The following is a 144179-nucleotide window of genomic DNA, read 5'->3' as shown; positions in this document are numbered from 1 at the left end:
CTTGCTCTGAAATGGTCTTTGAAAAGAATTTCTTGGTGTTGAGGTATCCTAAAAGCTGTAAAGTAAAGCTGTGGGTGAAAAAGATAAGTACTTCAACATGGGCTTAGGAGGGACATTAAGAAAGGAACTTGCTCTGAAATGGTCTTTGAAAATTATTTCTTGGTGCTGAGGTAACCAAAAAGCTGTAAAGTATAGTTGTGTATGAAAAAGATAAGTACTTCAACATGGGTTTAGGAGGGACATTAAGAAAGGAACTTGCTCTGAAATGGTCTTTGAAAAGTATTTCTTGGTGTTGAGTCATCCAAAAAGCTGTAAAGTATAATTTGTGATAGTTGTAAATGAAAAAGATAATTAATTTAAGTTGAAAAATGGGTTTAGGAGGGAGATTAAGAAAGGAACTTGATCTGAAATTGTTTTTGAAAAGTATTTCTTGGTGTTGAGGTATCCTAAAAGCAGTACAGTATAGTTTTAGGTTAAAAATATAAGTACTTCAACATGGGTGTAGGAGGGACATTAATAAAGTAAAGTACTCTGACATGGCCTTTGAAAAGTATTTCTTGGTGTTGAGGCATCCTAAAAGCAGTAAATTATAGTTTCGTTTGAAAAAGATAATTAATTAAACTTGGGAGTAGGAAGGAAATTGATAAAGTAACTAGCTCTGAAAGTTTCTTAGAAAAGTATTTCTTGGTGTTGAGGTATCCTAAAAGCTGTAAAGTATAGTTTTGGTTGAAAAAGATAAGTACTTCAACATGGGTTTAGGAGGGACATTGAGAAAGTAACTTGCTCTGAAATGGTCTTTGAAAAGTATTTCTTGGTGTTGAGGTATCCTAAAAGCTGTAAAGTATAGTTTTGGGTGAAAAAGATAAGTACTTCAAAATGGGTTTAGGAGGGACATTAAGAAAGTAACTTGATCTGAAATGGTCTTTGGAAAGTATTTCTTGGTGTTGAGGTATCCTAAAAGCTGTAAAGTATAGTTTAGGGTGAAAAACATAAGAACTTCTACTTGAAAAATGTGTATAGGATGAAAAATAAGAATGTAACTTGACCCGAATATGCCTTCGGAAGGTATTCCCTGATATTGAGTATCCTAAAAGCTGTAATGATTAGTTGCTGATGAACAATATAAGAACTTCAACATGTGTTTAGGAGGGACATAGATACCGTCAATTGTACTAACCTGTCCTATGGAAAGTATATTAGGTTCTTTTGTTATCATTAAAGCTGTAAAGTATAGTTTTGGTTTAAAAAGATAAGTACTTCAACATGGGTTTAGGAGGGACATTAAGAAAGTAACTTGCTCTGAAATGGTCTTTGAACAGTATTCTAGATGTTGAGGTATCCATTTTTCATTAATTGTGTTTGTCTTGTGAATATGTTTAGTACGTACATTGTGGATCAGGAGGGAAATGAGTATTGTCAATTGCCATGTTATTGCCATTGGAAAGTAGTTCTTGGAGTTGAGTTATACTAAAAGAAGTAAAATAACGTTGTGGGTGTAAAAGATAAGTACTTCAACATGGGTTACTTATTGACAATGTTACAGGAAACTGCTCTGTCATGTTCAGTGGAAAGTCGTGCCTTTTTCTGTTGTATACTAAAGTCATTAAAGTAGAGTTGTTAATGAAAAAGATAACTTCTTCAAAATGTGTTTAGGAGGGACATTAAGAAAGTAACTTGTTCAGACATTGTCTTTGATTGTTATTTCGGTGTTTTTTTTTATCTTACAATATTTTAAGTAGTGATGGGGGTGAAAAAGATACGAACCTAAATTTGTGTTTAGGATGGAAATTGATAAAGTAGATTAATCTGACATGGTATTTGAGAAGTAGTTCCTGGTGTTGAGGTATCCTAAAAGCTGTAAAGTATAGTTTTGGGTGAAAAAGATAAGTACTTCAATATGGGTTTAGGAGGAACATTAAGAAAGTAAATTGCTCTAAAATTGTCTTTGAAAAGTATTTCTTGGTGTTGAAGCATCCTAAAAGCTGTAAAGTATAGTTTTGGGTTAAAAAGATAAGTAGTTCAACATGGGTTTAGGAGGGACATTAAGAAAGTAACTTGCTCTGAAATGGTCTTTGAAAAGTATTTCTTGGTGTTGAGGTATCCTAAAAGCTGTAAAGGATAGTTTTGGATGAAAATTATAAGTACGTCAACATGGGTTTAGGAGGGACATTGAGAAAGTAACTTTCTCTCAAATAGTCTTTGAAAAGTATATCTTGGTGATGATGTATCCTAAAAGCAGTAAAGTCTAGTTTTGGTTGAAAAAGATAAGTACTTAAAATTGGTTTTATGATTTTCATTTATATTTGATATTGATCTTAACTGGTCTTTTAAAATTATATCTTAGTGTTAAGGCATAGTAAAAGCCGTTAAGTATAGTTTTGGGTGAAAAAGATAAGTACTTCAAGTATGAAAATGGGTTTATGTGGGGTAATAAGAAATTAACTTGCGCTGAAATGGTCTTTGAAAAGTGTTTCTTGGTGTTGAGGTATGCTAAAAGCTGTAAAGTATAGTTTTGGTTGAAAAAGATAAGTACTTCAACTTGTAAAATGAGTTTAGGAGGGACATTAAGAAAGTAACTTGCTCTGAAATGGTATTTTAAAATTATTTCTTTTTTATTATGTATAAATATATAATTAATTTTTATTTGTGTTTTAATAAGATAATTTATTAAACTTGGTAAATTTTTTTTTTATGGTCATTAAGAAAGGAACTTTCTCTGTAATGGTCTTTGGAAAGTGTTTCTTGGTGTTGAGGTATCAAAAATGCTGTAAAGTAGCGTGTTGGGTTAAAAAGATAAGAACTTCAACTTGTAAAAGGGGGTTAGGAGGGACAGTAAGAAAGTAACTTGCTCTGAAATGGTCTTTGAAAAGTATTTCTTTGTGGTGAGATATCATAAAAGCTGTAAAGTTTAGTTTTGGGTGAAAAAGATATGTACCTCAAGTTGGTAAATGGGTTTAGGAGGGACTTTCAGAACGGAAGTTTCTCTGTAACGATCTTTGTAAAGTTTATCCTGGTGTTAAGGTATACTCATAGCTGTAAAGTATAGTTTTTGTTGAAAAGTATAAATACTTCAACTCTTAAAATGTGTTTAGGAGGGACATTAAGAAAGTAAGTTGCTCTGAAATGGTCTTTGAAAAGTATTTCTTGGTGTTGAGGTATCCTAAAAGCTGTAAAGTATAGTTTTGGGTGAAAAAGATAAGTACTTCAACTTGTAAAATGGGTTTAGGAGGGGACATTAAGAAAGTAACTTGCTCTGAAATGGTCTTTGAAAAGTATTTCTTGGTGTTGAGGTATCCTAAAAGCTGTAAAGTCTAGTTTTTCGTCTATAATAAAATTAATACAACTTGAAAAATGGGATTAGGAGCGACATTAAGAAAGTAACTTCCTCTGAAATGGTCTTTGAAAAGTATTTCTTGGTGTTGAGGTATACAAAAAGCTTTAAAGTATAGTTTTGGGTGAAAAAGATAAGTAATTCAAGTTGGAACATGGGTTTAGGAGGGCAATTAAGAAAATAACATGCTCTGAAATGGCTTTTGAAAAGTATGTCTTGTTTTTGAGATATCCTAAAAGCATTAAAGTATAGTTTTGTGTTAAAAAGATAAGTACTTCAACATGGGATTAGGAGTGACATTAAGAAATTAACAAGCTATGACATGTTATTAGAAAATTATTTCTTGGTGTTGAGGTATCCTAAAAGCTGTAAAGTATAGTTGTGAATGAAAAAGATAAGTACTTCAAAATGGGTCTAGGAGGGACATTTAAACATTTACGGGCTATTCAATGTTCTATGATGCTTAGGTCTTGTATTCTTGAGATACAAAGAGCTCTAAATGTATGTTGTGGTTGAGAAAGATAATTACTATGAAATGTACGGTTCATTTGAAAGTATTTCTTTTTGCGGAGGCGTCCTAAAAGAGGTACTGACTAGTTTTATGAGCTCTTAATATATATGTCAAGATGGGCTTAGGAGGGACATTAAGAAATGAACTTGCTCTGAAATAGTCTTTGAAAATTATTTATTGGTGTTAAGGTATCCTAAATTCTGTAAATTCTAGTATTGAATGAAAAAGAAAAGTACTTAAACAATGGGGTAGGAGGGACTCTAAGAAAGTAACTTGCTCTGAAATGGTCTTTGAAAAGTATTTCTTGGTGTTGAGTTATCCAAAAAGCTGTAAAGTATAGTTGTGAATGAAAAAGATAAGTACTTCAAGTTGAAAAATGGGTTTAGGAGGGACATTAAGAAAGTAACTTGCTCTGAAATGGTTTTTGAAAAGTATTTCTTGGTGTTGAGGTATCCTAAAAGCTGTAAAGTATAGATTTGGGTGAAAAATATAAGTACTTCAACTTGGGTTTAGGAGTGACATTAATAAAGTAACTTTCTCTAAAATTGCCTTTGAAAAGTATTTCTTGGTGATGAGGCATCCTAAAAGATGTAAAGTATAGTTTTTGTTGAAAAAGATAAGTAATTCAACTTGGGTTTAGGAGGGACATTAAGAAAGCAACTTGCTCTGAAATGGTCTTTGAAAAGTATTTCTTGGTGTTGAGTTATCCTAAAAGCTGTAAAGTATTTTTTTGGTTGAAAAAGATAAGTACTTCAACATGGGTTTAGGAGTGACATTGAGAAAGGAACTTTCTCTGAAATGGTCTTTGAAAAGTATTTCTTGGTGTTGAGGTATCCTATAAGCAGTAAAGTATAGTTTTGGGTGAAAAATATAAGTACTTCAATATGTGTTTAGGAGGGACATTGAGAAAGTAACTTGCTCTGAAATAGTCTTTGAAAAGTATTTCTCGGTGTTGAGGTATCCTAAAAGCTGTAATGTATAGTTTTGGGTGAAAAAGATAAGTACTTCAACATGGGTTTAGGAGGGACATTAAGAAAGTAACTTGCTCTGAAATGGTCTTTGAAAAGTATTTCTTGGTGTTGAGGTATCCTAAAAGCTGTAAAGTCTAGTTTTGTGTGAAAAATATAAGTACTTCAAGTTGTAACATGGGTTGAGGATGGACATTTATAAACTAACGTTCACTTAAATGTAGTTTGAAAAGTATTTCTTGGTGTTGATGTATCATAAAATCAGTAAAGTATAGTTTTGGGTGAAAAATATAAGTACTTCAACATGTGTTTAGGAGTAACATTAAGAAAGGAAATTTCTCTGAAATGGTCTTTGAAAAGTATTTCTTGGTGTTGAGTATCCTAAAAGCAGTAAAGTATAGTTTTGGTTGAAAAATATAAATACTTCAACTGGGGTGTAGGAGGGACATTAAGAAAGTAACTTACTCTAAAATGGCCTTTGAAAAGCAGTTCTTGGTGTTGAGGCATCCTAAAAGCTGTAATGTATAGTTTCGGTTAAAAAAGATAAGTAAATCAACTTGGGTTTAGGAAGGACATTAAGAAAGTAACTTGCTCTTAAATGGTCTTTGAAAAGTATTTCTTGGTTTTTAGGAATCATAAAAGCTTTAAATTATATTTTTGGTTTAAAAGTATAATTAATTCAACATGGGTTTAGGAGGGACATTAAGAAAGGAACTTTCTCTGAAATTGTATTTGAAAAGAATTTCTTGGTGTTGAGGTATCCTAAAAGCTGTAAAGTATAGTTTTGGGTGAAAAAGATAAGTACTTCAACATGGGTTTAGGAGGGACATTGAGAAAGTAACTTGCTCTGAAATGGTCTTTGAAAAGTATTTCTCGTTGTTGATTTATCCTAAAAGCTGTAAAGTATAGTTTTGGATTAAAAAGATAAGTACTTCAACATGGGTTTAGGAGGGAGATTGAGAAAGTAACCTGCTCTGAAATGGTCTTTGGAAAGTATTTCTTGGTGTTGAGGTATCCTAAAAGCTGTAAAGTCTAGTTTTGGTTGAAAAAGATAAGTACTTCAACTTGTAAAATGGGTTTAGGAGGGACATTGAGAAAGTAGCGTGCGCTGAAATGGTCTTTGAAAAGTATTTCTTGGTGTTGAGGTATCCTAAAAGCTTTAAAGTATAGTTTTGGATGAAAAAGATAAGTACTTCAACTTGGATTTAGGAGGGGCATGAAGACTGGAACTTTCTCCTAAATTGCCTTTGATAGGTATTTCTGTGATTTGAGGCATCCAAAAATAAGCGATGTATAGTTTTGGTATAATGAGACAATAACTTCAACTTTTGTGTAGGAGTGACATAGATACTGGAAATAGCTCTGTCATGGCCTTTGAAAAGTAGAGATTGGTGTTGTTTCATCCAAACATAAGTAATGTAAAGTTTCGAGTGAAAAGTATAAGTACTTCAACATAGGAATAGGAGGCACATAAATAAAGTAAATAGATCTGAAATGGTCTATGAAAAGTATTTCTAGTTGTTGAGGTATCCTAAAAGCTGTAAAGTATAGTTTTGGGTGAAAAAGATAAGTACTTCAATATGGGTTTAGGAGGGACATTGAGAAAGTAACTTACTCTAAAATGGCATTTGTAAAGAATTTATTGTTGTTGAGTTATCCTAAAAGCAGTAAAGTATAGTTATGTTTTAAAAAGATAAGTACTTCAAAATGGGTTTAGGAGGGACATTAAGAAAGTAACTTGCTCTGAAATGGTCTTAAAAAAGTATTAAAAAATGGAAAGGGGACTCTTTGGGGGCCCGGGGGGAATTAGGGGGTCTGGGGGCCCTTGGGGGGCCGGGTGGGCCTTTGGGAGCCTGGGGGACCTTTGGGGACCGGGGGAGGGCCTTTGGAGGTCTGGGGGGCTCTTGAGGGCCGGGTGGTCCTTTGGGAGCCCGGTGGTCCTTTGGGACCGGGGAGGGCCTTTGGGGGTCGGGGGGCCTTGAGGACAGAGTGGTCCTTTGGGAGCCCGGTGGACCTTTGGGGTATGAGGACCCTTCGGGGTTGGGGTGGGGTATGAGGACCCTTTGGGGTTGGGCTAGAGGACCTCACAACACTGTTCAAATGGAACTTGTGTAGTAAAACGACCACAGAGTTTCACCCTCAAATCCTCTTCTAAAATCATCTTTTAAAATGTCTCTAACTGTTCTTGTCAAAATAATTCCCTAAAATGTCTAAAACGGTTTCGCCCAAATAATTGGATTGATTGAATTGGACAAATATTAATGGCTTGGATCTATTCCTGGAGAATTGTTTCTTTGTTTTTTCATTCTCACTGACAAAAACCATAAAACAGATATAAATTGCTGTTGACATCCATAAATGTTAGTAAATTCCTATTTTTTATTCTCACTGACAAATACCATGAAAAATACATAAATTAACGTTGCAATACATTAAAGTGATAAAGTTCCTGTTTTTTCATTCTCATTTACAAAAACCATAAAACAGACATGAATTGGTGTTGACATCCATTAATGTGAGAAAATTCCTGTTTTTTCATTCATTCTCACCGGGGGAGGGCCTTTGGGGATCCGGGGGGCCCTTTGGGAGCCTGGGGGACCTTTGAGGACAGGGGTCTTCCTTCGGGGTTGGGGTGGGGTATGAGGACCCTTTGGGGTTGGGGTAGAGGACCTCACAACACTGTTCAAATGGAACTTGTGTAGTATAACAACCACAGAGTTTCACCCTCAAATCCTCTTCTAAAATCATCTTTTAAAATCATCTTTTAAAATGTCTCTAACTGTTCTCGTCGAAATAATTCCCTAAAATGTCTAAAACGGTTTCGCCCAAATAACCCCTAATCGTAATTTCAGCGTGTTCCTTTTGTTTTGGCATCTCTGCGCTGTCATATTTGAAATTACTGAGAAACCTAATTCCCGTGTTAATCTATTCATCGCTAAGATGTTTATTGGAGAGATGCTTCCATGGCAATATTTATTAATATCTTTTGGAGTTCGACCAGTAGAATTGTTTCCGAGGCAAAGACATTAATGACTCGGATGTATTACTGGACAATTGTTTCAAGGCGAAGTTTTAGAATTGTTTCCGGGGCAAAGTATTAATGACTTGGATCTATTCCTGGAGAATTGTTTCTTTGTTTTTTCATTCCCACTGACAAAAACCATAAAACAGACATAAATTGCTGTTGACATTCATTAATGTGAGAAAATTCCTGTTTTTTCATTCTCACTGACAAAAACCATAAAACAGACATAAATTGCTGTTGACATCCATTATAGTGAGAAAGTTCCTGTTTTTTCATTCTCACTGACAAAAACCATAAAACAGACATAAATTGTTGTTGACATTCATTAATGTGAGTAAATTCCTGTTTTTTCATTCTCACTGACAAAAACCATAAGACAGACATAAATTGCTGTTGACATCCATTAAAGTGAGAAAGTTCCTGTTTTTCCATTCCCACTGACAAAAGCCATAAAACAGACATAAATTACTGTTGACATCCATGAAAAACATCAAATAAATTGACCAACACACATAACCGCCCAAGAAACATCCATAAATGTGAGAAAATTCCTGTTTTTTCAAGTGAGAAAAATTCTGTTTTTTCATTCTCAGTGAGAAAACCATCTCCCTAGGGACTCTATGCCCATATATGGTGCCCCGTTCGGAGTCGGATCCCCCTCTCTACTTATATAACCCAGGGGCATAACTTACAACGCCTGCCCCCGCGCCCTGGTGGGTTTTGTCGATCCCGGATTTTTTATTATATGATGTTTGAACTATTTTTAACAAAATGGCTATTTCAAAATTTTTATCGGATGGGCTTAGGGAAAAAAGGGCGTGGAGGAGGGGGAAGGGAGCTACTGGTTGAAAATGGTATGAAATTACCTTACATAGCCAAATTAATCCTGATAACCCAAGAAAGCTCCATCAAAGATTTTTCTAAGGGGCTGACAACTAGACCCCGGCGCCGCGCCGGCGGATCGACCGAATGCCGCCGACGAGAGGCCCGGTCGAACGCCGCCGAAGTGTCGTAACGCCGCCGGCGCGCCGCAGGCACGCCGCCGCCGGCAGAGGCGGCGGCGTTCGGTCGACTTTAAATTATTTTTACGGCAATTCTTTATTGCCTCAACCGCAAAGTCGGAGCTTTTCTTTCTCGTGTGGTTTAGTATTTCGATTTTCCTGATTAGAAATCAAGCAGAGCTTGCACTATCCCCAAATTTTCGAGTATTTCCCTGAAAATCTATGCGTCATCCCGAAAAAAAATTTGGTTACCCGAATCCCCGAAAATCACGCAATCACGATGCCATCCCTAGCGATTTATCACCAGTGACTTTCCCTGCCAAATATTACTTTGTATACCATAATTCTTCACTACTCTCTTGTTCATTAATTTTCGTCTCTTTTGTTACTTTGCATAAAAACTAGACAGATGTAATATGCAATTGCGAATATTGCAATATACACAGTTCTTCATATGTTGACAAAAAAAGTATCGTCTTTATGAAATGAGTTTAAATCATTTGGAATGCAGTTTCCCAATCGCTATTTCTTACATCATTCGTAGTCAAGAATTTTATTTTCAAGTTGAATAGAATTATAGAACGCATTCACTACTATACAGCTTTAGCCTTTTGTTGGATTTTGAAATTGAGTGCCGACAGATTGTTTCTACAGCTGAATTGTAAGTTTGCAGATTTTTTTTTTTGCTGTTTTTAGATAAGATTTTCTTAATGTTTAATACTCAATTATTGAACGCCTGATATAAAATACAATCTTCTTTCTGGAACATTTTTACCCCCTCCCCCCCCAAAAAAAAACTACCAAAAAAAAACAACCTTCGGCTGAGACAAAATTTAGCTATAGACTAGGCTATGTACAAGGTTGGGGAATTAAAGATTTAACTGGACATTACCCAAGCAATATGATTCATAGATAAATTGTAAATTATTGCTTATAGGGGGGGGATAGGGGGCTATCATTTTTACATGATAATACCTCTTTTTTTTATTTAAAGAAGGAATGCCAAAAAGATAATTATTATTTTTTCATTTTAAGTGAAGACGGAAGAAAATGATATCAAATTCCCTGGGAAACCAGTAAAATATTTTGATAGACCCAGGGCCCCCCATTAGGATTTGTTCTTTGTCTTGGGTATTTTGCGATTTCTCATAGGCTACTGGCCTTATTTGGCTTTTGTGTGAGCCCTCTTTTAATTAGATTCTTTGGATCTTATGGAATGTCAGGGTGAATCTATCGCCCAGTTTTCCTATAATTTGAGGTATATCTAAATAATTTCGACATTGATAATTTCGATGTTGTCTTTGTACCCCTTTACTTATACCCTCAATTCTTTTCAAGGAACACTAAGCTGTTTAACGTCATTTTGCGTGTTTGTTTGAACCGTATAGTGACTTAGTTATTTATTAAGTAAATAATTTGTCTAATGAAAGCTGAGACTGTATCCTATCAAGGTGGTATCCAGAGGGGGGGGGGGAGGCAGGTATTACATTTAAATGATAATAGCTCGAAATTTTATATATTGAAAGCAGGGATCCCAAAAAGTTGATTTTTTTTTAATTTAAAGCAGAGACGGCATCCTATCAAGGTGGTAACCAGAGGGGGGGGGAGAAAGTATTGAGCTATCATATTTAAATGATAATATGTCATTTTTTTTAAAGCAGGGGTGCCAATAAGTTAATTATTTTTTTTATTTAAAGCAGAGACGGTATCCTATCAAGATGGTATCCAGAAGGGGGGCATAGGGAGTTATTATATTTAAGTGATAGTACCTTGATTTTTTTTTATTGAAAGCAGGGATGCCGAAAAGTTGAAAAGTTGACAAAATTAACAAGATTTTCGTGAGTTATACTTGATACAGCATTTGCATGGTTTTATCGTCCAAAGGGAAACGGACATATGCGTCAAATCCGTTTTTTTTTTCATGTTATTTTAACGGGTTTACTTTGAAAACATTAATTCATATTTACCAGGTAGATTCACACTCAAACGAATTGGTGTGACGAAAGCGATATCGACATCCCCACCTAACGTTGCGCTCGAGTAACAATGGCGCCCTTGGTCCAGTGTCCAAGTTACATTAAAAGGCCAGGTCATAATAAAAGCTTTCAATTTGGGAGGTTCGAGGAGGAGTCTTTGACAGTCTTATGACCTCAGGGTACTATATGTTGCAACGTTCTTACGTATCTACAGTGGTTTAGAAAATTCGATCACCCCACAAATGATTACCAAAAATATGCACAAATGTAACATTTGGAATATTATAACACTTTTTTCAAAGCTTTGAAGAAAAGCAAAAGAGCCTAAATATGCCTTACTACGCTTGAAAGCTATTTTAAACAGACACTCTGTGAGGATTTCGATCGAAATGACCATAACAAAAGCTTTCAGCCTGGGTGGGAATTAAATAGGAGTCTTTGAATATTTTGACCACAGATGACTTATTGTTGCGACTTTCTAAAATTTGGTAATTTTTGTGAGCATTTGGAAATCAAAGCTTAAACTCAATAACTGATACTAAGTCTCCTAACATTAAAAGGATTAAAAGTGACGAACTAGGATGAAAATTTCAACATCTTCCTGGAGCTACTTCAGTCTGCATATTATTTCAATTAATTACATTTCAAACGGATGAGCTTTTCATTTTTTACCTAAGGAAATAGCTGGCACTTTTCTTCATATCGAATAAACTATTAAGTGTTTTTTGTGTCATTGTAATTGAAGTGTTCTCATGTGAAGTTTTCATCATGTATTTTTCAATTTGATAAATTTACTCCTTTAAGATGCAGTTTATAATTGGGACGATGTCAGGTATTTATCTTTTTATAATTTGGAGTGAATCCCCAAAATAAAAAATGAATAATAACCAAAGGAGTATCCAAAAGCAATAAAAAAGCAGTAGTTCAGCCTTAACCTAAATGACATGTATTCTATAAAGAAGCCAAAAAAAAATGCATTTTTTTAATTGTTATTAAAAATCAGTTTTTAATAAAAGAAGGCTTCTTAGGAATCCAAAAGAGCAAAAAAAAAAAAACAATCAATATCAAAGTCGCCCAATTCAACTGTTTTAAAGGTGCCAAAATAGATATAGGCAAAGGGCATTATGAAAAAATTAAGCTTCTAAGTTCAAAGTTATATTCAAAGTTTTTACCCAGATAACTGACGAATTTTGTGATACGGTATTTGAAGTTTTATATGCAGTAATGCTCGATGAAAAAAACTACTAATTTTGGTAATTATTTATGTTAAGAATACATAACTAATAGATACTTCTACTACTCGTATTATGCAAAGGTTGTGAAACGCCACAGTCATTTCGTTTCTACCAGATTTCTACTTCTCTTGATGAATAACAAAAGAAGACCAGTTCCCACCAGCGACTTGTGAATTTTTGAACTCATGAATAGGCTCGAATCTGTTGTAAATTTAAGCTGTGATTTGATAAAAACTGATGAAAACATTGGTGTTTGCGGTCAACATTGATCGCGCCGGCAGCGCGCCGCCGACATCTTACCGGTGGCGCGCCACCAGCGTCCTACCGGTGGCGCGGCGTGGCGCGCTGTTTTTGGCCCCGCCGCTGCCGGTCTTCCCTCATCGGTGTGGCGCCGGGGTCTACTGACAACTGCAGTAAATACTCTGTTTTATACCCCATTTCCAATTCTGCCACTTCTAATTCTTTATAATCTAAATTCATTGTTTACGTCCATTGACGTTAGACAAGGGAAAGGAATAGTATCCTCAAGGAGGTTGTTCTACTGCTGTGCCCACTTGTTCCAGTGGCAGATCCATGGGGAGGGGGTGAGTGGAGCCCCCCTAACGTAGTCTAAAGTAGTGTAGTTTCCTTAATTAACGCACGTTTGCGTTAATGAAACTTGCTCCTAACGCAAGTTTATCGGATCCACTTATTTTGCGCCCCCTCCTAAAAAAAATCCTGGATCCGCCCCTGACTTGTTCCCTAAAAAACATATTATCATCAAGTCTTTCCTTAGATGAGGTGCAGTCTGATAACAAATCTTTCGAGCAAGCAAGAAAAGAAAGAAAAGAAATTTGACTATAAAAATCTTACGAGTAGAAAAAAATTCATCGAAATCAATACCAGCTGTTCCATCCTATTTCCAAATACTGGATGAGCCATTGATTCGAACAAAATAGGAAAACATGGCAACGCGTGCATGCGAGGCCTTCGCTCAATGGGCTATTTAAATTATTTTAGGCACTTGCCCCAGAGGCAGGACACATTATGCCAACAAAAAGAATCTTTTTAAAAAGACTTGACCATTTTTATTTAACTGTTTATCTTGAAACTTGGTCCGATGTAATATGGGGTTATATTCGTGCCCGGGGTAGGGCCCTAGTTCTTCAGTGGCACTTGTTAAAAGTTTATCATGAAGATTTCAAAAACTAATTGAATATAGTTTACCTACATGTACATACCATGTTTTCATAACAAATATATATTACCACGTACATACATATAGTATATATGTATACATACATACATACGTACATTTAGTATATAGTATATATGTATATATCCTATAAAAATATACTTATATACGATGAACCTTTCGAGGGAATATATAAACTCAGGCTAAGGAGCCTTTGGAGAATAGTATTGTGTTTTATTGTATGTGTATATAATCATGAATGTGTCTTATCTTATAACAAACTTAACTTTTCGACTGCAAAGGAATACAGTGCGTTAATATCTGTTTCCATAATGTTAGTGCTTGACTCGAGCAACTGGATAACATTCAAATGTTCTGGAGTTGCTACTGAAAGTGCCCGAGTATTGTCTCATGGAAAGTTTGCCCCACCACGGAAGTGCTTAGGCTGATTCTTATACTGCTGGTCATATTGAACCTGTCCCGTTTCGTGACGAACAGGTATCAAGTCTTGCATCTCACAGTTGTATATTGCTTTATCCTAGCAATGGATATTTATTTACATTCAAGCATATTCAAAAAGATTATTAAGCACTGAGTATATCTATTGAATTGAGCTTCCGTGTCCAGTCAGTGGTGCACATGCCACTAGTGTCACTTAAGAAAGTATATCATTTTGTTCTTCTTCATATTTTTTTTGGAGGGGGAAGGCAGGGGTTAGGCTAAAATATAAGAATTTTCCTTGAGGATAAGAATTAGTAGTGTATTAATTGCATTTCGCGACAAAAATTTGTGCTTTTGACTCTGTTTTTTGAGTCTGTTACATCGTAGGAGGAGGAAAACGCACCACTGCCTCGACCCCAATGAAATCACTGTATGGAAAGGTAGACAAAATAAATCTTCCTTGCTGTACATGAGCACTATGGTGGGAGGGGGGGTTCATTTGCTATTTTTTTACTAGAGTGTTCACTGCCTTGTGTAATGCTTATTATGATGACCGAAATAACCTTTCTAATTCGTAATTAGTTTCGGTTACAGTCTTGCCCATAGCAGATGTCTTTTGGCAAACTTCCAGTAATGTTATGAAAACCTGAATCCTGATTGCGTTTCTGCAGCTTTGCATTTACCATAGGTAGTGCAATAGCGCTGTCTAAATAAAGAGCGATGTGGGCACAATGTATTATTTAATTTATTTGATTTTTTTATTTAGACCAGGACACTTTGTATCAAAGGAGTTGTTGTAGAAACTTCTAAAAGGACTCATTTGGTATGAAATTGAAAGAGCTAGTGCTTCTTTTAATTTTTAAAAGTGATTGGAGGGCAACTAACCCTTCTTCCACGCCCACCATTTTCCCAAACATCTCCAATCAAAATTTTTAGATAGCCACTTTGTGCAACGTTGTTAAAAGGTCCGGAAATTGTATCTTTTAGGATGACATACACCCCCCCCGGCCCATAGCCCTCAGGTCAAAGGTTGTAATTTATGCCCTGGGGCATATGAGGTTGAGATGGTAATTTGTTGCCGTTGAATCTTCGAAATTGGCTCATTCGATTCGAAATTGAAAGGACCAGTGCCCTCTTTAATAGTCGAAAGTGATTTGAGGGCAACACTCCCCCTCCCATACCCATCAATTCTCAAAGAGCAAAGAGATGAGATTCATTGAAGAAACAAATAAAATGAGACTACGACCAGTAGAGAAAAGTTAAAAAACAAAATGACGTGGATATTTCGCCTGTATACAAACGAGGCGTCTTCAGCGCAAAGGAAACAAAGATTAAAATAAACTAAAATCAAATAAAAACCACCACCAATATTAGACTACAGTTGTCGCAACAGATCCACATAGGTCACTATCACTAATAGAGTTACTTCGATGAGAACACCAAAGCAACTGGATAAAAATATATAAAATGGAAATGAAGTTAATTATTCTATTGTGAAATAATCCTGTTTTTTGCTATCATTGATGCAATTCTCCTTGGTCTTGTATTTAGTCTCATCCCTAGGTGATTTTCTAAAATCTCAATACCCCCCTTAACAACTGGTTCATTTTTCAGAAGAATATTATAATTGGATCAATATTTAAATTTCCTGTATACCTATTTATTGAAACATTAGAAAGCACAAGTTGTTTTTTTATTTTAATAGCCTCCCTCGCCCATTAAGTAAAACCTCTATCATTAGAAATGGCCATGGCATCGTCGAATTGTAAATGATGATCAGGGTTGAAGAAAATGCGTTCTGCCAAAGCCGAAACTAAGGTTTGAGGAGTCTTGCCTAATTTTAGAGCTTTTTCTATTGAGTTGCGATGTTCAATAGATCTTTCAACAAATTGTTTGTGAGTTCTGCCAATGTAAGTTCCCACAAGAACAAGGAATACTATAAACCCCACTAACCAAACTACCCCGAGTGCAATCCTTTCCAGAATTAAGGAAACTTCTTAAAGGTCTTATTGGCTGGAAATATGTATCACTGTTATATTTCTGTAAAATCCGTTAAAGTTTTCCACCAAACCCGGCACATACGGTAAAGATATAAAAAAAAATAGGTAATTTCAATTCTGAAGACCATGACACTGCAGTTATTTTAATATTTTGTTTAATACGTTTATTTTCTATTAATTCATTTATGAATTTAATTGGGTAACCATTACAAAATAGAATGTCGGTTGAATACAATAATTCCGAATCCAGAAATTCACGAGAACAAATTCTAAAGGCCCTATCCACTAGAGAATTACAACCCCTCTTTTCACCGAAACCGGATGACACGAATGAAAATTTAAATATTTACTGTTGTGTGTAGGCTTTCCGTAAATTGAGAAAGCAAATGGAAATCTCTTTTGACTGATAAAATATCAAGAAAGGGTAACTTGTTATCTTCTACAGACTCAACCGTAAATTATGTATTTTTATCAAAACTATTTAAATATTCACGGAATACATCTAAGGATTCAAAACTATGTTTCCAAAGACAAACAACGTCATTCATGAATCTACTCCAGAAACAAGGGGAAAGCCTAAAACTACTTATAGCGGACGTATCAATAAAATCCATGTAAAGGTTTGCCAACAGATGACCCAGTACCGCTCCAATAGGCAAACCAAACACCTACCAGTAAAAATCTCCGGCACTGTGCTAAAATCCAGGACACACGAAAGAAAGACCGCATCAAAATCTCAAAGCCGCTATTGATAAACAAGTCACCGCTGCATAGTGAGATATTGCTCACTCCGCGACAGATTTAAACTTTAGTTTTTGGGGTTAGGTTATGTTAGATTAGGTTACGTATTTAATATACGCTGTGCTTTACAGGTGACGGAAAAGATGATAAAATGAGATGAGGGGAGACTCCAGATTTATGAATTTTGGGTATACCATTGACTTTGGGCGCGGAACAGCCTCTTGGGTACAACTTATTAAAAAGATTGGGGAATTATGTGTAAAATTCTTTTTCAGTGCCTCCAATTCCTTTCTTCTCGACTTAACAAATTTGTCCATAGTATGAAAATCGAGTTTCTTATAAATGCAAGCATCAGAAATAATAGTTTTCATTTGACGTTCGTAATCATAACTGTTTATAAATACAATAGTGTTGCCTTTATCCCCTCTAGTGAGAATAAGGTCTTTTATCCTTTTTTAATTGGGTAAATATTTTAATGTAATTTTTTTGTTGTCGTTTTTAATTTTACTCTTATTAAAAGTGTTGAGTTTCCTTACAATCTCGGCTCTAAGTTCTTGAGGAGCCTCAACCTTATCAACAAAAACCATTATGCCTACTTTTACCTTAGGAATGTATTTTTGAGTACGAAATCGATGTTGGAAAACAGAACTTAGAACCTTTGGATAAAATTACCTCCTGTTGACTACTAAGAGTTTTAGAAAAAAAAATTCTTTAGAAAATGACTTAGACAAAAACGAGGATAAAAACATCCAAATCCTGGAACTTTTCAAACTAAAGTCTATTAAATTTATCAGCCAAACGAACCTTTGACGAATGGAAATCATGATGAAAAGACCTAACAGCTATTTCCCTTACTCTTAAAAAAAATGTCGGATGTAAGGCTATTCCTTAAAAGATTTTCAAAATGATTTAACTCTTTGGACACAAAGTTTTTGTTTTTGTTCAGAAGCTACATGACAAGAGGCTTAGTTTGTTTCTTATATTTGATTCATTTTCAGTGCCAAATGAGTATACATTCTGAGATATTTCTGAATCACTGATTCCTTCTTGCAATTTTTAAGAAAATTTGTTGATCTAACAAATTAGCAATTTATTAATAAGAGATAAATAATCAATGACAGAAACGGCTAAATGTTGCCCGTAAATTTGACGAATGAAAGATCTTAAGCCGAACTGGCCAGCCATGACAAACAACAAAGAGAGAGAACACAATAAAGAAAAAAACAAAACGAGACTACAAACAGTCTGCTGAAAGATGAAAAACACAAAAGAAGCGGATATTTCGCCTGTATAAAAGTGAGGCGTCTTCCGCGCAAAAGAAACGGAGATAAAAAACAAACAAACTAAAAATACATAAAAACCACCACCAATATCAAAATACAATTGTCGCAACAGATCCACATAGTTCACTGTTACTAATAAAATTTCTTCGACGAGAACACCAAAGCAACTGGACAAAAATTTATAAAATGGATATTAAGTTAATTATTCTATTGCGAAATAATCCTGTTGTTTGCTATCATCGATGCAATTCCCCTTGAAAATTGTGGTTAATATTTGCGGTGGTTTTTATGTGTTTTTAGTTTATTTTAGTCTTTTAATCTTTGTTTCTTTTACGCTGAAGACAGCTCGTCTCGTTTTTATACAGGCGAAATATCCGCGTCATTTTATTTTTTTATCTTTTCTCTACTGACCATAGTTCCGTTTTGTTTGTTTCTTCATTGAGTTTTTTCTCCCTGTTCTTTGTCATGGCTGGCCAGTTCGGCTTAAGATCTTAGTAGGAACCCTTCTTAGGATACTAACTATACATGATCACACGACCATTTCTAGGCCAATCAGAGGCCTAGAATACTAACTATACAAGATCACACGACCATTTCTAAGCCAATCAGAGAGCTAGAAATACTACCGGGAGTGACGTCACTTGACTTTTAGGAATTTTTAGCTTGAATTTACGTAATATACATTGTCGAAATCAAACTACGCATTATCTGTTTTGATGCAATTTCCCCTTGGAACATTGTATATTTTGTTTGTTGTTTCCGCTTCAAGCCTAAGATAGCAGTTAATTTGAAGCGCAGTTGCCAAAACAATGGAACAGTCAGACATTAATTGAAATTTTAGGGGTTATTTTGACAGGAAAAAGATAAAATTTCTAGGTTGTGGTCGCTCTAATACACGAGTTCCAATTTTCAATATACAGGCTCCATTAAGAGTTATAAATGTGTGATAAAAAAGTTATCAGAACGTCTTTCAGACCTCATCGTTGAGAGTTAGACAAGCGAACGATTTAAACATTCAATTCTGACACTTTCTTGCTTAACATTGTCTTTTTAAAAGTTCCCCATGAACTAAATGAATCTTGATTTCAACTTATCAAACTTACTAAAAATAAATACTTCGACTTCAACTATTTATGCAAGCTTCAATCAATACTATCAATATTAAAATAGAATTGAGGGAAAAGTTAGAATTCCTAGGGTGTGGTTACTACATCGCACCAAGGACTAATTTTCAATATAGAGGCTCTTTTAAGTGATACAAGTGTAAGAAAAAAATGTTATCAGAATGTCATATCAGACCTCATCTTTCGGGAGTTAGACAAGCGAACGGATTGAACATTTATTTCTGACACTTTCTTGCTTAAAATTATATTTTTAAAAGTTCCCCATGACCTAAATGATTCCTGAATTACTAACCTTACACACTTCCACCTCAGACTTTTCTTGCAGACATCCAGCTATAAATATCAATATTAAAAAGAAAATTATCACCATTTTCAGAAATTATGCACGCGGAAAACAACTATTTTTAAACACTTTTACCGATATGCTAATTTAAATGTTCAGAAAAAACATTCTCAATCTTTGAAACATAAACGTCCCATCGGCTCAAAGGGACATGAGACTGTAAGGAATCTGACATGTTACTTGTGCGTGTACATTATGAAGCCAAGATGGTTATATGCCCTTCTTTTTCAAAATTACCTGTGGAAGTAGTGAACAATGATGGTAATTTAGGAAGACTTTAATATTTTTTTAGGGATGTGAAGGATAATGCACGAGGTAATTGGATATATTCTTATGCCCTTCTTTTTCAAAATTAGCTGGCGGATGATCCAACATTAAACAATGTAGGCAATTTATGAAAACTTTAATAATTTTTTTAGGGAGGTGGGGGATGATCGGAGGCCTCATTGGATACATTCATGTGCCCGTCTTTTTAAAAATTAGCTGGTGGAAATATTAAAAAATTTAGGTGACTTAAGAAAACTTTAATATTTTTTTGGGCAGTTTGGGGATGATCCAAGGGCTATTTGGATACATTGATGTGCTCTTCTTTTTCAAAATTAGCTGGTGGAAATATTAAACAATATAGACGACTTATGAAAACTTTAATATATTTTTTCTTTGGGGGGGATAATCCAACGGCTCATTGGATAAATTCTTATGCCCTTCTTTTTCAAAATTAGCTGATGGAAATATTAAACAATGTAGGCCATTTGTGAAAACTATAAAAAAAATCTATAAGGAGGTGGGGATGATCCAAGGGCTCATTGAGTACATTCTATGCCCTTCTTTTTCAAAATTAGGTATTGGAAATATTAAACAATGTAGGCGATTTATGAAAACTATAATATTTTTTTAGGAAGGTGGGGGATGATCCAAGGGCTCATTGAGTACATTCCTATACCCTTCTTTTTCAAAATTAGCTAGTGGAAATATTAAACCGTGTAGGAGACTCATGAAAACTTTAATATTTTTTTAGGGAGGCGAGGGATGATCCAAGGGCACATTGGTTATATTCCTATGCCCTTCATTTTTGAAATTATCTGGTGAAAATAATAAACAATGTAGTCGACTTATGAAAACTTTAATATTTTTTAGGGAGGTGGTGGATGATCCAAGGGCTCATTGGGTAAATTCTTATGCCTTTCTTTGTCAAAATTAGCTGGTGCAAATATTAAACAATGTAGACGACTTATGAAAACTAATATTTTTTTAGGGAGGTGGGGGATGATCTAAGGGCTCATTGAATACATTCCCATGCCATTCTTTTTCAAAATTAGCCGGTGGAAATATTAAACAGTGTAGGTGACTTATGAAAACTTTAACATTTTTTAGGTGGGTAGGGGATGATCCATGGGCTCATTGGGCACATTCTTGTACCCTTCTTTTTCAAATTAGCTGGTGGAAATATTAAACAATATTAGCGACATATGAAAACTTTAATATTTTTTAGGGAGAGGGTGTATGATCCGAGGATTCATTGGGTACACTCTCATGCCCTTCTTTTTAAAATTATCCTCCTTCCTCCATCTTTTTCTCAAAATGACATGAAATATGCTTGCGGCTTGCCAATATAAAATATGCTTTAGCATTGTAGTATACTAAAAAGTTGGAATTAATAAGGTTGTAGAGGCCACGAAAAAGGATTTTAATATATAAATTCAGTAAAATCCTTAGAAATCCTTAGAAAACAACTACTAAGATGATTATGGATTTGAACCATCATAGACCGCAACCACTTTTTTCAACCTTTTATTTTTACATGCTCTAGAATGACATAAAACATACTTAAAATATAAAAATTTAAATTTAATATTTTCCAAATCCATAAAAGTCCCACTTCAATTCTAAGTTTTCTCAACGAAGTGAACAAAGTTCAAGTTCTCTTCTGAATTTTCTCAATGATAAGAAATAATTTACATATCAATTCTAATTTTTTCCAAAGAAAATAAAAAGGTTCCACTTCAGATCTGATGTTTCTCAAAGAGATGAAAAATATTTAAAGTTCTGTTCTAATTTTATTGTTAAAGATAGAAAAAATTATACTATGATTGTGAATAATTGCCATGAAGAAAAAGAGTTCCAGTGTAATCCTGAGCTTTCTCAAAGAGGTGAATAAAAGTTCAAGTTCTCTTCTGAAAAATTCTCAATAAAAAGAAATAAGTTACAGATCATTTCTAATTTTTTCTAAAGAAAATAAAAACAAAATAAAAAAGGTTCTACTTCAGTTCCTAATTTTCTATAAGACATAAAAAATTTAAAGTTCTATTCTAAATTTTCTGTTGAAGACAGAAAAAAGGCATAATTTGATTGTAAATATTCTCCATCAAGATAAAAAGTTCCACCTTAATTCTGAGTTTTCTCAGTGAAGGAAAGAAAATTTCAAGTTCTCTTCTGAATTTTCTGAAAGAAAAAAACAGTTACAGATCAATTCTAATTTATTTAAAAAAAATAAAAAAGGTTCCACTTCATTTCTGAATTTTCTCAAAGAGGTGAAAAATTTAAGAGTTCTGTTATAGATTTTTCGAAGAAGATGGAAAAAGTTATTATTTGATTCTGAATATTCTCTATGAATAGAAAAAGGGCCCAATTTAACTCTGAGATTTCTCTAAGAAGTGAATGAAGTTCGAATTCTTTTCTGAATTTTTCCCCACGAAGAGAAAAAATTTCCACTTTAATTCTGAGTTTTCTTAACGAAGTGAAGAAAAGTTCATGTTCTCTTCTGAAATTTTCTCAAAGAAAAGAAAAAAGTTACAGTTCAATTCTAATTATTTCTAAATAAAATAAAAAAGCTTCCACTTCAGTTCTTAATTTTCTCAGTTCTTAAGTTCCACTTTAATTCTAAATTTTCTCAACGAAGTGAAGAAAAGTTCAAGTTCGCTTTAGAATTTTCTCAAACAAGAGAAAAAAATAACAGTTCAATTTTAATTTTTTCCAAAGAAAATAAAAAGGTTTCACTTCAGTTCTGATTTTTCTCAAAGAGATGAAAAAAATTAAAGTTCTATTTCAAATTTTTCATAGAAGGTAGAAAAAAGTTATACTTTGATTGTGAATATTCGCCATGAAGATAAAGGGTTCCACTTTAATTCTGATTTTTTTAAAAGAAGAGCAAAAATGTTCAAGTTCTCTTCTGAAGATAAAAAGTTCCACTTTAATTCTGGGTTTTCTCAATACAGTGAAGAAAAGTTTAAGTTCTCTTTTGAGTTTTCACAAAGAAAAAAACAAGTAACAGATCAATTCTAATTTTTTCCAGAGAAAATAAAAAGGTATGAAGATAAGAGAGGAAAGGAAATAATAAATGAAAAATAAAACCAAAAAATGGTGAGAAAACGAGGATTTTATCAGCCAGTGGCAAAAAAATGAAGACGAAAAACAAGCAAATATTTCGACATTTACCTCCGCCAAGTCGTCCTCAGTACCAAACAAAACAGAAAAAAAAATCTAACCTTTTTGAAGTTTACTGTGCCAGCTACGAACAGACGCTGAATGAAAGACCAAGCCGAAACCAATGAAAGACCATATTTACCAAAGAGATTGAGCAAGAATGTCTTGCCTCGCGATACTTTTTGCTTGTCTGCCAATTCTGTTTTCATTAGGTATGCAAATAGGTTCTCTTAAATTTGACTTAGTGCAAATATCAATGTAGTCTTTTAGTGTTAAATCGTTATAAATTGGCTTAATGAAATGTCTCCGGTGTCTCTATTTATAGCCATATTTCTGTTTATATATTTTAATCTCGATTACTTCTTTAAAAGATTACTTTAGGCCATTTACAGTTGATATTAAGGTTGCCTCCTCAAAAAGAACAAGATGTGTAGGATTTTCGAAAATATACTGGGACAAGGCGGCATCAAAGTTGTCATTTTTATTTTTGAATCTCAGGAACTTATCTATTGAAACTTTTTGTTCATGCAAACGTTCACCAAGTTGTTGATGATTCCTACAAATGTAAAATTTCCCACATGAACATGGGACTCTGTACACACCACTGCCTAGTATATGGTCAGTTTTATCTTTTCCTGAGTTGAAAAAATGTTCAAGTTTTTGTTCATTTTTGAAAGAAACAGAGAGATTGTGTCTATTTAAAAAATTTTCCAAGTTTACCACTAAGCTTTGAAATGTATGGTAGAGCGGTGAATTTTTTTCTCAATTGCCGGAATAACTGAATCAAGGGGAGGGGCTCCCTATCTTTTTGACAAGAAAATAGAGACTCTGAAGACACTCCATTAAGCCCAATTTATAACACTTTAATACTAAAAGACTCAATTGATATTTGCTCTAAGTCAAAGTTATGAAAACCCATTTGCATACCTAATGAAAACCAAATTTGCAGACAAGCAAAAAGTATAACGAGGCAAAACATTCTTGCTCAATCTCTTTGGTAAAAATGGTCTTTCATTGGCTTCGGCTTGGTCTTTCATTCAGTGTCTGTTCGTATCTGGTACAGTAAACTCCAAAAACGTTATTTTGTTTCTTTTTTTTGCCTCGTGATACTTTTTGCTTGTCTGCAATTTCGGTTTTCATTAGGTATGCAAATAGGTTTTTTTAAATTTGACTTAGTGCAACTATCAATTGAGTCTTTTAGTATTAAATTGTTATAAATTGGGCTTAATGAAATGTCTCCGATGTCTCTATTTTCTTGTCAAGAAAATAGGGAGTTTGAAATGTCTCCGGTGTCTCAATTTATAGCCACATTTTTGTTTATATATATATTTTTTTATCTCGATTACCTCTTTAAAACATTGCTTTAGGTCATTTACAGTGGATATTAAGGTTGCTTCCTCCAAAAGAACAAGATGTGTAGGATTTTCGAAAATATGCTGGGCCAAGGCGGAATCAAAGTTGTCATTTTTATATTTTTCAATCTCAGGGACTTATCTATTGAAATTTAGTATTCATACATATGTTTATCAAGTTGTTGATGTGTCCTACCAATTTAAAATTTCCCACATGAACACGGGACTCTGTAGACACCACTGCCGAGTACATGGTCATTTTTATCTTTTCCTGAGTTGAAAAACTGTTCAAATCTTTCTTCCCTTTTGAAAGAAACAGAGAGATTGTGTTTATTTAAAATTTTTCCATGTTTACCACTAATTTTTGAAATATATGGTAGAGTGGTGAAAGTTTTTTTCTCAATTGCCGGAATAACTGAATCAAGGGGGACGGGATCCCTATTTTCTTGACAAGAAAATAGAGACACCGGAGAAATTCACTAAGCCCAATTTATAACAATTTAATACTAAAAGACTCAATTGATATTTGCACTAAGTCAAATTTAAGAGAACTTATTTGCATACCTAATGAAAACCGAATTTGCAGACAAGCAAAAAAGTATCGCGAGGCAAAACATTCTCGCTCAATCTCTTTGGTAAATATGGTCTTTCATTGGTTTCGGCTTGGTCTTTCATTTAGTGTCTGTTCGTATCTGGTACAGTAAACTCCAAAAAGGTTAGATTTTTTCTTTTTTGGTTACCACTGAGGACGACGTCGCGGAGGTAAATTCCGAAATATTTACTTGTTTTTCGTCTTCATGTTTTTGTCACTGGCTAACAAAATCCTCGTTTTCTCACTCTTTTTTGGTTTTATTTTTTTTTTATTATTTCCTTTCCTCTCTTGGCTTCTTATGTCATGTATAGCCAGTGTGGTCTAAGAAAGTATTTAAATAAAAAAGGTTCCACTTCAGTTGTGATTTTTCTCAAAGAGGTGAAAAAATTTAAAGTTTTGTTCTACATTTCTCGTTAAAGATAAAAAAAGTTATACTACGATTGTGAATATTCGCCATGAAGATAAAGAGTTCCACTTAAATTCTGAGTTTTCTCAAAGAAGTGCAAAAATGTTTAAGTTCTCTTCTGAATTTTCTTAAAGAAGAGAAAAAAAGTTAGATCAATTCTGAATTTTACCAAAGAAGAGGAAAAAGTTCTACTTCAGTTCTTAATTTTTGACACATGAAAAAAAATTAAAAGTTCTGTTCTAAATTTCTCCGTAGAAGATGGAAAAGAAGCTACAGTTGAATTCTGAATATTCTCCACGAAGATATAAAAAGTTCCACTTTAATTCTGAGTTTTCTCAAAGAAGTGAAAAAAAAGTTCAAGTTATCTTCTGAAGATAAATAGTTTCACTTTTAATTCTTAGTTTTCTTGAAGAAGTAATGAAAAGTTCAAGTTCTCTTCTGAATTTTCTCAAATGAAAAAAAGTTACAGTTCAATCCTAAATTTTTCCATAGAAGTTAGAAAAAAGTTATACTTCGAATCTGAATTTTCCCCCAAGGAGAGAAAAAGTTTTGCTTTAATTTTGTATTTTCTCAAAGAAGTGAAGAAAAGTTCAAGTTCTCTTCTGAATGTTTTCCCAAAGAAGAGAAAAGGTTCTACTTTAATTCTGAGTTTTAAAACAAAGTGAAGCAAAGTTCAAGTTCTCTTCTGAATTTTCTCAAAGAAAATAAAAAAGTTATAGTCCAATTCTAATTTTTTCCAAAAAAAATAAAAAATATCAGACTTTTTAATAAACATTCTAAGAGTTTGACATGCTATTGTATCGTAAAAATAATGGAAATATAACAAAGTAATGCATAAAATATTTTTATTGAAATAACGATATGTAGAATATTAACATATAATACATTACATACATTATTACACATTATTAATATTATTGAGCAACTTTGGACGTTTTGAATCTGTTTCATAAAATAAATCATCATGTTTTCTCTTGATACAAGAATTACTCTCTTCTCTTAGTTCATAACCCGTAGAATAATCATTATTCTATTTTGAGACGCACGCAATTTTTACTGGGGTGTCACCTATAGGTTCAATCAAGGCCGTAATCAGGGGGGGTTACCCGGTTTGACCCCCCCCCAAAATTTTTGATCGAGTCGAAAATTAGTGAAACCTAGGTAAAAATCAGTATAATTATTCGAAAACTGAGCCAAAATTAGTAACCCCCCCGAAAAAGTAAAAAATTAGTACCCCCCCCCCGAAAAAAAATCCTGGATCCGCCCTTGGGTTCAATACATGTTTCATCTTTGATATTATTTCATTCATTGACTATATTATAGTTGGTTGTATTAATGTTCAATTGTTCTTTATTTTTCTTCAATTTTACACAATATTCATTATTGATATTGTCTGCCAGTGCTCTTTTCATTTTACCAACAATTTCATTGTCTATTATCACATTATCTTTACAGAGGTAACAGTTTTGGAACGTAAACAAGATATGATTTATGATATTAGTGCAGCAGTATGCATGTCTTCTATTTCCGTTTACTTTCATTCGATTCTTGCATCAGAAAGATGACGATAAGATCTATCAACAGGTAACATGTTACCAGAAACATTAGCTAGAAGTTGCGCTTCTTCATCAGCTATTATTTTTATGTTTGCATTCTCTTTGAGTACTAACTTCTCTGGAAATGATACTTTCACATATCTGCCATTTGCATGATGGAAATTCTTGGGTACTCCTAAGGAATTTAACTCCTCACTGTCATGACAACGTAAGCATACATTCCCAATAATATCTCCACTACTACTTGTTTCATAGTTCAAATATATCTCTGTGTCAGCATTCAAGGCAACTATGACTTTATCATGTGTACACACTTTCCTTGAATAATTCATTTTCACTTTCTTTTTGTAAAATATGATGGAGGTGTTTATCCCTCCAATGGGTGAAAATTACTGATTTAATACATGCAGTAAACTAGGTAGTCTCGATGACCTACCATGGGGTACCACTCGGAGAGCCACTTTGTGTGTAAGAGCAAGCATAGAGTACGATTGGCACAGCCGCAAGCATATTTCATGTCATTTTAAGATTCGTAAAAAAATTTGAGTATTTTTCCATAATAGTCCAAAAAAAACAAAAAAAATCCAAATTCCAAAAAATTCAGTCCAAAAAATAGGTTAGACTGGTTATAGTTGGCAGCACACCCGCTCAGACATACAGTCATAGTGAGAGAGACATGCAAAAAGTTAGGTTAATTTAGGTTCACTTAGAGTGGCGCACCACTCTAAGTGAACCCAAATTAACCTAACTTTTTGCATGTCTCTCTTAATTAATCTGGAACTTTTTTCTATTCGTGGAGAAAAATTCAGAAGAGAACTCAAACTTCATTCACTTATTCGAGAAAACTCAGAGTTAAATTGGGCCCTTTTTCTATTCATAGAGAATATTCAGAATCAAAGTATAACTTTTTCCATCTTCTTCGAAAAATCTAGAACAGAAGTCTTAAACTGTTTCACCTCTTTGAGAAAGTTCTGAAATGAAGTGGAACCTTTTTTAATGTTTTTTAAATAATCAGTAACTTTTTTTTTCTTTCAGAAAATTGAGAGTAAAACTTGAACTTTTCTTTCCTTCATTGAGAAAACTCAGAATTAAGGTAGAACTTTTTATCTTGATGGAGAATATTTACAATCAAAGTATGCCTTTTTTCTACCTTCAACAAAGAAATTTAGAATAGAACTTTAAATTTTTTATTTCTTTGAGAAAATTAGGAACTGAAGTGGAACCTTTTTTTATTTTTTTATTTTCTTTGGTGAAAATTAGAATTGAACTGTAACTTTTTTCTTTTCATTGTGAAATTTAGAAAAGAAAACTTGAACTTTTCTTCACCTCTTTGAGAAAACTCAGAATTAAAATGGAACTCTTTATCTTCATGGCTTTATCTTCAATCTTTATTTATCTTCACAATCAAAGAATAACTTTTTTGTTTTCCTACGAAAAATTTGGAACAGAACTTTAAATTTTTTTCACCTCTTTGAGAAAAATCAGAACTGAAGTGGAACCTTTTTATTTTCATTGGAAAAAATTAGAATTGGTCCGTAACTTCTTTTTTTATTTGAGAAAATTAAGAAGAGAACTTGAACTTTTCTTCACTTTATTGAGAAAACTCCGAATTAAAATGGAAGTTTTTATCTTCAGAAGAGAACCTGAAAATTTTTACACTTCTTTGAGAAAACTCAGAATTAAAGTGGAACTCTTTATCTTCATGGCGAATATTCACAATCAAAATATAACGTTTTTCTATCTTTAACGAGAAATTTAGAACAGAACCTTAAATTTGTTTCATCACTTTGAGAAAAGTTAGAACTGAAGTGGAACCTTTTTATTTTTATTGGAAGAAAATAGAATTGATCTGTAACTTATTTCTTATCTTTGAGAAAATTCAGAAGAGAACTTGAACTTTTCTTCACCTCGCTAAGAAAACTTAGAATTAAAGTGGAATTTTTTTTCAATTAACAAAATATTAAATATAAATTTTATATCTTTTAAGTATGTTTTATGTCATTCTAGGACATGTAAAAATAAAAAGTTGAAAAAATCGGTTGCGGTCCTTGATTGTTCAAATCCATAATCATCTCACTAGTTGATTTCTAAGGATTTCTAAGGATTGTCCTGAATTTCTATATTAAAATTATTTTTCTTGGCATCTACAACTTTATTGATTTCAACTTTTTTAGTATACTCCAATGCTAAAGCATATTTTATATTGGCAGACCCCAAGAATATTTTATGTTATTTAGACAAAAAGATGGAGGAAGGAGGGTAATTTGAAAAAGAGGGCATAAGAATGTACCCAATGAGTCCTTGGATCATCCACCACCTCCCTACAAAAATATGTAAGTTGCCTACATTGTTTAATATTTCCACCTGCTAATTTTAAAAAAGAAGGGCATAATAATGTGCCCAATGAGCCCTTGGATCATCCCCCACCCCCCTACAAAATATTAAAGTTTTCATGAGTCACCTAAATTGTTTAATATTTCCACAAGCTAACTTTGAAAAGGAATGGCATAGGGATTTATTCAATGAGCCCTTGTGTCATCCCCCACCTCCCTAAAAAAATATTAAAGTTTTCGTAAGTTGCCTACATTTTTTACTATTTCTACTAGCTAATTTTGAAAATGAAGGGCATAAGAATGTACCCGATGAGCCCTTGGATCATCCCTAACCTCCCTAAAATATTAAAGTTTTCGTAAGTCGACTACATTGTTTAATATTTTCACCGGCTAATTTTGAAAAAGATGGGTATAGGAATGTACCCAATGTTCCCTTGGCTCATCTTCCACTTCCTTAAAGAAAAAATATTAAAGTTTTCATAAGTCGCCTACATTGTTTAATATTTCCACCAGATTATTTTGAAAAAGAAGGGCATAAGAATGTACCCAATGAGCCCTTGGATCATCCCCCAGCTTCCTAAAAATATTGGTTTTCATAAGTCTCTTATATTGTTTAATATTTCCACCAGCTAATTTTGAAACAGAAGGACATAGAATGCACTCAATAAGCTCTTGGATCAACCCCTACATCCCTAAAAAAATTAAAGTTTTCATATGTCGCCTATATTGTTTAATATTTCAACCAGCTAATTTTGAAAAAGAAGGGTATATGAATGTACCCAATAAGCCCTTGGATCATCCCCACCTCCCTAAAAAATATTAGAATTTTCATAAATGGACTAAATTGTCCAATGTTGGATCATCCATAACCTAATTTTGAAAAATGAGGGCATAGGAGTGTATCCTATGAGCTCTTGGATCATCCCCCACGTCCCTAAAAAATATATTAAAGTTTTCATAAGTCGCCTAAGCTGTTTAATACTTCCACCAGCTAACTTTGAAAAAGAAGGGCATATAACCATCTTGGCTTCATAGTGTATACGCACGAGTAACATGTCAGATTCCTTACAGTCTTACATTGCTGGATGTTTGCATGAACAGATGAAGTGGAAGTGTATATATATACACATATATATATATATATATATATATATATATATATATATATATATATATATATATATATATATATATATATATATATATAAATATATATATATATATATATATATATAAATATATATATATATATATATATATATATATATATTACTACGAATACTTTACGAAAAAAAAGTTTTTTTTAAAGTAAAGGCCATATTAAACTTGAGATCAGCAGAAATATAAACCAATAATAACTCAAACTCAAAATGACAAGACATTAATATTAAAGAATAAAAAAGGAAAGGTGAATAATTGGTATGGCTGTAACACTACATGTAAGTTTATATAAATGTATATACAGTGGGCTGTAGTAATGCAAAAGGTAAATGCAGCATCGGTATAGGAATGAACAGAAAAACAAAGAATGAATTTACAACGGTAACCAAGTTAAAAATAAGTTTTATTTGAACAATGCCATAAAGCGATGACATCTGATTATGATATTTGGTGCTTCGCATTGATATCTCAGTTTTAAATGTTTTATAAATTTTTTCTCAAAGGGAAATTACGTGCTGGGAATGAATGTAGACTTGCAGCTAAATTAATATAGTCACTTCCACTTTTCACATATGTTTATTAATATTTGTTTGATTTTTATTGTCTGTAGTACTGTGGCAACTTTTACCACAGCAACCATTGATTAGAACCCAAGTCCTAAAATTGGTCTCAATCAGGAACCCTTATCGCTATCTAAATTCAAAAAGTGCAAAGTTTTTCAAACGGAGGTGTTTATTTTTTAAAGTTCAGGAAAGGTCTGCCCATTTCATACGAAAACATTGATTGAAAACGAAACTAGTCTTATCTAGAAAACAAATATCACGACGTGAAAAAAAAAGGATAAACCATCCAGTGAAGGATCCAGAGGGGGGGGGCGAGGAATACCCCCCTAAAGTAGTCTAAAGTAGTGTAATTTACATAATTAACGCAAGTTCGCATTAATTAAACTTACTCCTAACGTAAGTTTATCGGATCAACCTATTTTGGCCCCCCTAAAAAATCCTAGATCCACCCCTGAAACCATCACACCTATTCCACCAGTTATTAGAAGAAAAAAATGTCCTCATTTTCATAAATTTCATCAACCCCCCGCCCCCTTTTTTATAAAATCCTACAAAGGCCAATCACTTGAGTCCGCTGTATATAAATAATAAATTAAGTAATAATTTGTATATAAATTAATTCATACCTGCGAGATGGGACACTTTCAAACCACTTGGCCGGCTCACCAAGTTTTTTTCTGCTTTCGCAATTACGAATAATGCACTTTGTAAACATTTCTCATTGATTGACGCATACACACTAGCCCACAAATGCAGAAATAAGTGGGAGGAGCTTTTTGTTCGCGCCGAGAATGAAGAGCCAGAAATCATCTGCGGTAAACTTACTGCCTAATTATATAAACTGTGGTTTACATATAATATTGTTTATTGGGAAGTATACAGACGTTTTCAGGGGGAATTTTTTCCGGTAGTGGGGCGGGAGGGGGTTAGGTCGGGGTTATGCGGGGGGATCTTTTTATGGAGGAAGTTTTCATTGGGGAAGGAACATTGATAAGAAGGGGGCACCAAATTTCGCAGTATTATTTAAACAAACGATCAGAAGTTAAATAAAAAACAAGTTTTTCAACAGAAAGTAAGGAGCAACATCAAAACTTAAAATGAACAGAAATCATTACGTATATGATTGGGTTCACCCCCTAGTCAATTCCTCGCTCTTTACGCTGAAGTTTTTTTAGTCATTTCATAAGAGCTATTTATTCTAATTAAGGGCCTTTGTTATTAAGGGGTTATTCTTAAAGAATTAGAACAAAATTTGAACTTTAGCGTACAGAGCTAGGTATTGACTAGGGGGCGAACGCCCTAATATACGTAATAAAAACATACGAATATTAGAAGTTAGTTATGCAAGTTAATTAGTAAATTACGTAATTACGCATATTTATTAGTTATTACAAGTTAATTAGTAAATTAATTAGTAATTACGCATATTTATTACTTATAAAAAAGTTCGTAAATAAAATTAAACAACTTTCGAGAAAGCCATTTTACCCAAAAAAAGTAAAATTAATGTGCAAATTTCTTTTTAATTATTCAAGTCCGATTAGGGAAAATCGAAAACTGAATTAATTCAAATGCGGTCAGAAATTAAATAAAAAAAGCAAGTTTTTTTTACTGAAAGTAAGGAGTAACATTAAAACTTAAAACAAACAGAAATTATTTCGTGTTTGAAAGAAGCTGTCCCCTTCTCAACGCCTCTCTCTTTACGCTAAAGTTTTTTATTGCTAAAAAGATAAAGTTGTGAGACAGAGTCAAACTTTAGCGTAAAGAGCTAGGCATTGAGGAGGGGACAGCCCCTTTCAAATACAGAATAATTTTTTTTCGTTTTAAGTTTTATTGTCGCTCCTTACTTTCAGTCAAAAAAACTAGTTTTTTTTATTTAACCAATACCAGCTTTGAGATTTCAGTGCGGTCTTTCTTTCGTGTCTCCTGTATTTCAGAAGAGTACCAACACAAGTTCCATCAAACTATTTAAAGACAAAATTGTCGTACTGTTTGCTATCCGTGCTTTTAAGCGAAGCTTAGTACCAGCAGGGCAACATGAAGTGAGTAGATAGCAAATTATAATTCTTCTAATTAACAATGTTTTCTGAAGTAAAATAAATGATTGCCTTGTACTAGCGTAGTGGAGGCACCCGTGACTATAAAATTGAAGTATTGGGGTCAATTCCGTGTTGGGCAAGAAATATACCCTGAAGATGAACGAAGAGCATTCATTATTAATTTTTTTAATGTATAAAATGGTTGTGATTAATGGGTCAAAGACTGGTTTTTTGCTCTTTGTTTAAAAGGGTCTTAGTAAACAATTAATGTGTTTAGTAAACAATTAGTGTAAACAATTAATAATTAAGAAGCAATGCTTCTTGTGCTTGATCAATATATTGACTAATTTTGTAAACAATAAAGAAAGTGAATAAATGATAATGCAATAGTTTTTTCAGCTATTTTTGAATGTTTAGTATCTATATCTAATTAGGATTAAATTTTAGTCCAGCCTCTCAGTGGGGAAATAGCATTGTTAGAGCCTGATTTGTCAGAAAATAAGTGGATTTTGTAATTTAATAATGAAAAAATAGTTAAAGTTTGGATAGAAAAATATTGGAAAGGTTTTGAATACTTTTTTAGGAATGGACAAAGCGTGTTAAATGATGTGTTTTTCTAAACAGTACTGTTCAAATCATTTATTCGTTCTATAATTACGGCAATATAGCCCCAGTGTCAACCAAGGGCCCCCCCTCCCCCGGTACAAGAACTTGTTCATTATTTACCTTTTATTTTTTGCATAACTTGTCGACTTTTGGTGGTTTGGCAAATTTAACTCCCCCCTCCTCCCCCCCCCCAACAAAAAAATTATATGTGTAAATGCATAATGTGGCCAGAAAAATATATGTCAAAGGCACGACTATGGGCTTTAAGTTATTTCAGAGCATTTAGATAAGGCCTGACTGTCTAACATTTCAACTTAGCAAATTTTTTTTACGAAGCCTGTAAAAAGTAAATGATATTGTGTCCTCTCTGGCAAGGGCACCGGAAGAAAAATTTCCGGGGGGGTTAAGAAAATATGTAATGAATTTATCGATAAGAAAATCCTATTGTAGAGGTTGTGATGGCTTCAGTTATGTAGAAGATCAAAAGTCTCACAGAATTTCCATCCATACAATAAAAAACGGATTTTTGATGCGAATGGATATATCAAAACTATTGACCGATTATGCTGATTCCCAGTACATTATTTTCATCGAGTTTTGTCTTACTCACCAAGAACTAAAAGTCTGAGAAAGTTTGATTTATTTTCGGATAAAGGGGGACCCCCTTGAAGTCATATAATTTTAATTAGAATCACACCATCAGATTCAGGGTACCAAAGAACCCTACTCTAATTGTTACAAGTTCATATCTGCAAAAATGTGGAATTTTGCAATTTTTACCAGAAGAAAAATCACGGAAAGCGTGTTTATTTTTATTTTTTTAATTTTTTCCCCAGGGTGATCTTATTGATCCAGTGGGCCTAGAACGTCAGGATAGGGCTCATTCTAATGGAAATGAAAAGTTCTTGTGCCCTTTTTAAGTGACCAAAAAATGGAGGGCAACTAGGCCCCCTCCCACGCTGCTTTTTCCCAAAATCGTCCGAGCAAAAATTTGAAATAGCTTTTTTCTTCAGCATAGTTGAAAGGCCCAATAACTATTAGTCCAGTAAATCTACGAAACTCTGGCACAAAATTTCAATATAAAAGATTTTTACACCGTCTTGTAGAGAAAAAAATTCTGTACATCATATCAAAGTCCCCAAAAATCCCCTTGGCGAAACAGGGTGAAAAACAGGGGAAAGGAGGGAAAATGGAAAAATTCAGGGCCAGATTTTTTGTGCGCTCGAATTTCATGTCTGCTCTTTTTCTGCGCGGAGAACTCGAAGAAAGAAAGTTATATTGTTTTATCGCCGGAATTGGTATGATTTCCCCATTTAGTGGGGAAGGGGAGGGGGAAACAGTATCCTCTAGAGTTGTCCGATATGGTTGGTCAAAATGTTGCCCCAGAGGTTTTTTGACTCGACGATTTAAAAAAACATGGTATTAGCTTTGTATGTCACTTTTCAGCATTGTTTTCATAATAGAGGAGACAAAGCATCTGGCCTTTAAGATACGTGGACAGCTTTAATTGGATTACGTAAATGAGAAATAAGACAAAACTAAATGTAAAAAATTGTACGAATTTGGTAACTTCGGTAATCACAGCAAAAGATAATTACGGTTTTGATTGAACTAAAAAGGATTAGATCAAGGATTTGTACTAAACATCGTCCTCTTCATCGTTATCAACAAAAACATCATTATTATAACACGCAATCCCCTGGCAGTCTTTTCAAGCAAGTGTGCAAGGCAATCCATTTTTCTGGCCGCTACAGCGTGAACTGTCACAGTTGGAACGCGTGCAGCGGCAACGAATCACATTTAGCAGATGATGCGTAGTAGGTCCGATGTCTGTCATGATCGGAGTGAGGCGTCCGTCACGTAATCGCCAACCCCAGTCTTTCGGGTCGAGTTCTGACGCAGTATTACACCATTTCATTACCTGATAGAAGACTCTATAAGAATGAAATTTCACAGCCAATGGAGTTGTCGGAAGTCTCTCTGGGTTCACAAAAGTTGATGTCTTTGAGGTGTTCAGTTTTATAAGAAAAACCCTGTACCTAGCTTTGCTGAGACCCTCCCCTTTCTTAGCCTTGTAGAAACACAGCAAAATATTTTTCACCAGATTGCTGGACTTCTTCCTTCGTAGAGCGCAGATTATGGAACACTTCACAGTTATTCCTAAATTCTTCATGGCTTTTCAGGAATGACAGGACAGCCTGCTTTCCTATCCCAAACAAACGGGACGGACGCAACCAAGAAAAGCTTGGTCAACAAGAATAGTGTGACATACCTGTTCTAGCGATCTTTTGATAAAGCTGATGTGCCGGTATTTAGTTGACAGCTGTCTTGATTTGGTACTGGTTTCGAAGTAGAGATCCCTGGCTTCCGGAGGCAGACGATGGAGGAGAAGGATCAATAAATCAGTGTCGTTCCTTGGCCACATTAACACCTGTTAATGTAATCAGAAAGTCCACATCTCTCTCTGCATGAAGGACAGTGAGGCCAGCTTGGACAAGCTTCTTACCAATAGCTCCAATAATGTTCTGCTTATTGTTGGGATTCCGCAAGAAGTGCCCCTCCTTCCTTTGCAGCTTCATACTCGGTATAAAATCCGCGGTCGGACACTGGATATCTTTCGTTCGTCGAACCTAGGTGACATCTTTGGTAGACGGACCTGAAGTGTAACCATCAAAGACGACGGAAGCATTTGAATACTTCTGTGTCACGAATGAAAAGTAACTGTTGCAAATCCGTTCGAAAGTGTTTCCTGTTTTCTATGGAATATGCTGGAGCGGCCATCCCCCATCGATCACGACTTTTCCGGCTGTTTTGATAGGACGTTCACAGGTTGTGCCTTTGATAATTTCCAAATAGCTTTCGCTAGCTCCGCTTTATCTGGCTGTCACGGCAGGCTTGACGATTCGAAAAGGACAGTAGGATAGCTGGAGAGTTTGAATCTGAGAGTTTCTTCCATATCCCCTCCGGCTGTAGTTGCCGCTGCTGCAAGACGTTGGAAAGAAGACTTGCGTCAATTTATATGTCTTCACCGTCAGCTTTGGAAATGTTGCTTTGATAGGACATCATAACAGTTTGCTTTTGCACTTGAAGATGTATCGATCGGCATCGGCGTCCTCCATTTACTTCAGAATTTCTTCTCCTATCGCCTTTGCTGCATCCGCGTTGACATCCCTTGCTGCTGTCATACCATTCGAAATAATGCGTAATTAAGTGCAGTTGTTGCACGGGCAGGACTGCGCAAAAAAACTACTAAAGCCTTTACGTCCTTTCTATCCGAGCTGGTCTTGCGGAAACGTGCTGTAAGGATGATACGTACTCAACGCCGATGAGTGACTGCATATGCTAATTAATTTCAGCTATCACTGGCATTGACACTGTCCAGATCAACCTTTGCGTCTCACTGGAGATAAAAGGACCCCCTACAGCCCTTGGGGAAAGGTTTTAAAGTTATAAAAATCGTCTTTTGTTTTATTTGTTATTGGGAAGTATGCATACATTTTTCGGGTGGGGAGGTGAGGACGAATTTTCTGCTGGTAAAATTTTCCATGGAGAGGATGGTTTCCAGAGGGTGAAATTTTCAGAAGAAATTTTACACTGGGTGAATTTGCGAGAATTAATATTCCAAATTTCTTTATATATTTTGCTTTCTCTTTACCGATTCAATTTTACGCGTGGACATATTAAGGGTAATATTCCGGGGTAAATTTTCGCCAGGTTTGAATTGTCCGGAGGATATTTCTATGGGGAGGGAGATTTTTCCGTGGAGGTTGAGCCAGGTATCCTGGCGTTATTTAAAAACGATTCCTAAAACACAAGGGTCATTTAATTAGAACAATAAGTAACTTTTTTTTAAAGTGCCGAAAAACTGTAGCTTGAAGAGCAAGGTGTTGAGGAGGGGGAGGCCCCTCATATATGTAATAATTTCTGTTCGTTTTAAGTTTTGTTGTTGCTCCTTACTTTCAGTTGAAAAAACTTGTTTTATTTTCTTTATTTAATGAAGCTTAGAGACGAACAATTTTATAAAAGCAATGGAAAAAGTATGTCAATTAAAGTAAAAGTATTTAAAAATGAAAAAAAGTAATTAGCTACAAAAACACACAAAACAATAGCCTACTTACAAAAACTAAGATATAAACTCTCAGCATTAAGCTACAAATAAATAAATACAATCACTCCTAGAAAAAAAAAATTGAAAATAAAACACAAAAAACGTTCAGGGGAAAATACAGAAATTCTTAGCATTCCGTTCCGGGGAAACCTTTCTGATAATAGTGGCTTTAAATATCTGCTCATGGGTACTCTTGCAATGCAAGCAAAAGTTGACGGCATATTCTTACCGAAATTGCTTCTTGTTAAGTTGTTTTCCTTTGGTTTTCTATGATTATACGGGCTTTCTTGTGTTCTAATAACTGCGCTAATTACAAATAAACAAATATATATTCAAGATCATCATGAAAAGCTAATTCTTTGACTGATGAAATGTTATCAATAGCTAGGCTTTTATAATTTCGTTATTGAAAAGGATCGTTATTTACTTACCATTCATTACTATGAAGAATTTTTTTTTTTTTTTTTTTTTTTTGCCCCAACCAAATCAAATAGAAAAAATTTCTGTGGAAAACTGGACTCAGTCACAAATTAGAACTTATATTTTCCTTATTATGGGTCAAAATCTATTGGCAGGCAGCTAACAGTGGAACAATAAACATTTTCACATGGTTTTTCCCTATTCTGCTCTCTTTCCTTTGGTTTCCTTATAATTACTTTATAATCCCAAATTTCCAGGGGGGCCATGGCACCCCTGCCCCTCTCCCCCTTGCCAGTGCCCGTACTCTCTGGGAGGTTTTCATTTATATTAAGTTATTTATTGCAAGTATCTTTCTTTGCTTAGAGATGAACAATTTCAGTCAAATTGGTCTAAACATCGATGATACTAAAGCGCAACAGACGTGAAGTAAAATGTTGTTGTCTTTGAAAAAATACTCTTAGACCCTAGGGGAGGGGTCGATTTCCTTTGAATGAAAATACAAACAAAAAATATTAGTGATACTGATACAAAAGCTGTTTGTCGAAATCTAGATAAAGATCAAGAAATCTAGAGGGGGCAAATTTTTTTTGTAACACTGACATTTCAGAGAGGAAGGTTAACACCCCTGTGTACGGTCTTCTCTGATTGGACTTTATATAAATTATCATCCTCAATCCCTGTGCGATTTTGCTTCTAGCGGCTTGTAACTTTCCGTTCTATGTCCAAGAACCCTATATTAATGTTTTCCAAAAATATAACTCCACGGAATGTATTTGCGCTCCTGGAAATCTTCCACAAATTCAAGTAGTTTGACAATTATCATGAAGGAGAAATATTTAGTTTTTGTACTAACATTGTTCAACAGTTTATTTTGTAATGTCTTTGGACTACCAGATGTGATTCGTATTGGTATGCCCCTTATTTTTTCTACTTTCTGTATAAGATTTGATTTTATCTTTAACATATATTGTTTGTTATGTTTGTAAAATTCTTGCTTTTTAACATTTTGCACTGTATCTCTGACGTGAAGACACAGGTGTGGCTTTTTTTTCAGAAAAAACTGTAATTAATACAAAAGGGAATTTTAATGACTTATGGAGTTCAAAACAACCAAGGATGTTTAAACATATTCAAAAATAGAAGCCTACTTTGAGAAGCCTATTCTAGTATCACAACTCTAGTGTCACAAATATTCTAGTGTAAAATTATACAGTCACAAATATTCTTAAATTATTTTGTTCGCCGTAGTTGTCCAGAGCAGTCCTATCTAATTTGATAAGAAAAAAAATCTCTCTCAATGATAAAATTAAGATTAAAGCTTCAAACGAGTAGAACTTTGCCCCAGATTGGGGGGGGGGGGAGCCGTCTGAACATCCCTCTGTAAGCTCATAAGTATGGTCTAAGATTATATCAAATTACAAAAGATTCAAATGAAACACAGGTTTTGAAACCTAAATCCCAACACCTTACAAAATTTTGCGTGTTCTCTTCAATAAAAGATACATAAAAAAGGTTTTCTTTACTGAAAGTAAGGAGCAACATTAAAACTCAAAACGAATAGAAATTGTTCTGTATATGAAGGGTTGCTCCCTCCCACAGTATATAAATTATAGGCAGTATGATCTTTCCCTATCTCACCCATTATAAAAACCCGGACCAAGGTGCGAGTGCTCCAGAGAACGTAGAAACACAAGCGACATTAGATCTTTTAACGGGTAGACAAGTCAGATTTCTCTTGAACTCGAAACTTGGCTTCAGCGTTGGAACACTAAATTTTGAAGAAACTAATTTTAAATTAATTTATTCCAATACATATATGAAAATCGGTAACTAGTAGTGCAATGTTATTATTAGATGTTTTTAGGAATTAAAAGTAGGTTTCGAAGTCTCAAGTTGGTTTCAAAGGCATTTTGAGAAAGTTTCTGCCAAAATACGTGTTCAAGGGTAATTGGACCGCTGATGGCAGATCAAATGAGAGGAGCTGTTTGTACGTGCTAAATCAAGAATAAGTGGGAGCAGCTGTTTGTTCGCACCGAGAATGAAGAGCCAGAAATTATCTGCGGTAAACTTACTGCTATATCTTTATACTGTGCTCCCTCCTCAATACCTAGCTCATTACGCTAAATCTTTTAGCACTTTTAAAAAAGTTTCCTATTCTGATTTCACTAACCTTTCTTAAAAAATTGGGACAAAGAGTCAAACTTTAGCGTAAACACAAAAGTATTGGGGGGGGGGGACCCTTCATAGACGAAATAATTTATGTTTCCTTTGATTTTAAATGTTGCTTTTTACTTTCTGTCAAAAAAATTGTTTTTTAGTTTCATTTCTGAACTTTTTCAAATAATGCTGGTAAATCTGGCTCACCCATGAAATATACCCCCCCCCCCCTCACGGGAAACTCCTTCGTGGAAATTCCATTCAACGTAAAGCGTAACCTTCCCCCTTTACACTCCCTCCAAATAATTCCATCCTCGCTGAAAATCCCCCCCTTAAATTTCTTGCTGACGATTCAGCCTGAACGATTCTCCATAGCATACATTCATTTGAAAAAACTTTAGTTTTCAATCGGTTTATCGATCATTACGGAAATCCCCGCTTCCGTGGAAATTTTTCTCAGGAAGTAAAAACACGCGGAAAATAGCCCCAGATAATTTCCCTGGAATATCTCCACATGCAAAATGAGTTGTCAAAGAGAACTTGAGATAATTAAAAATAATTTCGTATGGAAATTCTGTCAAACCCACCCAGTGTAAAATTTGCTATGAGAAGTTCACCCCTGGAAATATCCCTCCCCAAGGAAGATTCTCTCTATGAAATTCCACCTCAAGCACAAAATCCCCCACCCTCCAAAAAATGTCCGTATACCCAGTAACAAATACTATACGTAAACAATGGCCAAATTTCAAAAGTTACTGGCCTCTCCTCACGGACTGTATGGGGTCATTATACCCCTAAAGAAATAATTATTTGATCTATCAATTCTACCAAACAAAATAGCTATTTCAAAATTTTTATCACATAACCTTGGAGAAAAAAGAGCGTGGGAGGGGGGCCAGTTCCCCTCCAATCTTTATGGTCGCTTAAAAAGAGTACTATAACTTTTAATTTCCGTTCTAACGCACCGTCTTTCGATTTTCCAGGACCCTTATTTTGATACGATCACCCATGGAAAAAATAAACAAAAAAACACATCTGTAATCTTTCTTCTGGCAAAATAGCAAAATTCCACATTTTTGTAAATAGGATCTTGAAACTTCTACAGTAGTGTTCTCTGGTACGCTGAATCCAATGGGGCAAATTTTGCAGGAATTGCATGCAAAGGTGCAGGAATCATTAAGATTCCTTAAATTTTAGGGGGGCGTTTCCCCCTGTTTCAAAACTCAGGCAAATTTTCTCAGGTTCGTAACTTTAGAGGGGTAACATTAAACTGGATGAATATTTATATATTTGAAATCAGCATAATAAGTTGATGTATCTAATTCCGTTTTTTAAAGTTTCGGTTACTATTGAGCTGATTAACATTCACATTCTTACAGGTGTAGTTCTAAAGTCGTACATTTGTTTACAGTTGTAAATAATAACATTCTTACAGTTCGTTACCACGAACTGTTTGATATATTATAATGTTTCATTTATATACTGCATTTATTAAGCACCGTGTTGTATCTAAATACAGTGGTGGAGCTAGCCTTAGCTTCTTTCCACGTTACTTCAAGAATGTACCCTTTTACCTGATTTTGAAATAGTAAATCTTTCCATAAAATTTCTGCGCCGTCCTTTTGTCTAAGGGTATTTGGAAGGGCACAAAATACCTCAGACCCTAGGCTCAAAGGAACCAGGACCGATTTTATTCTTGGAAATTTGGGTTGTGTTTTAATGTTCTTAGTTTATATTACAATCAATACAAGCTCTATTTCTGATTTTGTTATTGATAATGATTTATTTTTTCCGCTGAATGGATACTTGAAAATCAAAAGCAATATGTTGCCAAAGCGCGGGAAAATTTACCGCAAAAGTTGCCAAAGCGCAGCATAAAACCTAAAAGACTAATTGCGAGAGATGGTCAAGGGAATGCTATACGCAGTCCTTTACTTCCAATTCCCAATGAATCGGTATCATATTACCAAAAAAAAAAAAAAAAAAAAAAAATGGGTTGAAAACATAGATACCCAGGGTCTAGGTTTGGCTGTAGAAGGTCCAATCCCTCACAGATGGGAATCTGTTGGTGAGTTAGTCAATTCGTGGATGGACAAATTGTACATTACCAACCATTAGAAGATTGCAGATAAAGAAGGATGCAACAGATGAAATTCTAATCAATCATCAAAAGAATAGAGAAGCTCCAAAACCAAGTCTTTAGTATTAGTAACTTCATTGTTCATGCAGCTTATCGTAGTGGTAATGCAATTTATATGGAGACTATGCTCTTTGACGACGCTAATTCGTAACAACAAAGAAGAAAAAACACTTCAGACACAGTGGATGCTCTCCTCCACTGTTCAGGAAACGAGGGGAAAGCCTTTGATTGTAATTGTTTTTATATCAAGGGGTCATCTCGATTAAAAAACAACAACTAGGAATTATCATAAACTATAGATCCGACAAATGAATTATTCTAACAAGAACTACTTATGGTTAAGAATACTTTTTTGCTTTTCTCTGCAGCACCAAGAGCTAATATACTTACTATAAAATATCCACTTAAATTTTTAAAAAATGAGGTCCAAGCAAGACTTCCACGGTCCAAAAATTCCTACAGTCGCTTCAGAAGTTTCAGGGCCTTCCGGGTAATATATGGCTCCTCCTTGTTCTAAATATATAAATTAGCTAAGGTTATGAGATGCAAAACTCTTAGGAAGGAAGAATTGACATTTCAGGCAATTCATTGCCAGCAATAAATTGCCATTTCTAGTTACCTCTACGCAAAAGCTCTTTCGGCTTCTTAATGTGAAGTTGGGTGGTAAATGCTTTAACTCTGATTTTCTTCGATGTATCCTCTCTCCTTTTAAGGCCTGCTCAATTGTCTTTCCAAAGACAAAACTTCGGAGACAAAAGTTGAGAGATTCGAGACAGAGCTCTATTCAGTTATGTCCGCTATGCTGTTTGCAAAATTAGTGCATATACTAGTTTATTTTCTGTTTTACTCATGATTTACGCATCCTTTTGTTGTTTCTGCTTTTACAAACAACCCAAGCTTTAGCCCAAACGAAAGCTCGGTAACGCCAATTTTTTACAACCTGAAGAGAAGTACTTGCTAATGGCTTATTTGAGTATTTAGGGAAAACGTATTCCAAAAGAGAGTTTTTCAAAGAATTTTTGATTTTCAATGTTTTGACAATCAAATAGAAATATTTACAATGTAATTTGTTGTCAGTAAAGGGTAAATGATGCTCTGGCCTGTAAGGGTTGGTAGCCCTACTTCTGTGTTGAAAAAAAGGCAAGGGGTGAAGGACGGGGCACTAGACCCATGAAGTCCAAACTGGCGGTGCTGATCTCCTTTTCATGACCCTTCGGCCAGGAAATACAATAGGGGGCTGGGGGACAGCCATCCTATGCTTTCGCGCACCCTTCCTGCTTTTCTTCCTCAGATTTCTCCAGGTTCCCAATTAGAGCTGGGTTGACTTTGTTTGAGCTTACAGAGTCACGCCAATGATCCCCGTCCCAAACCAAATAGCTTGCTACGCCAGGAATCGAACCCTCGCCCTTCGGACAAAAGACTGTACTTGTACTTAATGCAAGTTCAAGCCGCACCCAGGCTTGTCGTGGCGCCCAGAAGACAAAGACAAGTTTCTTTCCAGAGATTTCGCTCGAGGGTGGCAGGCTCCATAACTTCAAGCCAGTGACGATCCCAGCGTCGTCCAAAACTACGGAAACCCCCAATAGGCTCTAGGTCAGCCTTGACTGTCGCAAGACATGTATTCATCAGGTATTCATCAGGATTCCAACTCATCAGGATGCCCCGCTTCTAAGACAGAGATAAAATGGAGCAAGTTCAAAGGCCACGTGAAGGAACCCGCAACAATCATCCTCGGAGTTGTAAAACGAAAAACCAAAAAATAAATCTCTGAGGAAACACTTAAACTCTCTGCAATGAAGAAGGAGATATCCAGCAAGAAGTCTGCTGAATAAAAATCTCTGCGCCATGAATGCCATAAGTTTGCTAGAGCCGACAGAAAGGCTTACTGGTCAGATTTGGCCGATGAGATGGAAAAAGCCGCTTCCCGAACTGATACAAGGAAACTTAGATACAAGGAACAGGGAACCAGATTCTTGGAGAATGTACCGGGAAGAAAAAGCAATCTACCACCCCTCTACTTAAAGCGAAAGACGGGCAACTGCTCACAAAAAGGGAAAAACGTATCGAAAGATGGCGGGCACAATTCCAAAAATTGTTAAGACTAGGAATTATTAGCAGCAAAAGCCAAAACCCCATATACTCACCCAACCCGTCAGAAAACCATTCTTATGAAAATGTGTCTATGGACCCACCTACTAGAGAGGAAGTAGGCCAGGCAATTAAACTCCTGAAAAACCACAAAAGTACTGGAATAGATGGCATCCCCGCTGAGTTGCTGAAAGTTCTGCCTGAGTTGGCCGCAGGTGAGCTCCATGAACTTGTTACGGATGTATGGGATAATGAATAAATTCCCGATGAGTGGAAGACATCGATAATAGTCGTTATCTTCAAAAAAGGAGACCGAATGGAATGTAAAAACCACTGAGGCATATCCCTCATCCCGATTGCGTCAAAGATATTCGCAATTATACATCTAAAGTAGGCTCCGAGAAACTAGAAATTCCCGAACGTGACCCAACCAAGCAGGATTTAGACCAGGCATGGGCTGCTGTGATCAGATCTTTAGCTTAAGACAGGTCCTAGAACATCGCTTCAAACACCAGCAGGGGACAATCCAAATCTTTATCGATTTCATAACGGCTTTTGGCTTGGTCCATCGGGACGCAATATGGGTCGCAATGAGTGAGGACGGAGTCCCCGAAAAGATCATCAGACTACTGAAGGCGTACTACGATGGAACCAAGGGCCAAGTTAGAGTTGATAGTAATCTTTCGGATCTGGTCATGATTGAGGAGTGTATACGTCAAGGATGCATTCTGTCACCGATCTTATTCAACTTCGTCATTGATTGGATTCTCATGGCCCTCGAAAAGTATAAAGGTGTGGAAGTAAGCCTGTCCTTCTCACGGATATAGATTACGCTGATGATGTAAAAATACTTGCTGAGTCTATTAAAGATGCCCAGGCCATGATTAATTAAGTAGAAAGCAGAGCACTTTTGACTGGCCTCCAAATAAGCATACCGAACACGAAAACGATGCGGGCAGCTGGGATGGATGACACCCCTGTGACCCTAAATGGTAGCCAAATCGAGGACGTTCTGTCGTTTAAATACCTTGGCTCAATGATGATTGTAACTGGGGAATCATCAGAGGAGATCCGGAATCGCATATCCTCAGCATGGAACGTCTTTCTTCAGCTAAGGAATTCGCTCTGGAAGCGTAGCGAAATCTCTCCACGCACAAAGCTCCGAGTTTACGAAGCCATGGTACTCTCTGTTCTTCTCTTTGGCTGTGAAACTTGGTCACTGAAAGCAGCGGAAGCGTCCAACTTGGACGTATTCTATCACAAATGTCTTGCAAAATACAAGATACATCCTACGAAACAGAGATTGTTCTCACAAAAAACAAAATACTTCTTACAAAATTAAAAAATAATTCTTACAAAACAAAAATATATCCTAAAAAATAAAAAATTCAAACGAAACAAAACAATCTTACAAAAACGCACCCTAAATAATTACAAATCATTCTTACAAAACAAAAAATACTTCTTACAAGGAAGAAAATAATTCTTACAAAACCAAAATACATCCTAAGCAATCACAAACTGTTCTTACAAAATACAACATACTCCTTACAAAACTTAAAAGACATCTTACAAAACAAAAAAATTATTCTTATAAAACAAAAATACATCCTAAAAGATCACAAATTATTCTTACAAAATACAAAATTCTTCTTACAAAACAAAACATAATCCTTACAAAACAGAAACACATCCTAAGAAATCACAAAATATTCTTACGAAGCAAAAAAAGATTCTTATAAAACAAAAATATGTCCTAGACAATCACAAACGGTTTAAAAAAAATAAATAGTCCTAAAAAATCGGAGTTATTCTTACAAAGTACTAAATACTTACTTAAAAGAAAAAATACTTCTTACAAAGCAAAAACTAATTCTTACAAAACAAAAATACATCCTAAGAAATCAGAAAATTTTCTTAAATCACGCAAAATACTTTTTACGAAACAAAAAAAAGTTTTTAGAAACAAAAACAAATCCCAAAAGATCACAAATTACTCTTAAAAAATACGAAATACTTCTTACAAAACAAAAAAATTTCTTATTAACCAAAAAAATACTTGTTACAAAGCGAAAAGTAATTCTTACAAAGCAAAAGTACATCCTAAGAAATCGCAAAATCTTCTTACATCATACAAAACACTTCTTAAGAAACAAAAGAAAATTGTTACAAAACAAAAAACACCCCAAAAGATCACAGATTTTTCTTAAAAATTCAAAATACTTCTTTAAAAACAAAAAATTCTAACAAAAAGACACATCGTAAGAAATAGTAAGTTCTTCTTATATATACAAATAGTTCCTACAAACCGAAAATACATCCTAAACAATTACAAACGGTTCATACAAAATACGAAATTCATCCTAAAAAAATCAGAAATTGTTCTTATAAGATACAAATACTTCTTACAAAACAAAAATACTTCTTACAAAGCAAAAAATATTTCTAACAGGATAAAAATTCATCCTAAGAAATCACAAATTCTTCTTACATCATACAAAATAATTCTTACAAAGCAAAAATAATTCTTAGCAAACAAAAATACATCGTAAAAAATCAGTGATTCTTCTTAGAAAATACAAAATACTTCATGCAAAACAATAAATATTTTTTACAAAGCAGAACATAATTCTTACAAAACAAACATACATTCTAAGAAATCACTAATTTTTATTAAAAAATAAAAATTACTTCTTACGAAACAAAAAATAATTCTTACAAAACAAAAATACATCCTAAGCAATCACAAACTGTTCTTACAAAATACTTGTTACAAAACAAAAATTCTTCTTACAAAACGGAAACAATTCTTACAAAACAAACATATATCCTAAGAGATCACAAATTCTACTTACGAAATACAATATACTTCTTACAAAACAAAATAGTTCTTACAAAACGAAAATACATCCTAAACAATCACAAATTCATATTAAAAAACAAAAAATACTTCTTACAAAACCAAAACGGATTTCTACAAAACAAAAATACATCCTAACAAATCAGAAATTCTTCTTACAAAATATAAAATATTTCTTACCAAACAAAAAATACCTCTTACAAAGCAAAAATAGTTCTTACAAAATAAAAATACACCCTAAGAAATCACAAATTCTTCTTGTAAAATACAAAATACTTCCTACGAAACAAAAAATAATTCAAAAATAATTGCTAACAATTACAAACTGTTCTTAAAAAACAATAAAATACTTTTCATAAAACTTAAACAATTCTTGCAAAACAAACATCACTTCTTACAAAACAAAAATACATCCTAAACAATCACAAATTCTTATTACAAAACAAAAATACTTCTTTCAAAACCAAAATGATTCCTATGAAACAAAAATACATGCAAATAAAATCAGAGATTATTCTTAAATAATGTCAATTTCTTACTGCTGTCATCCATTCATTTTCACTCATAGATGAAGACACGTTTTGACTATCTCAAGTATTTAGAGTTAGAGACTTATGAGGTGGAAATTGATCAAGATTCAAATAATTGCATTCTAGTTAGTTTCATTTAGGTTTACCTGGCGTCCCCCGCTATGCCAAGTGAACCTAAATGAACCTAATTAGAGTGCAAGAAGAATTTTTGAATTTTTTGAACATTTTTTTTAAAGAGTTTTTTGTTTTGTAGGAAGTATTTTGTATTTGCAAGACGAATTTTTGATCTTTTGGGGTGTTTGTTGTTTGGTAAGAATGTTTTTGTTTCGTAATAAGTATTTCTTATGATGTAAGCAGAACTTGTGATTTATTAGGATATATTTTTGTTTTTTAAGAATTGTTTTTTGCTTTATAAAAGGACTTTTTTTTTGTTTTGCAAGAATTTTTTGTTTTGTAAGAAGTATTTTGTATGATGTCATAAGAACTTGTGATTTCTTAGGATGCATTTTTCTTTTGGAAGAATTATTTTTTGCTTTGTAAGAAGTATTGTTTTTGTAGCAAGTATTTCGTATTTTATAAGAATAATCTCTGATTTCTTAGGATGTATTTGTATTTTGTAACAATCATCTGTGATTGTTTAGGATGTATTTTTGTTTTTTAAGAATTTTTTTTGCTTTGTAAGAAGATTTTGTGATTTCTTAGGATGTTTTTTTTTGTTTTTAAAGAATTATTTTTTTTTTGTAAGAAGAATTTTGCATTTTATAAGAATAATTTGTGGTCTTTTCGGATGTATTTTGCTTGTGAGAATTATTTTTGGTTTTGCAAGAAGTATTTTGTATGATGTAAGAATAATTTTGTATTCTGTAGGAATAGTTTTTGATTATTTAGAATGTATTTTTGTTTTGTAAAAATTATTTTTTGTTTTGTAAGAATGATTTGTGATTTTTTAGGGTGTATCTTTCCTTTTTAGGAGTATTTTGGTTTCGTAAGAAGAATTTTAATTTCTTATGATGAAATTCTGTTTTGTAAAAATTATTTTTAATTTTTTAAGAAGTATTTTGCATTTTGTAAGAACAATCTCTGATTGTTTTGGATGTATTTTGTATTTTGTAAAAATCGTTTGAGATTATTTATGATATATTTTTGTTTTGTAAGAATAAGTTTTGTTTTTAAGAAGTATTGCGTGTTTTGTAAGAAGAATTTGAGATGTTTTGGGATGTATTTTTGTTTCTTAAGAAGTATTTTGTATTTTGTAGTGTGACAAGGTGGTGTAAATTGCTTGAACTGACATGTTCTACAGTTTACAGTTAAGGTGAGAGGTGTTAAATGATCTATTTCGGTGGAAGAGGGGTGAGGGGCTGAAATCTAGCGTTAAGTCAAAGAAATGAGGCCTTTTCATTAAAAGCCCTCAAAAATATCTTAATGTGGCTTAAATTTATCTCTAACGAGATTATGTGAAATTTGAAGAGAAAACATCATTCAAATGTGCCCTTGTAAACTGGGGGTGCATAGTCTCGCCCCGAAGAAACACGGAATTTTTGTTAAAAGCTCCTAATATGGCTTAAATTTACCTCTAGCGAGATGATGTGAAATTTAAAGAGAAAAGATTATTCAAATGTACGCTTGTCAACTGGAGATGCATAGTCTTCACCCCCCCCCCAAAAAAATATTTTCATTAAACAACCCCAAAAATATCTTAATAGGGCTTGAATTTACCACTAACGAGATGTGTAATTTGAAGAGAAAATATTATTCAAATGCACGCTACTCAACTGTTGGTGCATGGTCTTGGCCGAAAGAAAAGTTGCACTTTTATTAATAGCTCTCAGAAATACCTCAATAGGGCTTAAATTATCTCTAATAACAACACCCCCCCTCCAGAATTGTCTGCTAGGAGCCCCATATTTCTTTAATTCATACACATTTTTGCTAATATTTTATCTTATGTCAGGTTTTTTCATGTTTTGTTTTTTATATTTGCTCAGTTTTGATTTTTTTTCTGTGATTACATAATTTTATAGCGTTTTTATCAATAAGTTTTTATTTAAAAAAGCATGTGTCTTTTTAGATTTTTGATCTTGGACAAATCTTCAATACGTAATCGTTTACGTAATTTAATTTAAGTCTCGTAATTAAAGTGTCGCCTAAAAAAATACGCTAGCAGCAAACAAGCAATTTTATCTGGTAACAGACTCTTAAAGCATTACTTAATGGGCAGGTGTAATTTAGTAATCGATTTTCCCCTCTGCGTTTGAATTATTGCAGCCATAAGAAACACGCAATTGTCATTCTAGCATGCGCGAAAGGGGTGCTTTCCTTGCATGCAATAAGTTATTTCGAAGAATGTCTTAGCTGAAGCAAAATATTAGAAATAGATCAGGGCACTTGGTGTCTAGGGCACTGTTCCATTGGATGGAAATGGCCTTTCGAGTTCTAATGGGGAAAAAATCATTAGAATATAAAGGTTCCCCGAGAAAAATAAACATATTGAATGAAAAATTAAATCTCAAAAAGTATTAAGTAATATCCCGCGTGTGTGTCCTCATCAGTTACAGCTGAGGATTACACTTGGGTTCTGAAGAGACATGTCACAGGTGAATGCGTCATATTTTAACATTCCCCATTACATAAGGACTAAAGAAATGTTGAAAAATGTCTTGAAAAAGATATATTGAAGAAAAATGTCTTAAAATGTCTTTAAACGCCTTGAAAAACGTCTTTAAAAAGGCCTTAATAAGATTCCCTGCTTGGCGCTGCTATTACGTAGCCCCCACGTATGTGCAATGCTCAGTTACAACCGGGGTCCCCCACGGGCTCTGAAGAAACAGGTCATTCCGTATAACATTCCGTATGGCGTAATACCTGCCGGTCGCTTGAAACAGGGGTGCGCCTGAAACAGTGATGCGTTTAAAACAGATCAGCGGTCGGAATCCATGACATGCACCTGCATACACAAACATTCTCTATAACGTAACACCTGCTAACCCTTTAAAACAGGGCTCCCATGAAATGAAAGGGGCGTGTCTTCCCAAATGTAAACATTTCCTTGTGACGTAACACCAGCTAATCCTTCAAAAACAGGGCTGCGGTCAGAATCCAGGGGTGTGTCCTCCCAAAGGTAAGAATTCCCGGTGACGTAGCACCTGCTAAACTTTTAAAACACGGCCTACTTGTATTGCTGGGGTGTGTCTTCCCAAATGTAAATATTCCCTGTGGTGTAACACCTGCTGTCGTAACCGGTCGTATTGCGGGTCCATTTAAAAGCAGGGTTCATTTAAAAGCAGGGCCCATTTAAAATATCGGGCTATGGGCCAATTTAAAGGTATTATGACCCCACTACTGACTTGTCTGTGAATAATGGGTAATTTATAAAATTTAGAACCACTAATCTGGGGCTGTTGGGACGACGTTGACCACAGAGGGACATTTATCAAACCTTTCAATATTTCTGAACAAATTGACTATCTCATAGTAATGGTTCATATCATGTAATTTTCGGAGGAGGGAGGTTCGTCTTTTTCCGGTCCTTTTTCGGGCTCCTGCTCGAAAAATCAGTAATTCATCCTTGGATCAATTATTCGTCATTGTATTGGGTTCCCTTTAGTCCAGTTACTTGAGCGTATGAGAATCGGCCTGAACGGAGGAAACAAAGTGGGTGCCCTTTTTAGGACTCCATTTTCTTGGGAGGGCCTTGAAAAGAAGCTTTTTTTATATTAGGTTCTTCTTGACTAGAAGCTACGGCTTTAATTTTTGAACTGATCTGGGACAATTGTTTTTTTTTTAATATTCCTACCCCCCCCCCCCTTCTCCTTTACACAACGGTGCAAACAATTTTCAGTTTGCATTTTCGACTCTTAAAAAGGCACTAAAATTTCCATTATCTAATCGAATGAGCCCCTTCCCAAGTTTCTATAATCACCAATTCAATGTGAAGACACCTTTAGTTTTGATAGAGTCAAGAAGCGCACAATTATTTAATAGGGTGCTAGTTTAAAAATTTGGTTATTGAATTGTTCGTTTGACTATTATCAAAAAATAGAATGATTATTCTAGTTTTAACTGCGATCATTTTTAGGAGGACTGTTCGATTCAGGAGATGCCCGGGATGAAGCAGCATTCAAGTATGCTGTTGAACGCGTTAACGGACAAAGAAATATTCTCCCGAAAAATAGATTGGCCGTCCAATTTGAACGACTGCCATGGGGTGATTCGTTCTTCGCTTCAGAAAGAGGTAATTATCTTGGTTATTGTATACATACTCTCAGTGAAAAATAACAGATCAATTCCCAGCATTGCGTATGCATAGCTTTAATCTCTTTCCCATTCTCAAACAAACAAATGAAGCTCACCTGAATACAAGTGCGTAGTACCTCTAATGAAATTGGGGAAGCTTAGATTTAGAATGTAAATTTTGAGCCATGATACCCATTTTTTTGCATCAGGCTGCCATAATGTTCAAGATATTCTAATTTTGTAAAAGAAGGGAAACCTTGAGTTAAATTTGAGTCAGGACTGTTCCACCTTCAATAAATATTTAATCATCCCTTCTTTCTAAGAAACAAATGAAGCTTGGTGAAAACTTATGATGTATTCAGGCGAAACAAATATTCTAATTTAACGAATAAAGTAATTTACTTAAGCAAAATTTAAAGCTTTTATGTTTCCAAAGAGTTATATATATATATATATATATATATATATATATATATATATATATATATATATATATATATATATATATATATATATATATATATATATATATATATATATATATATATATATATATATTTTTATATATATATATATATATATATATATATATATATATATATATATATATATATATATATATATATATATATATATATATATATATATATATATATATATATATATATATTACGGGGAATCCAGTGGCTTCGCCACCGGACCCCGGAACGGCTACGCGGCAGGCTTGTCTTCTCTATAATTTAATATAACTTTACTATTTTTACAAACAGGAAAAAGCCTACGGCATTTTCTTATTTGGAATAGTAAGAGGCAAACCTTAATTCTTCTTCACTCATATTTTTGACACGTTCGGATTCTCACTGTCAAATTTCTGCAAACCGTAAGTGTCTTAGCTCTTCGCTTTCATTTCTGACACGTTCTGATTCTCGCTGATGCTTGTTTTCTAACTCTTCTTCACTTTCGTTCTTAACTTGTTTTGACTGTTGCTGTCACCAGAGGCGGACTGGGCCGGGCGGTAAGGGGGCAATTGCCCCCTGGGCCGGTCAGTTTTTGGACGCTTAAGGCCGGTCGTGTATTTTTTTTTTTTACGTACAAAAGTACAGTCGACATAATGTTCAACAAAAAATTCCGCTTGACAAATTTTCGGCTGTGTTATTATAGCCCTATGTACAGATTTAGTGTAGATACCAGCATCCTGCCCGAGGAACGGGCAAACGCTTTTTCGCATGATCGTCAGTTTTGATGACTTAGAGGCAGATATTGATATCGAAGAGCCTGTCAGTCTTTTGAGGCTGCGTCAAATACAGGCATTATACCATTTTTATTTGCACAATTATTGATCAGTTTCTTAGGCGACCACAGCTCGGACAGAGTCCGACCCTTTCGAGGTCCATTGAGTTGACCCTATGAGTTATTGTTGCATCGGTTTAACTTTCGTATCTTCTTTCCAGTCTCGAGAAATTAAGCTTGGCCAAACGACGCCTAAAAAGGCATCTTTTTTTTATTGGGCAATTTTTCAGGTCGCTAATTGATTGAATCGGATTTTTTCACAGTCCTTGGATTTTGGAACATCCAATCCGATCATTTAACCTTGATAAAACCTGGTTTTTGTTAGTGAATGGTGAACAGTGAATTTGAACCAAGTTTCAGCGTACTGGCTTCAATGCCTGCGACATTTTACCGAAGTCTTGAGAACTTCACCCTACCTTGGCTGCTTGTGTGTCTGGGTGTTCTTATGCTTATATTCAATTTTTAGAACTAAATCGAAGAAGCACACAACATCGACCCAGTTTCAACTGGTCGAGGGTGAGCCAACAGCGTCAAGTACTGTGACGCCTTCCGAACCAGTAGAGCAGCCAGTAGCAGAGGAATCCAGACCGTATCCGAGCAAAACTGGAAGTGGTGGTGACTTGGACGCGAAGCTAGCTGATGATGAACCACCGGTGCTAGTGAGTGTGTCCATTTCCTTCTCTTTACTGGCGAATTCGACATTAGCTCAAAAATTAAATTCATGAGATCACATCTGTTCCAGCCGACACCACCTCATATAGAAAAGACTAGCTTCGATTTACAACCAGAAACTTACCATTGGTTCCGTCTCACGATCCTGGGTTACTCTTTAAACTAGAAAAAATGACAGTAAAATCAATTTTTGCAGCATATACATCGTGTTTTCCGATGGAAAGTCGCTGTTTGTTTCCTGGTTCACCAATTTATGGCATTTCCATGAGAAAATCCAGGCACATGAAAAGTCGAAAGGTCACGTCACTACGGGTCATGCATACACTCAAGCTAAAACTGCCGAGACATTAGATGGTACATAAGTAGCGCTTCAGCCAGTAAACGGAATCTTGCAAAATATTAAAGTACTGAATCGCGCTTTAGAGGTAGTAAGCCGGTTGGGGAGAAGAGGATTACCTTTTAGAACACACGGTGACCAGGAGAGGCTTGAGCTTCTAGCAAAGCCGGGGATAAACCACGAAAAATGTCTTGATGTCGTACTTTTGCTACCGAAATATGATGTCCCTCGTAAGGAAAATCTTGAAAAAGCAATAGAGGATAGCAGAAAAATAAAATCTAACATGGATGCGAGCAGGAAATCTTGAGACGCAGCTAAGGATCATGCCTCGCTTGTTACTTTGCTTTCTAAGACGACGGTCCAGAGAGTGATAAGGAGAATTTTGAAACACAAATGGAGAGTTATAGTGAACAAAATCGGTGGAAAAAGGTACAACACTCAAATGGACACAACTCAGGACGCTGGAGTTGTGGACCAGATTTCTATCGTGTTAAGGTATGTGAAAGACGAAAAAATTCACGAACAACTCTATGCTGTCGTACCTGTCTAGATTTCCAGCGGCAAGGGTATGACTAAACTTTTACAAGCCTAGCTTAAAGAGCATGGACCAAATTACGAAAGGATAGCTGGGAAATCGTTTGACGGTGCTTCTAACATGAGGGGAGAATTTAACGCACTTTGTTCTCAAATTTACAACCATATTCCAGATTCGGTTTATATCTGGTGCTACAGCCACGTTCTAAACCCTTGCGTCGTTGATTTTTGCACTGCAACAGAGGCGAGGAATCTCCTCAGCACCATGAAGAGAAATTTATGTTTCTTTGCTGAGTCGTACACACGAGTGGGCCTGTAGCGACAACAAGTAGAGAACTCAAAATAAGGACAGTCAAAATTGAAAAGGTTGCAGAAAATCGGTGAAAATCGTTGGTGGGCGAAAGAGAAGTCGCTTGTTTGGGTGTTTTTCGGTGACACTTGCCTGTACTTAGATTCAGTGCACGTTTTTTCCTCGGTGGAAAACAACAGTTCTTTTGACTCAAAAAATGCACCTGAATCCGACTTACTTCTGAATAAGCTTGAGAAGTACAAATTAATCCTAACCGTTCACTTGTTTCAGGCTGTATTTGAAGTTATTTGACCTATTTCAGTATATCTCCAGACAAAAGGATCGGACTTTTGGACGGCCTGGAATATGGTTGATAAAGCAAGAAAGAATCTTGGGAGGATTTCCCTCAAGAGCATCAAAGAAAACGCCTCCAAGCTTGTGTCAAAGATCCAGGGCCTTCTAAAAACCCCTTCAGTTGACCTTGAAATTATCTCAGAGCTACCAGCTTGTCGTGTTGCCTAGGAAAATTACATGCCAGAAGAAACAGTAAAATATTCTCGGCCTGCAGATCCGGAAGAACGATTTCAAGTCGAAGTGTTCAGGTGAGTAATTGACCAAATAACAACCAGCCTGAAAGAAACATTTTCAGACAACAAACAGCTTATTTCCGACGTATATTTCTTGCAGCCCACCACTTTCAGCCTTGTATGTCGAGATGAAATGCCAGAGTCGGCCCTTCGAAACGGTGCAGAGATGGTGATGGTTTCTCATGGCAATTTTAGGTCAGAGCTAAAAAGGTTTGCCTCCGTTTACGACGAAATTATTAGCACGGGTCGTAGAAATAGCCGGGATTGGTCTGCTGTAGAATATGAGGATGGACTTGAAGCTGAATGTGGAGGGGCTGACTTATGAAATTTAAGTCCTTGCATTTCGTGCAACATCGGTATAATTTGCACATAACAGCTGCTATTTAAGGCTCAATTGGTCCTCATCAGCTTACACTTCAGTTTTTCTGGCCTACGAAATTCTGCTGAACCTTTTGTTTTCTCAAGTCTGCCGCGAAGGATCCTTCACCTAACTGATGCTCATTCAGACAAGGTTAAGAACTACAATATCAGATGATCTCTTGGAAGCACTCATGTTGATGTCTTGGGAAGGGGAGCTGCTCGATTCAGTGCAATTTGAAGATGTTTAAGAAGACGTGAAGACTTTAACATCGCTTTTATCAGTGTAGTAGTTTTTTCCTCTTTTAGTCCAGTTAATTTGTTTTGTATCTGATCAAGATATATATTTTGTATTCCGATGGAAAGTCGGAGAACTCTCATTGGTGTTGAACATCCTTTTGAAGAGGACAAATGCTGTGAATGTTCTTTGGCCCATGTTTCCATGATGCAGTACGAAAGCTGAAAATTTTAACAGCTGAAAATATAATGCCGCTTTTTCCCTTTGTGTGAAAACCTGAGCAACAGCGATTCCAACCGAGCATCAGGGAGATTTGGCACAAAAAATGATTAGCGGTATCTGTCCTATTCCTACTGTAAGCCTACTTTTACTTAGCGGGTAAGTAAATTTGCTTTGCGTCACAAGTTTTGGTGCGAATGATGTGGAGCGCAATTTCCACTCATTGTTAAAGGCCCTTTCTGATTAAACACGAAAAAACAAAACAAATTTCTTTTATAAGTAGGGCCATACATAGGGCCGCTTAACCCAAATGCCCCCTGATCTTTTTGCTCCCAGTCCGCCTGTTGCTGTCACGCGTCTTCTAGCCAAACAGTTTCTTCTTCCCTTTTGCTTTTAACTCGTTTTGATCCACGTCGTAGCAAGTCTTTTAGCTGCACTTTTCTTTCTTCTTCATTTTGGATTTTCATTATTTCATACAATTTGTCAGTGGCCTTTCCTGTAGCTCCAAGATTGGTCTAGTCTCACATGATGGTTCGGGTTGTTGCTTTGTTGATTTTCAGGTGGTTGGACATAAACTTCTTTTTTTTCGAACAAATTATCATTTGTAACATAATGACCTAGCCTATAATACAGTTTTTTATTTATTCTAAGGGTGTTTTTTTTCTTATTTCAGTAATAAAACTTGAAATTGGCTAAATTATTTTGGAAATGTTACTAAACAAGAAATAACGGCAAAGTAGAAGTCCTTTCAATTATTATTTGCTAATTATTTGGTTTCGATTTATAGGTCGTTGGTTTTAATTTGGTAAGGTAATATAAGGTTTAATCATTATGAAATTTTGATCCATTAAGTATTACTTTCTTTTTCAATTTATTTTTATTTATACATTCTAAAAACTAGTGTCTCTTTTGGGAATTTTAGAGTTTGTAAGATTAGGCCTACATTTGCAAAAGCCAGAATAAACATTTGCTAGGTTTTTATCAATTTGGGTTTGTCTATTCAATTTCTAAATAATCTCTTTGAAGCCTGAACCATACCCCCTATCTTCCAATAGGAAGTACTCCATGCTAATACATACTTCTCAGTTATCTAACTACGAAATTTATTTAGAATCAAATGATTTTGACTCCTCTCCTTGGAGTCAAAGGAAATTACCTCCTCCCCCTCCCTTGGAGTCAAATTGACGTCATTACCCCTACTCGATATCCTTGGCATGAGTCATTATTTTCTTTTTTCTTATTTCGTTGAGCTTTTTTTTCTACACACGATGGCAAACACAAAATTAATAAGGATAACAGTGATCTAAAATAAATGTTATAGAGGAAATGAACCCTATGCCTGACGTTCCCTATTCTCTGCTTTTAGTTTGTCAATTATTAAGAGTTGGGGTCGCTGGGATTTTTGGACCTCAGTCGTCCGAAACGTCGGGTCACATCCAGTCAGTTTGTGATGCTTTGGAAGTTCCTCACTTAGAAATGAGATGGAGAACGAATCAAAATCGTGATGCGTTTGCTTTGAACCTTTACCCAGCGCCAGATACATTTGCAAAGGCGTATGCAGCCCTTCTCAAAGCTAAAGAATGGAAATCAATGGCTATACTTTATGATGATGTTGAAGGCCTTGCAAAGTTACATTTATTGCTGAAAGGACGTTCTTATTCTGACACTAAATTTGTGATTTACCAACTTGTTGAAGTTAATAATTTTAGGTAAGTCTTTTCCCCATTTTTTTTTTCACTTAGAACAAAACAAGAAAAACTCGAAACCTTCTATTATGAAAAACGGCAGAGTAAATATATAAAATAGTAGAGTAGCTTGTCTTCACTTCAATCTGCGATTCTCTGGCATGATTGACGTAAAAAAATCTCAAGTGGTTTTGCTAGTGACGTGCACACCTAGACATGAATAACGCCACTTATATCCCGCAAAAGCTGAAGGCTCAGCTGCACCAAGATTGACCTACTTGAAGCTTGAAGGTATCAAGGGGGGCGGAAACGGGAACAAACCCAGGTGAAGCAACCTTACGTGATGAAATAAATTATTGGAAGTAATTTTACTTGATTGTTGTGAACCGACACCCTAAGGGGTGACAGCTGTCTCTGGCTGCTTCCTGGGCGGTAGCTTACTTTCACGGAATGGGTGCATATGCTGGTTCTCGGGTGAAGACTATTCCCGTTTCCAAATGTCCTTTTTATTAATCTCTCTCTATCAAAATTTTAGTCAAAATTTCCGCCTTAAATTCAAAAGCATCTGTGTTACAGGCGAATGGCGGAGTAACTATGACTCCCTTAAGAGGCTTGGCCTATTGTCGTTCTTTACTTAGCTAAGCGATCTTCAGGAATGACCAAGCTGCTCCTCACTAATTTTGATTCCAGTTTATTTGAAACAATTCTCCCAAAATAGTTTGCATAAACTACGACGCAGTCATTCTTCTTTGTTTTAAGCTTTGACTTCGCTTTGAACTTTCGCAAGAAGAACTGTGTCGTTCCACTATTAATTTTTTGGTCGTATTTTAAGTCCAAAAAACATAAACATTAATCCTTTTAATATGATCTTTGTCAGGGTTAGTAAAAAAAACTTAACTAAAGAAGTCAGCTTTAATTTTTGTAAAAAATAGGGTATTAAATATAATGTATTAAATCCCTTAAAGTTTTCCTTCCAAGCCTGTAATTTTGGAGGATAACGAGCCCATGAGGTATATTATCCTTGGCTTCTTTGAGGAGTAGTAGATAAAAATCAACTATTCGTGAAATATTACGCTGTATGAAATATATACGGATTGTAGAATCCTTGAGGACACAACAAGAATTTAAGCTGTATAGCTAATATAATTTACGGAAATTTGAACTATTGCTGTTGTAATTTCCCTACCATAATGTGGCAAATAAATTTTGAACTTCTGATAAGAAATTATACTTTCATTATTTCTGCTTCTCTTATTTCAACATTTTAGAAGAATTGACCATTAGATATGGAAATTGAACTGTTGGAATCGTCGTGATTGAAAATCTTATGAAGAATAATTATAACTGGCAATTGCAATTTTGCAGCTGCCTTCTAGTTCCAGTGGTTTTATCTGGGGGGAGGGGGGATTTGCCTCCTACGGGTCGAAATATATCTGTTTTTAGGGTATCATCCGTGAAAAATGCCCTTTTTGGTATTTTGTTGAAAAAAAGAAAAGCTAATCTCCCCACAGATATTGAAAAATACATTTAAACCCTCCTCCTATGTTTTCGTGAATGAAGGCCACTAGCCTTGCCTAGAAATAGCCAATCCTAGCCACTAGAAGTTGCCTAGTTAGTCAGCAGGCAGTCTGTGAAGTTTAATAACGGGACTGTGAAGGGGAGCATGTAAGATGGGGAATTGTAAACCTTAGGTTTATGGTATATTTAATCTGGAAATTAGGATTTTATTGTTTTCATGCTTCCCTGCCTTTCCACTCTAGAAATGGCACCCAAAGTGCCATTTTTTGGATACCATATGACACTTCACAATGATACTATCGAGTCAAATTTATTAAAAGGCTTCCCAGCCTTTCCACTCTAGAATTGGCACCCAAAGTGTTATTTTTTGGATACCATCATAGGCGTACGTAGCTTCTTCTCTAGAGGGGGGGGGGGTAGCCGATTCTGTGATGAAGGGTGGGGGGATGAAGTTATATTGGCAGTTCCCAAAACCTTATATTGCTAGCAAGTTCTATCATACCTAAGAAATCCTTATCAATAAATATTCACCAAAAATCATAAATCATCAATAAGCTTCGAGCATTAATCAATCTTCTTGGATTAGAGCTTTCCAAGACATTATGGATAATTGCTTCTTGTTTGACTTTTATTCTGTTATTCCAGCTGTTTATTTCCAGTTTTTTCAACCATCTACCTTTTATCAGCTACTTTTTTATCCGTCTACCTTTTTTCAACTGTTTTTTCAACCATCTGCTTTTTCAGCAATATCTAATGTAAATTTGAAGTTATAGGGGGGGAACAGCTTCTCCCCTCTGCCCCTCCTTACGTACGCCTATGGATGACACTTCATAATGACACTATCGAGTCAAATTTATTAAAAGCACGTAGACATAACATTCAGCTTTCAAACAATAACTTAAAAAGCTAACATTCAGCTTTCAAATTTTCTATGATGTTCTAGCGACCCCTATGGTGGCGAAGAAGAAAAAAAAGAAAAAGGGACACTTCAATGCTTTCCCTGCAAAAAGTTACTTTCCTTGTTTTTCAAGATTGGGGCTGTAATTTTTCCGTCAGGGGTTTTCGAGAATATCAATTCCAATAGTGTGCTTTTTATTTCGATCCGAAGATGTTTTCGAGGGTATCAGACGCTTTCAAAAAGTGCCAATTCTGGTAATATATGGCAATTTATGATGGTGTTACCAATACGAAGAAGTAATACGAAGAAGTACCTATATAAAAGTATATAGGTGTAAAAATTGGCTTTTAAATGAGACCTTAAACAGCTCTATATGATGTTGCAGCAGGTTGCTAGTTCTGTTTGTCAGTAGACAATTTATAAAAAATAATAACGGGACGGGGAAAGGAAATATACATAAAAGGATGATATTGTAAACCTTAGATTTAGGGTTGTCAACCATGGAGACAATGATGGTACCCTTGTCATTCTTCCCAGCCTTTTCATTTCAGAAGTGGTACCCAAAGTGCACTTTTTTGATACCATATGGCAAGGCCGTATCCAGGGAGGGGGGTTACCTGGTTTGACCCCCCCCCCCGAAATTTTTGACCGACTCGAAAATAAGTCGAAAATTAGTAAAACCTAGGTAAAAATCAGTAAAATTAGTCAAAAACTGAGTCAAAAATTAGTAACCCCCCCAAAAAAAAAGTAAAAAATTAGTAAAACCCACCCTGAACAAAAATCCTGGATACGGCCCTGCCATATGGTACTTCATCATGGCGTATCAAGTCAAATTGATAAGAAACGATTGTATATCAAAAATAGCTTTCAAATGAGCCCTTAAACAGATTTCTAGGATGTTCCCGTGCCCCGTTAGCAGAAAAAAAAGAAGAGATCAGTGCTACCTACGTGAGAAGTGATTTTCCTTCTTGTTCAAGAAGGAGGGCTGTAATTTTTCTGCATGGGGTATTCAACAATGGCAATTCTAATGGTGTATCTGTTTTATGTTGATCTGACACCATTGTCAAAGGGTCTATTCATTGTCACCATTGTCTATTCATTGTTGAGTGTCTATTCTGTCTTTGTACAGGAAACTTCGAAAGGTTAGATTCTCGTTTTTTTTTTTTTCTTCTCTTTTTTGTTTTTGTTTAGCACTGAGGACGAATTTGCGGTGGTACTTGTAGAAATATTTGCTTATATTTTGTCTTCTTCATGGTTCCCTGGCTGACAAAATCTTCGTTTTTTCACCCTTTTTGATTTTATTTTTCATTTTGTTACTTTCTCTCTTCTCTGAGTTTCGTTTGTCAAAGGGTTCCGGGCAATTTTCCAAAGCTTCTCAAATTTTGTTTTCAAAATAGCATTTTACTATTGAAACTACTCAAAATAATAGCTATCAAACAGTTTCTGGCAACGAAATGTAAATAACGAGTGACTCGGCTCAATAGTAACCGAAAATCTAAAGAACATAATTTTGATATTAATAGATACATCAAAAGAATTGGATTTTTATGCTGACTCCAAATATATTAGACTCATTACGTTTAGTGTTACTCATCAAAAGGTGTGAACCGCTGGGGAAAGGTCTGTAAATTATGAACTTTGCCCATTATTTACGTACAATATTTGTTATTGGGAAGTATACAGACATGTCTCAGTTGGGGTGTGGAGTGTTATAGGGGTGGGTTTACATGGGGAGACCTTTCCGTGGGGAGGGATGTCTCCGGGGGTGAGCTTTCCAGGGAAAGTTTTACTCTGGGGGATTTGACGGAATTCCTCTACGAAATTATTTTTATTTTGTCTTACTGCAAGCAAGTAGCAACATTAAAACTCAAAACGAACTGGAATTATTTGATGTATGACAGGGTTGCTCCCTTCCTCGATACTTTGCTCTTTACATTAAAGTTTGGCTGTTTGTCTCAATTTTTTAAGAACAACTCCTGAAACACAAGGGCTGTTTAATTAGAATAAGACGTTTTTTTTAAAGTGTTAAAAAAAACTTTTGCGTGAACAGCAAGGCATCGAGGAAGCAACTAGTCCCTCTCACGCCCTCTTTTTCCTCAAAGTCGTCCGACCAAAATTTTGACAAAGCCATTTTGTTCAGCATAGTTGAAAGATCCGATGACTCTGCTTTTGGGAGTAACATGGCCCCCTCCTTCCCTCCCACAGCCACTGTTCTGAAAGGTCTGTAAGCTATGAAATATGCCCATTGTTTACGTACAATATTTGTTATTGGGAAGTATACAGACATGTTTCGGAGGGGGGAATTTTTTTGTTAGGGGTAGGTTTCTATGGGGAGGATTTTCCGCGAAGAGGGAAGTCTCCGGGGGTGAACTGTCCAAAAAAAATTTTACTCTGGGGGATTTGACAGAATTCATATATGATTTTTTTTTTATTTGCGTTACTTTCTTTTTGCCGACTCAAATTGGCATGTGGAGATGTCCCTATGGAATAGTCAGGAGGAAATTTTAAGCGGGTTTGGAATTGTCTGGGGAATTTTTCAGTGGTGGGGGGACTTCCACGGGAAGAATTGTCCATGGGAGAATTTTTGCAGGAGAAATTCTCCACGTGGGGAATTTTCTGCATAATCGACTTCCAATTGGGGGGGAGGGGTACAGGAAAAAATTGCCATAAAAGGGGGGATTTTTAAAGTGATTGGACACACAGTTTGAAACTAATATCTCTTTTCAAATGAAAGTATGCTAAGGAGAATTTTTCAGGTGGAATCGTCCGCAATAGATTTTACGGGGGGGGGGGTCATTAAGACTGGAGTTGTCCGTAGGAAATTTTACGGGAGGGGGTCATCTTACGTGGGAGGAACTTTCTCCGGAGGAGCTCCAGGGGGAGGCCGTTTTTGATGGAGGGGGATTTACCGCCATTATTTGAAAAAAGATCAGAAATAAAATTAAAAAACAAGTTTTTTCAACTGAACGTAAGGAGCAACATTAAAAGTCAAGACGAACCAAAATTAATCCGTATATGAGCGTTTTCCCCCCTCCTCAATACCTTGGTCTTTATACTTAAGTGTGACTGTTTGCCTCAATTTTTTAAGAACGACTCCTGAAACACAAAGGTCGTTTAATTAGAATGAGAAACTTTTCCAAAATTGCTAATAAGCTTTAGCGTGAAGAGCAAGGTATCGAGGTGGGTGGCAATCCTCTCATATACAGAATAATTTACGTTCGTTCTGAATTTTAATGTTGTGCTTTACTGTCAGTTTAAAAACAGTTGTTTTTTATTTAATCATTTTTGAATCAACAGTAGTTTTCTTAAATATGTATTTTCAAGCTTTTGCTAACTATGTGTCATGGTTTGTTCTTTCCTGATAGTTCCAGATATAGCCGAAGGATATTTAAAATAAAGGAAAAAAAACACTAAGACAATGAACTTTTTACTTTATAATATGCAGTGTGTTTCTATTTATCAGATCATCATGTTCCTTTCCATCGTTATTCACATTTTAAAATCGTTTTGAGTGTTCTTTTTATCCAATATCACAATCTATCGCAGAATAAACTTATTTGCATCAAATCGAGACTGCAGGGACCTATTTTGACAAAGAACCAATGACGTATCCATAGAATCAATTAAGGGGAATTGTATTACTATTAGGGTGATATATGGAAGCATAAGGGGAGGGGGGGTCAGAAAAGAAAAAAGAAGACACATCAGTACCACCCATGGAAAAAAACGATTTTTCCTGTTGTTTAAAGCGGACAGTGTAATTAACCAGTATGGAGTTTTAGACAATGGCGATGCCAATGCCGTACTTTTTAAATGTAGATCCAACACTATTTTCGAGGAGGTTTCAGGTTCTTTTTCAAAATTTTCATAAATTTGTTTTCAAAATAATATTAAAATTAATCGAGATAATTTTTTCCATCTCTGGATCACCTACAATGGGCAATTTTTCCCACAAGGTGTTTTTTTTTTCAAAACGAGTTCTAACCTTTTCCTCAGTAAGGGTTGTATTTCGCTCTTTGCTAAATTGTTGCTATCGCTGCCACCATGATTATACCATGGTATTTATGTTAATTCATTGATTGTCCTGAACATCAAGATTAGTAATTCGTATTCCCGACTAGATACCTTTTAATTTCCTGGATATTGCAATAAGCAAGCTGCTGTCTCACCCTTAGATTTAAAAGCCCTGACCCTGATGTCGAAGGACCGACTTTTGTTTTATCGTCCAAAATTGTTCCTGAAAGGGTCAATTTCCCTAAAATTGTATTTATTTTATGACCTAACCAATTACAAGACACAATTTTACATTTTAGACCATTGTTGCGACAGATCCAGAGGGGCGGAGAAAAAAAGATACTCATTGACTGCTCGGTTGAACGTCTTGAAATTTTACTAAAGCAAGCACAACAAATTGGGATGATGACATCAGAATACTCATATGTTCTCACAACGCTGGTAATTATTTTAACTCAGTATTAACTATTTGGCTAATCCCGTTTCGAGTGATTTTTTTATTATTGTGGTTTCTTGGGTTCCCTGTGTTTAAACTTTAGTTCATTAATTGAGTTTTTAGTCCTTGAGGATTTACTTGCTAATATTATTTCTATCTTGATTTTTTGTTTTTTTTTCCATCGATCGAACCCTGATCGATTTTTTATTAATATAAATGTATTTTTATAGCTCTTTTAGATTTTAAATAAGCTTTTTTTTCTTGTCACAAAATACATCATCGCTTTTTTCCTGTATTAAATGTTTTCTCAAAACAAAAATAGATTCCTTTTAATATTCAAGCATAATAAAAACAAAGTGTCTAATGCCTTTTTTGAGAGACCAAAAACTGGAGGGCAACTAGATACCCTCCCACGCCCGTTTTTCCCCAAAAGCGACTGACTAAAATTTTGATATAACCATTTGATTCATCGTAGTTTAAGGGTTAAATAGCTATGCCTCTAGGGATGGTATGACCCCCCCCCCCTCACAGTCCCTGGGAAAGGGCTTTAAGGCAGGCAATTTACCCATTGCTTCCATATAAGGTAAGGTATAGTACGACAAACGGTCAAAAATTCAATTAAAACAGCCAGTTTTTTTCAAATGAAAGTAAGGAGGAACATTCAGCTTAAAACGAACAAAAATTGTTCCATATTTGAGGAGGGTTGCCCCTTTCTCATCCTCTCGCTCTTTCATAGGCAGCGCAATAGCGCTGCCTAAGTAAAGAACGATGTTGCCACAGTGTATTATTTTTTTTCCCTCCATACCCGGGCGCTTGGTATCGAAGGAGTTGTCGTAGAAACTTCGAAAAGGGCTCATTCGATTGTAAGTTCAAAGGGCTAGTGCCCTTTTTGATAGTCGAAAGTGATTGGAGGGAAATTACCCCCCCCCCCCGCCCATCATTCCCCCAAACACATCCAATCAAAATTACGAGATAGCCACTTTGTTCAGCTTAGTTGATTTCCAGGTAGAAAAAATATGTTTGAGGAAGATACTCCCCCAGAACCTTCGGGGCAAGGGTTGTAAGTTATGGCCTGGGGGCGCATAAGGTTTTTATAGAAGGCGTTTTCGTAGAAGCTTCAGAAAAGGCTTAGTAAAGTGGAAATTCAAAGGGCTAGTGCCCTTTTTAATAGTCAAAAGTAATTCGAGGGCAACTAGCCCCCCCCCCTACACCCATCATTCCCCCAAACACATCAAATCAAAATTTTGAGATACCCATTTCGTTCAGCGTATTTGATTTGCAGATAGAAATTATTTTTTTGAGGAGGACACTCCCCCACAGCCTTCAGGGCAAGGGTTGTAAGTTATGCCCTGGGGGCATATAAGGTTTTTATAGAAGGTGTTGTCGTAGAACTTCAAAAAAGGCTCATTCGATTGAAAATTCTAAGGGCTAGTGCCCTTTTTAATAGTCGAGATTGATTGGAGGGCAACTAACCCCCTTCTCAAACCCACCTTTTCCCCAAACACATACAATCGACAATTTTGAGATAGCCATTTTATAGAACGTAGTTTGAAGTTCTGAAAATTAGGTGTTTGAGGATGACAACCCCCTCACAGCCCTCAGGGCAAGGGTTGTAAGTTATGCCCTGGGGATATATAAAGTTTTTATAGAACGCGTTGTCATAGAAACTTCAAAAAGGGCACATTCCATTAAAAATTGAAATGGCTAGTGCCCTTTTTAATAGCCGAAAGTAATAGGAGGGTAACTAACACCCCTTCCACGCCCCCCATTTCCCCAAACACGTCCAATCAAAATTTTGAGATAGCCATTTTGTTCCATACAGTTAAAGTTCAGGAAATCATACCTTTGAGCAGGACAATCCCCCCACAGTCTTCAGGGCAAGGGTTATAAGTTATGCCCTGGGGGCATATACGTTTTTATTGAAATCTTTGTCGTAGAAACTTGAAAAATGGCTCATTTGATTGGAAATTCAAATAGCTAGTGTCCTTTTTAATAGTTAAAAGTGATTTGAGGGCACCTCGCCCTTCTGTCTTGCCCACCTTTCCCCCAAACACATCCAATCAAAATTTCTAGATATCCCTTTCGTTCAGTGTTGTGGATTTCTAGCTATAAATTATGTTTTTGAGGAGGACACTCCCCCATAGCTTTTAAGGCACGGTTTGTAAGATATGCCCTGGGGGAATATTAGGTTTTTATAAAACACTTCGTCGTAGAAACTTCAAAAAGGGCTCATATGATTGGGAATTGAAATGGCCAGTGCCATTTTTGATAGTCAAAAGTGATTGGAAGGCAACTAACACCTCTTCCAAGCCCACCATGTCCCCAAACATATCCAATCAAAATTTTTAGATAGCCATTTTGTTCCACGCAGTTTAAAGTTCAGGAAATTATACCTTTGAGCAGGAAGCTCCCCCCACAGTCTTCAGGGCAAAGGTTATAAATTATGCCCTGGGGGCATATAAGGTTTTTATCGAAATTTTATTCATAGAAACTTGAAAAAGGGCTCATTCGAATGGAAATTCAAAGGGCTAGTGCCCTTTTTAGTAGTCAAAAGTGATTTGAGGGCAACTAACCCCCCTGTCATGCCTACGGTTTCCCCAAACACATCCAATCAAAATTTTTAGATAGCCGTTTTATTCAACGTAGTTGAAAGTTTTGGAAATTAGGTGTTTAAGGATGACAACCCATCCTCCCTACAGCCCCCAGGGCAACGGTTGTAAGTTATGCCCTGGGAGCATGTAAGGTTTTTATGGAAAGCGATTTTTTAGAATGTTTTTACTTTTATAACTTTAATAAGTCAAATAATATTAACATTTTGATTACTAAATATCAGTATATGTATATTAAACTGATATTGCACGTTCATTTGTATTTTTTTCAGTAAAGTGCAAATTATGTTCTGGCCTTGGGAAGGCATAGGGGTTTTTAGCCCAACTTATGTTAATTTCTGCTCGTTTTGAGTTTGACTCGGTTAGTTATTGTAATTTCTGTTCGTTTTGGGTTTCATTTATTTATCGATTCTGATTTGTGGTAGGTTCAGGCTTGGTAGATTATTTGATTTGATTTTTGCTCATTTTTTATTTAATGGGGTTCTTTACTTTTCTTTGAAAAACTTATTTTGTGGAAAAAGTTTTTTTTAATTAATACATTAAAGCTTGACTTTTTGTGAGTAATCTGCAATATTGAACTACCTTTAAACGACTGCTAGTTGTAGAGGATAATTGCGCTTTGAAAATGTCAAAAATGATAAGGCAAGTTTAAGTACGAAATTTCTTCGGAAAGAATCCATCCTTGACAGGGTAATAGTGTTAGGATAGTTTATTTCCTGTAATATCAATAAACAAATTTACGGCAAAAAAAAGATGAAAAAACAATATTTTGAGACTGTTGGTAATTGTAGAAATATTGAGACATAAGTTAATGCATTGTACATTTTCAGGACTTGCATACAATCAACCTGGAAGACTATCAATATGGTGGAACTAACATAACAGCTCTGAGACTAGTCGATCCTACAAAACCTGAAAGTGCAAGCTTAGTTTCTGACTGGGTCCAATCAGAACAAAGATACGGCAGAAGAATCAATGATAGTGACATGACTATCACGGTAGCTCACTGTTTCTATGATATGATTATTCTAGAGATAAAATCTAAACGTTCTACTTTGATTTTGGGGTCTTGTCAGCTACAGAAGGACTGGTCTTCTTACCTCAGAGTTTAAATATGTTTGGTACTGCAAGATGTCAAGCACAGACCCTCTTGAAAGCTGTGTTTGTCCTTGCTATATATATATAGACATTGAAGGGGAGACAGGTGGGGCTAAAAACACGGATCTGTGCTGAGACCTGGTAGGATTTTGTTGTTGATATAGAATAACAGATTCAAAGTTGTTTTTTTTTGCATGGTATAGAATATGTAATGTATGCGTTGGAAAAGTAAAAAATTTGAACTCTTTCTTTTTTTGTAAAATATTATATCAATATTAAAAATAAAACTGAAACAATTGGCAAGAAAATGGTACATACCAGGCCGGTAAGCTAAAGGTGGCCTCTGGAGTCCTCTCCCCTCTAAATGCCTCCTGCGTTAATATCTGATCATGAGTTTACACAAAAGGCTATTATAATAGCAGGGTACGATGAAAGCTAACGAAAATAGTTTGACTGCTTAAATGAGAAGAAGGAGTTCTCTTGGTTCTGACTTGGAATTTGACTCCAAGCAAATTATTTTGTATTCAAATTTGTTTTTTTTTTAATCAGCCTGGTACACCCTGCATGTTCTCAGCATACGTAATCATGTTGTTTTTGTACCTACATTTTTCTCTCAATAGTTTCAGGGATCCTTTTTAAATTGGAATTTATAGCGTTTTCAACGAAAAAAACAACAACAAAACATTAACTAACTATTTTGAAAAATGGGAGACAAAATAGTTTGATTAAAATTTTGATTTTCGAATAGCTACATGTATGTTAAGATTTTCCACAGATTGTTAAACTTAGTCGCCTCTTTTTAGAGTCCTTAATTTTAGAATATAAGAAAAATAAGAATGATTTCTTATTAGTTTTCAACAATGGAAAGCTTCTAATTAAATTTTGCAAGTTCATGAAAAGTCATACTAGAAACCCAGGTTTTTAGTTCTTGCGTCAAAATCTATTGTTATCTAGTTCATTATTGTTTAAGTATAATAATGTTATATATATATATAATATATATATAGACTTATATATAAAAAAGGATATACTAGGCTATATACTTTGTTTTTGTTTAATGTAATATTGTATTTTCCAAGTTCACGAAAAGTCGTATTATAGTTCTAATTACATAGTTTTTACGTCAGAATCCATTTCCACATTCATTATTGTTCTACTACTGTTGTTTAATTTTTAAAATCGCCAACCGTTGGTTTGTTAATTGATAAATAAAAATCCGAAGTTTAAATGATAGCAAAAATGACAAACACATACTGACAGTAGAATCGGTCTCAAAGTAAAGGAGAATTTCAGGAAAATTGCTAATAACCCATGAAATTCAGAAAACTGTGATCCTTATTTTGATGAACCAGATAAAATAATGTTTGAGTCACGGATATGTAAATAAAACTATATTACAAACAAAAATTGTATCTCGAATTGGCAACAGATTGTATACCTGTCTGCTATGACCATTTAACCTTATTTTTCAAGTTCCCATTGGCATATCAATTTGGAAAAGAAGAATTTACATTTTGTTGATTATTAGAATAAAGCTTTTGCTCGAAAAAGGTTACGGAAAACATGCCTTTATTAATTAGCTATTTGTAGGAAAAATAAGAAAATTTAGTGAAGGTATCAAGTCTTTTTTAGGATCTGAGACGGGGAAGTAGGTGCCACTCCAGCCGTACGCAGAGCGCAACGACTTGTAAGACACTTTTCTTCTTGACGTTGAAAATGGCAAAAAATCAGATGGGTGGTTACTCTAGTTAAACAGCGATTTCAGAGGATAATCCTGGGTTAAGTCAATGGCACCCTTTTGTGCTCCGTATGGCTTATTTTGCTCCTGTAATCGAGGCTTCTCTTTGAACAATCTGAGCGTGAAGCCGTGAACTAATTTAATATCTATGCTCCTGATTTAGTAAATAGTTGTCACTCTTGACCCATCCCCAGCATATGTCCATAAGATGTTGTATCTTTGATATTTGTCAAAAAACGGCCAGCCATAAAGCCACGCTGACACTAGGCTGTTTAGCAGGCGCTTCTATCTAGTCACTGGTAATATTGCCAGCAACCAACCTAGTCTGATCCAGAACTAACGACTGGTTAATGCCGGCTGGCTGGTGTTTAAGATATGCTAATTTTTTCTGAACGTTTATCGTCAATGACTTTATTCTTATTTCCCTTTTCTTCTTTGTACTCCTCTAAGTGTATCAACTTTTACCGTATAAGTTACTATCATCGCATATGACGTTTTATTTTAAATTATTCGTTTATTTTATAGACTCGTATGGCTATGATTTACGACGGAGTTGTTCTTTTTGCAAAAGCCCTTCATGAACTAGATAGAAGCCAAGATGTGAATATAAGGCCACTTAGTTGTGACTCAGCTGATACTTCAACATTTGGAAACTCTCTGGCTAATTACATGCGTCTAGTAAGTTTAAATATTTAAACACTTAAAAGCTATAAGAAAAACAGTTTAGTTGTAACTCAACTGTAAATCTATTAGAATACTCAATAAAATTATATTATTAAAAACTCTATATAGTAGCATCTATAAATAGTTTTTATTATCTGTAGATGTAAACTTCATCGACAATCCTTTATTGAGAAAATTAGCATTAAAGTGGATGATTCATAACCCGCGTGGAGTTTTAAATCCAAATGCCAGGTTTATGATTAATAAAAATGATGTTGTTTCATGATTAGTAAAAATATATGATTAATAAAATATCTTTACTACTTGTGTGGTTGCTTCTTTACTTTTTCTTTGTTTATAGTAAAGAACAAACTAATGATCCTTGTAACTGAAACTTCAAAATAAAATGAGATTTTCGATAAAAAGAACTAAATCTGTTAAAGAAGATGTTGTTTCAATAGAGGAACAAACAGATGACGAGAAGAAGTGGACATGCTCTTAATTTCCTTTGATTTGGGTGTAATCATTGGGGATGAAGGAGGAAACGAGGGCAGCAGAGACTCTTTGAATCGTCTTACAAGTAATGTTGTAGAGACATTAGAGTCTTACATCATTCATACTTTTATGACAGACGATGTATCTGGAGAGACTAATTTGAGCAGCTAAAAAAAGGAAATTTTATTTTGATGTTTCATTTACAAATATCATTAGTTTGTTCTTTACTATAAACGAAAATACAGTAAAGAAGAAACCCCACAAGTAGTAAAGATATTTTATTGATCATATATAAAATAAAATGAGACTTTCGATAAAAAGAACTAAATCTGTTAAAGAAGATGTTGTTTCAATAGAGGAACAAACAGAAGACGAGAAGAGATTGACATGCTCTTAATGCCCCTTGATGTGGGTGTAATCGTTGGAGATGAAGGAGGAAACGAGGGCAGCGCAGACTCTTTGAATCGTCTTACAAGTAAAGTTGTAGAGACATTAGAGTCTTACATCATTCATACTTTATGACAGACGATGCATCTGGAGTTACTAATTTGAGCAGCTAAAAAAAAGGAAATGGATAAAAATTTATGAGATAATGAGAAACGATAATCAAGCGCAAAGAAATATGCGGTAAGCAACAACCTGGATCATCAACGCGACAAGATAAAGCTGAACAGCTAAATCAAAATGACATTGAAAAATGTCTGAGGCAATGAGGAATAAAATGTACCACAACAAGATCTCGGGTAAGAAGACATTAAAAACAAGCACCATAACGAATCAAAAATGGAAACGGTGCGTAAGAAAAATCTGTGATTAGAAGACAAGTGACAGCAAGGATCAAGTCGAATTGTAAACGGAATTCACGGTTAATAGAGAGGCAACAGTGAGAATCACAACAAATTCAAGAAGATTACAATTACACTTCAAATTCTTTTCATTTAGTTTAATAGTAGCAGCAGTAGCAGGCCGGTAGCAGTAGGGGCTGTAAAAGTAGTAGCAAAAGAAGCAACAATGATAATGCCAAAAGTTATTAAAAAAGGCGCCAAACAAGGAGTTTGCGAAAAGTTATGAAACAGTTGGTGGTAACGAACTGTAAGTAAGGAGCGACCCGGCTCAATAGTAACCGAAACTCTAAAAAACGGAATTTTGATACCAATAGATACATCAAAAGAATTGCGTTTTTATGCTGATTTTAAGTATATAAGTTTCATCAAGTTTATTCTTACCAGTCAAAAGTTACGAGCCTGAGAAAATTTGCCTCATTTTCAAAAAAAGAGGAGAACACCCCCTAAAAGTCGCAGAATCTTATTGAAAACCACACCATCAGATTCAGCGTATCAGATAACTCTACTGTAGAGGTTTCAAGCTCCTATCTGTAGATATGTGGAATTTTTTATTTTTTGCCAGAAGAAAGATCAGGGATGCGTATTTATTTGTTTTTTTGTTGTTGTTTTTTTCCTAGGGGTGATCGTATCGATCCAATGGTCCTAGAATGTCGCGAGAGGCCTCATTTGAACCGTAATGAAAAGTTCTAGTGCCCTTTTTAAGTGACCAAAAGATTGGAGGGCAACTAGGCCCCCTCCCACGCTCATTTTTTTCTCAAAGTCACCGGATCACCAATCTAAGTTAGCCATTTTGTTCAGCATAGTTGAAAAATCTAATAACTATGTCTTTGAGGACGACTTAACCCACACAGTCCCTGGGGGAAGTGCTGCAAGTTATAAACTTTGCCCATTGTTTACATATAGTATAGTTTATTGGAAAATATACAGACGTTTTCAGGGGAAATTTTTTCTTGGAGGGGGGGGGGGTTCGGAGGAGGGGATTACGTGGGAGGATCTTCCTATAGAGGAATCTTCTTGGAGGAAGAGAATTTTCATGAAGGGGGCGCTGGATTTCCTGCATTTTTCCTGGGTTTCCTGCATTTTCCAAATAATGCTGGATTTCTCAGCATTATTTAAAACATAATCAGAAATTAAATAAAAAAAACAAAACAAGTTTTTTCAACTGAAAGCAAGGAGCAACATTAAAACTTAAAACGAGCAGAAAATATTACATATATCAGGGGGATTGCTTCTCCTCAATAGCTCGCTCTAACGCTATAGTCTTTTTACGTTTAAAAGAGGTTATTATTCTAATTAAACAGGCTTTGTGATTCAGGAGTGATTCCTTAATAAATGGAGCAAAAATAAAATTTAGGTTATTATAAGGCTATTATTAGTTAAAAAAGTTAAACTAATAAGCAAATTTCGTTTAATTATTCATGTAGGGTGAGCCAAATTCGAAGCCTGCATTAATTCAAAAACCTTCAGAAATTAAATAAAAAAAAAGTTTGTTTTAAATGAAATTAAGGAATGCCATTAAAACTTAAAACGAAGAGAATTTATTTTGTATATGAAAGGGACTGTCCCCTCCTCAACGCCCCGCTCTTTACGGTAAAGTTTGACCTTTTCTCACAACTCTACTTTTTAAAACAATGAAAATTTTTAGCGTAAAGAGCGGGGCGTTGAGGTGGGGACAGCCCCTTTCATTTACAGAATAATTTCTGTTCGTCTTAAGTTTTAATATCGCTCCTTACTTTCAGTTAAAAAATACTTGTTTTTTTTATTTAATCAAAAGAAGGGTGAATACAAGGAGTACGCCAAAAGCTATCGAAACAAGGATTATATCAAAAGTTATAGAAACAAGGATATGCTCCGAAGTATCGAAACAAGAATTGTATCAAAAGTTATATGAATAAGGATTATGCCAAAAGTTTTTGAAACAAGGTTTATATCTAAAGCTACACAGGAGCAGACCCCAATTTGACAAAAAGGAGGAAACTTCAATTTGACAAAAAGAAGCACACCCTAATTTGACAAAAAAGGAGCAGACCTAAATTGACAAAACGTACAGACTCCGATTTGACAAAAGGAAGCAGAGCCCATTTAGACAAAAAGGAGGAGACCCCAATTTGACAAAAATGAAAGACCCCAAATTGACAAAAGGAAGCAGACTTTAATTTGACCAAAAGAAGCAAATCCCAGTTTCACGAATGGATCAAATCCGAAATTGATAAAAAGAATCAAACCCCAATTTGACAAAAAGGAGTTTAACCTAATTTGACAAAAAAAAGTAGATTCCTATTTGAAAAAAAGGAGCCGACCCCTATTTGACAAAAATGATCAGACCCTAAATTGATGAATTGAGCAAACGCCAATTTGATAAAAAGGAGCAGACCCCAATTTAACAAACAGGAGGAGACCCCAATTTGACGAATAAGAGGAGACCCCAATTTAATAAAAATGGGAACAGACTTCAACTTGACAAAGGGGAGTAGATTTCAATTTGAAAATGGGGTCTACTTCTGTTTGTCAATCGCAAGGTCTGCTCCCTTTTGTCAAATTGGGATCTGTTCCTATATAGCTTTTGATGTTAACCTTGTTTCGATAACTTTTAGCATACTTGTTTTGACCCTTCTTTTGATAAATTTTTGCATAAACCTTGTCGCTTCAGTCCTTGTTTCTTCGTAAAAATCGTCATTTCAATAAACCGTTGCCACATTAAATCGTTATAAAAAAAATGTGTTTTCAGTGTTAGTATATTCCTTGTTGCTTTATATTTACATAATTTTAATATTGGATGAATCCGAAAGTTTAATTTTTAAGATATTGATTCTGATATTCAAATTGGCATTCATTCATTAGTTTGTTTTGAAGGGGGGGGGGGGTATCTTTCATCAGAAAGTTGAAAAACATATCGATTAATTTTGTATCTTTTTTTTCTTTTACCAAATTAGTGACACACCTTTTATTAATCTAGTAAAATGGATCCAAGTTGGAATTATAGTCAGAATTAACAATCTTAACATTAAGGGCAAAAACGACTAAATGATGCAAGTCAAACGGCAGATATTTGCTTTGAAGGTGCTATAGTTCCTGATTGAGATTTTATATGATAATGAAGTAGTGTGTAATAAATGCCGGAAATTTTGCCAGTCCTTTGAAACGATAATAAAAAAGTGTTTCCCTTACGATATTCTTTTATTTCCAAATTGCTCTTCGATGATTTGTTTCTTGTGTTTTTGAGTGGCATAAAGATATTTAATTGCTTGAGCCATGAGAAAACACATGTAGAAGGCAAATTATGAAATTTACAAACATTTTACCAATTTTACAACTTATGTGTTCTCAGTTTCGTTTAGCATAGGACTAGCTGTAAGAAATTATCGAAGACATTGTTTGTAACAAATTTATTATTTGTGTTTAACTCAAAAATTTGTCCCTAGAATTTTAGACTCCAATTACTTATTTTCAACAGGTTGAAATGGAAGGTTTGACAGGAGTCATTAAATTTGACACTCGTGGTGTGCGCAGCTACACCGTATTCGATATTGTAGAATTAACAGAAGATGGACTGCATAAAGTTGGTAACTGGGAGCCGTACCTTGGAATTAATCTCACGAGACGATTTATTCCATTAGAGGAAGTAAAATCTGAGGGCCTTCGGAATAAAACCATGATCGTTACAACAATATTGGTAATACTTTTGCTACTACTACTACTGCTACTACTAAGAACTCACCACAGCACCAAGCCACCTAATGCCAACACAGCTACGCACGGTCCTCCTCCATCCCAATCTATTCAAAGCCTCCCTCTTTACACCCGCTTCAGAAAGTTCCCATTTCCTTTAAATCTTTGTTTATGACGTCCTCCCACCCCAGACGAGGACGACCTGCTTTCCGTTTAGCCCTAGATGGTTGGCCGAAAAGAACAATCTTCGGCAATCTGTCATCCTTCATCCACACAACGTGCCTAAGCCACCTCAGCCTTTCTTTCATTATAGCCCTAGAGAGCGGTATTGAACCACATTTTTGTATAGCCTATTGTTTGAAATACGGTCGGTCAGCCGGGTACCCAAAACAATCCTTAAGCAATTTCTCTGGAAAACATCTAGCAAATCTTCATCCACTTTTATGAGCGTCCATGTTCAGAGCCATATTTGACCACTGTCATCACTGAAGCTTCTAATATTCTAATCTTGGTTTGCAGACTTATCTTCCTATTCTTCCAAACTTTTTTTAACTGGGAAAAAACACCCTGAGCCTTGGCTATTCCACTTTTAACATCTTAAGTGCTCCCACCGTCTTTACTAATAATACTACCAAGGTAAGTGAAGCTGTCCACCTGATCAATCTTTTCATTACTCAGCATAGCCTTTTAATCTTCACTTATTTCTAGCCTTTGTGACTTAGTCTTCTTAACATTAATTTCAAACCTATTCTAGCACCCTGAACTCGCAAAATCTCTGAAACTTCATTCATTTTGCTCACACTTTCATCTAGGATGCTTAAATCATCAGCAAAATCTAAGTCCAGGAGACTTTTTCCTCCCCATTTGATTCCGTGGTCTCCCATTGCCTTTCCTGTGCTCCTTAAGACAAAGTCCATAAATCTAATCCATTTAAAGGGGGATAGAACACAACCCTGCTTAACTCTTGATCAAACAGTTCGTGGTAACGAACTGTAAGTAAGGAGTGACCCAGCTCAATAGTAACCGAAACTCTAAAAAACGGAATTTTAATACTAATAGATATATAAAAAAAAATCAGATTTTAATTCTGATTTCAAATATATATGTTTCATCAAGTTTAGTCCTACCCATCAAAAGTTGCGTACCTGAGAAAATTTGCAGGATTTTCGAAAAGTTGTAGAACCTTAATGAAAATCAGATCATCAGATTCAACGTATCAGAGAACCCTACTGTAGAGGTTTCAAGCTCCTATCTGTAAAAATGTGGAATTTTGTATTTTTTGCCAGAAGAAAGATCACGGCTGCGGTTTTTTTTTCCCACGGGTGATCGTGTCGACCCAGTGGTCCTAGAATATCGTCGGAGGGCTCATTTGAACGGAAATTAAAAGTTCTAGTGCCCTTTTTAAGTGACCCAAAAAATGGAAGGCAACTAGGCCCCCTCCTACGCTCGTTTTTTTTCCAAAGTCACCCAATCAAAATTTTGAGATAGCCATTTTGATCAACATGGTCAAAAATATAATAAATATGTCTTTTAGGATGACTTAATCCCCCAAAGTCCCCGGGGTGAGGTCTGAAAGTCCTCGCAAAACCCCTCTGCCTTCCCAAGGCCAGAACAAAGTTTGCACTTTACTGAAAAATATAAATGTTTATTTTTTATAACTTTAATAAATCAAATAATATAAACATTTTGATTACTAAATATCAGTATATGAATATTAAACTGACAATGCAAATTCATTTGTATTTGTTCAGTAAAGTGCAAACTTTATTCTGGCCTTTGGAAGGCATAGGGGTTTTGCGCCCAACTTATGTTAATTTCTGCTCGTTTTGAGTTTGACTCGGTTAATTATAGTAATTTCTGTTCGTTTTGGGTTTTATTTATTTATCGATGCTGATTTGTGGTAGTTTCACGATTGGTAGATTATTTGAATTTATTTTCGCTAATTTTTTGTTTAATGGTCTTCTTTACTTTTCTTTGAAAAACTTGTTTTGTGGAAAAAGTTTTTTTAATTAATTTCTTTCCGTTTATATCGATATAGTCTTTTCGAGGAAAAAGAAAATAATACTTTAATTCTTTTCGTTTTTTTAAATACTTTATAGTTTGGCCTGCAAAATTTTGATTGGATGTGTTTTGGAAAATGGTGGGTCTGAGAGGGGCGTTAGTCACTATCCAATCACTTTCAACTACTAAAAAAGGCCCTAGCCCTTTCATTTTCCAATTGAATGAGCCCTTTTAAAGTTTTTACGACAAAGCTTTCAATAAAACTTCATATGCCCCAGGGCATAACTTACAACCCCTGTCGTAAGGGCTGTGGGGGGGGGGGCTTGTCATCCTTAAAGACCTAATTTCCAAAACTTTCAACTACGTTGAGTAAAATGGCTATCTAAAAATTTGGATTGGATATGTTTGGGGAAAATGTGGGCGTGAGAGGGGGGGGGGGTTAGTTACCCTCAAATCACTTTCGACTATTGAAAAGGGTACTATCCCTTTGGATTTCAAATTGAATGAGCCCTTTTTCAAGTTTCTCGACAAAGATTTCAATAAAAACCTTATATGCTTCCAGGGCATAACTCATAATCCTTGCCCTGAAGGTTGTGGGGGATTGTCCACCTCGAAAATATATTTTCTATCTGAAAATCAACTACGCTGAACAAAATGGCTATCTCAAAATTTTTATTGGATGTGAAAAGGTGGACGTAAGAGGGGGGTTAGTTGCCCTCCAATCAATTTCGACTATTAAAAACGGTACTAGCCCTTTGAATTTCTAATCGAATGAGTCGCTTTCCAAGTTTCTACGACAAAGTTTTCAATAAAAATCTTATATGCCCCCAGGGCACAACTTATAATCTTTGCCCTGAGGGTTGTGGGGGAGTTTCCTCCTCAAAAATAAATTTTCTATTTGAAAATTAGCTATTCTGAACAAACTGGTTATCTGAAAATTTGTATTGGAAGTGATTGGTGGAATGAGGGACGTGGAGCTGGGATACCTGCCCTCAAATTACTTTTTAATATTAAAAAGGGCCATATCCCTTTGAATTTCCAATCGAATGAGCTTTTTTAGAAGTTTCTACGACAAATCCTTCTTTAAAAACCTTATATGCTCCAGGGCATAACTTACAACCCTTGCCCTGTGGGCTGTGGGGTAGTGTCCTCCTCAAAAGCATATTTTCTATCTGGAAATCAACTACGCTGAACAAAATGGCTATCTCAAAATTTTGATTGAATGTGTTTGGGAAATGATGGGCGTGGGGCTAGTTGCCATCCAGTCACTTTCGGCTATTGAAAAAGGCACTAGACCTTTGAATTTTCAATTGAATGAGCCTTTTTTGAAATTTCTACGACAACGCCTTCTATAGAAACCTTATATGCTCCCAGGGCATAACTTAAAACTCTTGCCCTGAGGGTTGTGGGGGAGTGTCCTTCTCAAAAACATATTTTCTATGTAGAAATCAACTACGCTGAACAAAATGGCTATCTCAAAATTTTTATTGCATGTGTTTGGGCGAATGATGGGCATGGGGGGGGGGGCTAGTTGCCCTCCAATCCCTTTCGACTATGAAAAGGGGCACTAGAACTCTCAATTTCCAGTTAAATGAGCCCCTTTCGAAGTTTCTGCGATGACCCCTTCCATATGAAGTGCCCTTCTCTAAAGGAAAAAAAATAATACATAGTACATTGTGCCAACATCGTTCTTATATGCCCTCAGTGCATAAATTAAAGCCCTTACCCCGAGGATTGTGGGGGTTTGTCCTCCTCAAAAAAATATTTTCTATTTGGAAATCAACTACGCTGAACAAAATGGCTATCTCAAAATTTTGATTGGCTGTGTTTGGGGGAATGATGGGCGAGGGAGGGGGCTAGTTGCCCTCCAATCACTTTCGACTTTTAAAAATGGCACTAGCCACTCAAATTTCCAATCACATGAGGCCCTTCCGAAGTTTCTGCGACAATGCCTTCTATAAAAACTTTATATTCCCCCAGGGCGTAACACATTGTGCCAACATGGTTCTTATATGCCCTCAGGGCATAACTTAAAACCCTTGCCCCGAGAGTTGTGGGGGAGTGTCCTCCTCAGAAACATATTTTCTCTCTGGAAATCAACTACGCTGAACAAAATGACTATCTCAAAATTTCTATTGGACGTGTTTGGGGGAATGATGGGCGTGGGGGGGGGTTGCCCTCCAATAACTTTCGACTATTAAAAAGGGCACTAGCCATCCCAATTTCCAATCGGATGAGCCCTTTTCGAAGTTTCTACGACAACTCCTTCGATACGAAGTGCCTGTCGAAGAAAAAAAAAACACATTGTGGCCACATCGTTCTTTACTTGGGCAGCGCTAGGGCGCTGCCTATGATTCTCATTTTCGCTTGTCTTCTAACCGCAGATAATTTGCTGTCTTCATACTGGTTCTTTTCAAAGATATTTCATTATTAAATCAAATCCGATTTCTAAAAACGATATCGACTAAGCTTCAAACTTTTAGTTTTCTTTTTTAAGGTTTTTGAATTGTTGTAATCCCTTGTTAAAATATATAAAAATATTTTTGCATAATTGTATACTTGTATAATTTTTTATCCTCCTTAATCCCGATCTATTAAAAGCGTCCCTCTTTACACTCTCCCAGGAAGTTCCTATTTCCTTTAAATCTTTCTTTATGACATCTTCTTACCCCAAACGACAACAACTCGCTTCACGTTTAGCCCTAGAAGGTTGCCAAAAAGGACAATCTTGTACAATCTGTCATCTTTCGTCCGCGGAACGTGCCCTAGCCATCTCAACATTTCTCTTACTATAGCCCTGGAAAGGGGAATTGAACTACACTTTTTGTATAGACTACTGTTTGAAATACGGTCAGTCAGCCGGGTACCCAGAGCAAACCGTAGACATTTTCTCTGGAAAACATCTGAAAAACCTTCATTTGCTTTTTGGAGTTACCCATGCTTCAGAGCCATATTTGACCACTGTCATCACTGTAGCTTCCAATATTCTGATCTTGGTTTGCAGGCTTATCTTCCTATTCTCCCAGACTTTTTTCTTTAACTGTACAAAAACCCCCTGAGCCTTGGATATTCTACTTTAAAGATCTTCACTGCTCCCACCGTCTTTACTAATAATGCTACCAAGGTAAATGAAGCTGCCCACCTAATCAATCTTTTTGTTACCCAACGTCACATTTTCATCTTCGCTTATTCCTAGCCTGAGTGACTTAGTCTTCTCAACATTAATTTTCAAACCTATTATAGCACACTGAACTCCCATACCCCCTAGAAGTTCATTCATTTTGCTCAAACTTTCATCTTGGATGTTTAAAATCATTTTTAAATGGGGAGTTTTTCCTCCCCATTTAATTTCGCGGTCTCCAATTGCCTTTCCTCCAAGTCCCTCCTCATAAATATCCCTATAAAGGGGGATAGAATTCAACCCTACTTAACTCCTGATTTAATACGAAACCAACTGCTAACCTCATTTCCTACCTTAACCGAGGCTGTGTTATTCTCATACATAACACTAATTACTTTAATGTATTTTTCCGGTATACCATACAAGGATAAGACCTTTTCTAAAGCTCTTCTATGAACAGAATCCAACGCTTGCTCATAATCTATAAGACCGGCGTCCAAAGGTGTTTGACAACTCAGGCACTTCTCAATTATTAACCAAGAGTGAAAGTTTGGTCGACACGTTCTCTATCTTTTCTAATTCACGCTGTTCTTCTCTTAAAACTTTGTCTCCAGCATCTCTCTGTCTAGAAAGTATCATATTACTAAGTAATTTGCTACCTACAGAGACCAGACTAATGCCTCGACAATTACCACACTCACTTTTATCGCCTTTCTTATAAAGTTTCTAATTAAGGTTTTCCTAAAATCGTTAGGTACTTCCCCTTTTTCAAAAATCATCAAAAAATCAGTAGCTTATTTTGAACCTCAGAGCCACCATATTTAGGAAAATCATTTACCACAATATCAGCACCTGGAGCCTTATTCACATCCTTCACATCCAAGGTATCACAAGCTTTTTCCTTTTCCTCTGTATCTTTTCCTGCAAATCTGTTTCAGTTTAGCACATTCTCAAAACCATAGGCGTAGAGTTCGGGGGGCAAGGGGACCAAGGCCCAATGGGAGAAGCTCGGGGGGGGGGGGGGCTCAGTCCCCCAAGAAATTTCGAAATCTGCCCTGTAACGTTCAGATTATTAGCACAAGCAGACTTCACAGTTATCTTCTCAGTCTTAAGACTGATTCTTTTGACTGATCATGCAAATCAGTTTCTTTTCCTTCCTGGCGAGCAGAAAAATAACCTGTCGATTTTGACAGTTACAGCCACAATTAGGCTTCAAATTTAATCTTGATTTTGCATGAGCCCCCTTTTCCTGAAAAAGTAAACGAAAGCGAAAATGAAAGGTAGGATCCGCTGGCGAAACCGTCAGTGCTCAGTGATCATTTTGAACTTGAACGGACTGTGAGTGAAAGAAACAGAGGCGAAAACTTTAACAATGAAAAAATTAGAACACTATATCTTTTTGCTAAGAACTCTAAAGACAGAACCTAATTTACAAATGGGAACTCACATGTTGGTACAGAAACAGGACAGATAAACGAACAACCGAGTACTTGTAGTTTCAGCGGTAGTGTTCGAGCTAGTGATGTAAATGAGAAAGCAAATGACCAAGGTAGCCCTAGTAGTACCAATGTGTCTAGTGTAGCTGATACAGTCAGTGTCAGGGATATCGGTAGTAATAGTACTAAGGAGGGCAGAACATTTCAAGCTAGCTGGACTGAAAAGTACCAATGGTTACGACTCGACACGACTAAGAACGGTGCTGTGTGTACAGTCTGCACAGAAGCAGTGAATATGAAAATGTCCCTTCCAAAGACTTCTCACGATAAAGAGTCCTTTGACACATTCGTAACGAAAGGACTCAGCAACTGGAAAAGGGCGCTCGATCGCTTTAAGTCGCACGAAGCTTCGGGATTTCACAAAGCAGCTATCGCAACCACAGACTCTTTGCACCGCGGTAATGACGTGAGTCAACAGCTAAGTGCACAACATAAGCAAGAATCGCATGACTCTCGCAAAGCTCTGAAGCTCATATTCTCGTCTTTAAAGTACCTTGCCTCACAAGGAATACCTATAAGAGGTAAGCAAGAAGAGTCTTCGAACTTCCGACCCCTTCTTGAACTAAGGGCAAAGGATGTTCCGGTTTTAGAAAAGTGGCTTGTCAGACCAGAAAAGTACAAGTGGTTGTCACCTGACATTCAAAATGAAATATTAGAGGAAATGTGCCATGCTACGCTTAGACTCCTCATATATCAAGTGAAAAGGTACACGTATTTTGGAGTGATGCTTGACGAAACCGTTGATGTTTCATGTAAAGAACAGATTTCCGTTTGTCTTAGAACTGTTGATGACAACCTCGACATAAGCGAAACGTTTTTTGGATTTTATGGAACTGAAAACACAAAGAGCGAAACACTGTTTAAGTGCTTATTGGATGTCCTTTGTCGTTTCGGTCTTTCGTTACAAAATTGTCATGGACAATGCTACGACGGCGCTGCTAACATGTCTGGGAGCGAAAGGGGTCTACAGTCTCTGGTGAAGGCCTAGGAGGGAAGAGCCTAATATGTACATTGCCGTGCTCACAGTCTGAACCTGGTTGCTCAGGATGCGGTGAAAACTAACATAAATATGAGGAATGTTAATAACATGGTCCAGAGATTTATCGCTTTTGTTAGAGGTTCCTCGAAAAGGTTGTCCAGTTTCAACAGCATAAAGCTAGATGAAGGGGTGGCACTCCGACCATTCTGTCCAACTAGGTGGATCTTAAGAAACCCCTCTATCACGGCAATCACTAGCAATTACTCCGAAATAATCCACTGGCTTGAGGACTTCAGCAATCACCCAGAAAACCGTAAACAGACAGCCGAAGCTGATGAATTTCTTGAGACCTTTACCATCTTTGATACATTCTTCAAGCTAGAAATTCTTCGGATTATCTTTACAGCAGTAGAAGACTCCAGTACTGCACTTCAAAGAGTGCAGCTCCACTTCAGAGAGGCAGAGGAAATAATTGATTGCCTCCGTAAGGTCTTGAAAGGTATGAGGAATGAACATCGCTTTAAACTGCTATGTGAGGCAGCTGTCTCATTTGCAAACATTTTGGGTCTCAATGAACCAAAGCTCCCGAGAAAACGCAAAGTTCCTAGTCATTTTGATGGAAGCGGTGCTCATTACCATCCGTCTAAGTCTGAAGATACTTATCGCCAAGTTTTCTATGAAGCTATCGAATTCATACTGATGGGCTTGACTACAAGATTTGAACCAAGCCAAACAACTCGACATCTCTCTAAAGTAGAAGAGTTCGTCATAGACGTATTTGACGTTTCGCACGTGCAAATTTCTATAAAGACGATTTTGAGGACTACGCCCAGTTACAGCTGCACCGAGACATACTCCATGATCAAGCTAAGGCGAACAAAAAGGAGATCCAGAAATTTGATGTTATTGTCAGTTTTCTAAAAGAAAATGATTCCCTTGCCAAAGTTGCTCACCAGATGGTGAAGTTAATTAGGATAGTGTTGTATATGCCAGTTTCAAACTGTACTTCGGAAAGATCGTTTTCAGGCCTCCGAAGGCTAAAAACATATTTTCGGTCAACCATGGCCCAGGAAATACTGAATCTTTTAGCTGTCTTGTCAGTGCACAGGGAAGTCCTAGAAAGCGTAGACTTCAACAAACTCACAGACAAGTTCATCAAGCGAGCTCAAGTTCAGATGAATACGTTTTCACTATCCCACTAGATGTAGCATGTGTTAGAAATTAGAAATGAAGAAACTCTTTGTATTCGACTGACCCGTAGCATTGGTGAGTACCAATTATTCACGACTTAAAGTCAAGAAAAAATTTTGGCACCTTGGGACAGGTTCAGTCTAAACAGAAATATTTCGCAAATTAACGGCGAGATTCCAATCATATAGTAATTTTAATCTTATGCTTAAAACAACATGTCAAAATACAAGTCCCATCTGACCCACATCTTCCCTAAGGCAAACACAGCTTTTATGTTGCTCTTTTTTGGTGCAAGGACTGCCCCCCCCCCGAGAAATTGAAACTCTACACCTATGCTCAAAACGTTCTGATTAGTAGAGGGATAATTATTCCTGGGCTTACACCCAAATATGGGAGAGTAAAAATAGCCTGAGACATTAAATCCGTCAATGCTACTGGGCTTACACCTAAATATGGGAGACTAAAAATAGCCTGAGGCATAACTTGTGTACTAGAGTCATGACCTTTTTATACCATATTCATGAAGCCCTAGCAACCGCTCATAGCAACCAGAACCAATATGAGGACGGATTTTCAACGTAATTCATATTCAGAGAGAAATAAAGAAATATTCAGAAAATAGAATTAAGAGAGAAAAGATTGATTGTACTCATTTGTGTAACAAGATATATATTATCAGAACTGAGTAATATGTATACACTATTAGAATCTGATAGTGGAGATGGTAGCAGTAGCAGTGATGCAAAGACGAGAAGAGCAGACTCAGCAGCAGAAATTAGAAGAGGATCTCGACTAAGCTTTGAATGGGATGATGTGTATGCAAGATTTGTCGTATCATTGAGTAAATTCAAATTGGAGGAGCATATGCTTCGCAGCGAAAGTTGATATAGTGCATATGCATATACTTCAAACTGCTTTAAATGCAATAGTGAAATATATTGAGGAGAATAAGTTGTACCAGTAATTGAATGTTGTAATTATATATATAATAAAAATATTTTTTTCTTGTTAGATTTTTATTTTAGCAGGTTACCGAATATTCTTGAAAAGGAAAGAATCCTGGTTAGTCTGAAGTCAGCGGTGAGAGTGTTAGAATTATAAAATAGATGGATTATGGAAAAATGTTTGATTATAGATTATGATTTTCTCTTCAAAGGAAAATATTTTCTCGAAGAGTACTTAACGATATAATGAGAAATGATTCTCCATCATTGGACTATTGTATGCAACTTTTACGACATGGGTAAAACGCACTTACTCAATTTATTGATATATTAATTGAAACAAGAACACTACCTTAGAAAGTTAAGGGTCTGTCAAAATGAGAATTTAGAAGATCTTATTCAAACAGGTTCTGTGAAGTCACACGATTGCTCTTCTCTCTCTACTCTCTCTCTCTCTCTCTCTCTCTCTCTCTCTCTCTCTCTCTCTCTCTCTCTCTCTCTCTCTCTCTCTCTCTCTCGAACATTCTATTTATCTATCGTAGATCAGTTTTATTTCAGCTGTGAGAGAGTCAACACTGAAAACATGATCAACAAGGTTTTGCTGTCTTACCATCACGTGAAACCCATGTTAACTTATGAGCCATTTTATGACCAAACACCGCAAGTTATAGCTAGATTGCTATACGTGCAAAATTGGAAAAGTCTGAAGCCATTACTGTTTTCTTTTCCTACACCAAGTTTACCTAGGCTAGGATACCATCTATCCCTATTTCTACCGACTTGGGCGTTTGAATTTCTAGTAAAAACGCCATATCTCTACCTGGGACCCTGTCTATTCGCTCCTGTAACTGTAAGTAACATTCATAGCGATTAGTATTGTATTATTAATACCTTCTCAACCTAAAGAAGACTTAGCAGCTTCCATATTCATCATGAGCCCTACTCCCTGTCTATATACTCCATACTTCCTGCCCGAGTAAACAAATTCTATATCACCTAGTTTCATGCTTCCTACCACTAAGATATGAGTTGCTGAAACTCCTAATAAGTCCAATTCGAATCGTCTGAATTCGTCAATCAAAATGTCAGTACGATAGTTATTTTTTAACATCGTAATATTCCAGGTTCCAGTTTTAATGTTATTTAAATCATTGAAATTATTTTGGCCTCCGGAAAAGTAATGATCCCGGATACTAGTGCAGGATAGGGACCAGCATATCTTCTCAAGTCTAAACCAAAGCGCTTAAGCCGGCTTAGAACCTGACAGCACCAAGTCCCTGGGACCTCCAGTATGAATGGAGGCTTTGTCCAATTCTGAGTCCATCTTGGTAACCACATGGTTTTTACCACTTGGTGATGCTCTTCTATCAACAAGAGTCAAAATTCTGCACAGACAGTCTCAAGCCTATTACCTCCAACTCATTAAATATTCATGCCTACAAATATTATGCTACTACGAGGAGGCAACCCATAGTATATAATTAGCTAGAAATAGTTTTTACAGCTCGAAAACGCCCGTCAAAACAGACCAAGCCCAGAAGAATTGTCTATTAATCAGAATCCCGTGCGAATGCTGTGTCGTTTACTAGGCTTTAATTTCCTCGAGGGGCGCCACTCCTCAAGTAGGAATAGAGTTGACCGCAAGGTCCCCAGTCTTGCAGGTACCCCGAAAGGGTCGAGGCAGCCCTTTGCAGTTGTCCATAAATCTGGATCTTACACCCTGCCACAGTTGTCCTCCTATAGAAGATCCTCCCACGGTGGTGTTCTGAGTCACCATGCAATTTAACCCATTACTGGGAGAAGCTATGGAACTCACGAGGCGTGTGCAGTCACCGGTGGGCCCTGTTGGGTGCACATTTAAGGGGTTTTCTTTTTCCTCACCTGTATTTACGGCCCCGGGTGAGGGTGCCTCAGTTTCTATTATAGACCCCCAGGTACAAGGTCCCCCCTCGATCCGTACCTCCTATGGACGTACCCTACATATCCATTGGGCGTTCCCCTTTATATTTCACCACCTTGGTGAAATATATATATATATATATATATATATATATATATATATATATATATATATATATATATATATATATATATATATATACACATATATATATATATATATATATATATATATATATATATATATATATATATATATATATATATATATATATATATATATATATATATATATATATATATATATATATATATATATATATATATATATATATATATATATATATATATATATATATATATATATATATATATATATATATATATATATATATATATATACACTATTCTTATGCTTAAGGTACGTAATAATGCGACCAGAAATCAATATAACCCGCCGTATCAATTTTAAGACATGTGTCAATTTTTCATTATAATTGCTTGCACAGCGCTTTGTAAAATTGCTCTCTACCCCCGATTTTCACAAAATTTCACGACGGAGATAGCAGATTTTCATCCTTTCATTCTCCAAGAGGAGGAAGGACAAATGAGTTCGAAGAAATGTAAACTCTTTTTTCAGAAGAGAGCGAAATATGAAACTTACTCCGCGATGTTTCAGTAATACGTACAATACGTAAAAAAGCTGTCGTTTAAATACAAGTTTAAAATATAAATCAAGTTTAAGCGTAAATATGAATCAATCAAAAATTAAAAAGAATATGTATATAAAATGTCATCAAATTAGCCTTGACCTCACTCCATGGGAGCTAGGCCAGAACTATTATTATTACTATATTGGAACTCATTCTCCAAGAGGAGTTTATATTTCTTCGAACTCATTTCTTCGAACTCTTTAAATCAAGAGGAGGAAGGAATTTATAAGAACAGTCTTTCTATTTTGGATGAATGTTTGATTTTTACGGTTTCTCAGAGCCATTAATTTTCAAGAAAACCCCCTTCTGAAATACATAAATTTACGTATCAGAAAATAGGGGACAAATCTCCGTTGATGTGTAATCTCAAATGTTATCCTTATAGTTCATTTTGTTCTGGGATTAGCAATGCTTAAATAAAAAGGGAAACTATGTTAAATAAGTATATATAAAATAAACCCTTTTTTGCTCATTGCTATTGTAATTTCTTTTAATCAATATAAGTAGAAGAGTTTGGTAAGTTGGGTTATTCTTCCTTTCTTGTGCTCATGGGTTTAATATACCTTCTAAACATGAAGTAAGCTTTAAACTATATAAGCTGAAATTGAACGATGGGCCATGTTTCAATTTGTCTTCCAGAGTCCCCCGTATGCTATGTTGAAAGAGTCACCGGAGCAACTGATTGGTAATGACAGATTTGAAGGAATGGCAATTGATGTTATAGATGAAGTTTCCAAACTCCTTGGCTTCAACTATACTTACAGAATTGTTGAAGATAATGCATGGGGAAACCGTAATAAAGAAACTGGACAGTGGAATGGAATGATCAAAGAAATTTTAGACGGAGTAAGTTTTCTTTGTTACTATTATTTTTTACTCATGCAAAAAAAAATTAAACGGTAAAGAAAGACTTTAAGTTGGCTTGAGTAATCCCATTCACACAATTTCTCATCCCAAAACTTCCACATCCTACAAATTCCCACCATACAACTTTACATTATATAACTCTAATGCCCATGCACTTTATTGCCCATCCATACATTTTTTTGGCAATTATTTCATATTTTTCTTGGCTTAGTTGCTTGTTGCTCCTCACAGGCACTGAGTGAGCCTGCACAGGAGTAATCGCTTCATAGCGTGTTTTGTAATACTTAAAACTCTGAATTTGAGGAAAATCAAACGAGTTTTATAAAACTGAACGCGTACTGTTCTGATTTTTGATTTCTTTACTGCAGTATTAGCTTGTAATCAATAAGATAAAAACAAACTTGATTAAAAATATGTACATAAGATACAGCCTTTTTCATGAATAATGTAGGCGGTATGGCTTGAATCACTCAGGCTAAGGGGGGGTGGGGGGTAACCTACCCCATTAAATGAAATTTTTGTCATTTTAAAGGAATTTTTTTTTTACCTAAAAAGCTTATAGATAGTAATTTTGTTTTTTATACTAGACTAAGGAAAAAAAAAAAAAAAATAACAACGAAATACCAGAAGGACAAATATATGACTCTGAATGTTTATGCTAAAAATTATATTGTTGAGTTGTGTGTGTGTGTGTGTGTTGGAGGGGTCACGGACCCTTATTGTGGCTTCAATTACGTACACTGAAAGTTATTACATGAATCCGCTTCAATAAAGAGCAACATACCCAAGCTTCTGCTAAAAAACCGGTGAAGAGATAAGCGGGATGTATTCGAGGGATAGTGGAACCATATTTTGCCTCAACTAATACAGATTGAAAATCCTTGTTTATTTGTTGTTTAAATTTGGTGGATTATGGTCACCTTTCTGCTAAAAATGTGAATAGGGTTGGGTATGGGTTGAGGGATAGGGTTGAGGGGCCTCGAGCCTACTTTGTTTAACCAATCACAGAGGTAAAAGTTCTTGTTTCATTCTGGTTTACAAAAGGAGAATTGTTTGTGCAAAAAGTTGATGACCGGAGGAATAAAAAACCTCGTAGAGCGTGACGATGGTTTGGTTCAAATAAAGTCCAACTTGCCTACCTCTCTACTGATAAACTGGAGGCTGGGGGGACGTAGGGGTGTTTAGAGGGATCATGGAACTGTTTGATGTTAGAAAGTACATAGGTTGTTAATCTCTGCCAACCAGTAAAAAAAAGAAAAATAATAATAAATTGTGGATATAGGATGGTATGAGGGCCTGGGGCCTGAAGGTTCACAGTTAAACCTTGTGCTTTAAACGGCGATACATAATGAATCTCTGTGATTCTGGTTAAAAAAGGGTGCCACGAGCCTAAATATATAATAAATGTGGGGAAAGGTTTGGTTTAGGGAGGCTATTGAAGTAGAATGCTTCGTCTGGATTCTGACGGAGGTATAGCAATTTCAACGTTATTCTATAGAAGCTTTACACCTTTTCAAAGAGATTCAGAGCTCCCTCACATAATGGAATTTGAGGGTCGATAAAGTGAAATTATGTCACTATTCTAGTTTCTCTAAACCAGTAGTGCCTATAACTTAATTTACGTAGACAATGAACGATATTAATTAATGTTTTGAATAATAGGAGTGTGAATGATTCTAATTAGTGATTGGATTGTATCAGTGGAATAAAAAAAGGATTAAACTGATTAGCAGTTAAGCTAACCCCGAAGGAGTTGTTAACTCAGCTAATTTGTTATAAATCAGTTGATTTTTTGTCGTGTTACTTAGGTAATAAAGGAACATTTATATTTTTTTTCTAATGTAAGTGTTTTCTTAAGAAAATGGCCCATCTTTAACAAATATAGCCTTAGCTAGTTAAAACTGTGCATAAATTATTGATTTTTGTCGTGTTACTTAGGTAATAATGGAATATTTAGTATTTTTTCTAATGTAAGTGTTTTCTTAAGAAAATGGCCCATCTGCAACAAATATAGCCTTAGCTAGTTAAAACTGTGCATAAATTTAACCAGTATTGCCTATAACTTAATTTACGTAGACAATGAACGATATTAATTAATGTTTTGAATAATAGGAGTGTGAATGATTCTAATTAGTGATTGGATTTTATCAGTGGAGAAAAAAAGGATTAAACTGATTAGAAAATAAGGTAACCCCGAAGGAGTTGTTAAATCAGGTAATTTGTTATAAATCAGTTGATTTTTTGTCGTGTTACTTAGGTAATAAAGGAACATTTAGTATTTTTTTTCTAATTTTGTATGTTTTCTTATGAAAATGGCCCATCTTTAACAAATATAGCCTTAGCTAGTTAAAACTGTGCATAAATTCTTGATTTTTTGTCGTGTTACTTAGGTAATAATGGAACATTTAGTATTTTTTCTAATGTAGGGGTTTTCTTAAGAAAATGGCCCATCTGTAAAAAATATAGCCTTAGATAGTTAAAACTGCGCGTAAATTCTTGATTTTTTGTCGTGTTACTTAGGTAATAATGGAAAATTTAGTATTTTTTTCTAATGTAAGTGTTTTCTTAAGAAAATGGCCCATCTTTAACAAATATAGCCTTAGATAGTTAAAACTGCACATCAATTCTTGATTTTTGTCGTTTTACTTAGTTAATAAAGTAACATTTAGTATTTTTTTTTCTAATTTAATTTTTTTATTAAGAAAATGGCCCATCTTTAACAAATATAAACTTAGCTATTTAAAACTGCGCATAAATTATTGAATTTTTGTCGTGTTACTAAGGTAATAATGGGACATTTAGTATTTTTTTCTAATGTAAGTGTTTTCTTAAGAAAATGGCCCATCTTTAACAAATATAGCCTTAGCTAGTTAAAACTGCGCATAAATTCTTGATTTTTTGTTGTGTTACTTAAGTAATAATGGAACATTTAGTATTTTTTCTACTTTAAGTGTTTTTTTTATAAAATAGCCCATCTGTAAAAAATATAGACTTATCGAATTAAAACTGCCCATGAGTTAGTGATTTTTTTTCGTTTTGCTAATTTAATAATGGAACGGTTAGTATTTTTTCTATTGTAATTTCTTTCTTATGCGAATGCCCCATCTTTACCAAATATAGCCTTAGCTAGTTAAAACTGCGAATAATAAAACTGTGCATAAATTCCTGATTTTTTGTCGTGTTACTTAGGTAATAATGGAACATTTAGTATTTTTTCTAATGTAAGTGTTTTCTTAAGAAAATGGCCAATCTGTAACAAATAGAGCCATATCTATTAACAACTGCGCGTAAAATATTTATTTTTTGTCTTGTTATTTGTTTTATAAAGGGTTATTTAGTATTTTTTTTTCTAATGTAAGTGTTTTCTTAAGAGAATGGCCCAAATTTAGAAAATTTATCCTTATAGATTTAAAACTGCGCATAAATTCCTGATTTTTTGTCGTGTTACTTAGGTAATAATGGGACATTTAGTATTTTTTTTCTAATGTAAGTGTTTTCTTAAGAAAATGGCCCATCTTTAACAAATATAGCTATAGCTAGTTAAAACTGCGCATAAATTCTTGATTTTTTGTCGTGTTACTTAGGTAATAATGAAACATTTAGTATTTTTTCTAATGTAAGTGTTTTCTTAAGAAAATGGTCCATCTTTAACAAATAGAGCCTTAGCTAGTTAAAACTGTGCATAAATTCTTGATTTTTTGTCGTTTTACTTAGTTAATAAAGGAACATTTAGTATTTTTTCTAATGTAATTGTTTTCTTAAGAAAATGGCCCATCTTTAACAAATATAGCCTTAGCTAGTTAAAACTGCGAATAATAAAACTGTGCATAAATTCCTGATTTTTTGTCGTGTTACTTAGGTAATAATGGAACCTTTAGTATTTTTTCTAATGTAAGTGTTTTCTTAAGAAAATGTTCCATCTTTAACAAATGTAGACTTAGCTAGTTAAAACTCCGCATAAATTCATTATTTTTTGTCCTGTTACGTAGTTAATAATAGGACATTTAGTATTTTTTTCTAATTTAAGTGTTTTATTAAGAAAATGGCCCATCTTTAACAAATATAGCCTTAGCTAGTTAAAACTGCGAATAAATTCTTGATTTTTTGTCGTGTTACTTAGGTAATAATGGAACATTTAGTATTTTTTCTAATGTAAGTGTTTTCTTAATAAAATGAACCATCTTTAAAAAATATAGCCTTAGCTAGTTAAAACTGCGCATAAATTCTTGATTTTTTGTCTTGTTACTTAGGTAATAATGGAACATTTAGTATTTTTTCTAATGTAAGTGTTTTCTTAAGAAAATAGCCCATCTTTAAAAAATATAGCCTTAGCTAGTTAAAACTGCGCATAAATTCTTGATTTTTTGTCTTGTTACTTAGGTAATAAAGGAACATTTAGTATTTTTTTTCTAATGTAAGTGTTTTCTTAAGAAAATGGCCCATCTTTAACAAATATAGCCTTAGCTAGTTAAAACTGCGCATAAATTCTTGATTTTTTGTCGTGTTACTTATGTTATAAATGAACATATAGTATTTTTTTTCTAATGTAGGTGTTTTCTTAAGAAAATTGCCCATCTATAACAAATATAGCCTTAGCTAGTTAAAACTGAGAATAAATTATTGATTTTTTGTCGTGTTACTTAGGTAATAATGGAACATTTAGTATTTTTTCTAATCTAAGTGTTTTTTTCTTAAGATAATGGCCCATCTTTAACAAATATAACCTTAGCTAGTAAGTAACAATAGCTTTCTTGAATTCGCTTCCTGGACACAATACAGATATTTCATTCAAGAAATCATAATAAAATCGCAAGTAAGTAATAAAGTCTTTATTGTTTTCACCTATTGGATACACAATACTGAAATTTCATTCAAGAAATTATTACGAAATTGTAAATAGGTAACACACTCATTCTTGAAGTCATCTCTTGTATACACAATGCAGAAATTTCATTTAAGAAATTATCAAAAATTGTAAGTAAGTAGCAAATTCTTTCTTGAATTCGCCTCCTGGATAAATAAAAAAAGACATTTCATTCAAGAAGTTATGACAAAATTCTAAGTAAGCAACAAACTCTTTCTTGAAGTTACTTCATGGATACACAATGCAGAAATTTCATTTAAGAAATTATCAAAAATTGTAAGTAAGTAGCAAATTCTTTCAAAAATATGTTAATACGTTTAAGCAATAAATATCTTGAAGCTTAACCCGTCTTTATTATTCAGAATAGTTTTATTCATTTCATTAAATTATGAAGAAATTGTAAGTAAGTAACAATAGCTTTCTTGAATAGGTAACACACTCATTCTTGAAGTCACCTCTTGTATACACAATGCAGAAATTTCATTTAAGAAATTATCAAAAATTGTAAGTAAGTAGCAAATTCTTTCTTGAATTCGCCTCCTGGATAAATAAAAAAAGACATATCATTCAAGAAATTATGACAAAATTCTAAGTAAGCAACAAACTCTTTCTTGAAGTTACACAATGCAGAAATTTCATTTAAGAAATTATCAAAAATTGTAAGTAAGTAGCAAATTTCTTTCAAAAATATGTTAATACGTTTAAGCAATAAATATCTTTAAGCTTAACCTGTCTTTATTCTTTAGAATAGTTTTATTTATTTCATTAAATTATGAAGAAATTGTAAGTAAGTAACAATAGCTTTCTTGAATTCGCTTCCTGGACACAATACAGATATTTAATTACAGAAATAATAATAAAATCGGAAGTAAGTAATAAAGTCTTTATTGTTTTCACCTATTGGATACAAAATACTGAAATTTCATTCAAGAAATTATGAAGGAATTCTAAATAGGTAACACAGTCATTCTTGAGGTCACCTCTTGTATACACAATGCAGAAATTTCATTTAAGAAATTATCAAAAATTGTAAGTAAGTAGCAAATTCTTTCTTGAATTCGCCCCCTGGATAAATAAAAAAGACATTTCATTAAAAAAATGACAAAATTCTAAGTAAGCAACAAACTCTTTCTTGAAGTTACCTCATGGATACACAATGCAGAAATTTCATTTAAGAAATTATCAAAAATTGTAAGTAAGTAGCAAATTCTTTCTTGATTTCGCCTCCTGGGTAAATAAAAAGACATTTCATTCAAGAAATTATGACAAAATTCTAAGTAAGTAACAAGCTCTTTCTTGAAGTTACCTCATGGATACACAATGCAGAAATTTCATTTAAGAAATTATGAAAAAATTGTAAGCAAGTAACAAACTCTTTCATGAAGTCACCTCGTGGATACACAATGCAGAAATTTCATTCAAGAAATTATGAAAATGTTGTAAGTAAGTATCAAATTCTTTCTTGAATTCACCTGCTGGATAAACAAAAAAGACACTTGTTCAAGAAATTATGACAAAATTCCAAGTAAGTTACAAACTCTTTATTGTTTTCATGACTTAGATACACGATGTAGAAATTTAATTCAAGAAATTATGAAAAAGTTCTCAGTAAGTAACAATTTCTTTCTTGAAGTCAACTCTTGGATACACAATACGGAAATTTCTTTTAAGAAATTATGAAAAAATTGTAAGCAAGTAACAAACTCTTTCCTGAAGTCACCTCTTGGATACACAATGCAGAAACTTCATTTAAGAAACTATGAAAAAACTGTAAGTAAGTAACAAATTCTTTCTTGAAGTCACCTCTTGGATACACAATACATAAATTTCATTAAAGAAATTATGAAAAAATTGTAAGTAAGTAGCAAATTCTTTCTTGAATTCTTCTGCTGGATAAACAAAAAGACATTTCGTTCAAGAAATTAAGACAAAATTCTAAGTAAGTAACAAACTCTTTATTGTTTTCACCACTTAGATATACGATGTAGAAATTTAATTCAAGAAATTATGAAAAAATTCTCAGTAAGTAACAATTTCTTTCTTGAAGTCAACTCTTGAATACACAATACGGAAATTTCATTCAAGAAATTATGAAAATATTTGTAAGTAAGCAACAAACTCTTTATTGATTTCAATACTTGGTTATACAGTACAGATACTTCATTCAAGAAATTATGAAAAAAATCGTAAGCAAGTAACTTTTTTTTTCTCTTTATCAAAAATAATTTTCAATTAGCTACACGACGTATAAATTTAATTCAATGAATTATGAAAAAAATTCTCAGTAAGTAACAATTTCTTTCTTGAAGTCAGCTGTTGGAAACACAATTGGGAAATTTCATTCAAGAAATTATGAAAATATTTGTAAGTAAGTAACAAGCTCTTTATTGATTTCACCTCTTGAATATACAGTACAGATACTTCATTCAAGAAACGTGATTAAACACGTTTTGAAACTACATGCTATTTGCTTGCCTTTCCTTGGCACCTTTCCAAACGAGTGGTTCCTACACATTGCAAAAAAGTGAGCAGTAGGAAAACTCCACGTTTTCAACCAGACTGGTTTTTTAGACAACACCCATTTTTTAGGGACCAATCAGAGACAGCGGAGGTTGCTCAATATACAATAACTTGATTGGTGATTGGTTACACACCGCGACGGTGCATACATAGTGAGAGAGACATGCAAAGTTGACATAGCTTTATTTCATTTTTTTAAGGTTAACTTAGACGAGGTTACGTGCTATTGATTTCACCTCTTGGATATACAGTACAGATACTTCATTCAAAAAATTATGAAAAAAATTGCAAGTAAGTAACTTTTTTTTCTCTTTATCACAAACAATTTTCACTTAGCTACACGATGTAGAAATTTAATTCAAGTAAGAAAAAATTCTCAGTAAGTAACAATTTCTTTCTTGAAGTCAACTCTTGGATACACAGTACGGAAATTTCATTCAAGAAATTATGAAAATACTTGTAAGTAAGTACCAAGCTCTTTATTGATTTCTCATCTTGTATATACAGTACAGATACTTCATTCATGAAACGTGATTAAACACGTTTTGAAAATAAATGCTATTTGGTTGCCTTTCCTTGGCACCTTTCCAAACGAGCAGGAATTCCCCACTGGTTCCTAAACATTGCAAAAAAGTGACCAGTACGAAAACTCCATGTTTTCAACCAGACTGGTTTTTTAGACAACACCCATTTTTTATAGGGACCAATCAGAGACAGCGAAGGTTGCTCAATATACAATAACTTGATTGGTGATTGGTTACACACCGCGACGGCGCATACATAGTGAGAGAGACATGCAAAGTCGACATAGCTTTATTTCATTTTTTTTAAGGTTAATTTAGACGAGGTTACGTGCTATTGATTTCACCTCTTTGTTATACAATACAGATACTTCATTCAAGCAATTATGAAAAAATTGCAAGTAAGTAACTTTTTTTTTCTCTTTATAAAAAACAATTTTCCATTAGCTAAACGACGTAGAAATTTAATTCAAGAAATTATGAAAAAAATTCTCAGTAAGTAACAATTCCTGTCTTGAAGTCAGCTGATGGATACACAATACAGAAATTTCATTCAAAATACTATGAAAAAATTTGTAATTAAGTAACAAGCTCTTTATTGATTTCACCTCTTAAATATACAGTACAGATACTTCATTCAAGAAACGTGATTAAACACGTTTTGAAACTACATGCTATTTGATTGCCTTTCCTTGGCACCTTTCCAAACGAGCAGGGATTCCCCACTGGTTCCTACACATTGCAAAAGTGAGCAGTACGAAAACTCCACGTTTTCAACCAGAATGGTTTTTTAGACAACACCCATTTTTTAGGGACCAATCAGAGACAGCGGAGGTTGCTCAATATACGATAACTTGATTGGTGATTGGTTAAACACCGTGACGGCGCATACATAGTGAGAGAGACATGCAAAGTCGACATAGCTTTATTTCATTTTTTTAAGGTTAATTCAGACGAGGTTACGTGCGCGCACGTAACCTCGTTTAAATTAACCTTAAAAAAATGAAATAAAGCTATGTCGACTTTGCAAGTCTCTCTCACTATGTATGCGCCGTCGCGGTGTGTAACCAATCACCAATCAAGTTATTGTAAATTGAGCAACCTCTGCTGTCTCTGATTGGTCCCTAAAAAATGGTTGTTGTCTAAAAAACCAGTCTGGTTGAAAACGTGGAGTTTTCGTACTGCTCACTTTTTTGCAATGTGTAGGAACCAGTGGGGAATCCCCGCTCGTTTGGAAAGGTGCCAAGGAAAGCAAATAGCATGTAGTTTCAAAACGTGTTTAATCACGTTTCTTGAATGAAGTATGTGTACTGTATATTCAAGAGATGAAATCAATCAAGAGCTTGTTACTTACTTACAAACATTTTCATAATTTCTTAAATGAAATTTCTGTATTGTGTATCGAAGCGTTGACTTCAAGAAAGGAATTGTTACTTACTGAGGAATTTTTTCATAATTTATTGAATTAAATTTCTACGTCGTGTAGCTAAGTGAAAATTGTTTTTGATAAAGAGAAAAAAAAAGTTACTTACTTACAATTTTTTTCATAATTTCTTGAATGAAGTATCTGTACTGTATATCCAAGTAGTGAAATCAATAAAGAGTTTGTTACTTACTTACAAATATTTTCATAATTTCTTGAATGAAATTTCCGTATTGCGTATCCAAGAGTTGACTTCAGGAAAGAAATTGTTACTTACTGAGAATTTTTTTCATAATTTCTTGAATTAAATTTCTACATCGTAAATCTAAGTCGTGAAAACAATAAAGAGTTTGTTACTTACTTAGAATTTTGTCATAATTTCTTGAACGAAATGTCTTTTTGTTTATCCAGCAGGTGAATTCAAGAAAGAATTTGCTACTTACTTACAATTTTTTCATAATTTCTTTAATGAAATTTCTGTATTGGGCATCCAAGAGGTGACTTCAAAAAAGAATTTGTTACTTACTTACAGTTTTTTCATAGTTTCTTAAATGAAGTTTCTGCATTGTGTATTCAAGAGGTGACTTCAGGAAAGAGTTTGTTACTTGCTTACAATTTTTTCATAATTTCTTAAATGAAATTTCCGTATTGTGTATTCAAGAGTTGACTTCAAGAAAGAAATTGTTACTTACTGAGAGTTTTTTCATAATTTCTTGAATTAAATTTCTATATCGTGTATCTAAGTCATGGAAACAATAAAGAGTTTGTTATTTACTTGGAATTTTGTCATAATTTCTTGAACGAAATGTCTTTTTTGTTTATCCAGCAGGAGAATTCAAGAAAGAATTTGCTACTTACTTACAATTTTTCATAATTACTTTATTGAAATTTCTGCATTGTGTATCCGCGAGGTGACTTCATGAAAGAGTTTGTTACTTGCTTACAATTTTTTCATAATTTCTGAAATGAAATTTCTGTATTGTGTATTCATGAGGTAACTTCAAGAAAGAGTTTGTTACTTACTTAGCATTTTGTCATAATTTCTTGAATGAACTGTCTGTTTTATTTACCCAGGAGGCGAATTCGAGAAAGAATTTGCTACTTACTTACAATTTTTGATAATTTCTTAAATGAAATTTCTACATTATGTATCCAAGAAGTAACTTCAAGAAAGAGTTTGTTACTTACTTAGAATTTTGTCATAATTTCTTGAATGAAATGTCTTTTTTATTAATCCAAGAGGCGAATTCAAGAAAGAATTTGCTACTTACTTGCAATTTTTTATAATTTCTTAAATGAAATTTTTGCATTGTGTATACAAGAGGTGACCTCAAGAATGAGTGTGTTACCTATTTACAATTCCTTGATAATTTCTTGAATGAAATTTCAGTATTGTGTATCCAATAGGTGAAAACAATAAAAACTTTATTACTTACTTGCGATTTTATTATGATTTCTTGAATTAAATATCTGTATTGTGTCAAGGAAGCGAATTCAAGAAAGATACTGTTAATTACTTACAATTTCTTCATAATTTAATGAAATGCATAAAACTATTCTAAAGAATAAAGACGGGTTAAGCATAAAGATATTTATTGCTTAAACGTATTAACATATTTTTGAAAGAATTTGCTACTTACTTACAATTTTTGATAATTTCTTAAATGAAATTTCTGCATTGTGTATCCATGAGGTAACTTCAAGAAAGATTTTGTTGCTTACTTAGAATTTTGTCATAATTTCTTGAATGAAATGTCTTTTTTTATTTATCCAGGAGGCGAATTCAAGAAAGAATTTGCTACTTACTTACAATTTTTGATAATTTCTGAAATGAAATTTCTGCATTGTTTATACAAGAGGTGACTTCAAGAATGAGTGTGTTACCTATTCAAAAAAGCTATTGTTACTTACTTACAATTTCTTCATAATTTAATGAAATGAATAAAACTATTCTAAAGAATAAAGACGGGTTAAGCTTAAAGATATTTATTGCTTAAACGTATTAACATATTTTTGAAAGAATTTGTTGCTTAGAGTTTGTTACTTGCGTACAATTTTTTCATAATTTCTTAAATGAAATTTCTGCATTGTGTATCCATGAGGTAACTTCAAGAAAGAGTTTGTTACTTACTTAGAATTTTGTCATAATTTCTTGAATTAAATGTCTTTTTTATTTACCCAGGAGGCAAATTCAAGAAAGAATTTGCTACTTACTTACAATTTTTGATAATTTCTTAAATGAAATTTCTGCATTGTGTATCCATGAGGTAACTTCAAGAAAGAGTTTGTTGCTTACTTAGAATTTTGACATAATTTCTTGAATGAAATGTCTTTTTTAATTATCCAGGTGGCGAATTCAAGAAAGAATTTGCTACTTACTTACAATTTTTGAGAATTACTTAAATGAAATTTCTGCATTGTGTATACAAGAGGTGACCTCAATAAAGAGTGTGTTACCTATTTCGAATTCCTTCATAATTTCTTGAATGAAATTTTAGTATTGTGTATCCAATTGGTGAAAACAATAAATACCTTATTGCTTACTTGCGATTTTAATATGATTTCTTGAATTAAATATCTGTATTGTGTGCAGGAAGCGAATTCAAGAAAGCTATTGTTACTTACTTACAATTTCTTCATAATTTAATGAAATAAATAAAACTAATCTAAAGAATAAAGACAGGTTAAGCTTAAAGATATTTATTGCTTAAACGTATTAATATATTTTTGAATGAATTTGCTACTTACTTACAATTTTTGATAATTTCTTAAATGAAATTTCTGCATAGTGTATACATGAGGTAACTTCAAGAAAGAGTTTGTTGCTTACTTAGAATTTTGTCATAATTTCTTGAATGAAATGTCTTTCTTTATTTATCCAGGAGGCGAATTCAAGAAAGAATTTGCTACTTACTTACAATTTTTGATAATTTCTTAAATGAAATTTCTGCATTGTGTATACAAGAGGTGACTTCAAGAATGAGTGTGTTACCTATTTACAATTCCTTCATAATTTCTTGAATGAAATTTCAGTATTTTGTATCCAATAGGTGAAAACAATAAAGACTTTATTACTTACTTGCGATTTTATTATGATTTCTTGAATTAAATATCTGTATTGTGTCCAGGAAGCGAATTCAAGAAAGCTATTGTTACTTACTAGCTAAGGCTATATTTGTTAAAGATGGGCCATTATCTTAAGAAAAAACACTTACATTAGAAAAAATACTAAATGTTCAATTATTACCTAATTAAAAAGACAAAAAAAATCAAGAATTTATTCGCAGTTTTAACTAGCTAAGGCTATATTTGTTAAAGATGGGCCATTTTCTTAAGAAACACTTACATTAGAAAAAAAATACTAAATGTTCCTTTATTACCTAAGTAACATGACAAAAAAATCAAGAATTTATGCGCAGTTTTAACTAGCTAAGGCTATATTTGTCAAAGATGTGCCATTTTCTTAAAAAAACACTTACATTAGAAAAAAAAATACTAAATGTTCCTTTATTACCTAACTAACAAGACAAAAAATCAAGAATTTATGCGCAGTTTTAACTAGCTAAGGCTATATTTGTTAAAGATGGACCATTTTCTTAAGAAAACACTTACATTAGAAAAATACTAAATGTTCCATTATTACCTAAGTAACACGACAAAAAATCAAGAATTTATGCGCAGTTTTAACTAGCTAAGACTATATTTGTTAAAGATGGGCCATTTTCTTAAGAAAACACTTACATTAGAAAAAATACTAAATGTTCCATTATTACCTAAGTAACACGACAAAAAATAAAGAATTTATTCGCAGTTTTAACTATCTAAGGCTATTTTTGTTAAAGATGGGCCATTTTTTTAAGAAAAAACTTACATTAGAAAAAATACTAAATGGTACATTATTAACTAAGTAACACGACAAAAAATCAAGAATTTATGCGCAGTTTTAACTCTCTAAGGCTCTATTTGTTAAAGATGGGACCATTTTCTTAAGAAAACAATTATATTAGAAAAAAAAAATAAATGTCCTATTATTACCTAAGTAACACGACAAAAAATCAAGAATTTATGCGCAGTTTTAACTAGCTAAGGCTATATTTGTTAAAGATGGGCCATTTTCTTAATAAAACATTTACATTAGAAAAAAATACTAAATGTTCCATTATTACCTAAGTAGCACGACAAAAACTCAAGAATTTATGCGCAGTTTTAACTAGCAAAGGCTATATTTGTTAAAGATGGGCCATTTTCTTAAGAAAACACTTACATTAGAAAAAAATACTAAATGTTCCATTATTAACTAAGTAACACGACAAAAAATCAAGAATTTATGCTCAGTTTTAACTAGCTAAGGTTATATTTGTTACAGATGGGCCATTTTCTTAAGAAAACACTTAGATTAGAAAAAATACTAAATGTTCCATTATTACCTAAGTAACACGACAAAAATCAAGAATTTATGCACATTTTTATTATTCGCAGTTTTAACTAGCTAATGCTATATTTGTTAAAGATGGGCCTTTTTCTTAATAAAACACTTACATTAGAAAAAATACTAAATGTTCCATTATTACCTAATTAACACGACAAAAAATCAATAATTTATGCGCAGTTTTAAATAGTTAAGGCTATATTTGTTAAAGATGGGCCTTTTTCTTAAGAAAACACTTACATTAGAAAAAATACTAAATGCTCTATTATTACCTAAGTAACACGACAAAAAATCAAGAATTTATGCGCAGTTTTAAGTAGCTAAGGCTATATTTGTTAAAGATGGGCCATTTTCTTAATAAAACACTTACATTAGAAAAAAAATACTAAATGTTCCATTATTACCTAAGTAACACGACAAAAAATCAAGAATTTATGTGCAGTTTTAACTAGCTAAGGCTATATTTGTTAAAGATGGGCCATTTTCTTAAGAAAACACTTACATTAGAAAAAATACTAAATGTTCCATTATTACCTAAGTAACACGACAAAAAATCAAGAATTTATCCGCAGTTTTAACTAGCTAAGGCTATATTTGTTAAAGATAGGCCATTTTCTTAGGAAAACACTTACATTAGAAAAAAATACTAAATGTCCCATTATTACCTAAGTAACACGACAAAAAATCAAGAATTTATGCGCAGTTTTAACTAGCCTAGGCTATATTTGTTAAAGATGGGCCATTTTCTTAAGAAAACACTAACATTAGAAAAAAATACTAAATGTTCCATTATTACCTAAGTAACACGACAAAAAATCAAGAATTTATGCGCAGTTTTAACTAGCTAAGGCTATATTTGCTATAGATGGGCCATTTTCTTAAGAAAACACTTACATTAGAAAAAATACTAAATGTTCCATTATTACCTAAGTAACACTACAAAAAATCAAGAATTTATACTCAGTTTTAACTAGCTAATGATATATTTGTTAAAGATGGGCCATTTTCTTAAGAAAACACTTACATTAGAAAAAAAATACTAACTGTTCCTTTATTACCTAAGTAACACGACAAAAAATCAACTGATTTATAACAAATTACCTGAGTTAACAACTCCTTCGGGGTTACCTTAACTGCTAATCAGTTTAATGCTTTTTTTTCTCCACTGATACAATCCAATCACTAATTAGAATCATTCACACTCCTATTATTCAAAACATTAATTAATATCGTTCATTGTCTACGTAAATTAAGTTATAGGCAATACTGGTTAAATTTATGCGCAGTTTTAACTAGCTAAGGCTATATTTGTTAAAGATGGGCCATTTTCTTAAGAAAACACTTACAGTAGAAAAAATACTAAATGTTCCATTATTACCTAAGTAACACGACAAAAAATCAATAATTAATGTGCAGTTTCAACTAGCTATTGCTATATTTGTTAAAGATGGATCATTCTCTTAAGAAAACACTTAAATTAGAAAAAAAATCCTAAATTTTCCATTATTACCTAAGTAACATGACAAAAAATCAACTGATTTATAACAAATTACCTGAGTTAACAACTCCTTCGGGGTTAGCTTAACTGCTAATCAGTTTAATGCTTTTTTTTCTCCACTGATACAATCCAATCACTAATTAGAATCATTCACACTCCTATTATTCAAAACCTTAATTAATATCGTTCATTGTCTACGTAAATTAAGTTATAGGCAATACTGGTTTAGAGAAACTAGAATAGTGACATAATTTCACTTTATCGACCCTCAAATTCCATTATGTGAGGGAGCTCTGAATCTCTTTGAAAAGGTGTAAAGCTTCTATAGAATAACGTTGAAATTGCTATACCTCCGTCAGAATCCAGACGAAGCATTCTACTTATTGATCCATTTTGGTTCTCTAGTTATACACATAACAAATCTATGCATAACTCCGGTAAAAAAAAAGGTGCAATATATCTACCGTCGATAAAATAGTTGAAGGGGGGTCTGGTGGGGGAAGGGTACTGAAGAGACCTCAAATTGTTTCATTTTGCCTCAAAATAAGTCGGACTTGTCTACCTTCTGTTTGAAGGTTTTGGGGAGAGGAAGTGATGGAGGAACCACATACCCTCTTACCATCTCCATCTTGTTTTTCCAAATATTCATAGCTTTAGCGTTAAAAGTAAGTTTAATTTGTCTTAATTAAAAATTTAATTTTCTTGCTATGTGCCAATTTTTTAAAATTACTGCTAAGAAAAGAGAAAAGGATAAGCTACATTTGCTGTAACAACTAGAAAATTATTAAATTTTAAGACTCTGCCTGAGTCCTAAACATAGAAAATGAAATAACAGCCGAAATCTCAAACGTAATTTGTATACAAAAGTAGATGACATGACGCTTGACCTATAGGAAAGGGCTCATTTTTGGATTTCTAAATTTTTCTATTTACTATTCTGAGAAAATGTTTTGGCAATGATGCAAAGGAAGCGTTACACATCTTGAACATATTCGGATTTAGTTTAACTAAGGTTTGAAATTGGTTCCTACTTGCTTGACAGCTTGAACGGAGCCTTCTACTTCAAAGCAGAATCAAGGCTCGGAGAAATTAGAGCTCGGCAGAGCATCTTTACATAGTCCTCTCTTAAATAGAATATAAGACTCTGCTTCAGTTCCCAAATTATAGGCTCTGCCTCAAGGAACATCCATCATATCATTTTTATCGTGATCTCATATCCATCAATCTGACCTGAGATTCACACTTTCCGTAAAAACCGCAGAAATTAAATACTTACGCATTGCATAGAAAAAGGAGAAATAACAGAGCAAAGCTAAAGTGTTACTCCCGCAGCACAATTATATCTGAGTTAAACAGGTTTTGAAACAATGTAATGTGATCTCAATCCAGTCCCTTAACGCCTGTCTTAACTTAAGCAATTGTTCACGTTTTCATTTGGATCCATGATTCAAGCTTATACACTAGAACTGAAATCGATGGCATAAAAAAAGAAAATAAGTTTGCTCTCAATCCGGTCCCTTAACATCCGTTTTAATTTAAATGGCATTGCTATCTTCATTCTGATCGACGAATGAAGCTGAGTAACGGCAAAATTATTTATTTTGTTCCGAGCAGTCTGAAAATGTGGAACACATCAGCCATAATAAGCAAGATGGAAGCTTCAAATTATGCCAAAAGACTTAAGAAATACGGTCTTGCCTTTCATTAAAAGAGCAAATTTTAAACGTACTAGGTAATCAGTACACAATCACACATTGTCTCTAAATGAGAACACAAAATCCTTTCAAGCGGAATCATAAACTTAACTAAACATTAAAGACTATCTTTGTCGTTAAAAAGATCTTACAATCACTCAAAGTAAGTTTTCCAGTTTACTGAAGGTTATTTTTCTAGTTACAACCCTTGATTTTTTTGCTATCCCTTCATTACAGTCTGGCAAATTTTTTTTAAATTATAGCTAACGTTGTCAATCTTAAATTTCTGTTTCAGAAAGCAGATATGGCAATAGGTGATCTTTCAATCAACTTTGAACGAGAAGAAGCTGTAGACTTTACTATGCCATGGATGAACACAGGTAACAAAACAACCTTTTTTAATAGAGTTTTCAGCAAATTCTCCCTCAAGGTGTTGATCCTAGGAAGAAAGCCATCGTATAGAATAATACAAAGCAAAAAAAGACAAAAGACAAAACTGTATTCTTTTTGAACATTGCCAAGACCACTTTTTACCGGTGGTCTAAAATTAGAACTCACAAAACTAGTAAAGAAGAAAGAAATACTTTTAACCTACATCAAATGTAATTTGTTATAAAACATTCTGACAGCAGATAAGTCGCTCGGATTTTATCAGGCTCTAGAATTCTATTAATAATACATTAACAACCTAAGTAAGGGTTAGAAGCTACCTTGATCATCATGAGCCCTACTCCTTGCATATGTACCCACTCCTTCCTAACTAAATAAATTAATTTTATATCACCTAAATTCATGTATTATTCATGTATTTATTATTCGCACAAATAATAAATAAAAATTTTAGGGACTGGTCATAAGGCCCAAAACATCCACCAACTCAAAAAAATAACCCAAAGGAATTATCAAACAGTTCGTGGTAACGAACTGTAAGTAAGGAGCGACCCGGCTCAATGGTAACCGAAACTCTAAAAAACGGAATTTGTGATTTCAAATATATAAGTTTCATCAAGTTTAATCTTACCTATCAAAAGTTACGCACCTGAGAAAATTTGGCTGATTTTCGGAAAAATGGGGAAAGACCCCCTAAAAGTTATAGAACCTTAATGAAAATCACACCATCATATTCAGCGTATCAGAGAACCCTATTGTAGAGGTTTCAAGCTCCTAACTACAAAAATGTGGAATTTTCCATTTTTTGCCAGAAGAAAGATCACGGATGCGTGTTTATTCGTTTTTTTTTCGTTTTTTTTTTCTTTTCCCCAGGGGTGATCGTATCGACCCAGTGGTCCTAGAATATCGTGGGAGGGCTCGTTGGAACGGAAATTGAAATTTATAGTGCCCTTTTTAAGTGACCAAAAAATTGGAGGGCAACCAGGCCCCCTCCCACGCTCAGTTTTTTCCCAAAGTCACCCGATCAAAATTTCGAGATAGCCATTTTGTTCAGCATGGTCGAAAATATTATAACTATGTCTTTTAGGATGACTTAATCCCAAGAAGCCTCCAGGGGGAGGGCTGAAAGTTATGAACTTTACCCAATGTTAACATATAGTATTGGTTATTAGAAAGTATACAGACGTTGTCAGGGAGAATTTTTTCTGGTAGTGGGGGGGTGGGGGTGGGTCGGGGGTTATATGGGAGGATCTTTCCATGAAGGAAGTTTTCATGGGGGAAGGGACATTGCTATGAAGAGGGCGCCGGATTTCCCATTATTATTTAAAAAAAAAATCAGAAATTAATATAAAAAAAACAAGTTTTTCAACTGAAAGTAAGGAGCAAAATCAAAACTTAAAACAAACAAATAAATATTAGATATATGATTGGGTTCACCTTCTAGTCAATGCCTCGCTCTTTAAGCCAAAGATTTTTTAGTACTTTCATAAGAGCTATTTATTCTAATTAACGGCCTTTGTGATTAAGGGGTCATTTTTAAAGAGTTGTAACAAAATTTTGTTTACTTATTTAATCACGGTGAACCAAAATAAAAGCTGCATTAACTAAAAAACGATCAGAAATTAAATAAAAAAAAACAAGTTTTTTAAACTGAAAGTAAGGAGCGACATTAAAACTTAAAACGAACAGAAATTATTCCGTATATGAATGAATGAATGAATGATTTTTATTACCCATCTTTAACAATACAAAAAAAGTAAAAATGGAGTAGAGAGAAAATGAAAAGAAAACAACAACACATCAAACAAACGAGCAACTTAAATTAATACTTCAAAAACCAATGGTGAAACTATTTACATAAAAAGACAACCATTACACATTACTGACTATAGCTTCAAGCATACTATGCGTTGGGTCTAAAGATTTCAGGAACTTTTCCCTCCTGGTCACGATCACGACGAAGGGGTCATCGAGTCCTTAACTTTCTGAAATCTGGCGGTGTCTTCGCCAGGGGGGAAGGCTAAATAGATATTTTGCAAACTTATAGAACACTGTACGGATTGTTTTTTATCATCAACAGTGAACAAAGACCAGAAAGGTGACAAAGCCAAGATATGAGGGGTGGCAAAGGAATTGAAGATCCGTGCTAGAATGCAGCGGTTATATAGGCGTTTGCATGATAAAATCATCCTATGTGAAAGGGGCTGTCCCCTCCTCAACGCCTATATATATATATATATATATATATATATATATATATATATATATATATATATATATATATATATATATATATATATATATATATATATATATCATACATAAAATCATCATATCGAAAAAACCAAACGAGTTCATTTCAGGAAGTTGCGTACCGTCTAGTAATAGGCTAAACAAAACTAATTGTTTTATTTCTTATTTTAGGAATATCTATACTTTACAAAAAACCACAAAAAGCTCCACCAAGTCTGTTTTCCTTTATGTCTCCATTTTCACTTAGCGTGTGGATATGGATGTCAATTGCATACGTTGGCGTTTCAGTTGTTCTTTATATGATAGCAAGGTAAGTAGTGTATTTTTATGTTAACTTAGGTAAACAGAGATATATATATATATATATATATATATATATATATATATATATATATATATATATATATATATATATATATATATATATATATATATATATATATATATATATATATATATATATATATATATATATATATATATATATATAAATATATATATATATATATATATATATATATATATATATATATATATATATATATATATATATATATATATATATATATATATATATATATATATATATATATATATATATATATATATATATATTACTAATAGCTCACCGCAGCACCAATCCGCCTGAGGCCAACATATCTTCGCACGCTCCTCCTCCATCCCAATCTATTTAAAGCCTCCCTCTTTACACCCTACCGAAAAGTTCACATTTCCTTTAAATCTTTCTTTATGACCTCCTCCTACCCCAGACGAAGACAACCTGCTTTCCGTTTAGCCCTAGACGGTTGGTCGAAAAGGACAATCTTGAGCAATCTGTCATCCTTAATCCGCAAAACATGCCCTAGCCATCTCAGCCCAAGAAAGCGGGATCGAACCTTACTTTTCGCACAGCCTACTGTTTGAAATACGGTCAGTCCGCTGCGTTTCACGAAAGAATAAATAAATATGAAACAAGTTTCACGAAGAAAAAAACAAATCATCATAAAAAAAGTTTCAGGAAAATAAATCAACATACAATAATTTTTGCGAAGAAAAAAAAATGACAAACAACAAGTTTCACAAAGAAAATCTTTGTGAAATCCGATGGGGTTAGATGGTCAGATGGCGCACCATCTAACCTAACCTAACCTACCGTGTGTGGGTTAGGTCGGTTAGGTTAACCTAACCGAGTAGCATGTAAGAAAAAGGCGCACAAGTTTCACGAAGAGAAAAATCAACATGCAACAAGTTTCACGAAGAAGAAACAAAAGTAGAACAAGTTTCTGGAAGACATAAAACAAGATGCATTAAGTTTCTGGAAGAAATAATCCACATTCAACCAGTTTCACGGACAAAAAAATCCGCATGCATCATGCTTCACCAAGAAAAATATCAAGATAAATAAAGTTTTACGAAAGAAAAAATCAACGCATAACAACAAGTTTCATGAAGTTTTCACAACTAACAACAAGTTTTCACAAGCTTCATAACAAGTATCACGAAGAAAAAATAAAAGTACAACAATTTACGCAAGGAAAAAATTAACATGTAACAGGTTTCAGGAAGAATAATCAACATACAACATTTTTCATGGACAAAAACCAACATACAACTTGTTTCACGAAGAAAAAAAATAACGTACAACAAGTTTCACGAAGAAAAAATCAGTATAAAGAACTTTCATGAAGACAAAATAAAAAAAATCAACATACAGAAAGTTTAAAGAAGAAACAGTCAACATGCAATAAGTTTCACGAAGAAAAAAAATCGACATACATTATAATTCACGAGGAAAAACCAACCGGCATCATTTTTCCCGATGAAAAAATATCAAGATACATTAAATTTCACGAAGACAAAAAAATCAACATACAACAACTTTCACGAACAAAAAATCAACATACAAACAGATTCACAAAGTGAAAAATCAACTTACAACTAGTTTCACGAACAATAAATACAAGATAGTTAAGTTACGTTTATTAATAAAAATAGAACTAATCAAAATGCATACAAAATGCATAGGTGTGATAATTCATGCCAGGGGGTGTCATATGCTATCCATTGAGTACCACGCTGGCGTCAATCACATGGACGCTTTAGATGAAACACTATTGGGGATCTTAATTTGATTTTAAATGATTATTTGTATTGTAAACAGTTTTTTTTTAGGAAAATGTCTGATAATTCTTAGTTGTGATAATGCATGCCAAAGGGTGTCATATGCTAGCCATTGAGTGCCACAGACTCGAAATTGCCATGGAACATTACAATCTAACAATGAAATGACAAGTTTCCGCTGTTCAAATAAAAACAAAGTTCATTTTTAGTTTATAAAATTATTTTTGTGGGAAAAAGGTTCAAAAACCCTTAGACGTGATAATTTTTGCCAGAGGGTCTCATAGTGCGGCAAAGTGACGTGAATTGACACGGTGTATCACGTTGAGGGTGGCTTGTAAAAACATGAACCAATGGATTTGAAGCATGATTTTTAACAGGAAAATATCTGGAAAATGTCTTAGGAATAATGAGCTGGTGTCAGAGGGTGCCAGAGGGCTATTCACAGGTTGCGGGAATTTTCATGGTGTGCACGAACCAATATATTTAAAGCCAGGTTTTTAACAAGGAAATACCTGGAAATACCTTAGGAATGGTTGCGGGTTCCAGAGGGTGCCATGTGCCATATATAATTTGCCACGACGACGTAAATTGCTTAGACTTACATGTTCTAGAACTTGACGTTAAGGTGGGAGGTGTTAAAAGAATTTTTTAGGTTTAAAAGAATTTTTTTGGGCCAGCCACATTTTGTTACGGTGGTGTGAATATGCATAGTCGTGGTTCGAAAGAAACTTGGCATTTTTATTAGAGCCTCTCAAAAATATCCAAAGGCAAAAATCTCTCTCATTTCTCTTGCAGGTGCGTCTAATAGAGCCATATAAACGATACATTTTCATTAATACCTCTCAGAAATAACTCTTAATATGGCTTAAATTTACCTTTAATAATAACCTCCCCCTTGAATTTGCTTGCTAGGGTGGGTCAGACACATATTGTCAGCGTGGCGTGAATTTGCTTAGTCTTGGCTCAAAGAAACTTGGCTTTTCCATTAGAACTTATCAGAAATACCTCTTAGAATGGCTTAAATTACCTCTAATAACACCCCTCCCCCTGGAATTGGTTGCTAGGGTTCCCACCTTTCTGTAATTCATGGTTCTTGTTGCTTATATTTTATCCCTTATTAGCTTTTTCACGTTTTGTTTTTTCGTTTGTTGAGTTTGAACTGCTTTTTCTGTTATTTCATGATTTTATAACATTTCTGACGCTTTTATTTCGTTTCAGATAGCACATTCAAGTTTCAAAAGAGTAAAAAACTATTACTAAGAAATGGGCTAAGAACAGCCCCAAATATTATCTGATGCTAAAGCATTGCTTAACAAGCAGGTGCATATCAAATGTAGCCAATTTCTAGTAATCAATTTTTTCCCCTACATGTCAATTATTGCAGACATAGGAAAACAAGCGATCCATTTAATCATACTAGTAAGCGGGACAGGGGATTCTACGAGGCTCTAATAGGTTATAACGTAGAACGTATTAACCGAATAATAATATTAGGAGGGCTTTCATAGTTCAGCTGTCTAGCACTTCATTCCATTGAGAGGAAATCTCTTTCGAATCCTAATGCGGATACAAATTTCTTGGATAATAAAAGTTGTCTGAGAAAAACGTCTTGAAAGAAAATGAAATCCTGAAGTAAAACACATTGAAAGAAAAAAAACACCTTGAATGAAAATGGAATCATGAAGAAAAATTAAATCCTGAAGAAAAATATCTCTCAAAATATTATAAAACACCCATGTGCGCACCATCATTCCGTAATACCGTACGTGTGCGCTGACACTACGTAACTTCTCACGTGTGCCGTCATTACGTAACACACATGTGTGCCATCATTACAGTAACATCCCACGTGTGCGCTGTCATTACGTCATTCCCAATAAATCTACCGAGTCACGTAAGATCACTTCACCCCCAATAAATCTATCAAGTTACGCAAGATTGAATCACTCTCAACATAGGTAAGCAAACCCTATTACGTAAAAACCACCTGCATCTCTTAGTAAAAATCCCGTTTTCCGTAATAACCAAAAGTAAACAAGCCCTATTATGTAACATACACCTACATCTTTTAGAAAACAAACCTTACTACGTAAAATACAGGTGTACTATACAGTTACAGGTGCACTATAGTATTGCGTAAGACCCAGGTGTGCGTAATAACGTCTTGAGGGGTTAGTAGCTCCGATAGTATACCCCCTATGTGTGTGCCCGAAACCATGGAGGCATCACTACTAATACCCCCCCCCACATCCTTAAAAAAAATACCGAGAAACTCATGATGTATCCAACAATTGATTAGATTGCATGCATAATTTGGGTATTTTATATGTTTTATCTTTGGTTTCCCCTTTCCAGAAATGCCTCCTTCTTCCCAAGACAGATTGTTTTGTTAGGGCCTGAACCAGGGTGTCTCAACAGCTATTAGTGGTAAAAATATTGCAGGTTTAAACGTTGAAACTGAGTAACCCCCTTTAATTTTTTTCTTTTTTTTGCATTTTGGTCAGCTCAAAAAATTTCAAACGGAGTGCAATTGAGCGCATGAGTAATTCAATTCTCTAGTGTTTGTATTTTTCTTTTAGTTTTTACTGTGATATTTTCAAGAACCAATTCTTATACCAATTCTGAACCAATTCTTATGCTAATAAAATTATGCAGATGCCCCGGGTGCCCTCTTAAACCAGGAATTGGTAACCCTTGAAGCTAATGTTTTGAGTCAATTCTTTTTCTTCAATCATTTCACACGAAATTAAAACAATATATTTCACAAAAATACGCAGATAGTTTTGCAAATCCCTGTACATTGTTATCTTTACAAGACTTTATACAGAGGTGTCACGAAATGTCGAAGGAAGAAGGCTTGAAGACAGTAGAATGGGGGGTACCAGCCCCACGGGGCACCCCTGCTGCCACCTATAACTTTTTTGCACACCAAAAATGGGCATAGCCTCCCCAGGGAGAATGATTGCATAATCGAAGTGGGTCAATGACCTAAATTTCCAAAAACAACAACAACAACATCGACCTTGACATTCGCTGAGAGCGTGCCAAAAAACAACAACAACAACATCGACCTTGACATTCGCTGAGAGCGTGCACTTACAACAACAACAACATCGACCTTGGAACACCTGTGCTATTGACCTCAATTCACCTATCGTGAATCAATAATTCCCCTTAGAAACAACAAATTAATTCCCCTTTCTTGACAGATCAATCAACCAATGGCATCATCTGTCAGACTTTAAAAATTTTCGCATAGAAAAGATTCTCCAGGAATAGATCCAAGTCATTAATGTCATTGCCTCGGAAACAACTCTTTTGGTCGAACTCCAAAGGATATTAATAGCCAAAGGCCATGGAAACAATTCTCCAAGAAACATCTTAGCGATGAATTATTTTAGCGCGGGAATCAGGTTTCTTATTAATTTGAAATACAGTAGCGCAGAGATGCCAAAAACAAAAGGAACACGCTGAAATTACGTTTAGGGATTATTTGGGTGAAACCGTTTTAGACAGGCTATGGAACTATTTCGGCGAAACAGTTAGAGACATTTTGAAAGAAGATTTTAGGAAAGGTTTTAGAAGAGAATTTGAGGGTGAAACTCTGTGGTCGTTATAATACACAAGTTCCATTTGAACAGTGTTGTGAGGTCCTCTACCCCAACCCCAAAGGCTTCCGATCCCCCTACCCCAACCCCGAAGGAAGCTCCCGGTACTCAAAGGTCCCCCAAGCTCCCAAAGATCCCCAGCCCCCCAAACGCCCTCCTCAGACCCTCAAAGGCCCTCCCCCGGTCCTCACAGGCCCCCCAAGCTCCCAAAGGGCCACTGGTGCCCACAAAGGCCCACCCAGACCCCCAAAGGCCATCCCCGGGCCACCCACAGGTCCATCGAGCTCCCAAAGGACCAACGGGGTCCCAAAGGCTCTCCCCCGGTCCCCAAATGTCCCCCAGGCCCCCAACTGCCCTCCTCAGACCCGCAAAGGCCCGCCGCTGGTCCTCAAAGGGCCCCCGGGTCGCCAAACGCCCTCCCTGGACCCCAAAGGTCCCCCCCGGTCCCCATACATGCACACAAAAACTTACACATGCACACGAAAACTTACATGCACACAAAAACTTATACACACACACGAAAACTTACACACACACGTCAAAACTTACACACACAAAAGCTTAGACACACAAAAACTTACACACACACACACACAAAAACTCACACCCACACACAAACTCACACACACACACACACAAACTTACACACACAAAAACTTACACACACACACACACACACAAAAACTTACACCCACACGCAAAAACTAAACACACACACACAAAAACTTACACACACACACACGAAAACATACACACACACAAAAACTTACACACTCGCACAAAAACTTACACACACACACAAAAACTTACACACACACACACACTAGAACTTACGCACACACACGAGAACTTACACACACACACGCCAAAACAAACACACACAAAAACTTACACACACACACACACACACACACACAAAAACTAACACATGCACGCGAAAACTTACAAACACACAAAAACTTACATGCACACAAAAACACTACACACACGCGCGAAACACTTACACGCACACGCGCACAAACTTACACGCACACACAAACACACACACACACACACACACACACACACACACACACACACACACACACACACACACACACACACACACACACACACACACACACACACACACACACACACACACACACACACACACACACACACACACACACACACACACACACACACACACACACACACACACACACACACACACACACACACACACACACACACACACACACACACACACACACACACACACACACACACACACACACACACACACACACACACACACACACACACACACACACACACACACACACACACACACACACACACACACACACACACACACACACACACACACACACACACACACACACACACACACACACACACACACACACACACACACACACACACACACACACACACACACACACACACACACACACACACACACACACACACACACACACACACACACACACACAACAGTTTCACGGACAAAAAAATCCGCATGCATCATGCTTCACCAAGAAAAATATCAAGATAAATAAAGTTTTACGAAAGAAAAAATCAACGCATAACAACAAGTTTCATGAAGTTTTCACAACTAACAACAAGTTTTCACAAGCTTCATAACAAGTATCACGAAGAAAAAATAAAAGTACAACAATTTACGCAAGGAAAAAATTAACATGTAACAGGTTTCAGGAAGAATAATCAACATACAACATTTTTCATGGACAAAAACCAACATACAACTTGTTTAACGAAGAAAAAAAAATAACGTACAACAAGTTTCACGAAGAAAAAATCAGTATAAAGAACTTTCATGAAGACAAAATAAAAAAAATCAACATACAGAAAGTTTAAAGAAGAAACAGTCAACATGCAATAAGTTTCACGAATAAAAAAAATCGACATACATTATAATTCACGAGGAAAAACCAACCGGCATCATTTTTCCCGATGAAAAAATATCAAGATACATTAAATTTCACTAATAAAAAAAAATCAACATACAACAAGTTTCACGAACGAAAAAATCAACATACAACCAGGTTCATAAAGTGAAAAATCAATTTACAACTAGTTTCACGAACAATAAATACAAGATAGTTAAGTTACGTTTATTAATAAAAATAGAACTAATCAAAATGCATACAAAATGCATAGGTGTGATAATTCATGCCAGGGGGTGTCATATGCCAGCCATTGTGTACCACGCTGGCGTCAATCACATGGACTCTTTAGGTAAAAATGAAACACCATAGGGGATCTTAATTTGATTCTAAACGATTATTTCTATTTTAAACAGTTTTTTTGTAGGAAAATGTCTGAAAATGCCTTAGGTGTGATTATGCACGCCAGAGGAGGCCGTATGCTAGCCATTGAGTGCCGTAGACTCGAAATTGCCATGGAACATTACAATCTAACAATGAAATGGCAAGTTTCCGCTGTTCAAATAAAAACAATGTTCATTTTTAATTTATAAAGTTATTTTTGTGGGAAAAAGGTTCAAAAACCCTTAGACGTGATAATTTTTGCCAGAGGGTCTCATAGTGCGGCAAAGTGACGTGAATTGACACGGTGTATCACGTTGAGGGTGGCTTGTAAAAACATGAACCAATGGATTTGAAGCATGATTTTTAACAGGAAAATATCTGGAAAATGTCTTAGGAATAATGAGCTGGTGTCAGAGGGTGCCAGAGGGCTATTCACAGGTTGCGGGAATTTTCATGGTGTGCACGAACCAATATATTTAAAGCCAGGTTTTTAACAAGGAAATACCTGGAAATACCTTAGGAATGGTTGCGGGTTCCAGAGGGTGCCATGTGCCATATATAATTTGCCACGACGACGTAAATTGCTTAGACTTACATGTTCTAGAACTTGACGTTAAGGTGGGAGGTGTTAAAAGAATTTTTTAGGTTTAAAAGAATTTTTTTGGGCCAGCCACATTTTGTTACGGTGGTGTGAATATGCATAGTCGTGGTTCGAAAGAAACTTGGCATTTTTATTAGAGCCTCTCAAAAATATCCAAAGGCAAAAATCTCTCTCATTTCTCTTGCAGGTGCGTCTAATAGAGCCATAGAAACTATACATTTTCATTAAAACCTCTCAGAAATATCTATTAATATGGCTTAAATTTACCTTTAATAATAACCTCCCCCTTGAATTTGCTTGCTAGGGTGGGTCAGACACATATTGTCAGCGTGGCGTGAATTTGCTTAGTCTTGGCTCAAAGAAACTTGGCTTTTCCATTAGAACTTATCAGAAATACCTCTTAGAATGGCTTAAATTACCTCTAATAACACCCCTCCCCCTGGAATTGGTTGCTAGGGTTCCCACCTTTCTGTAATTCATGGTTCTTGTTGCTTATATTTTATCCCTTATTAGCTTTTTCACGTTTTGTTTTTTCGTTTGTTGAGTTTGAACTGCTTTTTCTGTTATTTCATGATTTTATAACATTTCTGACGCTTTTATTTCGTTTCAGATAGCACATTCAAGTTTCAAAAGAGTAAAAAACTATTACTAAGAAATGGGCTAAGAACAGCCCCAAATATTATCTGATGCTAAAGCATTGCTTAACAAGCAGGTGCATATCAGATGTAACCAATTTCTAGTAATCAATTTTCTCCCCTGCATGTCAATTATTGCAGACATAGAAAAACACGCAATCCATTTAATCGTTCTAGTAAGCGGGACAAGGGATTCTACGTGCCTCTAATAGGTTATAACGTAGAACGTATTAACCGAATAATAATATTAGGAGGGCTTTCATAGTTCAGCTGTCTAGCACTTCATTCCATTGAGAGGAAATCTCTTTCGAATCCTAATGTGGATACAAATCTTTGGAATATAAAGGTTCTCTGAGAAAAACGTCGTGAAAGAAAATGAAATCCTGAAGAAAAAAAATGCCTTGAAAGAAAAATACACCTTGGAAGAAAATAGAATCCTCAAGCAAAATGAAATCCTGAAGAAAAAAATCTCTCAAAATATTATAAAACACCCATGTGCGCACCATCATTCCGTAATACCGTACGTGTGCGCTGACACTACGTAACTTCTCACGTGTGCCGTCATTACGTAACACACATGTGTGCCATCATTACAGTAACATCCCACGTGTGCGCTGTCATTACGTCATTCCCAATAAATCTACCGAGTCACGTAAGATCACTTCACCCCCAATAAATCTATCAAGTTACGCAAGATTGAATCACTCTCAACATAGGTAAGCAAACCCTATTACGTAAAAACCACCTGCATCTCTTAGTAAAAATCCCGTTTTCCGTAATAACCAAAAGTAAACAAGCCCTATTATGTAACATACACCTACATCTTTTAGAAAACAAACCTTACTACGTAAAATACAGGTGTACTATACAGTTACAGGTGCACTATAGTATTGTATAAGAATCAGGTGTGCGTAATAACGTCTTGAGGGGTTAGTAGCTCCGATAGTATACCCCCTATGTGTGTGCCCGAAACCATGGAGGCATCACTACTAATACCCCCCCCCCCACATCCTTAAAAAAAAATACCGAGAAACTCATGATGTATCATACAATTGATTAGATTGCATGCATAATTTGGGTATTTTATATGTTTTATCTTTGGTTTCCCCTTTCCAGAAATGCCTCCTTCTTCCCAAGACAGATTGTTTTGTTAGGGCCTGAACCAGGGTGTCTCAACAGCTATTAGTGGTAAAAATATTGCAGGTTTAAACGTTGAAACTGAGTAACCCCCTTTAATTTTTTTCTTTTTTTTGCATTTTGGTCAGCTCAAAAAATTTCAAACGGAGTGCAATTGAGCGCATGAGTAATTCAATTCTCTAGTGTTTGTATTTTTCTTTTAGTTTTTACTGTGATATTTTCAAGAACCAATTCTTATACCAATTCTGAACCAATTCTTATGCTAATAAAATTATGCAGATGCCCCGGGTGCCCTCTTAAACCAGGAATTGGTAACCCTTGAAGCTAATGTTTTGAGTCAATTCTTTTTCTTCAATCATTTCACACGAAATTAAAACAATATATTTCACAAAAATACGCAGATAGTTTTGCAAATCCCTGTACATTGTTATCTTTACAAGACTTTATACAGAGGTGTCACGAAATGTCGAAGGAAGAAGGCTTGAAGACAGTAGAATGGGGGGTACCAGCCCCACGCGACACCCCTGCTGCCACCTATAACTTTTTTGCACACCAAAAATGGGCATAGCCTCCCCAGGGAGAATGATTGCATAATCGAAGTGGGTCAATGACCTAAATTTCCAAAAACAACAACAACAACATCGACCTTGACATTCGCTGAGAGCGTGCCAAAAAACAACAACAACAACATCGACCTTGACATTCGCTGAGAGCGTGCACTTACAACAACAACAACATCGACCTTGGAACACCTGTGCTATTGACCTCAATTCACCTATCGTGAATCAATAATTCCCCTTAGAAACAACAAATTAATTCCCCTTTCTCGACAGATCAATCAACCAAAGACATCATCTGTCAGACTTTAAAAATTTTCGCCTAGAAAAGATTCTCCAGGAATAGATCCAAGTCATTAATGTCATTGCCTCGGAAACAACTCTTTTGGTCGAACTCCAAAGGATATTAATAACCAAAGGCCATGGAAACAATTCTCCAAGAAACATCTTAGCGATGAATTATTTTAACGCGGGAATCAAGTTTCTTATTAATTTGAAATGCATTAGCGCAGAGATGCCAAAAACAAAAGGAACACGCTGAAATTACGTTTAGGGATTATTTGGGTGAAACCGTTTTAGACAGGCTAGGGAACTATTTCGGCGAAACAGTTAGAGAAATTTTGAAAGAAGATTTTAGGAAAGGTTTTAGAAGAGAATTTGAGGGTGAAACTCTGTGGTCGTTATAATACACAAGTTCCATTTGAACAGTGTTGTGAGGTCCTCTACCCCAACCCCAAAGGCTTCCGATCCCCCACCACAACCCCGAAGGAAGCTCCCGGTACTCAAAGGTCCCCCAAGCTCCCAAAGAGCCCCAGCCCCCCAAACGCCCTCCTCAGACCCTCAAAGGCCCTCCCCCGGTCCTCAAAGGCCCCCAAGCTCCCAAAGGGCCACCGGCGCCCCCAAAGGCCCACCCAGCCCCCCAAAGGCCATCCCCGGGCCCCCCAAAGGTCCATCGAGCTCCCAAAGGACCAACGGGGTCCCAAAGGCCCTCCACCGGTCCCCAAATGTCCCCCAGGCCCCCAACTGCCCTCCTCAGACCCTCAAAGGCCCTCCTCTGGTCCTCAAAGGGCCCCCGGGTCGCCAAACGCCCTCCCTGGACCCCAAAGGTCCCCCGGAATCCCATACATGCACACAAAACACATGCACGAAGACACGCACGCACAAGGCATATGCACACGAAACACGCAAGATCGAAGACTTGCACACTGAAACGGACGCACAAGGCGCACACACGCACAAAGACTTGCGCACGCGAAACACGCACACGCACGCAAGCTTACGCACACAAGAAACGCACGCACAAAGGCTGCGCCCGCATGAGCTGCGCACGCTCGAAGACACGCACGCACGCGTATGCGCGCGCAGAACGCGCGCTGGACACGCAAGACACCACCATGCCGGACACGCAGTTCCTGCCGCATGGGCTGCACACTGAGCTGCACAAGGCTGCGTGCGCGAGCTTGTGCTGAAACATGCGCACGGCTTACCGCGATCCGGGCTGCACGAAATGGACGCAGGCGCTGCACACCTGAAGCGCGCCATGAAGACGCCACCACAGGCTGCACCGAGCTTACTGCCGCACAAGGGCTGCGCCCCGCAGAACACTGCCGACTGCTGCCGAAACCATGCGCGCGCACAAGCCTGCCGCGCAAACGCACACGCAAGGGCATGCTGCCGCACGGATGCGCGCACACATTGCCGCCAGACACGCCTGAAGCACGCACATGCGCGCGGCGGCGGCGGCGGGCACACGGTTCTGCGGACACACACACACACACACACACACACACACACACACACACACACACACACACACACACACGAACCTTTTTATGGAAAAGATTCAAAATGTCCAAAGTTGTTCATTGATAGCAACGGCGCTGCGGTGGGGTGGAGGGGGACATTATACAAGAGGTGACTTCAAGAAAGAGTTTGGCCGGTGGGGGGTATTAAATAGTGGAATTTACCATTTTTTAGGAGGCAATCAGAGACATCGGTCTAGAAAACATCGGGGATGGGGAACGCCGCGGGGGGGGGGCATTAAATAGCGGAATTTGTGAGGAAATTGCTCTGCCTTGCACACACACAGACAAATTGTTACTTACTTATAATTTTTTCATAATTTCTTGAATGAAATTTCTGCTTTATGTATACAAGAGCTGACTTCAAGAAAGAGTTTGTTACCTATTTACAATTTCTTCATAATTTCTTGAATGAAATTTCCGTATTGTGTATTCAATAGGTGACAACAATAGAGTTTATTACTTACTTACGATTTTATCATGATTTCTTGAATTAAATATCTGTATTGTGTCCAGGAAGCTAATTCAAGAAAGCGATTGTTACTTACTTACAATTTCTTCATAATTTAATGAAATGAATTGAACTATTCTAAAGAATAAAGACGGGTTAAGCTTAAAGATATTTATTGCTTAAATGTATTAACAGATTTTTTTTTGAGAAAAAACAAAAACATATTTACATAAAAATAGTACTTAGAGTTCACTCTTACACGTCAAGAAACGATGGTCCCATGATATAGAATAGTTTTTACCATGTCTTATGGATTTATCACGATCAGGTATGCCCTTAGGTATTCACTGCGCGAAGAACCTAACCTCGTCTTCAGGACGATGATAAACCCCTTCAAATTTAGGACACTTAAACTCTTCTAGATTGAAAAGTGGAATCCTAGGGTCACACTTTTGAATTAAAATTTTATCTGTAGGTACATTACCCTTTACGTAGAGTGCTTCATACCCAAAAAAGCTGCAAATTCGATTGACTTCCTCCTGAACGTTTCTCAATTCCTGACCAGTATTATTAAGTGGTGTAATCCCTCTATCGTAGAATCCCAGTCTGTTTATATGACGTGATGTAGTACTCCACAAGCTTTTATCATGCTCAAACATATTATAGTTCACTATCCAATGATAACAGTCAATTTCTTCGTGTTCCATAGACAATAATAAAAATAAACATTCAAATATAACACCAAAAGATGATTTTTTGAAACCGATAAATTCGGTGTCATAGTCCTATCATCTTGGAAGCTATTAATGTAGTTGTTAAGTAGAGAAATACTTCATCAAACTTTTATACCTTCGCTCAAGGTTGAATGGAGTTATGGCTAGGGGTATGAGTCCTAAAACCATCTGAATTCATTGTGGGGAGGGGTCATAAAACCCTTAGAAGTCATTGCGGGGAGGAGTCATAGAACTTTCGGTATCTATTGCATGTAAATGAAGTCTGGAAATTACATTTTTTTTTATAATATCTGTATTGTGTATCCATGAGTTGAATTCAAGAAAGAGTTTGCTACTTACTTACTTACAATTTTTTCACAATGAGAAATCCGACAATGGATGATGGTAGAGAATTTATTCATTATAATAGATTGAATTTGTCAATGTTATCCGACGTATCCGACGCATGATATCGATAAAGAATGTTAATAAAGAATTTGTTCAATTTGATACTTAAATTATGTCAGTGTTATCAAACGTATCTGTCAAAAGACTTCGATAAAGAACTTATTCACTCTGATACTTTGATTTTGTCAATGCTATCTCAAGTATCTGTCAATAGATGTTGATAGAGAATTTATTCATTCTTATACTTAGATTTTCTCTATGTTAACCTATCTATCTGATATATGATGTATGTAAATTCCTTTTCTTATATCTCCGATGTTTTAATAGACATTCTAAACGTTCGATATGCTAACTTACTCTAAAAATAGTGAACACATAAAAAAGTAAGGCATAATATATTTCGAATGAAATAATCTCATGTAGAATATTAATACAGAAAATATATATTATTATACATTATTATTATCAATGAACAACTTTGGACATTTTGAATCTGTTCCATAAAATGGTTCACCACGTTCTCTCTTGATACTATTGCTATTGTCTTCTCTTAGTTCGTAATCTGTAGAATAATCATTATTCAATTTTGACTCATACACAATTTTTATAGGTGTATCATCGACAGGGTTAGTATTTTTTTCGTCTTTGGTATTATTTGATTCATTGACTGTTTGATCAATGGCAGTAACGTTTGCTGGTACTTTGTTTTTCGTTGATTCATCTTTATATTCCTTAGTGATATTTTCTGCCAATGCCCTTTTTATTTTTCTAGCAATTTCACTGTCTAATATCACACTATTTTTACACAGGTAACAGTTCCGGCACGTAGACAGGATATGGTTAATGATATTAATAGAAGAGTAGGCCTTTCTTTTCGTCTTTGCTTTCATTTGAATGCTAATACCCGAAAGCTGACGACATGGTTTAACACTGGGTAACATGTTACCACAAGCACTAGCAGGAAGATGCCCCTCTTTATCAACTATTATTTTTATGTTGGCATTCTCTTTGAGTGCAATCATCTCCGGAGATCTCAATCTCGCATATCCACCATCATAAAAGTTGAATTTTTTCGGTACTCCAAAGAAATTCAATTCCTTACTGTCATGACAATGCACGCATACGTTTCCGATAGTGCTACCACTTGTACTTATTTCATAGTTTAAATACTTCTTCTTTTCAGCATTCAATACTACAATAACACTATCATGTGAACAAACTTTCTTAAAATGTTTCATCTTCACTTTTTTAGAGATATTAGTTACATGTTTATCGTTCCACTGTGTAAAAAATACTGATTTAATACATGCAATAAACTAGGTAGTGTCCATAACCAGCCATAGAGCAATCGTGGGAAAGCCACATCGTGTCTCTGGGGAGGCATGGAGTACAATTGTTAGAGCCATAAAAATATCTGTCGAGGAGGTATCATCAGCAATAACCTACTTCTAATGAAGCATATCAAGTCACCTGTTTAGCGGGTACTAAATAACTACCATTTTTACTCCCTCTAGCATTATATTGGCTTACACTGAAAATAATTGAACGGAAAAATAAAAGCCCGATAAATATTTACTAGTTGGTGCGACAAACACAGCGCAACGTTTAGCTAGATAATAAAAAAAAGAATATGGATAATTAAGTCTTTTGTTCACCATTTTATATGAATAAACTGATTGAGTCGAGGGAGTGAATCCTTATTCTAGAACTCCTATTTCTGCAGTTTAAGTTAAAATAAAAGAATGAGGTAATTATATTGGCTTAAACTAAAAATAATTGAACAGAAAAAATAAAACCTCGATAAATATTTACTAGTTGGTGTGACAAACACAGAGCAACGTTTAGCTAATAGCTATAAAATACAATAAAACAAATATCTGTCGAGGAGGTATCACTAGCAATAAACTATTTCTAATGAAGCATTTCAAGTCACCTGTTTACTGGGTACTAAATAACTACCATTTTTACCCCCTCAAAACTTAATTTACCCCACACGTACCATTTTTCCGCACCAGCCACAAAACTCAATTCCTCCTAGAATTATTTAAACTAAATACTTACCCCCGCCTCCCACAGAAAGTTCAGAAAGACACAATAGCCTTATTTATAGTCGTATGTTTACCCGAATATTTAACACATACCATTTTTCCATACCATCCATAAAACTCAATTCCTTCTAGAATTATTTAAACTAAATAGTTACCCCCGCCCTAGAAAAATCAGAAAAACACAATAGCCTTATTTATAGTGAAGCGTTTCTTAGTCGTATGTTTACCCGAATATTTAACAAGTACCATTTTTCCACACCAACCACAAAACTCAATTCCTCCTAGAATTATTTAAACTAAATACTTACCCCGCCTCTCACAGAAAGTTCAGAAAGACACAAAAAGCTATTTTAAAAGGTATAAGAATTATTTATTTAACAGAAATCCTCGCTTTTTGAATGGCCACCAAGTAAAGAAAACATCACACGGAATAAAACAACAGAGTCTCTCAAACCCTGTAAAGCTATTTTAAAATGTATAAGAATTATTTATTTAACAGAAATCCTCGCTTTTTGAATGGCCGCCAAGTAAAGAAAAAATCACACAGAATAAAACAACAGAGTCTTTCAAACCCCGTAAAGCTATTTTAAAATGTATAAGAATTATTTATTTAACAGAAATTCTCGCTTTTTGAATAGCCGCCAAGTAAAGAAAAAATCACACAGAATAAAACAACAGTCTCTCAAACCCTGTAAATCTATTTTGAAATGTATAAGAATTATTTATTTAACAGAAATCCTCGCTTTTTGAATGACCACCAAGTAAAGAAAAAATCACACAGAATAAAACAACAGAGTCTCTCAAACCCCGTAAAGCTATTTTAAAAGGTATAAGGATTATTTATTTAACAGAAATCCACGCTTTTTGAATGGCCATCAAGTAAAGAAAAAATCACACAGAATAAAACAACAGTCTCTCAAACCCCGTAAAGCTATTTTAAAAGGTACTAGAGATATTTATTTCACAGAAATCCCCACTTTTTGAATGACCACCAAGTGAAGAAAAAAAAACTCAGAGTAAATCACCAGAGTCTGTCAAACCCAGTAAAACTATTTTAAAATGTATAAGAATTATTTATTTAACAGAAACCCTCGCTTTTTGAATGGCCGCCAAGTAAAGAAAAAATCACACAGAATAAAACAACAGAGTCTCTCAAACCCCGTAAAGCTATTTTAAAAGGTATAAGAATTATTTATTTAAGAGAAATCCTCGCTTTTTGAATGCTCACCAAGTAAATAAAAAATCACAAAGAATAAAGCAACAGAGTCTGTCAAACCCTGTAAAGCTATTTTAAAATGTATATGAATTATTTATTTAACAGAGATCCTCACTTTTTGAATGGCCACCAAGTCAAGAAAAAATCACACAGAACAGAACATCAGAGTCTCTCAAACTCCGTATATCTATTTTAAAATGAATAAGAATAATTCATTTAACATAGATTCTCACTTTTTGAATGGACAGGAGGTAAAGAAATAATCACAAAGAATAAAGCAACATAGTCTTTCAAACCCTGTAAAGATATTTTGAAATTTATAATAATTATTTATTTAACAGAGATCCTCGCTTTTTGAATGTCCACCAAGTAAAAAAAAATCACACAGAATAAAACAACAGAGTCTCTCAAACCCCGTAAATCTATTTTAAAATGTATAAGAATAATTTATTTAACAGAAATCATCGCTTTTTGAATGGCCACCAAGTAAAGAAAAAATCACACAGAATAAAACAACAGAGTCTCTCAAACCCTGTAAAGCTATTTTAAAATGTATAAGAATTATTTATTCAACTGAGATCCTCACTTTTGGAATGGCCACCAAGTAAAGAAAAAATCACACAGAATAAAACAATAGAGTCTCTCAAACCCCGTAAAGCTATTTTAAAAGGTATAAGAATTATTTATTTAACAGAAATCCTCGCTTTTTGAATGACCACCAAGTAAAGAAAAAAACCCTTGTATAACCGAAACCCCGTACAACTGAACCCCCGTGCTACTGAACCCTCGTACAACTCGACCCCATTTAACTAAACCCCCGTGTAACTATACCCGCTTTAACCGAATCCTCGTGCAACTCAACCCTCCGTGCAACTCAACTCCAGTGCAACTCAACCCCAGCCTGAGCGTGCACATATTTTCTTTTGGTGAATTGACTTTCCCTTTAAGCACTCTCTGAAAGTTCCAACTTAATATACAAATTCCTTTTATTCAAATCCCAACCACAAATCAAGTTATCGTATATTGAGCAACCTCTAATTTCTCTGATTGGCTCCTAAAAATGTCCACGTCAAACGATACATTCATTGTGCAATTCTTATCAAAAAAAAAAAAATTTCAATCATACTCTCAAAACATGTTTGACCACATTATACCTTGCCAAGTTTAAAAAACGTTGTAAAAAACTTGTGTGGGGAATCCCCGTTCATACTGCTATCTTTTTTGCAATGTTTAGGAACAGGCAGGGAATCCCCGCTCGTTTGGAATGATACCAACGAGGCATATGCAAATAGCACGTAGTTTCATAACGTGTTTAATCACGTGTAGAGGTCCCATAGAATAACAATGGAAGGAACATAAAGTAGTAGAAGTATAAGTTAACATACTACTCATATATCTTGCGAGCTGTCGAACGTTAGCCTGTACAACTATGGCCTCCAGCTTAAGATTACGTTTGTCAAATGCCTTCAGCGGCATCTAATACTAGTTGAATAATCTTCTATTAGATCCCTTCTTGTCTCCACAACCATCTGACATTCCTGGCAAATCAGCTATTGCAATTCAACTGATATAGTTCCGAAAATACCCAATTTTCGTAATGGCTTCAATAATTATTCGTTATTCCAAACCTTTCGAGTGAAAAAATATTTTTAGTGAGCGTAAAGCCAAATGGTGGAGTTACATCCTTTGTTTCTGTGCATTTCGCCTTTCTTTTCAATTTTGGTCTGCTTTCTCAAGAGAGCACATCCTTATAGGAGCTTTCCAGCAACTCTGAGAGACAAGAATGTAAGGTTCATACCAAGTCAGAGATGCCCAGTCTGAGCTGCTTCATCTCTCACTTTGTTACTTGTGATCCTAGAATGTTTTGGAGCCCACATAAGTTTAATACGGTTACCAGACAAGATACATATTGTCTCAGCCTATACTTATCAACAGCTCCAGTCTCTTAGTGCCCTCTCTTAGTGTTTCATTCCAAACCTTTCAGCCTAGAAGACCTTCTCAAATTCCCCAAAATAGTAATTTGTTATCATTTCATTCGAGTAAGGGACATTATAATGTATGACAATACCCGTCTCCAATTTTTCGTGGGTTCGCGATCTCAGGATAACAAGACTATCACGTTGTTTTTGGTGAAACGTTGCAATTTACTAGCTCCGTTTCATTTCCAGCTTTCATCGAAATCTAAAATGGTCTTTTAGGTTTTATCAAAGGGACAACACTAGGCTATCCTTGGACATTTGCAGCTCCCAACACTCAATCAATAGTGAACCGCAAGCATACACATTTTATTTTCAATTTTCTAATTTATTTATTTTCCCATTCAGGCAACATAAACCAACAGTTTTCACAGCAAAATATAATAGTTCAAATACTTGAGCTTATTCAGACAGAGAGGTCATTTTAGAAATTGGCAACACTGATCTTAAAAAAATTGAAGATTGCCAGACCCAGGTTTTTTTCCGGGGGAGGAGGGGGGGGTACTCGGATTTTTTCGGGTGGGGGAGGGGGTTACACAAGACAAACTAAAAAACGAATAAAAAATTTGTTTTTACCCATTTTTGTTACGTTTTTTTACTAGTCAGACAAACATTTCAGGGTGGGGGGGGGGTTCAAATCCCCTAATCCCTCCCCTGGGTGCGGCCTTGCTTATGAACATTACGGTCCAGGAAAAATAAAAAAAGAAGTTCATTTATTTGGTACTTCAGTGCGAGTTTTATCATTATAAAATATTATTTAATAGTAGGTATTAAAATAGTAGGGCACTATAATTGAAAGTAAAAAATTAGTTCATTGCCAACATTCCGGCTGCTACAACAGCGAGGCGTCCAAAATAAAAACAAAAAGCAAGAACGGTGAAAGTGCAAAAATAAAACAAAAGCATGAACGGGAAAAATTAAAAACGATACGGACTTGAAAAAAAAATAGAAAAAACTAAAAACAGAAAACAAAAGATCCTTTATTAATTTAAACCAAAGTTGCTGCGGAAGCTCTCTGTGGTGCTGAAAAAAACTTGCTAATGGGACCTTATCTTTGAGACTGTCAGCCGACGCTGACTCACAAAGTGACAATTTTGGTATCGAACGTCCTTAATTACACAGACGATATGTCCACAGTACGTTTTCCTTAATTGAAGTTAACATGCCTATAAACCAATTTCTTAACTATTTAATTAATCTTTTCATTTAGTTTTGGAATCCCAACTCTTCGGCACGACACCTTTAAAACAAACTCCGACTGGGAATCGTACCGGCACATTACAGATATTTTAAATACCTCCGGTTGATCATTATTAAAGCAAATAAAGATAATATCACAGATAAGGGTTTTAGATAATTATGCTGTAGGCAAGCATTCAGAGAAAATACTTATCAAGCAAAAATTTTCAATGTATCAGAAATCTGAAGCCATTATTGCTATTGGCTTATAATGACGCTGTGAGTTCTGATTGGACTTAGATAGGAAATTTGGGGAGTAACTTTTTTTTCCTTTTCTGTCAGTTAAGATTTTACTTTCAAGTACCATGTTCAAGATTGTTTTTTCAAAAACATGGAGTGAGTTAACTCAGTTCTCTAAAGACAAATGGTCAACTGTTCCACAGGAACTGAAAGTGGAGAAAATAACATTGTTCCAGACACTACTGTTGAGTCTGATTGAAATACCAGAAGCTAAAAAGCCTGCGCTTGACAAGGTGGACTATGTCACTAAATTGATACAAAATGACTCATCTCTTGCACAAGAACCATTTTCGGTTATCTTTTTAATCGAGACTCTTGTACCCCTTTCCATTGCTCAACCGTTCCCTCAACCTGTTCTGGAAAGGGCAAGCAATCTCTTATTCACTGGATTAAAACTGAGAAATGACCAAACCTCTAAGGACTTAAAAGTGTCATCGCCGATTTTAACTCAGCCTCAAGGTCAAGATAATTCAGCAAAAAGAGCCACCTCAAATAGAACATTTTCAAAAAAGGTCAGAAGAATTGACGAAAACATTGATGAGTTTGAAAGAGGAGTCAACGCTGTTGTAATGGTGAATGATGTCACAAATCATTTGACGAATGAAAATGATGATGATTGTTGTTGTTGTTGTTGTTGCTGTTATTTATTTGTGGATTATAATTGAGTCGAATCCACCCAAACCAGATTTTATTCCTGAGTCTTTATTTGTAAGTCAAATTTGCATCTATCTATAATATTAATCAATTAATAGAAGTAGCCTACATTAAAAGAAATCTTGTTTTTTTTTTATATTATCATACTTTCCTCCTTTACTATGGTACGGTATTTCTTTTACAGCTCTATATGTAAAGAGCGACCCATCATAATAGTAACTGAAACCTAAAAAAAGGAAAAAATAAAAAAAAGGAATGTTGATAATGATATATAAATGAAAAGAATCGGCTTTTCATAGTGGTCGCGTCAAATAAGTAAAAAAAAATTATAGAACCTTTGAAAAGCTAAGATTTGATCTAATATAGACATTAAAAGAATCTATCATAAGTTCTTTGTACTAAAAAAACTAAATAAAAAATAAATAAATAAAACCTATAAAAGCTAAAGAAAAAAAAGAAAAAAAAAGAGTTAAAGAAAGATTAAATTCAATATATAAATCAAAAGCTAGATATCCATAAGCGCAAAAACCTTTCTAATATGCAAAGCTTCTTAGCTCTAGACGTACTCAATGAAAAGTTATTTGATACATAAGCTTACAATTTGGGCTAAGAGTAACTGAAACTCTTAAAAAGTGAAGGTTTGATAGCAATTAAAAGAATCGGCTTTTTTATTGTGATTCTGAATATGCCAAACGAACTAAGTTTAAACTGATCCTCTCAAAAGCTACGAGCCTTAGAATATTTGCTCCATTTTAGAAAAAGATTTAACACTCTCAAAGGGGTGAGTGATCTTAATAAAAACTACATCATCAGCTCTAGCATATTAGAGAACCCTATGGCAGAGGTTTCAAGCTCATTTCTACAAATTTGGAATTTTCCTTTTTTCCGAGAAGATAGATCAGGGATGTGATTCTTTTTTTTTCTCTCTTTTTTACCTCAGTGATGGACTTATCGAACTAAAGGTCATAGAAAATTGAGAAGGGGAACATTTAAACGGAAACTAATAATCCCAGGTCCGTTTTCGAGCAAAGAAACAGGTTGTGTCACAGCAAAGTAGTATTTTCTTGTCATTTTGTCATGCAAGGCAACAATTTTGGTCCAAAAGGTGCCAAAAAGCTGGCAAGTGAAAATCCCGAGGTAGATAATTACAATTTTTATTTTATTATATTATATTATATATTATTATATAAATATATTTATATTATATTATTCATATTATTATTATTTTATTATAATTTATAATTGTAATTAAAAGCTAATAAGATAATTATAATTATCTTATTAGCTTATAAACTTACAACTATCAAAACTATAAGCCGAGTCTTCCAGTTTCAGAGCCAGAAATACCGTGGGGTAGCGTATCGTCCCTAACGATGCACGTACTCCTTCCAACAGTTTGTATTGACCTTGTTTTAAAGCTTCATCCAACTTATTTGATTTACTTGAGGCTAATTAACATTATGTACGCTGGTGTGTAACTGCATATAAGCTATTATGGAGGAGGACGTTGGATTTTGTGCAGGAGGAAGGTGCTTGAACCTCAAAAAGCGTGTTTTTATGCCCAAATTCCTAACTCTGTGAGTCTTCAGATAAATATAGGAGGTCGGAGAGGGGGTAAGAATAATTAATCTCTTATTCCCCTTTATTCCCAAGCTTTTTTTTACCATGCCAGTAACCCATAACCATGTAACCATGGTTTTTTTCACCATGCCTGTAACATGAGTGCTGTGAGTACCCCTCGTATGGCAGACGATATTGTTATCTGTGTAACATAAAAGATTTTGTTCAGATTCCTACTGCTACATAAGGCGGGGGGGGGGGGGGACTGTGGAAATAATGACAACTGTAACTACATTTTGAAAATTCAGACCCCTCCTAATAAATAGTGGAAGCGGTATATATTTTTTAAAGGATGATTATAATTCATGGAGCATCGCTGTACGAACATAAAAACCCGAGTGAAATACGGGTTTGAAGGAACGGGTTTATACGGGTTTCAAACCGTATAACATATATATATATATATATATATATATATATATATATATATATATATATATATATATATATATACATATATATATATATATATATATATATATATATATATATATATATATATATATATATATATATATATATATATATATATATATATATATATATATATATATATATATATATATATATATATATATATATATATATATATACATATATATATATATATATATATATATATATATATATATATATATATATATATATATATATATATATATATATACATAATACTGTTCTTTTCGGCCATCTATTTAGGGCCAAAGGAAAGGCAGGTCGTTCTCGAATGGAGTGGGGATGGGGAAATATATTAATTTATTATTTATTAGTATTTATTTATTTGTTCCAGAGGCACTTCACATGGAAGGTGCGGTCATATAAACTTCGGAGGGGGCTCATTCAATTGCAAATTAAAAGTTCTAGCTTCCATTTTACAAGTCAAAAGTGATTAGAGGGCAAAAAGCCATCCCACACTGTTTTTCACCGAACGCATCCGATCAAAATTTTTAGATGACTGTTTCGTTCAAAATGATCCAACAGTCAAATAAACATGCCTCTGGGTTTAGCAACCCCAACCCCCTTTCTAGCCCTGGGGCAAGGATTGTAAGCTATACAAGTTGCCCATTAAGATATATGGAAAGGGTGATCGTAGAAACTTTGGAGGGGGTTCATTCAATTGGAAATCAGAAGTTCCAGTGCTCTTTTGAAGATTTAGCCTGCTTTTCAACCAGTTGCTACTGAATGACACTTGTTATTGACGACTTGTTATAAAGATCAGCACAAAATACCTTATTAAAAATTCAGATATCCATATTGCCCTCTAACAAAGCTTTATCCAAGATTTTTGTTTGGAAAGAGGAGGGGGGTTAAGAAAAATAAAAACGCAAAAAAAAATTGTTTAGATGCATTTCTTTTACTTTTTTATGAGTTGGACAAAACGTTCAAAGGAGAGGGGTCAAACCTGGCAACTCCCACCCATGAGCGCCCATAAGCTGAATTCCAGGGGGGGGGGGGCAAACCTGGTCTAACTGGCACTTTTAATGCTATATAATAGAAATATCAGAACAGGAATATAAAACTAAGGCAGCATCATTCAGCCAGGGGGGCAGGCGCCCCCCCCCCTCCCTGGATACAGCCTTGCCCTAGAATCATTTCCTAAACTTTTTCCACACATACAATATCCTTGTTCAAAATTTCAAATAACTGATTGGAAATCAAAGTTAAACTTCAGAGTAGCATAATCTAAGCAAGCCAAAAAGGACTAACTGTTACTGTTTGAACTATTTAAATTTTTATCCTTTTACCATTGGACCTCATTCTTTCTGATGTACATCACCTAGTTCACCTGTTTGCAAGGATTCATCCCACTTCCTTCCATCCCTTCCATTCATCCCATCCCTTCCTTACACTGAATAACAATATTGCATTGAGGGTAATTTTCTTAACTGAATTTTAAGAAAAATCAAAAAGGGCTAGATTTCAAGAAAGAAAGAACTTTTCATTAATTAATGTTCATCAATTTGTTTTAAGTAGATTTTGCAAAATTTTTAGGCAGTGATTTTCAAGAGGATTAGACCCTGAAATTCAGGACAATAGAGAACCCTATTGCAGTTTTCAATCCCCTATCTACCAAATTATGATTTTTTTTTTTTTTTTTTTTTTTTTTGAAGGATGGTCATGGACGCGGAGATAGGAGGAGTTTTCGGGAGGTAGCAAATTCAAACGTAGTCTAAAGATTCTAGTGCTCTCTATTTGTGCTCTCTAAGCAAGAGAGATTGTGCTGCATCGAAGTGGCGTTTTCTGTCACTTTATGGCACATGATATTATTGGCTGAAAGATTGCCAAAACGCCATAAAGAGGACATTACGAAATAGCCAATTTATTTGGAATTAACAGAAGCCTGAAAAACGGGTTTTAATTTTCTATAAAGCAGTGAAATACAAAACAATTAATTATGCACAAAAGCTCCGAAAATTTCGGCCCCACATCCGGGAGCCTTTCTCAACGGAAAAACATAAAATAAAATAAATAAATAAAATAAAAAAACTTAACTTACATCACAATAAAACATACTAAACACATAAAGAGAAAGAAAAAAAGAAAAATATAAATAAATAAGAAAAAAATAAGAAATATGAATAAATAAATATGAATAATAAGAAATAAGAATATGTGAGTTTTGTTTTTTCTTATTTATTTATCTTTTCTCTGTTTTTCTTTCTCTTTATGTGTTTAGTATGTTTTATTGTGATGTAAGTTAAGTTTTTTATTTTATTTATTTATTTTATTTTTTTCCTGTTGAGAAAGGCTCCCGGATGTGGGGCCGAAATATTCGGAGCTTTTGTGCATAATTAATTGTTTTGTATTTCACTGCTTTATAGAAAATTAAAACCTGTTTTTCTTGTTTAAAAATTTTTCTTGTTTGTTATTTTCAGAGTTGGGCCAAGCCCAGTCTCTACAACTGCAAGTCTGTCAAAGTTAATTATAATCTTTGAACCAATAGCTATTTAAGTAATTAAATAAAAAATCGTAATAGTGCAAGCCTTATTCCTACTTTGGAGCAATGGGGTTGCACTGGGCACTGAGCCTTAACAGCATATGTACTTGCCTGGGCCTTAAAATTTAGCTATTCTTTGACCATTTGTAGTGCACAGGGCATCTACATTGACCGTCTGGTACTATCATAAAAATTAATAAAATTATTCAATATTATAATTAATCATAATTAAATATAAAAACTAGTCTTTAACTAGAATTCCTACAGAATATATGTTAATTACACTTTTATTGTAATTATAGGTCTGGTATTTAGTATTATTAGTCAAGATGGTGGATGCAGGAAAGATACTAAAAGTAGAACAGATAAGGTCCTCGGTGATTTTTTTAAGTTGAAAATAGTCTGGAAGAATAGGAAGATAAGCCAGGAAACCAAGATTAGAATATTGGAAGCAACAGTGACGACAGTGGTTAAGTATGGTTCTGAACTGTGGGTACTCCAAATGATAGCAGAGGATTTGTTAGATGTTTCCCAGAATTGTGTTGATATTCTTTGATACTGTTGATACTGATTTGGTTGATGTGTTGATACTGTTTTCGTTGATACTCTACTTCTTAACTTGGGATGAGAAATAAAATTAACATATGAGATGAGAAATAAATTTCAACTGCAATAATTGTGTAATAAATAATAAACTATAATAATTGTTATTTCTATCTATTAGGTTGGACGCGAGGAATATAGCGAAAGGGTTTCAATACTTGAGGCATTGGCAGAAAGAAATACTGAACTGAAGAATATTCAAGAAGAGATTAAAAAATATAGATTGCGATTTAGGCATTTTTAAAATCTTTAAGTCCCCTCATCTTGATATTTGAAATTTTACGTGTATTGACCTAAAGGAGGCATAAATGGCCATTAACTTAGTTTTTTTTTTTTTTTTTTTTTGGTTGTCCTCTAGGCATTTTTTATGCAAAAAAAAAATATTATCTGTATAAAAACAGTTTTTATAGAATGCTAGTGTTATTGCAATACTTTTTTTCTCTCTCTCTCTCCTTAAATGTATATGAATGTGATGTCATTTACATGATTTTTTTTCAGAATTAAGACTCTAATCTAAAGTATAGTCAGCCAGAGTGCATGTCCTAACCATAATCCACCAAAATATTGCCATGATCCACTAGTGGGGCCTGCACCCCATATTGGGAATCACAGATCTAGATCCAAACAAAACCAGGTCATTCCCAAATGGGTAGGGCTGAATTTGAAGCTTTGAGACTTCTAGGTCCAATCACTCTTGTTGCTCCATTTTTGCAAGATTTTGGGGAAATTCCCAAAAATTTGGGGATAGTGGAGGCACTGAACAGTATGCAACTGATGAGCCAAAAGTAAAGTAAGAGAGGTGATACCAAACCCTCAGCTGCCGTTCTTGGGAGACATCTGACAGTTTGCAAGTGGCCATGGAATTCCTATGTTCTTTAAAAATTCATTCTCTATGAATAGGTAGTGCAGCAGTAGGGTGCAAATGGCACTTTGACAAAAAATGACATCAGTATCAGTCCACCTTTTGTAAGAAAAAATTCATTAATAATTTATTGCACCCCCTGGCATTGTGTGCTCCTAGGCCCAGGCCTATTGGTAAATTTGGGTCTGCAAATGGGGTGGGAGAAGGCTGTGAAGAAAGATTTTAGGGAAACTTGAACTTCTGGGGAGGGCATAAAGAAGGAGGTTCTGAATATATTGGGATGGAGAAAGAGCATTTGTAGCCATGTTGGCCTTGGCTACCCTTTGTACTGCAGCAAGTTGTTACTAGTAGTAGTAAGGTCCATCTTTCCAACTTTTGAGACTTTTTAGTTGTTCTTGTAATTTAAATGATGTAATAAAATATATTTCAGTTGTATTTCATTTTTATGAAATACATCTGAACTGAATGTATTTTAACTGAATGTATTTCAGTTTTATCTTGAATTGTTGTTATGTTTTTGTTGTGACAAGCTTCTTCAAGCTTGTAACATTAGGTAGTAATAAATAAACATACATTCTAGGGAATAGTTCATACTATTCTAGGGAATATTTTTCACATGAAAAAATGAATCAAAGGGGCAGAAAGGGAGATATAGGTGATCAGAATCATAACATAGTGCTATATGAATTTGTAGCCTAATTCACATAACCCAAATGCATAACCTGTACATATACCAAAATATGAAAATTGTTATTTCAGATTTTAGCTCACAAACATTACATTGTGGCATAATTTTGGTCCCTTAAATTTTTGCTAGAATCTGCTATGATATACTCCAGTGTGATCAAGAACAATGATGGCACATCTTACTATATTCATAACATGAACCCATGTCTTAATATTTGCATGACAGGAAGACATGATGACACGTGTCAACAGCCCCAAAAATTCAGTTTATCTAAAGCCTTGCAGTCTCTTGGCATTCAGCCTTGCTTTGTAATAAATTTAATTACCTTTTGACATTAATCATTGATGCCAACTCAGCAAGCTTAATTTTATTTAAAATAAAATAATAGATATAATTGAAAAATAGAACATTCAGGACCTTATCCAAGCAAAACTTACAATTTGTAGGTAAATGATGTAGGAATTTTTATAGATCTTATAGGACCTGACAAAAAAAAAACTGTTTTGATAGTTTGAGCAAGAAGTGCCCAGAAATTCTAGGATTTTTGGGAGGCCTGGGCACTTAATGAGAATAAGTAAATAAGAAAACTTTTTACATCAAACTTAAACATCATAGTAAAAAGTTTTCTAAATAAGATAACTTTTTAACAAACTTAAACATCAAAACCCTTTAACCCCCCTTCTTGACCCCCCCCCCCACACACACACACACACACACACACACAAAAAGAAGCAAAAAACAATTCAAAGTTTCAAGTCAAAAGTTTCATCCATGAGATAAAACAGGGTACTCACTAAAACAGCACATATAATTTGCTGCAGTTTTCATGGAACCTCCATCCTTGCATACAATTTATTTCACTAGAGAATCAGTCAAAACAGGGGAAAGATAAATGAGATGACATATACACAAAATTCATTCAAAGCTATAAAAATTATGAAATTTTGTAAAAAAAAATAAATAAATAAATAAAAAACATACAAAATAGATCTTTGGTGTGCCAAAAATGATATTTAGGTACCTTAATTGACTTAACAGCAAATCACAATTAATTCTAAAAATTAAAAATTCAGGCCTAGCCTAAACCAGCATTTCCCAAACTATGGGCCATGATCAACCAATGAGTCTCAAGCAAATATTGAATGGATTGTAGTTGCTAGCATTAATATTGGTAATACTCAGATTCCATAGTGGCAAGTATTGGAACTTATTTGTTCTTATTGAAATTAAAAAAAAATTACAACCAATATGAACGAAAGACAGTTAAAATAAGAAACACAACTTAAATACTGTAATTTGTTTATTACTTACATAGCCACACCTGCAAGTTTTTTTGCAAAGTTGATTCAATGGAAAGGATGTATTTGTTTCTGATTTTTCTCCATTACAGTTTCAGTATCAACTCCAACTTTAGTTACTTTTAACTGCAGTGAGTTTGATATATCCAATTTATTTCTAGAGTTAGTTTTAATTTAAGCCACAGCCAAAAATTTGGCCTCACATAGATATGAGCTAAAAAAGAGGAGGGAGACTTTCATAACTTCATCAAACAAGCAAGGATAGTTATCAACAACTCAGAGCCAGAATTTCAGTAACTGGTTATGATTAAAAGTATTTTCCAGTTATATATCTTCTGATAAATCAATGAATTCTTCACTTGCTTTTGTTGATATACCAGTTGGTAGGTTCTCTGGATATGGGTTACATGTCCAGCTCAACAAATCATATATATATATATGATATAGTTTATATATATATATATATATATATATATATATATATATATATATATATATATATATATATATATATATATAAACTTTTTCATTTCCTCCCCAAAATATTTTCTAACAGTGATAAATGACAGGAAATTACACAGTACATTCATCTTAGGCTGATGTAAAAAAAAAAATAGTTTGATTTATGTTTCCTATTTTAAGAGTCCTTACAAATAAATGTAAAATCAGTTAAATAATTAAGTAATTTAATTACATTGAATAATTTAATTAATTAAACCATTAAATTTAATTAATTACAGTTATTAATTTAATGACTAATTCAATTATTGATTAATTTAATTACAATTAAATGTTAGATACAGCAAAGAGGCTCTTTGCCTTTTAAGAAGCAATTGGAAATTAATTATAAGAGATGGTAGATGAATTAAATCTTCTCAACTTGAACCATGTTGTTTATTATTTCTAGACTCATTGTAGTTATGTTGAGGCTAATTATCTTCAACAACCGGATGCTTTGAATTGTAAAGAAAAAAACCAGGCTATTAATACTTTTGGGCTTGGTATAACATATGGTTTTATTGGATGAGTTTTCCTCAACCTAATAAACTGACTTCCACTTTCTACTAAACTGACTTCACCCAATAAACTGACTATTTAGTGGTCTTAGTGCAATGGGAGCATTTTTAGTAAACACAATAGAAGTATTTGATTGGCTAAATCAGATATTTGACAAATGATACTGATGCCAAGAATACAGAAGAAATGCAGGTAAATATTTAGTGGTTAATCTCTCTATAAGGAAACATGGAAAATTTATGCTTTTTCATACAATTTAGCAAGAAAGGAAGTGAATACATCACTTAATGCCTTTTTATCCATTGATTTTGAATTGAAAATCAAGTATTTTGCAGTAGGCATCAATACATGACTAATTGTAGGAAAAAGCCAAGACAGATAGTCTGAATGATTGAGAGGCAACAATGTTTAAATGGCATGGTTAAATGGTGGCAGTAAGTATGACTCTCTTATTGGACAAGTACTTGTGTGTTAGTTTTTGGAAACGCACGCCTGCCTAGAGTCTCAGGCAGGTTGACCAAAAATTTAAAATTGACATAGGACCATTATATTACCTGGCTAAGAGGCAAACAAGGCATGCCCGCCTATGGTCTTAGGAAGGTCGAACAAGAATTTAGAATTGACACAGGACCATTAATTTACTTGGAATAACAGTTTTCCTCAACATACTAGACTGACTTTCACTTTTTACTAAACTGACTTCACCCAATAAACTGACTATTTAGTGGTCTTAGTGCAATGGGAACATTTTTAGTAAACACAATAGAAGCATTTGATTGGCTAAATCAAAGATATTTGACAAATGATACTGATGTCAGCAATACAGAAGAAATGCAGGTAAATATACAGGTAAAATGCAGGTAAATGCAGGTAAGGAAACATGGAAAATTTATGCTTTTTCATACAATTTAGCAAGAAAGGAAGTGAATACATCACTTAATGCCTTTTTTATGGTTTTTACAAATATAATAATTGCTTCTGGGACAAATCCTTTTTTGATACCCTTAAAGGGGCTTGAGACAGCCCATAGTAACCAAAAGTTTAAAATGGGTTTCTATAAAAAAAAATTCAAGTAAAAAGAAAAATGTCCTTTGTAACTGATTGACAAATGATAATTATTATTTCAACTAATCTTAACAGTAAAAGTTTATTTTGAAAACAAATTTACATGAATTTTTATAAAAAAAATTCCTAAGACCCATCAAAAACTGCATCACAGCAAAACAAAAGTACATCATTGGAATCAACATTGTTGAAAAACCCTCAGCAGGAAACTTACAGCCCTCGCCCTGAACACCCTATTTTTGCATATGCAGCACTAATCTCTTTTTGACATCAGTTTGCTGTGACATCATTGTCAAAGGGTTTCAGGCTCTATTTTTAAATTCCCAAAATTTGTTTTAAAAATAAAATTTTACTATTAAGGCTAAGGAAAATAATAATTATCATTCCTGAATCAGCAGAAAAGTCTACACTAGCTACTTTTCACTATCTAAGAAAATGAAAATTTCAGTAATGAATCCAGGACCAAAAACATAATTCAGGAAGGTATTACCAAGCTATTATGTTTACCCTCTTCTGATTTCTAAGTCTTAGAAATTTGCCTTCTTGATAAGTCTTATTTAAAAAAAGAAAATTCAGGTCCTTGTCCAAACAAAACTTACAACTTGTAGGTCTATGATATCCTAATTTTTATACCTCTTGGAATTTTGATAAAACAATGTTATAGGCTACCTTAATTTTCAGTTCTTTTTTCTCTGATTTTAGTTTTGAAAACGCAAATCCTGTTATTTGAGTAGAATTTTAAGCCAAATCAATGTTGTTTTTTTTAATCAGGAGATATATTTACTGATCTTTGAAATCTCAAAAATTGGGCTGGAGCAAAGTTGTGAAGCTAAAATACTACTCTTGTGCTTCATTTAAGCAGAAGATTTATTTTGCAAGGTTTCACTTTTATAGGACAAATATATTTTAAGGTCATTAAATGTCAGTGCCCTCTAGACAGAGAGGGAGTGGATGTAGGCACTTTAAAAGGTAAATATTAAGCAGTTCACATAAATAGCCTATAGATAGATTGAACACTGGTACTTACATGTTATAGCAACAACATTGAAGAAGGGAAGATAAGTTAATCATAATGAAATATACCAAAATATGATGAAAGTAAAATACTTTAGTAACAAAATTATGCAAACTACAACAGAATTATGGAAAACAGGCTTCCCAGAATGCATTATATTAAATAACTAACCACCTCTATATATTAAATATTTAATTTAAAATTCATGTGCATAGTACTTTATCTTGCTCAGGCTAAGCTGATTATTTCTGAGTGGATACAGAAAACCAGTTTCATTACAGATCAAACAAAGTCCATTACAAACAAGGTCACTATAACATGTAAGTACCCCTTTTTATGCTCTTTCCAAATATAACAATTGCTTTACTTACAAATTCAATTTTAAACCCTTTACAGACCATTAAAGATGATACCTTTTTCTCTTTTTCTCTGTTACCATCAATCAAGTTAAAACTATTTTAGCTGTAATTGAATTGATGGTGACAAAATTGAGAATCAATAAATGCATGGGAAATATATAATATGGTCTATATATTTGGGTAAGGTTAAAAAAGTTAGGTTTGATTACATTCAGTTAGGTTAACATTGAATTTGAATGTAAAACAATTATTATATGCCTATTTGGAAACAGCATAAGAAGAAGACATCAAGCAGTTTGTTCACTTTATTCAAAGGTCATTTACATGAGATACTCAATATTGTGAGCTAGGGTACAGCCTACTGATGATTTGACAGTTTTTGTAAAAAAAAAAAAACAGTTTTTCTACTCCAGGAGTCCTAATTTAAAGACTTTTGGTTTGAAAAGGGTTTCAGTATGTAGGAAAAAAATCTAGGAATCTAAATGTTTGATGAGAAGCTTCAAGTTTTATCTACAAAGGGTACAAAACTCCAATTTTACAAAACTTGAGCATTTTCACCTACAAATTTGACACAACAAAAAAGTTTTGATGCAAGTCAGAACCAAATTTGACATGTGTTGAAATTCTTGGGGACTACCTGTGGGCAGAACCTGGTGTATTTGACATGTATATTCTTGTTTGTTTGTTTTTCTTCGAGTTCATTTAATGTATAAAAGTGTAAAAAAGTAGAAGTTCAAAAGTAGAAGTAATAAAAATAATAAAATAATAAAATGATAATAAAAATAATACTAATAATATTAATAGAAGTAATAAAAATAATACTTCTACAAAAATAGAAGTAATAAAAATAAAAGTAGAAGTAACTGTTCAAAAAGTAGAAGTAATAAAGCTAACAAAATTGTTTTAAGTATATAGTATAAACAAAATTGGCTAATCATAAGGAGTGTGATATTGTGACCTAGATCAAATCTTCTTTTTTCTAAGTGTTGCATATATGCATAGCATCTCCAAATGCAATCTGGAATAACCCATTTCCTGTCAGTTTTACTGACCCAGCAAAGATTTGTTCATTGTTGACAGTGTAAATGACATCAACATTTGGCCATTTCAAAGTGTGATCTGTAATTCTAATCCACTTGAAAAACTTTAGTTTGGACTGTCCTTTGTCAGTAAAGTTCAAAATCCTACCAACAAAATATGGCACCTTGCTTTTTTTGTCAATAAAGAAAACAACATAAGGTAGTATTTGTTCAGCTGCAGTTCAACTTCCAACCCAAATTTGAGATTCTTTTTTTTTAGTTTCATTGATAAGTGCTAAGGAAAAGGAAAATTGACTTCCAGGTGAACCTCTGCAATTTTTGGCAGTAGTGGACACCCATAAATTTGACAGCTATATTTTTGTCAGTGGACCCTGAAATTTTGACACCAATTATTTCTCACTTGTTTTACATGTTCAGTGAAGTTTTGACAGAGTCACCTATATTTTGACAGGGTCTGTTGCTTGCAAAATAATTAAATCAATTCACAGAAGTCATTATCTGCATTTGAATTTGACTGAAGGAACATTTTTATTGTGCCTGGTAATCCACTACATTAAATAAGAATTTTTGACTCTTGGAACCTAGTTTCAACAATGTAAAATTTGTTGCCAGTCTAATTTAATTTCATCAAGAAAAAGCTAATGTGACTAGAATTCAGATCAAATGAGATGTATCTTGATGCATTGGTGCTAATCCCAGTTTTTTTTTGTTTTACATGTTCACTGTAGTTTTGACAGAGTCACCTATATTTTGACAGGGCCTGTTGTTGTCTGTCAAAAATTTTGACAAGGTTACTACAAGATATTCAGAAAAGAAATAAATCAATTTATAGAAGCTATTATCTATGTTTGAATTTGACTAAAGGAACATTTTTAGTGCATCTGGTATTCGACTACATTAAAAAATAATTTTCAACACTTGGTACCTAGTTTCGAAAATGTAATATTTGTTGCCATTTTAATTTTATTTTAGCAAGAAAAAGCTAATGTGACTAGAATTCAGATCAAATGAGATGTATCTTGATGCATTGGTGCTAATCCCAGTCTTTTTTTTTTTTTGCAATAAATAACCAAGTAACAGCAGTTTGAACATTTCATACCTGAAAAATTGTCAGGAGCTCCTTTCTTGTTGAGAACTGGAAACTGACTGAATTAGATGTTCTTTTTGTATCTGGGTGTACTGGAAATAGTGTCAACATTTTCTGTCTTTGAAATACAAAAACAGCTTCAAGAGATGGTGCTCCAAATCATGGCTAAG

At 34.7% G+C, this 144179-nt stretch overlaps 2 protein-coding genes across 4 annotated transcripts; both read left to right on the top strand.

Moving 5' to 3' along the window:
- Positions 1-38511: 38511 nt before the first annotated feature.
- LOC148948750 (glutamate receptor ionotropic, kainate 2-like) lies at positions 38512-109028 on the top strand. 2 transcript variants are annotated; one of them, XM_089094078.1, is made up of 10 exons: positions 38512-38621; positions 51563-51718; positions 57610-57952; positions 64658-64799; positions 68234-68401; positions 70765-70917; positions 75697-75915; positions 88895-89101; positions 106367-106451; positions 108886-109028. In XM_089094078.1, the coding sequence occupies exons 1-10, from the start codon at positions 38534-38536 to the stop codon at positions 109026-109028; spliced, it is 1704 nt and encodes a 567-aa protein (XP_088950204.1). In that variant the 5' UTR covers positions 38512-38533. The 2 variants fall into 2 exon arrangements, with proteins under 2 accessions (XP_088950204.1, XP_088950205.1); XM_089094079.1 differs by lacking the exon at positions 75697-75915.
- A 20795-nt stretch (positions 109029-129823) lies between these two features.
- LOC148948749 (uncharacterized) lies at positions 129824-136811 on the top strand. Of its 2 annotated transcripts, none has more exons than XM_089094077.1 (2): positions 129824-130471; positions 136077-136811. In XM_089094077.1, the coding sequence occupies exon 1, from the start codon at positions 129829-129831 to the stop codon at positions 130426-130428; it is 600 nt and encodes a 199-aa protein (XP_088950203.1). In that variant the 5' UTR covers positions 129824-129828; the 3' UTR covers positions 130429-130471; positions 136077-136811. The 2 variants fall into 2 exon arrangements, with proteins under 2 accessions (XP_088950203.1, XP_088950202.1); XM_089094076.1 differs by lacking the exon at positions 136077-136811 and adding an exon at positions 135278-135812.
- Positions 136812-144179: the final 7368 nt, after the last annotated feature.

Source organism: Artemia sp. Qi Xiang Cuo, chromosome 9, assembly GCF_049724085.1.
Source record: "Artemia sp. Qi Xiang Cuo chromosome 9, ASM4972408v1, whole genome shotgun sequence".
Lineage (NCBI taxonomy): Eukaryota > Metazoa > Arthropoda > Branchiopoda > Anostraca > Artemiidae > Artemia > Artemia sp. Qi Xiang Cuo.
The sequence above is the reverse complement of the archived record's forward strand: the minus strand, read 5'-3'. Positions and strand labels throughout refer to the sequence as shown.

Excerpts from the sequence above, each read along its gene's own strand:
- LOC148948750 (XM_089094078.1), top strand. The coding sequence starts at position 38,534 with ATGAAGGAGAAATATTTAGTTTTTGTACTAACATTGTTCAACAGTTTA. Across the intron at positions 68,402-70,764 it reads ATAGTGACATGACTATCACG|ACTCGTATGGCTATGATTTA; the intron begins GTAGCTCACTGT and ends TTTATTTTATAG. Across the intron at positions 75,916-88,894 it reads TGATCGTTACAACAATATTG|AGTCCCCCGTATGCTATGTT; the intron begins GTAATACTTTTG and ends TTTGTCTTCCAG.
- LOC148948749 (XM_089094077.1), top strand. The coding sequence starts at position 129,829 with ATGTTCAAGATTGTTTTTTCAAAAACATGGAGTGAGTTAACTCAGTTC.